The 101,778-nt window shown below is 29.8% G+C and overlaps 12 protein-coding genes across 22 annotated transcripts; 3 read left to right on the top strand and 9 right to left on the bottom strand.

Annotated features, from left to right (window-relative positions):
• The first annotated feature begins 9,358 nt into the window (after positions 1–9,358).
• LOC124498793 (histidine ammonia-lyase) lies at positions 9,359–12,379 on the top strand. The gene is made up of 5 exons (XM_047062609.2): positions 9,359–10,170; positions 10,251–10,429; positions 10,509–11,616; positions 11,686–11,929; positions 12,011–12,379. Exons 1-5 carry the CDS (start codon positions 9,921–9,923, stop codon positions 12,246–12,248), a joined length of 2,019 nt encoding a protein of 672 aa, XP_046918565.1. The 5' UTR covers positions 9,359–9,920; the 3' UTR covers positions 12,249–12,379.
• On the bottom strand, positions 12,336–37,106 carry LOC124498778 (uncharacterized). The gene is made up of 7 exons (XM_075731149.1): positions 36,615–37,106; positions 32,663–33,282; positions 31,796–31,918; positions 30,680–31,695; positions 14,468–30,611; positions 13,807–14,400; positions 12,336–13,745 (listed from the first exon to the last, which is right to left on the bottom strand). The coding sequence occupies exons 2-7, from the start codon at positions 33,180–33,182 to the stop codon at positions 12,580–12,582; spliced, it is 19,563 nt and encodes a 6,520-aa protein (XP_075587264.1). The 5' UTR covers positions 33,183–33,282; positions 36,615–37,106; the 3' UTR covers positions 12,336–12,579.
• Positions 37,107–40,072: 2,966 nt separating this feature from the next.
• LOC124499147 (uncharacterized) lies at positions 40,073–41,273 on the top strand. Its single transcript, XM_075731414.1, has 3 exons — positions 40,073–40,604; positions 40,902–41,189; positions 41,251–41,273. The coding sequence occupies exons 1-3, from the start codon at positions 40,073–40,075 to the stop codon at positions 41,271–41,273; spliced, it is 843 nt and encodes a 280-aa protein (XP_075587529.1).
• On the bottom strand, positions 41,262–43,799 carry LOC124498791 (uncharacterized). Its single transcript, XM_047062601.2, has 3 exons — positions 43,680–43,799; positions 43,154–43,578; positions 41,262–43,089 (listed from the first exon to the last, which is right to left on the bottom strand). The coding sequence occupies exons 2-3, from the start codon at positions 43,560–43,562 to the stop codon at positions 41,363–41,365; spliced, it is 2,136 nt and encodes a 711-aa protein (XP_046918557.2). The 5' UTR covers positions 43,563–43,578; positions 43,680–43,799; the 3' UTR covers positions 41,262–41,362.
• A 196-nt stretch (positions 43,800–43,995) lies between these two features.
• LOC124498794 (uncharacterized) lies at positions 43,996–47,148 on the top strand. Its single transcript, XM_047062610.2, has 2 exons — positions 43,996–44,940; positions 44,995–47,148. Exons 1-2 carry the CDS (start codon positions 44,379–44,381, stop codon positions 46,443–46,445), a joined length of 2,013 nt encoding a protein of 670 aa, XP_046918566.2. The 5' UTR covers positions 43,996–44,378; the 3' UTR covers positions 46,446–47,148.
• Positions 47,047–50,384, bottom strand: LOC124498798 (nucleobindin-2). 4 transcript variants are annotated; one of them, XM_047062618.2, is made up of 5 exons: positions 50,005–50,384; positions 49,195–49,503; positions 49,025–49,126; positions 48,776–48,935; positions 47,047–48,462 (listed from the first exon to the last, which is right to left on the bottom strand). In XM_047062618.2, the coding sequence occupies exons 2-5, from the start codon at positions 49,393–49,395 to the stop codon at positions 47,168–47,170; spliced, it is 1,758 nt and encodes a 585-aa protein (XP_046918574.2). In that variant the 5' UTR covers positions 49,396–49,503; positions 50,005–50,384; the 3' UTR covers positions 47,047–47,167. The 4 variants fall into 4 exon arrangements, with proteins under 4 accessions (XP_046918574.2, XP_046918572.2, XP_075587267.1 ...); XM_047062616.2 differs by having other exon boundaries at positions 48,683–48,935; positions 50,005–50,382; XM_075731152.1 differs by having other exon boundaries at positions 48,782–48,935; positions 50,005–50,382.
• Positions 50,385–50,739: 355 nt separating this feature from the next.
• LOC124498806 (sodium-dependent organic anion transporter) lies at positions 50,740–55,156 on the bottom strand. Of its 3 annotated transcripts, none has more exons than XM_075731155.1 (6): positions 54,805–55,156; positions 53,069–53,783; positions 52,861–53,011; positions 51,658–51,712; positions 51,126–51,591; positions 50,740–51,022 (listed from the first exon to the last, which is right to left on the bottom strand). In XM_075731155.1, the coding sequence occupies exons 2-6, from the start codon at positions 53,600–53,602 to the stop codon at positions 50,750–50,752; spliced, it is 1,479 nt and encodes a 492-aa protein (XP_075587270.1). In that variant the 5' UTR covers positions 53,603–53,783; positions 54,805–55,156; the 3' UTR covers positions 50,740–50,749. The 3 variants fall into 3 exon arrangements, with proteins under 3 accessions (XP_075587270.1, XP_075587268.1, XP_075587269.1); XM_075731153.1 differs by lacking the exon at positions 54,805–55,156 and adding an exon at positions 53,862–54,063; XM_075731154.1 differs by lacking the exon at positions 54,805–55,156 and adding an exon at positions 53,872–54,063.
• Positions 55,157–58,574: 3,418 nt separating this feature from the next.
• LOC124498789 (uncharacterized) lies at positions 58,575–61,426 on the bottom strand. Its single transcript, XM_075731150.1, has 4 exons — positions 61,411–61,426; positions 61,162–61,303; positions 60,458–61,082; positions 58,575–60,402 (listed from the first exon to the last, which is right to left on the bottom strand). The coding sequence occupies exons 2-4, from the start codon at positions 61,276–61,278 to the stop codon at positions 59,003–59,005; spliced, it is 2,142 nt and encodes a 713-aa protein (XP_075587265.1). The 5' UTR covers positions 61,279–61,303; positions 61,411–61,426; the 3' UTR covers positions 58,575–59,002.
• A 4,014-nt stretch (positions 61,427–65,440) lies between these two features.
• LOC124499157 (uncharacterized) lies at positions 65,441–68,568 on the bottom strand. Of its 2 annotated transcripts, none has more exons than XM_047063032.2 (5): positions 68,552–68,568; positions 68,013–68,370; positions 67,442–67,797; positions 66,696–67,369; positions 65,441–66,647 (listed from the first exon to the last, which is right to left on the bottom strand). In XM_047063032.2, the coding sequence occupies exons 2-5, from the start codon at positions 68,341–68,343 to the stop codon at positions 65,615–65,617; spliced, it is 2,394 nt and encodes a 797-aa protein (XP_046918988.2). In that variant the 5' UTR covers positions 68,344–68,370; positions 68,552–68,568; the 3' UTR covers positions 65,441–65,614. The 2 variants fall into 2 exon arrangements, with proteins under 2 accessions (XP_046918988.2, XP_075587100.1); XM_075730985.1 differs by having other exon boundaries at positions 68,477–68,559.
• A 3,407-nt stretch (positions 68,569–71,975) lies between these two features.
• On the bottom strand, positions 71,976–76,122 carry LOC124498797 (uncharacterized). The gene is made up of 9 exons (XM_047062615.2): positions 75,192–76,122; positions 74,951–75,121; positions 74,779–74,880; positions 74,519–74,698; positions 74,212–74,310; positions 74,039–74,061; positions 73,829–73,904; positions 73,606–73,704; positions 71,976–73,529 (listed from the first exon to the last, which is right to left on the bottom strand). The coding sequence occupies exons 1-9, from the start codon at positions 75,633–75,635 to the stop codon at positions 72,771–72,773; spliced, it is 1,953 nt and encodes a 650-aa protein (XP_046918571.2). The 5' UTR covers positions 75,636–76,122; the 3' UTR covers positions 71,976–72,770.
• Positions 76,123–77,526: 1,404 nt separating this feature from the next.
• Positions 77,527–83,368, bottom strand: v (Tryptophan 2,3-dioxygenase vermilion). 5 transcript variants are annotated; one of them, XM_075731148.1, is made up of 6 exons: positions 83,198–83,368; positions 79,666–79,900; positions 79,285–79,594; positions 79,060–79,224; positions 78,320–78,989; positions 77,527–78,215 (listed from the first exon to the last, which is right to left on the bottom strand). In XM_075731148.1, exons 2-6 carry the CDS (start codon positions 79,698–79,700, stop codon positions 77,794–77,796), a joined length of 1,602 nt encoding a protein of 533 aa, XP_075587263.1. In that variant the 5' UTR covers positions 79,701–79,900; positions 83,198–83,368; the 3' UTR covers positions 77,527–77,793. The 5 variants fall into 5 exon arrangements, with proteins under 5 accessions (XP_075587263.1, XP_075587259.1, XP_075587260.1 ...); XM_075731144.1 differs by lacking the exon at positions 83,198–83,368 and adding an exon at positions 81,111–81,789; XM_075731145.1 differs by lacking the exon at positions 83,198–83,368 and adding an exon at positions 80,323–80,680.
• Positions 83,369–85,533: 2,165 nt separating this feature from the next.
• LOC124498779 (multidrug resistance-associated protein 1) lies at positions 85,534–93,986 on the bottom strand. The gene is made up of 9 exons (XM_047062580.2): positions 93,147–93,986; positions 92,957–93,085; positions 91,842–91,979; positions 90,733–90,984; positions 89,449–90,003; positions 88,196–89,346; positions 87,228–88,138; positions 85,875–87,056; positions 85,534–85,809 (listed from the first exon to the last, which is right to left on the bottom strand). Exons 1-9 carry the CDS (start codon positions 93,558–93,560, stop codon positions 85,586–85,588), a joined length of 4,956 nt encoding a protein of 1,651 aa, XP_046918536.2. The 5' UTR covers positions 93,561–93,986; the 3' UTR covers positions 85,534–85,585.
• Positions 93,987–101,778: the final 7,792 nt, after the last annotated feature.

The following is a 101,778-nucleotide window of genomic DNA, read 5'->3' as shown; positions in this document are numbered from 1 at the left end:
CGCAAGTTCAACCAAAAAAAAATATATAATTTTTTGATGTATATTTTACATATATACTGGTGGTGGTATATAATACTACAAATATAAATGCAATGATGATGATTCCCGGCAACAATTGGACGAGAGAGAGAGAGAGAGAGAGAGAGAGAGGGTAGAAAAATTTGTTATAACATTTATTTTCTTATATATATAGAATAGAAATTAGAATTGAACCAAACGAATATATATAAATATGAAACAATTGGTTTATTCGTTATGGAAAAAGTGGATAGTGAAAATAATGAACAATAATCGATTTGGATATAATGGTTAGTGTTGTGGCCATACTGTTTTCTTCTCTAACTAATTTGTTTAATCGTGATTGATAAATAAATTGGCAATATATTCATTCACCACAATGCATACAGAATGCAGTAACACCAATTTTCAGGTATTCATGTACCATATATGTCAAGTGATGTTAATTTTTTGTATTCAATAAAACAATTGAAATAACTTTGTTGAATTTTTTTTCTGTTCTTCTCCATTTTGATTTTTTTTTATCGAAACAAACAAACATGTACCGACTATGAATGACAGCAACATGAAGCTTTCTCTCTGTTACCATTATTTTAGACGATAGACGATGAAATGAAAAAAAAAATCGAAACCCCAAATGACAATGATGATATTTGAGCTTAGTCGTTGTCGTTTATTTTATTATTCAATACAAAAAAAAAGATTTTTTTTTGTCACCAAAAAAATCACACTAATTCACATGCGGAAAAACAAAAATGAACATACGACGGCGGAAACATGGAATCCAAATTTTCCATCATTTTTTGTTCTTTATAATTTTCTTCAACAACAGCAACAACAATAATATAGTACTAGCACTTAATTAATTTAGTTTCACACAAATTTGATGCTTTTCTCTCTTTTTCTCATCATTTCGCTATTGTTTGAGGCCATAATTTGGATCCACACACACACACACACACATACACAAACACTATGTTTTGTAAATGGCTAGTCTAGCTATTTGAATTGTCGATCGATGTACATATATTTTAAATATGGCCTGATGGATTCTATTGCTGATTTTTGTTTTGTTTTTTTTTTAGCAGTAAAAATCTGATGGATATTTTGTTGAGATGATGCCACTGCAATCCGATACCGACATCATGTAGTTTGTTGTTGTTGTTGTTGTTGTTTTTTTTCTGTTTGTATAAAATTTCTCATTCATTTACTATACAAGCATTTTTTTTTGTTTTGTTTTGTTTTATTTTGTGAGAAAAAGAAAATATGGTGATTGTGTGTACCATCATCATCATTCTCATTATATGGACATAGACGATTTCTTTTTCACATTGAATTCAAGTACCATCGTTCAATCTTTGATCAATTTTTTTGTTTATATATTTGATGACAAAAAAACAACAACAACAACAACAACAACCAGAAGAATATTAAATATTCTACACACATACACATATGGACATTACATTGAAAATACGTTCATTCAACTATAATAACGTATATAAATACCAAAAATTGATGTCAATGATGATGATGATGATGATAATAATGATGCAATAAGAATAAATCTATTGACAGTTATTATACTATATATATATATGTTTTATCGTTTGAATTTTTATTCGGTTTTTTTTCTGTGTGTGTGTGTGTGTGTATGTATGAAACATATATACAGATATATACACTCATACCCCGCTTAACGCTGCCCCGTTTAGCGCTGATTCGATATAACGCTGTATAATTACCCTACATTGCATTACATTGTTACATTGTATATGAAGGGTAAAAATGCATTATGTAAAGATAGTCCCGCTTAGCGCTGTTTCGCTTAACGCTCAGAATTTTTGGAACGTAACCCCCGCGTTAAGCGGGGTATTACTGTAGATATTTCATTTCCACTTGTATATGTAATATATTTATTTATATTGATCAATTCTTAACCATTATCAAGTGTTTTTTTTTATTCTTACACACACACACATATCTATCTAAAAATATGAATATGATTGTTGTTTAGCTTTGGTCAATTGTTTGTTGACATTTTTATCACAATTTTTTTTTCATTTTTAAATATTTTTTGTTGTTGTTGTTGTTGTTGTTGTTGTTGTTGCTCTTGGATCTCAATAATAAAACTACTATTGAATTAAGCTTACTTGAAAAGAATCCATATAGTTGAATGTAAGAATTTTTTTTTTTTAGATTGCAATTCATAATAAATTTGACAGTGATTTTAACATTATCGACCATTGTGTGTGTGTGAATGGACATCAAAATTCTATACAATGAAAATGACGACGACAACAACAACAACAACATCAACAATTTTATTATCACTATATTCGTGTTGAAACTTTTTTTTTTGAAAAAAAATCCAAGTAATTATTGGAGACCATATTACATACACACACACACACACACACACATTTTATGGACAATCCTGTTCAAAATGATTGCATCAAAATGAAAATGCATCTATAGACTAACCAAGAAATCTTGGTAATAAAGCCTGAAGATGTAAAGAGAGAAAGAGAGAGAGAGAAAAAGCAAGAATGAAAGATACCGGCCCATTGAACAATAAGATGTGAAAAATAGTAGTAGAAAGAAAATCCGTAAAAATCCCAAGAGTCACGATTTTGGTTATTCATGGATTTATCATGATGACAGTTTCCAAAAAAAAAGAAAAAAAAGAAGAAACAGAATTGAATAAATGAACATTTGAAAAAAGAGAGAGAGAGAAAAAAAGAGATTCATTCATTCGATTCTGGTAGGAAAAAAAAGAGCAACTGAAAATATTGTATGTCATTTTTGCACTGGCTAGTATTCATTTAGGTCTTTAGTGATTAGATTTTTTTTTTTTGCTATAATGATTTGGTACATTATTTATCTTTCAAATAATGACTGAAAAGAAAATCAAAATCGCCACCAATTTTATTTTCTTTTTCTTTTTTTTTTTGTTGCTGTTGGTTTGGTTTTGGTGTCCATTCATTTAGTTTTCAAATGTAAACATGGTTTTTTTCATGAAATTTACAATTTTCTACTGTTTTCAATTGATTCATTTTTTTTATTGCAATTTAATTCGATAGTTCAACTTGATTTTGTATCTTTTACCACTGGTTACTATGAATCAATTTTTTTCCTTTATTCTGATGTTATAAAAAAATTGAATCCAATTCCAAAGGAAAAAAATGACCATTGACAAATAGATGAAAAAAAAGGTCAACAATGTCCATGAATGAACATTTAAGCTAGATTCTGATGAAGTATGTGTGTGTGTGTGTGTTTGTGTGTGCGGGTGATATTCCATCTAAATAGAATCCAATTTCTTTTCAATCGGGTTTTCTGACAGTTAGTAGAAATTAACAGTGTTATATCCAAAACACACACACACACACACACATACAAAGTTGATCACAATGTGATTCAAGAATCGATTATCATCATCATTATAAAATTGCCTATTGAATAGTTCAAGATCTAGCCGCACACACACACACACACACAAACACTGTAGGAAAAAAAAAAGTTTTGCGTGAGTATTATATTTGTGACACATTATGTTGTATAGTGAAGTTCATTGTAAAAGTTTTTTCGATTTTCATTTATGGCAACAAAAGTGAATCACAAAAAAAACTCTTGGTCCATTTAGAGTCTTATTATTCATCATCATCATCATCACTTACATATACAAAAACACACACACACACACACACAAGCCACTAAAAGGACCAAAGTTTAGTTAATGATGATGATTTGTAGATTTCTTTCACTCTCTAATATCACTCGTATTCAATCAATTCAATTGAAATGTTGATCGGTGAATTTTTTTTTCTTAATACTTTTGCTACTGCTGTTACGATATCACGGAAAAGGATTCTATGAATATTCTAATTGAATTCTAATTACAATCGATCACACGTATACACACATACATATGAATCGATCGATCAATCAAATTTATCCATCTTATCAAAAATTTTTTTCGTTATGAATAAAGCAATGAAATTGGTAATATATGCTCCACAACAACGACAAGGACAGGAGAAAAAAAAAATTCAACGATATTGATTAGTTATGTCTGTGTGTGTGTGCGTATGTGTGTATGAAAGGTGATTTATATTTCATATGCAATAAACATTGACGTATATAACGGTATACATATTAAATCGTTAAGTTTAACGAAAAATAATAAAAACCAGAAGAAAAAAAAATTGATCAACCTAAGTTAATCAATACATACACATGCATTTAGCACAAAATGGTTGTTTACTAATTTTTCGATTCAAATCAAATTTTTTTTTTTTGCTCATAAATAATGAAAAATACAGTTTTTGAAATGCTAAATATATGATGATGATGGTGATGATAATGATTCTTTTTATAATCAATACGTTTTGCTGTAATTATTATTTATTCTCATAAATTGATGATGATGATAATTACATGATGTTTATTCTGAATTATATATTAAATATTATGGTATGATATGATTGAAGAAATCCTACACTCACAAACATTATTATAGTGTACCAAGAATCGAAAGAAGAAAAAATGAAAATATTACTCTATATATATATATAAAAAGAATATTCTGATTCTATATTATTTAAGCGTCATAAAAATAAACAATAAAATATGTATGTTTATGTGTGTGTGTGTGTGTGTGAAGACAATTATATAAGTCAACATTTCTGACATTTTGTTGTTGTTGTTCATGACTCAATTAATTTTGACACCACATACATACAACATACAAACACATAAATAATATGAACAACAAAAAAAAAATATTAAGGCATTATTGACATTTATTCTTTAGTTGTAGTTACGAATGACCAAAATCAACAATCATCATTTTATCATTTTAAGGTTGAATAACATTTGAATTTTGCTTGATTTTTTTTGCCATTCTTGATCATAATATGATATGGTAGAAATATATATTAATAATAATAATAACTCATGCAAAAAAAATGAAATGAAACATGCAACGACAACAACAATTACGAAAAATTTGTTCCCAGAGAGATTGTTGATCCGCCTCTAATGATATGATTAGAATAATTAATAATTATGATGATGATGATGATCGCTATTATTAATAATGGAAATAATTTTGTTTTTTTTGTTGCTTTCATTTTGTTTTGTACTAATAATGGCAACATGTTTTACTTTGATTTTATATCAAATAAGATATCAATATTTTAGAGGTGTTGTCGTTGTTGTTGTTGTTGGTTATCTAATATGACAAAAACATGAATTTTTTGCTTACATTTTTTTTCGCTCTTGGTTCATGAACGAAATTGGTGGGTGTGTTTAAGTATACATTGATTGATTGATTGATTGATTAATTAATAAAGAAAAGATGAGGATTTCAGAAGAATCGAGAATCTTTATTCAGGTTCGTTTATTTTTCAAGTGTTTCTCTCTCTCTCTCGCTGTTTTTTTTTATTTGGTTGAATTTTCATTATGATACTTGATACACCAGTGATCGAATTATTCGAATGAATGATAACACTTATTGCATTCCATATCCTTTCGGTCAATGATCAAACGATGACTCTTATCATGTCTAAACATGTGTATGTGTGTGTGTGTGTGTACAGAGAGGACAAAGAAAAAAAATGTCAATGTAAGAATGACCAGAGGACACAAAAAAAACCATGATGATGATGATGAAAAGAAAAAAAAAGAATTGTATGAATCGAACAAATACAATGTAGTTTTCTTTCTTGAATCTTGTTCCAATAATAATGATCGTTGGTTTTTCAAGTATTGTGTGTGTGTGTGTGTGTGTGTTGGTTGTTTTTTCCTCTCATCTAATATATTCTATTTACCTATTTATTCATCATCCAATTGAACAATTCATATGAAATAGAAAGAAAAAAAAATCGATGACCACAGAATCAGAAAAAAAACATTGAAAACAAAACGGTACTTGATCATATCATATCATATATTGGTTGATTTCTCAATGATATTGAACAATGATGATAATAATAATTCTTAAAAAAACATATCTTATATAGCAAAATATAATGGAAATCATATTTTTTTTCTTCTAAAACAAAGTTTATTTCACTTACTAAGATCTAAGATATATTGGCATCGATTGCAAATAATATAAGGAATTATGGAAAAAAGAATAAGATATGTTTTCAAGTGAGGTTTTTTTTTCCATTTTTTTTTTTTTTTTGAGAATGTCCAAAGATGAAATACATCCGTGTATGAGAACAATATTCATGTACACACACACGCACACACACACACACACATTACCTGTATGTGTCTGTACATGTTTGGCTTATTTGGTTTCCCTGTCCATTTTTTTTCTTTTATTTTTACATTGTATGATGACAACGAAATAGAGATCTTATGCTATGCTTCTTATTATCATTATTGATGTTGATATCGATGACGAAGATCGTTGTTTTCTATGTTGTTCGTTGATGGAAAAAAAAATTCGGCGTTTTTTTTTGGAATTTATATTGAACCATTGGGATTTTTTTTCGTATGATTCAATTCAAAAAAAAAATAAATAATGAAAATGATCGCTTATTCTGAGGTTATATTTGGGTCCGATTCTTGTTATCGTCATATATTGATATGACAATGAAATATTATTAATTTCACACACACACACACATAGGCTTTAATACTCATTTCTTTTCTGGGATGTTTGTGTGTGTGTGTGTGTGTGTGTGTGCGGGTCTAGATTATTATTTGGGGCCATTACACCAGAAAAAAAGAGGACCAAAGATCAGAAGATTTAGCATCCAAGAACAATGGCGAAAATTCTTTTCAATATTTTTTTTCTTTCTTTCTTGCTTCATTCTTTGTTAGAAGATACAAAAAAAAATTGAAAATGGGGTAATAGTAGAAAAAAAAATGTGCTCCATGTATTTCAACGATCGTTATCCATAAATTATTCGTATATATTATTATTATATACAATGTATATAACAACAACAACAACAACAACCATATTTTCAATGAGTAATGATTATATTGGTGGTGGTGGTGGCCTTTAAGCACAAAGCTTTCAATAATATATTAACGATTTTCTATTGCGAGAGGAATAGAAAGGAGAAAAAAAACGAATAATAATAATGATGATGATGATGATGATGACGATGGTGAAATGAAAATGAAATCTAAATCCATAAGAAGTCATAGAAGAAAATGATGATGATAATGGTGGTGATGGAAAAAAGGAAAAAAAATAAATATTGAAAATAAATCGATAATAAGGTATCAAAATGAATGATGATCGATGATGGATGCTATTCAATTGTTATTGTATTGTATTGTATTATATTTGGATTTGGATACAAATACAACTAAAATACAACAATTTACATTTTCAATTAAAATGAATCTTTCTTTGATTAATTTTTTCTGTTTGTTGTGTTTATTGTTCTTGCGATTCGATCTTCAGAGACAATGCTATAAAAATGAAAAAAAAACAAAATTTGAAATCTTATTGAATATATAGCAAAATTATTTATTCAATTAAAAAAGAAAAAGAAAATGTAAAAAATTCTTCAATGGACAATATGATTTGAAAACAGCTACAATTTAATTATTATTACACAATGAAATCATTTTTTTTTCTATTCCAGATCAATAGAATGACGATTATGATGATAATGTTAATAATAATAATAATAATAATAATCATCATCATCATCATGTTTGATGATGTAATGTATTGGATAAAACCGATACGAATTGATCCAACATTGCCAAAGACATATATAGTTCATAACGTTGACCATTTTCCATCAAAAGGATTAATTTAAAACATGCCTGAGGATTACGTTTATTTGCATCATTCGATGTGATGAAAGCTTCAAAACGAAGATTATATGATTTAAGCTTGTTCATCATCATCATCGTCGATGATTGTTTTAGCTGCTTCTGTGTTGGTTCTTGTTGTTGTTGTTGTTGCTTTTTCTGATGATCCAACATTATTCCTGGTTGTTCTAAAATATTCCTAATGATGTTACTGCTTATTATTATTATTATTATTATTATTGTTGTTGATGATAATAATGACTGTCATCGATCACGATTACCAAACAAATAGGTATATACCAGATTTTTTCAAGATTCAAACGAAAAAAAAAATATGAACACATAGCATATACATACAAAATCCAATAACTTTTGTGTGTGTGTATGTGTGTGTTCTGGTGTTTTGAAAATATAGCCTCTTTGTTTCTGCTGCTCAATCAGCTTAGATTTTATGATTAAATATTCTACCATAATGCCATCTGATGACCAAATATTGCAACAGATAGATTTTGTTTGCCAATGTCTTCGGATACATTATATAAATAAGATGTGAATATGTATGAATATATAAAATGCAGAAAAAAAACAACAAAATGTGAAATTATTAACAAACAAAAAGAAAAAAAGAAAGAAAAAAAATTCAAACTTTGCTTTTCCTGAATTTTCTTTTTCTTCATAATTTTTTTCATTTCCAGAAAAAAAAGTTTTCAATTTCAAATTCAAAATTCGTAAACAAAAAGCTTGATTTATAAATTTGTAAACACTCGAAAAAAAACTGGAATTTATATGATGATAATAATGGTAAAAGGATTGGTGATATGGTGAACAAAATCCGAATAGAAAACTTGTGTTGAGCATTTTTTTTTTTGGTGTGTGTTTGTGTAAAACTTTTTTTGTTCGATTGATTCCGGAAAAAAAATCTCATATTTTATGAATTTTTTTTTTTGATTTCTAGTGATATTCTGTTAATAATTCTTTGTTACAATCATGATTCATGATTCGAATAATTTTTTTTTCTATCTATTGCCAGTCATATATCATTGAAAAATTCAATGAAGATGTTACCGAACACACACACACACACAAAAAAAAACATTTCCACTTAATTTTTCATTTCGAAATCACACATGTTCACATTCATGGACAAACCAAAAAAAAACTAAAACGACAACAGCAACAGTAATGGTATTGGTGATAATTTCAACGCATTTTCTTTTCATTATTTCAGATAAAAATCTGATTTTTATCAAATTTCAGTACTTAAATTTGAACATTCTTTACATTTTTTTTTCTTTCGTTCGTTGTTGAATTTTAAGAAATAAAAAAAATTTTTTTCTCTTAAAAAAACAAAAATTTCAATTTCCACATTTCACGTTCATTTTAAATTATTATTTTCAATTCATTTCAATTCGATTCGATTTATACATATCACCATCATCATCATCATCATCAAATTCATGAGGTTGTATATATATATTTTATATTCCATTCCATCGTATTTTGTTAAACTTTTTTTTTCTATGATAAAAGATATATAACATTGTATTGGTATTGGTTGTTGCTGTTGTTGTTGATGATGTTGCTGAATTTTTAATCAAGATGAACCGATGATGATGACGATGACGATTATGATGATGATGTTGATAATTTCAATGGATTTTACAGTAAACAATTTCCATTCGTTAAGTAGTTTTTCTATATTTAATTTCTAAAATGAAAATCTTAGAAATTCAAATGTGCAAGAGGGATAGTGAACAAGATAAACGTTTAAAATATCATATATATCAGATAAACGTTTGAATATCATGACATTCATTTAATGATCATGGCTTTTCTGTCCTTTATATTTTATTGATCATTCAGTTTATCATTATTTTTACATCAAATATAATGATAATGATTAAGACGTTATGGAATATGAATTGATTAACTTGTTTTTTTGTTTGGTTGCCACATCGATTGCTGGCTAGCATATATAAATATTGGATTCATTAGTGGAAAAAGATTTTTCCATAATCAACATAATCATCCAAAATTCATTTGAAATTACAATTTTTCTGTAAAATAAATTCTATACACTGGTTTGTTTGTGTGTGTGCGTTTGAATCATGAAAATATCTGTCCGTGTTAAAGGTGATTGGTTTACGGTACCGGTTCCGAAACCGTTTGAACAAACAATAAAATGGCTAGGTGTAGAAGCATTGAATAAATATACAAAATTACGACAATCCCATTCATCCATTTCAAATGATTCAATTGAAATTGTTGATGAAATACGTAAAGCCAAAGGTGGTTCCATATTAGATCCAGAAGATTTTGTTGCCGATGTTTTAGATGACAATGATTTTGTCAGTATTGGTATGTATATAAATTTTAAATTATTTTCAATTTAATAATTCTTTAATTACATCTTTTTTATAATATGTCCCCTTTTATAGTACTTGAAAGTGACAAAAAAACTATGGTTACCGGAAATCTAGAAGTTCATTATATACCGGAAAAGGCTAGTTCAGAAATTCAAGTAACACCAAAAACATTTGAATATATTAATTTGAATGGTAATCAATTGTCTACAGATGATCTACTCAATCTTGGCCGTGGTCATTATAAAATCAAGGTAATTATTATTAAAATTGATTTGATTATTTTTATATTTAATCCATACATTCGAACATTGTATTGAAAAATAAAATTAGCTTGCAACAGAATCACAACAAAAAATCAAAGCATGTCGTGACATGTTAGAACGAATATTAAGAGAAAATAAAGTTGTTTATGGTGTAAACACTGGTTTTGGAAAATTTGCAACCACTTTGATTAGTGGTGAAAATCTAATCGATTTACAATATAATCTAATCCGTAGCCATTCGGCTGGTGTTGGTAATCCATTATCACCATTTCGTACAAGAATGTTATTAGCATTACGTATCAATATTCTGGCCAAAGGTTATTCAGGAATATCATTAGAAACACTTCAACAGTTGATCGATGCATTTAATGCATCATGTTTATCATGGGTACCAGAAAAAGGTACTGTTGGCGCTTCTGGAGATTTAGCACCATTAGCACATTTAGCTCTTGGTCTGATTGGTGAAGGAAAAATGTGGTCACCTGAAAGTGGATGGTCCGATGCAAAATATGTACTTGAATCGCATAATCTAAAACCATTGAACTTGAAACCAAAAGAAGCGTTAGCATTGATCAATGGTACACAATTGATAACATCATTAGGTGCTGAAGCTGTGGAACAATCATCATACCTAATTCAACAAGCTGACATTGTTGCCGGTATGACATTGGAAGTTTTAAAAGGTACAACACGTGCATTTGATCCGGATATTCAAAAAATTCGTCCACATCCTGGACAAGCTGCAGTTGCGAAACGAATTCGTGCAATATTGAATTCGTCTATTTTTCCTTCACAGATTGCCGAATCACATCGATTTTGTAACAGAGTTCAGGATGCATACACATTAAGATGTTGTCCACAGGTACATGGCGTTGTTCATGATACAATTGATTTTGTACGGAACATTATTACAACTGAAATGAATTCGGCAACCGATAATCCTTTGGTGTTCGTAGAACGTTCAGAAATTATTTCTTCGGGCAATTTTCATGGAGAATATCCAGCTAAAGCTTTGGATTACTTAGCCATTGCTGTACATGAATTGGGCAGTATGAGCGAAAGACGAATCGAACGCCTAGTAAATCCAGCACAATCTGGTTTGCCAGCATTTCTTGTTAAAAATGGTGGTCTTAATTCTGGTTTCATGATCGCTCATTGTACAGCTGCAGCTCTTGGTAATACTCAATGTGTTGAAAATATTGATTGATAATCAAAATTTTTAATTTAAATTTTTTTTCAAATAGTTTCGGAGAACAAAGTACTTTGTCATCCTGCATCAGTTGATTCATTATCAACATCAGCCGGTCAAGAAGATCATGTATCTATGGGTGGATTTTCAGCCAGAAAAGTTTTACAAGTAATCGAAAATGTTCAACGAATTATAGCCATTGAATTGTTGGCTGCATGTCAAGCAATAGAATTTTTGCGTCCTTTACGAACAACAAGACCATTAGAAGCTGTTTATCATACTGTTCGTCGAGAAGTCAAGTATGTTAATGTTAATGATAATGATAATGATGATGACAGCATCAAATTGAATTTTTCCATTAAAATTTATTTTTATTTTAGGCCATGGGAAAATGATCGTATTATGAATACAGATATTAATGCTGTTACAGATCTATTACAAGAGAAAACAATATGGCGTGTTGTCAAACCATTTATTGATGAATATAATGAACGAAAAAAATTCGATGTTCGTCCACCATCACCGACGGCCACTGTATTGGGAAAAGCATCCAGTCTTGAAAAACAATTACATTTTGATCAAATGGAAAAGTTGAAAAATCTTAGTAAACCAAATTGATTTGAATGCGAGCAGAAACAAGATTTAAACAAGATTTTTGTTTTCCGTTTAAAACAATAAAATGACAAAAAAAACAATACGATTTCATTTTATCTTTTAATAATTAAATTTTAATAATCTCAAATCTCAAATCTTTAAATATTGGGTTAATTAATTGTTTTTAAGACGACGACAACAACAACAACAACAACAGCAAAAATTATCAATCTATTGATCAAGGTGTGTGTGTGTATGTGTGTGTGTTTATGATATCACTAAAATGTGAAAAATAATTTCAAGACAAAATTCATTCATCATCTAATTAAAACTGAAAAAGGGAAAAAGAAAAATGTTAAAATTCAATTTTATATGCAAAACAAATATCATCCGATGATAGATTATTCGATGCTTGTTGTGATTGATTTGTTGTATTGTTGTTTGATTGTAGATCAATTTGATCTAATGATAGCCAACAACGATTAGCTGCTGAAACAATTTCGATTCCAAGTGAATCTAATTGTTCTTTATGATCGGCATACCAACGTGCCATTGCTTCCGATTCATATGTTGGTACAATTGTTACTTTTGTTTCAGAACGATTTTGATCATCAATTTTTAGCCATGTTTTTACACCATTAAGTAATGCATCAAGAACTTGTCGTGAAGGTGTTACACCGGAAAATACATAATAACGTGCACGAATTTTACGGAAAAAATCCTCATCACAATAGCCACGTTTTCCATGACCAGGTACATAGGCTAATTCAACATAAACTGGATTCACCGTTGTATTTGTTGATTTATTACTGGCGGTGGATGTTGAACGTTCTGTAGAAGATCGATTCCGTCCTATATTCGTAGTTCGACTACTACTGCTTTGATAATATTGTGATGATGAACTAATTGGTGATGGTGGCTGCGGTGTTGGTAATGCCATTGGTGGATCCCAATCTCGATCAACATCGAAACGTTTTTTAGTTGTCGTTTTGGTCATTGTGTATACAACTTCGGGTAATTGTTGTTCAGTGACAATTACACGATTATTATCATTATTACTACTACTTGTATGAGTAGTGTCCGCAGCTGCTGATGTTGATGTTGTTGTAGCTTCCATAATTGTTTCGGTAATATTTATATCATCACTCATTGGTTCTGTCATCATTTGTATTTGTCTTGTTGAAAGTAATTCAGGTGGTGGACTTTGTTCATATGGTTCTGTTAACATTACATTTTCGATTGTTTCAAATTTCATTGGTCTAATTTGTTCTTTCAATTCTCGTTTGGTTATTATTTTTTGATTAATTTCAGTAGTGGTAGGCGGTAATTTTTCATTTATATCACTGCTTGTCATTGTATTTGTTGTACTATCAATAGAACTGATCACATTTGGAGTCATAATTGTTTCCATCACTAAATTCGGTCCACTTGTTTCGTATGTTTTTATTCGAGAATCAATTGAATCGTCATCATTATGTTGTACAAACATTTCGCTTGTTTCAATTATTCGTGTTTGTAATTCTGTAATTAAAAAAAATATAAAATTTTCATGATTCTTTATAATTATTAACAATAATCTTACCTGGAACATGATCAATTAAACCAGGCATTGACGAATCAATATTGACCATTGATGTTGTAGTTATTGTTGAACTTGTAGCTGGTGTTTGCAATGGTACTATGGAGATTTTTGAAAATTTTTCCATTTCTTTTCGTTCAATTTCTTCATCATCAATCTGATTATTATTACTATCAGTTTGACCAAGATTCACACGTATATGTGATTCATAAATTTTTGGCAAAGTAGTTGTTGTTGTCCATTCTTGTTTTATTGTTGATTGTTTTGTCTCATCTGATGTATCAGTCAAAGATTTTGAATCAAATCGATTGATAACCATTTGTGTACGTTCCATTCGATTACTTTCCCCGGTATTGATATCATCGGAATGTTTTTCAAATACATTCCATTGATCATTTAATGTATCTAATGATGAAACTTTTTCAGCAACAGCAGCAGATGGAACATCGGTCATTTTCATTTTCGATTCCATTGTTTTTCCAAAGTTTTTTGAATCAGAAAATTCTGTATAATTTTTCTCTAATTGTGGCATACCAATCGATTCTTTATCAATACTTGATATCGAAATTGAATCAGCAAAACTTGTAGTTGTATCAGCTAATTGGAACAAAAAAAAACAACAAAATTCATTACTAAACGAAACGAAATTATATTAATTACATACCAGCTAGAGATGTTGTTGTTGGATGAATCAAAATATCGGAATTAGCTGCCGCTAATGATTGTTGATGGCGATCGGTTACTTGTGATATTTTTTGATCCATATCTTCTAGAAGCTGATACGTTTGTCCAAGAACATTATGACATTGCTGTTGAAGGTTTTCAATTACCTTAGAAGTTTGGTTAGTTTTTGCCTCTCCTTGTTTATCTATTGATTGTGCAGATGTTTGGGTCAGAATTTGGTCCATTTTTTGTTGTATGGCAGGTTTTACTGTACTATCTAGTAGTTCACGGGCTTGTGTATGAACATCGGTCGAAATTTTGCTAATATCGGCAACACCCATTGTGGATTGCATTTGTTCAAACAATTCTTTCGATTCGGATAGCATTGACATTGAACCAGAAATGAATGAAGTTGTTTGAATTGGATCACTTTCTATAACAATAACTTGTTCACCTTCGGACATCGGAATATTATCATCATCGGTAACTAATTGTGCTTGCTGTAATATCCATTGTATTGTATTGGCTGCTTTATCAGTTTCTGTCATCGTTATTGGTACGGCATCTTCAATTGAATCCAATGTTTCTTGTTCCGATTGGCTGGTATCAATTTTCTGAATTGGTATCATTGTTTCGATGCCAGATTTCGATCCTGTCGTGACATTAGTCTCTAATTCATCTTCAGCCAAAACATTCTTTTGTGCATTATTTTGTTGCTGATTCATTGTAAGTGCTGTATCATCAATTACATCAGAAGATTTGGTGATTGCTTCAGCAACATTATCAGATTTTGTGGTTACATTTTTGTCTTGTGGAATATTAGACAATTGAGTTTCTGTTAAAATTTCTAAAGCATCTGGTGCATGTTCAGCAGTTGATTTCGTTCCAATTATTTCATTGGAGACTGATTGTGAAATTAATTCTTTTCCATTGGTATTCGTTTCAGTCCAAACTGTTATTTCTTCTTTTTTTGACGTTATTTTTTCATCAATTTGAGCTAATACTATTGCGGAATCAACATTGAATGATTCTTGCTCCGTTTCTTTTCGTTCGATTTTTTCTGTTTCCATTTCTTTCGGATCAACTTTCGATGATTTTTTTTCTGATGATTCAACTTTTGTTTGTTCAATTTCTTTAGTTTCGACTTTCGCTGGTTCAGTTTCTTGAGCTTCGCCTTTCGTTGGTTTCTTTTCATCTGTCTCTGTTTCTGTTGATACAATTTTTACCGGTTCAATTTCATTAATTTCGATTTTCATCTCGTCGACTTTTACAGGTTTCGTTTCTGTTGACCCAACTGTTGCTGGCACTGATTCAACTGTCTCGAATTTTTCTGATTCATCTTTTTCTGGAAGTTTATCTGTTGCTTCAACTTTTGGTAACACTGATTCTGCTGTTTCAGCTTTCATCGATTTACTTGATTTAACTGTTATTGATTCTGTTTTAGTAATTTCAACTTTTGTTGGTTCTTGTTCCGTGTTTTGAACGTTTGCTTGTTTCGTTTCTATTGATTCAATTGTTGCTGGATCTGAATCGATTGTTTTATCTTTTGGCATGCTTTTCTCTTGCATTGTTTCTTGAATTAAAACTTTTGTTTGATTCGTTTCACTTGGTTCTTCAACTTTTGATAGCTCTTCTTTTGTTGGACCAGTTTCTTTAATTTGGACTTCATCTTTTGCCAATTCAGCATGTTGAGTTTTGACTTTCGCTGATTCATTTTCTGGTGGTTCAAATGTTGACGGTTCTTTTTCGGTTTTTTCAGTTTTTGTCTGTTCGACTTTTTCTGATTTTGTCGCGGTTGGTTCAAAATTCACAGATTCTGTTTCTTGAGTTTCGATTGGTTCAACTTTTGGTGGTTCATTCTCTAGCACTGTTTCTAGCACTGTTTTGTGAATCACAACTTTTGCTAGATCTATTTCACTTATTTCAACTTTCGAATGTTCTTCTTTCGTTGGCATCATTTCTTTAGTTTCCTCTTTTGTTGTTTCCATATCTCGAATTTCAATTTTTGGTGGTTCTTCTGTCTCTGTGGATTTAATTTCAGCAGCTTCAACTATCACTTGCTCTATTTCTATTGGTTGAATTCCTTGATTTTCGATTTTTGATTTTTCGATTGGTATATGTTTTTCTGGTTCATTTGCTTTTGGTTCAGATTTTATGGATTCCGCTTCTGTCGATTTGAAAATCGTTTCATTAGTTTCGATTTTCAGCGTTTCATTTTTTTCTTCTTCATTTTTGTTTGTTTCAGCTTTTGTTGATTCTGTTTCTTTTGATTCAATTTTCGCTGGTTCATCTTTTGCTTGTTTTGTTTCTTTTGATTCAACTGTTGCTTGTTCTTTTTCCATAAAAGCCGTTTCATTACTTTCAACTTTCGCAGTATCAACTTTGATTGGTTCTTTTATATTTGTTTCGGCTTTTATCGGCTCTAGATGGGCTGATTCGATTTTGCCTCGTTCTTTCTCTATCGAAACCATTTCATTAGTTTCGATTTTTAGCGTTTCATCTTTTTCTTCTTCATTTTCATTTGTTACAGCTTTTGCTGGCTCTAGTTCCGCTGTTTTTGCTTTTATTGGTTCTGTTTCTTTTAATTCAATTTTCGCTGGTTCATTTTTTGCTTGTTTCGTTTCTGTTGACTTAACTGCGGCTTGTTCTGGTATGTCTGGTTCAACTTTTGGTGGTTCTTCTTTTGTTTGCACTGCTTCTTTAGTTTCAACTTTTGCTGGTTCAGTTTCGGTTGATTCACCTGTTGCTTGTTCTTTTTGCATTAAAGCCGTTTCATTACTTTCAACTTTCGCAGTATCAACTTTGATTGGTTCTTTTATATTTGTTTCGGCTTTTATCGGCTCTAGATGGGCTGATTCGGCTTCGCCTGGTTCTTTTTCTATCGAAACCGTTTTATTAGTTTCGATTTTTAGCGTTTCATCTTTTTCTTCTTCATTTTCGTTTGTTCCAACTTTTGCTGGCTCTTTTTCGATTGATTCAATATTCGCTTTTCCGGTTTCTTGTGTTTCAACTATAGCTTGTTTAACTGTCTCTGGTTTTATTGATTCAATTTTCGTTGAATCTTCCTCTGTTGAAACCGTTTCAATGTATTCAACTTTAGCTGCTTCAGTTTCGGTTGTTTCAACGTTCACTGGTTCAGTTTTTGGAGTTCCGTTTTCCACTGTCACAGTCTTGGTTAAATCCATTTTTGCTTGTTTCGTTTGACTTGGTTCAATTTCCATCTCTGGAATTTTGTTTATCACTGACTTCGCTTCTACCAAAACTGCTTTTGTTGTTTCAGTGTTAAATGGTTTTAATTCTTGAATTTCAAGCGATTCAACTATTACCGGTTCTGTTTCTGTTAGTCCAACTGTTGCTTGCTCGGATTCTATTCGTTCGACTTTTGTTGGTTCATTTATTTCTGGCTCGTTTAATGATGTTTCATCTTTCTTCTGTTCAACTTTTTCTGGTTTCGGCTCGATTGATTCGGCTTTTTCTGATCCCATTTCAGTTATTTCAATATTTGTTTCTTGATTTTTACCTTTTGCTGGTTCGTTTTGGACTGAATCTATTTCTGTTATTTCCACTTTTGTTGATTCTGTTGCTGTTAATTCAACATTGGCTGATTTGTCTTCTGATTCTGTTGATTCGATTTTCGTAGATTCTGCTTCTATTGATTCATCTTTTGCTTCTACAGTTTCTGTTGGTGCAACTTTTGCTGAATCGTCTTTTATTCTTTCGGATTCTTTTGGTTCTTCTTTTGTTAACTCTTTTTCAATTGATTCTATTTTCGGTTCGGTTTCGATTGGTTCAACTTTCGATGTTTCTGGTTTTGTTGATACAATTTTTGCAGGTTCTTGCCCAGCGGGTTCAATCTTTTCTGGTTCCGTCTCTTGAGTTTCGACTTTAGTTGGACCAGATTCTGTTTGTTCTACTTTTGCTATTTCAGTTTCTTGAGTTATGTTTTTCGCTAATTTGTTTTCAATTGGGTCTGTTTTTGTTGTATCAACTACAGTTGGCTCCGTTTCATTCGGATCAATTTTCGAAGATTCCTCTTTTGTTGGCATTGTTTCAGTAGTTTTAACTTTTGTTGACTCTTTTTCGATTGATTCTATCTTCGTTGGTTCAATTTTTTCTGGTTCCACCAGTTCTGGTTTGGTTGATTCATCTTTTGTTGATTCTTCATTTGTTAAAATCGTTTCATTAGTTTCAACCATTGCTTGTTCACTTTTATCTGATTTAGTTTCGGTTGATTCAACTTTTGCTGGTTCTGTTTCTTGAATTTTGCTTTTTGTCGGCTCGACTTCTGTAGGTTCAGTTGATGTTAGTTTAACTATTGTAGGTTCTTCTTGTGTTAACAGTGTTTCAGTAATTTCAACCTTTTCTGTTTCATCTTTTGCTGATTCTTTTTCTATTGATTCTTTCTTTGCTGATTGAGTTTCTTGAATTTCTACTTTTGCTAATGTTACTGTTGCTGGAGAGGTTGATTCAACATCTAATTCCGTTGAAATAGTTTCAGCTGTTTCGACTTTTAATGGTTCATCTTTTTCAGGTTCCTTTTTCGTTGTTTGAGCTTTCGTTAACTCTGATTCTGTTTGCTCAATAATTGTAGATTCTGCTTCTGATGGTTCATTTTCACTTGGCTTTGTTTTTTCTGGTTCGGCTTTTGCTGGTTCAAATTTTTCCGATTCTATTTTTTGAGTTTCGACTTTGTTCGGTTCCGTTTCTGCATGATCAATTTTTGCTGGTTCTATTGGTTCAACTGTCTTCTCTGGTTTGATTGATTCAATTTTCGAAGATTCCTCTTTCATTGAGATTGTTTCAACAGTTTCAACTTTCATTGACTCATTTTTGATTGATTCTATCTTTGCTGATTCAATTTCTTGAATTTCTGCTTCTGCTGGTTCAACTATCGCCTCTGGTTTGATTGATTCAACTTTTGGTAATTCTTTTTTCGTTGACTCCATTACATTAGTTTCGACTTCTGCTTGTTCACTTTTTTCTGGTTCCGTTTCTGTTGATTCAATTATTGCTGGTTCCGTTTTATGGGTTTCAACTTTTATTGGAACTGATTCTGTATGTTCAACTTTAGCTTCTTCCTTTTTGATTGGTTCAACTGGTTCATCTTCAGCTGGTTTATCTTTTTCAGATTCTTTCTCTGTTGTTTCAGCTTTCGTTACCTCTTGTTCAAATTTTGTCGATTCTGTTTCTTGAATTTCAACTTTCATTGACTCTTTTTCGATTGATTCTATCTTCGTTGATTCAATTTCTTGAATTTCTGCCTTTGCTGGTTCAACTATCTCCTCTGGTTTGATTGATTCAACTTTTGGCGATTCCTCTTTCTTCGTTGACTCCATTACATTAGTGTCGACCTTGGCTTGTTCACTTTTATCTGGTTTTGTTTCTGTTGATTCAATTATTGATGGTTCCGTTTCTTGGGTTTCAACTTTTATTGGAACTGATTCTGTTTGTACAACATTTGCATTTCCAGTTTTAGTTGATTCAATTATAGTTGGTTCTGTTTCTTGAATTTTGCTTTTTGTCGGTTCGACTTCTGTGGGTTCAGTTGATGTTGGTTCAACTTTTGAAGTTTTTTCGTTTGTTGATTCATCTCTTGTTTCAGTTGTTTTAACTTTTGCTAGTTCGCCCTTTTCTGGTTCCAGTTCTGCCGATTTAATTTTTTCTGGTTCAACTTTCTCAGTTTCTATTGGCATAATTTTTTCTGGTTCTGTTTTGGATGGTTCAACTTTTGTTGAATTCAATTCGGATGGTTTGACTTTCATCGGTTCATTTTCTGGAATTTGTTTCATTTCTTTTGTATCAATCTGTTCCGAAGATTTTAATAATAACTCATGATTTTCAAGACTATCCATAGGATTAGGATGTAAAAATGATTTATTTACAGTGAGTAGTCCGGTTGATGCAAATTGTGCCGTAGCGATGTTCTCGTTGATATCATTATCGATTTCATCTTCTGTGGATTTGGCACCCGGATGTAAAAAAGATTGATTTATTGTTGGCTTTTTCAGTGTTTTTTCTTCATTTTCATCTCTTATCACATTTATATGTTCAATTTCATCATCTATATGATTGATCACAGCATGTTCATTATCAATGGTTTCTGACAAATTATCGTCATTCTTCTCACTATTGTCAATTTGAGTGATATGCTCAATCATATCAGATTTATCACTAATTTTATCACTGTGATAACCAGTTTTGATATGTGTCGGCTCGGATAATAAAACTGGTGAATGTGTTTTCATTACATGAATTTCATTAGCTGAAAATTCATCTGTATTATCATTTACGGTTTGTCCAGGCACTTGATCATCTAAAATTTGGACAATGTTTTCTTTTTCATCAAGAATTTCAGCTGGTTTCAATGTAGAAGATTCAGTTTTGAGCAATATTTCCGACGACTCAATTTTGGTCGGTTCATCTTCTACTCGAATTGATTCAATTAATTCGACTTTTGCTGATTCTGTTTCGATTAAATCTATCTCGGTGGTGTTTGCCAATTTTACTGCAATTTGTTCGAATTCTGCTGGTATCAATTCAATTGGCTCTACTTTTGCTGGTTCCGTTTTGATTGGTTCAGCCTTCGTTAATTCTGCTTCTGTAGATTCGATTTTTGCTTCTGATGCTTCATTTTTAGTTGGTTCCATTTCTTTCGTTTCAACCTTTGTCGGCTCCGTTTCTGTTGATTCAACTTTTGCTTCTTCCATTTTGATTGGTTCAACTTTCGCTGATTCCGTTTGATTTGATTTAACTTTTGATGGTTCAATTTCTTGAGTTTGGACTATTGTTGGTTTATCTTTTTCAGGTTCTTTCTTTGTTGTTACAAGTTCCGTTTCTACATGTTCAACTTTTGTTGGTTCAACTGTTTTCTCTGATTCTATCGATTCACTTTTTGGTGATTCTTCTTTTGTTGAAATCGTTTCAGAAGTTTCTACTTTTACTGGTTCATCTTTTTCTGATACCTTTTTTGTTGTTTCAACGTTAGTCAACTCTGATTCGGTTGGTATGATTTGTGTAGATACTGCTTTTGCTGATTCATTTTTTGATTGTTCTGTTTCTTCAATTTCGAAGCGGTTCGGTTTCATTTCTACCTGTTCAACTTTTGTTGGTTCTATTAGCTCAACATTTTGTGATTCTTTTGTTGATTCCGTTTCAGCTGTTTCGACTTTTACTGGTTCCTTATTTGTTGTTTGAGCTTCCGTTAACTCTGATTCTGTTGGTTCAATTATTGTAGATTCTGTTTCTATTGATTCATTTTCAATTGGCTTTGTTTTTTCTGGTTCCACTTTTACTGGTTCAAATTTTTTCGATTCTGTTTCTTGAATTTCGACTTTGTTCGGTTCCGTTTCTGCATGCTCAACTTTAGCAGGTTCTATTGGTTCAACTGTTTTTGATTCTTCTTGCGTTAACATTGACTCAGTAGTTCCAACTTTTACTGGTTCATCTTTTGTTGACTCTTTTCCGATTGATTCTATATTTGTTGTTACAGTTTCTTCAATTTTTGCTTCTGCTGGTTCAACCGTCTTCTCTGGTTTGAATGATTCAACTTTTGGTGATTGCGTTGAAATTGATTCACTAGTTCCAACTTTTACTGGTTCATCTTTTTCTGGTTCTTTTTCTGTTGTTTCAGCGTTAGTCAACTCCGATTCGGTTGGCATGATTTGTGTAGATACTGCTTCTGATGATTTTGTTTCTTGAGTTTCAAATCGGTTCGGTTCCATTTCTGCATGTTCAACTTTTGCTGATTCGATTTCAGGAGCTTCAACTTTCGTTGGTTCATCTTTTGCTTCTTCCGTTTTAATTGGTTCAGCTTTCGTTAACTCTGGTTCTGTAATTTCGACTTTTGTTAATTCTGTTTCTGATGCTTCATTTTTTATCGATTCCATTTCTTTTGTTTTAACCGCCGTTGGTTCCGGTTCTGTGGATTTAACTTCCTCTGGTTCATCTTTCACTGATTCTGTTTCATTTTGTTCAACTTTAGGGAGTTTTTCTTTCGTTGGCACTGTTTCTTGAATTTCTGCCTTTGCTGGTTCAACTGTCTCCTCTGGTTTTACTGATTCAACTTTTTGTGATTCTTCTTTTGTTGACTCCGCTTCAGCTGTTTCGACTTTTACTGGTTCATCTTTTTCTGGATCCTTTTTCGTTGTTTGAGTTTTCGTTAACTCTGATTCTGTTGGCTCAATTATTGTAGATTCTGATTCTGTTGATTCATTTTCAGTTGGTTTTATTTTTTCTGGTTCGACTTTTCCCAATTCTGTTTCTTGAGTTTCGACTTTGTTGATTGATTCTTCTTTTGTTGATTCCGTTTCAGCTGTTTCGACCTTGGCTTGTTTACTTTCATCTGATTTCGTTTCTGTTGATTCAATTACTGTTGGTTCTGTTTTTTGATTTTCAACTTTTATTGGAACTAATTCTGTTTGTTCAAGTTTTGCTGGTTCTGTTTCTTGAATTTTGCCTTTTGTCGGTTCTGTAGGTTCAGCTGATGTTGCTTCAACTTTTGGAGGTTCTTCTATTGTTGACTTCGTTTCAGTAGTTTTGACTTTTACTGGTTCCTTTTCCGTTGTATCAACTTTTATTATCTCTGATTCTTTTCGTTTAATTTTTGAAGATTCTGTTTCTATTGATTCGTCTTTTTCTGGCATCATTTCGGTTGCATCAGATTTCACCGTTTCAATTTCTTTATTTTCAACGTTGGCTGGTTCATCTTTCATTGATTCACTTTCATTTCGTTCAACTTTTGATGGTTCAGTTTTTTGATTTTCTACTTTTATTTGATTTGATTCTATTTTTTTAACATTATCTTGTTTTGTTTCAGTTAGTGCATCTTTTTCTGGTTCCTTTTCTGTTGTTTTAACTATCATTGGCTCAGCTTTTTCAGGTTGAATTTCTGATGATTCCAAATTCAATGGTTCGGTTTCTACGTTTTTTACTATTGTCGGTTGATGTTCTTGTAATTTATCTGGTTTGATTTCCTCTGTTTCAACTTCAATTGGTTTCGATATAGATTGTTCATCATTTAATGATTCTGTTTTTATTGATTTGATTTTTATTGAGTCCATTTCTTGAATTTCGTTTTCTTTAAATTTGATTTCGATCGGTTCAACTTTTTCTGGTTCAGTCTTTATCTTTTTAGTATCTTCATTTTCATCTTTTGGTTGTTCTTTTTCAGCCGGCATTGTTTCGTTAAGCTCAACTTTTGCAGTCTCTGGTTTGATTGGTTCTAATTTCACTGGCTTTGTTTCGGTAAGCTCATTTTGCGAGAGTTCCGTTTCCATTGGTTTTACTTTTGTTGGTTCACTATCTTTTGTATCAATTTTTGCTGGTTCGTCTTGTACTGGCTCTGTTACGGTTGTTTCATTTTTTTCTGGTTCCATTTCTCGAGTTTTAACTTCTACCGGTTCATCTTTTTCTTTTTCTTTTTCTGTTGATTCGACTTTTGTTAACTCTGATCCTGTTGATACTATTTTCGTAGGTTCTGCGATTGTTGATTCATCTTTCGTTATTTTCATTTCAGTTGACGATTCTTCTATAGTTGATACCATTTCAGTAGTTTGAATTTTTTCTGGTTCCATTGTTTCAACTTTTATTAGTTCTGAATCTGTTGGTTCAATTTTTGTACATTCTACTTCTGGTGATTGATCTGTTGCTGGTTTCATTTCGGTTGGTTCAACTTTTGCTTCTTCCATTTTGGTCGGCTCAACTTTTGCTGATTCCGTTTTGATTGGTTCAACTTTCGTTATCTCTGGTTCCATTTCTTTTTGTTTAACTGTTGCTGGTTCAAATATCACCGGTTCTGTTTCTTGAATTCCAACTTTCATCAATTCCGTTTCTTTTTGTTCAACTTTTATTATTTCAGATTCTAGAATTTCATTTTTTGTTAGTTCGACTGCCTGCTCTGGTTTGACTGATTCAACTTTTTGTGATTCTTCTTTTGTTGATTCCGTTTCAGCTGTTTCGACTTTTGTAAATTCTGTTTCTGATGCTTCATTTTTGATTGGTTCCATTTCTTTTGTTTCAACCTCCGTTGGTTCCGTTTCTGTAGATTTAACTTCCACTGGTTCATCTTTCACTGATTCAGTTTCATTTTGTTCAACTTTAGGGAGTTCCTCTTTCGTTTGCATTGTTTCTTGAATTTTATCTTTCGTTATTTCGACTGGCTGCTCTGGTTTTACTGATTCAACTTTTTGTGATTCTTCTTTTGTTGATTCCGTTTTAGCTGTTTCGACTTTTACTGGTTCATCTTTTTCTGGTTCCTTTTTCGTTGATTGAGCTTCCGTTAACTCTGATTTTGTTGGTTCAATTACCGTAGATTCTGCTTTTGTTGATTCATTTTCAATTGGTTTTGTTTTTTCTGGTTCGACTTTTGCCAATTTTGTTTCTTGAGTTTCGACTCTGTTCGGTTCCGTTTTTGCATGTTCAACTTTCGCTTGTTCTATTTGTTCAACTGTTTTTGATTCTTGTTGCGTTGACAGCGTTTCAGTAGTTTCAACTTTCGCTGTTTCATTTTTTGTTGATTCTTTTTCGATTGATTCAATTTCTTTAATTTCTGCCTTTGCTGGTTCAACTATCTCCTCTGGTTTGATTGATTCAACTTTTGGCGATTCTTCTTTCTTCGTTGACTCCATTACATCAGTTTCGACCTTGGCTTGTTCACTTTTATCTGGTTTCGTTTCTGTTGATTTAATTACTGCTGGTTCTGTTTTTTGAGTTTCAACTTTTATTGGAACTGGTTCTGCTTGTTCTAGTTTTGCTGGTTCAGTTTCTGTTGATTCAATTATTGCTGGTTCAGTTTCTTGTATTTTGCCTTTTGTCGATTCGACTTCTGTGGGTTCAGTTGATGTTGGTTCAACTTTTGAAGATTCTTCGTTTGTTGATCCAACTCTTGTTTCAGTAGGTTCAACTTTTGCTAGTTCGCCTTTTTCTGGTTCCGTTTCTTTCGGTTCAATTTTCGAAGATTCCTCTTTCATTGAGATTGTTTCAACAGTTTCAACTTTCATTGACTCATTTTCGATTGATTCTTTCTTTGCTGATTCAATTTCTTGAATGTCAGCCTTTGCTGGTCCAACTATCTCCTCTGGTTTGATTGATTCAACTTTTTTCGATTCTTCTTTTTGCGTTGACTCCATTACATTAGTTTCGATCTCTGCTTGTTCACTTTTTTCTGGTTCCGTTTCTGTTGATTCAATTATTGCTGGTTCCGTTTTTTGGGTTTTAACTTTTATTGGAACTGATTCTGTTTGTTCAACTTTAGCTTCTTCCTTTTTGATTGGTTCAACTGGTTCATCTTCAGCTGGTTTATCTTTTTCAGATTCTTTCTCTGTTGTTTCAGCTTTCGTTACCTCTTGTTCAAATTTTGTCGTTTCTGTTTCTTGAATTTCAACTTTCATTGACTCTTTTTCGATTGATTCTAATTTCTTCGATTCAATTTCTTGAATATCTACCTTTGCTGGTTCAACTGTCTCCTCTGGTTTGATTGATTCTTTATTTGTTGAAATCGTTTCATCAGTTTCATCCTCTGCTGGTTTATCTTTTTCGGATTCTTTCTCTGTTGTTTCAGCTTTCGTTACCTCTTGTTCAAATTTTGTCGATTCTGTTTCTTGAATTTCAACTTTTATCGATTCTGTTTCTTCTTGCACTACTTTTACTGTTTCAGTTTCTGGAATTTTCTCTTCTTTTAGTTCAAATGCTTTTTCTGGTTTGATTGATTCAACTTTAGGTGATTCTTCATTTGTTAAAATTTTTTCATTAGTTTCGGCAATTGCTTGTTCACTTTTATCTGGTTTCGTTTCTGTTGATTCAGTTTTTGGTGATTCTTTCTTTGTTGAAACTGTTTCAATAATCTCGACTTTTGTTGGTTCAGTCACCAAAGCTTCTGTTTCAATTCTATGTGGTTTTTCTTCTGCTGACACCGATTCTGGAGTTCCCACTTTTGCTGATTCAATTTTTTCTTGCTCTAATGTTGTTGTTTCAAGTTTTGTCAATTCGATTTCTAGATTTTCTACTTCCGTCGGTTCAACATGTGCTTGTTTTGTTTCTGTAGATTCTACTGTTGTTCGGTCCGATTCGATTGGTTCAACTTTTGACAATTCTATAGTTGCCACCATTTCTTTATTTATGACTTCAGCTGATTTGTCTTTTATTGTCTCTATGTCTGTTGGTTTAACTGTTGATTGTTCATTTTCGGTTGTTTCAGCTTTCGACAGTTCAACAGCTGTTGTCTCTGTTAGTTCGACTTTTGTTATTTCCATTTCTGTTTTTTCAACTATTGGCTTTTCCGTTTCGATTGATTGATTTTTTGATGGTTCTACTTTTGTTGGCAATATTTCAGTGGTTTCGATTTTCGCTGGTTCATCATTCACTTTTTCTGGTTCAGTTGGTTCAACTTTTGCAGATTCTGTATCCTTGAATTTCTCTTCATGAATTTCTTCTTTCGTTGTATCAACTTTTCTTGATTCATTTTCACTTGTTTCAGGTTTTGTTAACTCCGATTCTCTTGGTTTAATTTTTGTAAAATCTTCTTTTATTGATTCAATTTCGGTTGGTTCATCTTTTACTTTTTCTGGTTCGGTTGGTTCAACTTTTGGTGGTTCTTCTTTCGTTTGCACCTCTTCTTTAGTTTCGACTTTTGTTGGTTCAGTTTCGGTTAATTCAGCTGTTGCTTGTTCTTTTTCCATGAAAGCCGTTTTATTAATTTCAACTTTCACAGTATCAACTTTGATTGGTTTTTTTATATTTGTTTCGGCTTTAATCAGCTCTAGTTGGGCTGATTCGACTTTGACTGGTTCTTTTTCTATTGAAACCGTTTCATTAGTTTTGATTTTTAGCGTTTCATTTTTTTCTTCTTCATTTTCGTTTGTTTCAGCTTTCGTTTTCACTATTTCCGTTGTTTCTGCTTTTATTGGTTCTGTTTCTTTTAATTCAATTTTCGCTGGTTCATCTTTTGTTTGTTTTGTTTCTGTTGACTTAACTGCGGCTTGTTCTGGTATGTCTGGTTCAACTTTTGGTGGTTCTTCTTTCGTTTGCACCACATCAACTTTCGCTGGTTCAGTTTCGGCTGATTCAAATTTAGATGAATCTAGTTCTGTTGTTTCAGCTTTCAATGGTTCCGTTTCAGTCGATTCAACTTTCAAAGATTCTTTATCCGCCGTTTCAGATGATTCTGATTCTTTCTCAGCTTGCTCGGCAGATGGCGCTTTACTCACTTGTTGCTCACTACTTTCGATTACTGTTTCTATTTGTGATTTTGTTAATTCAGGCACTTTTGATTTATCATTAACTTCATCACAAGTTGATTTTGATTCCAATTGATCAATTAATGTTTCAGCTTTTTGATCTATTGAATTCGATTCTTTTTTTGCTTCAATTATATCTGGAATATTCAATTTTTCATCTTTATCAGATTTCGCTTCGCTAACTTTTTCAATAATTTCTTGTTCAATAACTTTCTGGCCAGGTTTTTCTTCGTTGAAAGCTTGGTCAGTAAAATTTGTTAATTTTTCATCAGTTTTTGTGATTATCACAGTTTCAGTAGCTGTACACTTTGGTTCCGTTCCAGATTCAGGCACTTGTTCAACAGGTTTCTTTTTGATCACATTCACATCCATTATTTTTTCCTCCACCATTTCACCTTCCGTCACATTATTATTCTGATCTTTGACTTCTTCATTCTCTTCCTTTCTTAATTGTGATTCATGTTTTTCTTCAAGTTTTACATCAGATTTATTCATTTCTGATTCTAATGAATGTTCATGATCTGTTGATTTATCTGTTTCAGTTTGAATTTCTTGTTCAATTTTTTCTGTAGAAGATTCTGAATCTTGACTTTCATCTTCAATCATTTTCGATTGTTTTGTAGCCATTGTCATTTTTGTTTCTTGTTCAACAATTTCATTTGATTTGTCAACAATTTGTTCTACTTTATTGGACAATGTTTCTGATTGTAAGTCAATTTCTTGCCCTTTATCAACCACTTTCTGATCAATCAATTCCATTGAATGAGAATCTTTAATTGTTGAACCTTGTAAAAGTTCGATAAAATGTTCATTATCAACATCGTTTGATGTTAGACTATCTAATTGATCATGATCAGTTTCATAATCAATTATTTCTTGACCAGCATTTGTTGTTGTTGCTGCAGTTACTGAAGTTTCATCATCATCATAATCAACACTGGTTTTTTGTATAACCTGTTGTTGATCAGTAATCATAGTTGAAATTAAATCTCGTTGATGTTGGTGTTCATTTTTAGCTAGTTCAACAGCAGCTGCACGCATAACTGCTTCAGTTTTCATTTGTTGCTGTTCCATTCGTTTGGTTATCTTACGGACTTCTTCATCCGTTGATGATCGGATACTTGTTTCTTCACTCAATGCTTCGGATGAAGCCGGTAATTGAATTGGTCGTTCAACGTTTTCCATCTCTTTTGTAGTCTTTTCTTCCAATGTCTCATTGCTCACTTGTTGTTGAGATATCGATTGTTGTTGGTCTCCAATTAATTTTCGACGTACAACTGGTCTTGGTACAGGTTCTTCAGATGAAATCTTTTGGTCAATCATTCGATTCGAACTAGATCCAATTTGTCTATTTGTATTATTCATATAATCTATGTTACCGCTTGTAGCCATTGTTGTCGTGATGCGTTTAGGTTTTTGTTTGGTTTTGGGCGGAACTGGTTGTAATTTCGTTGTCGATGTAATTTGATTCGTTCGTGGCGGTGCTGATTGTAATGGTGGTTTACCTATTAAACGATTTTCTTGTGTATTCGGATGAGTCGATGATACTTGATGACCACTTGTATGACGTTGAACTGTTGTCATAGTTTGTCGATTTACAATTGAATGATCAATTGTTGGTTGTTGGTGTTGTCTGGTAGTTGTTCTGGATAATGCTGTCGTTGTAATTGGCTGTTGACGACGAATATTTGTCGATTCCGTATTGATTATTCTTGATTGATGAATCGTCGGCGGTGATACTGATCGGAATCGGCTATATCTACTTGGTGTTTCTGAACGTCTACTATTCATTTGTCTAGTTTTGCTTGTTGTTGTTGTTGTTGCACGACCAGTTGCACTAGTTTTCTGTTGACGTGAACGTAATAAATTTGGTGCTACCGATAATGATCGGCCAAATTGATGTAAAGAACTTGTAGATACAATTGTAGGTATAGTTTTTTCATAACGAACTTTGAAATTTTGTTCCAATTGTTCACCAGTACATGGTGTACGTTGATGTAATAACATATCTAATTCAAGTAGTTCAGTAAGATTTGATTTACATTCCGGACGTTCGTTTAATAATGATGTTGGGATGGCATTCGATGTATTCATCTGTTTACGTGTTGGCATGAAACGTCTTGATAAACGACTTGATCCATTTGTTGTTGATTCAGAAACAGTTTGATCAAATTTCGATATAATCATTAATGATTGAAAACCTTCAAGAATTTGAGCTTGAGTACAGTTGCCAGGAAATAGAATACGAACAATACGTTTGGCTGGATTATGTGGTCGCCAAATTAATAGACTACAGATTGATTGTTGATCAGCTTCTGGAATGTTTTGCTGTTCTGATTCCATTAATTCTTGTTGTTGTTTTGTTGGTGTTGAACGTCCACTTGAACTTCGAACAGTGGTACGACCACCACCAATATTACTAATCGTATTGGCCAAAATTCGATCCAACGTTGGATTTAATACATACATATATAATGTGCCTACGCCTACTTTATGATACAAAGTTATTGGTGTAGGCGGAAGTGGAACTGACTTAGTATCACGATTAGATGAAACCGATTCTTTTTTGGTTTCCTTATTCAATGAATCAATGTTTCGTATACAAGCTAATGGATGAATTTTTAGATCATTTAGTGTTTGAAAGAGCTGTCGATTGAGTTCATTTAATGATATACGATGATCATCCAGAACGATCGGTTCGTTTCGTATACCACTGCTAGTTTGATCAATCGACGATTCCGATGATAATGATGTTGGACTTAATTGTGGCCCTGAAAGATGATCATTACAGAAGAGGTAGCCAATTCTTGGACATTGACCAAACGAAACATTTGGATGACAATGTTGGCGAATTGATTTCAATGTCAATAAACTTAGTAAACCGAAAAAATTATCTTCTCCCAAATGTGTTACCTGTATAATATGATTTAAATATTTTTAAAAATTTATTTCATCAGCAATCATAAATCATTGACACTCACCACAATAGAATCAAGACGTTGCAAATGTTTAATAAAAGGCCATATTGTTCGAGGTGCTGGCATATAGCCAGCATCAAGAAGCATCGTAAAACCACTGTCCAATGACAATAAAGCACAATCGCCTTGTCCACTAGGAAATACATACATGGTCGGCTGTTGAAGCCGTACAAATCCAACTGTATCGATTGGATCCTGTGTACAAATTACTGAAGCCAATGAATTTCCAAGACCAGCACCGCCACGTTCTTGCGGCTGCATTAGCCATTCAAAATGCCAAGCAAGTCGATCACCCAAATAGTTGAGCAAACTTTGGGCACCTTTATCGGGTAACGTATCTAATGGGCTCATATCCTGTTGTTCAGGATTCAATGCAAAATGAAAAAGAAAACGTCGAACATTATCAATTTGGCCACTGGTTATATTCGGTACTAATTTCGATGTAGAAACAATACTAGATGGACGTTTCGAATTATATCGATTGCTTGAAGTTGTAGCCGATCTAGTATTAGTAGTGGCTGTAGCTCGATGATGAAGATCATTGAGAATTAATGATGAAGTTATCGATGTTGTCATCGAATGTGTGTCGATATGATGTCGTGAAAATATATCACGTAATATAGCCCATTCACCAGCTGGTTCGGTATGTAAATAAACAACCACATCATGTGAACTAAGATGTTCAGCAATTGATCGATGTCCATTACATGGATCATTACCATTATCATTGTCAGCATTGGATATATCATGATAAATTTTATTCGATCCATTTTGATTCGATCGTTTATAATTAGTGTCCACTTCTTCAATTAATTCATAGAAATTATATGCTGAAAATGTACCATCAGCCAATAACCATGATCCTGTTTCGGAGAATGTTGCTCCAGCATAGATAATTTGTACCTGACCAGTTGGTGAACGTAATACATTCTGTAAACATTGACTTAATGTTAATAGCGATGGATTGCATAATACTTCTACGGCTAATGATTTTTGAGCATATTGTAATAATATTTGACCTAATATAGTTGATTGAAAATAAATTACAAAAAAAAAATTTTTTTGTTGTCATTTAAAACATTTTCCAGATAATAATCTTTTTTTTATCATTATTTTTACCGTTGCCATCTGCGTTCGATTCGTTTCTCAGTTGTTGATCATCCAAATTATCAAGAAATGATTGCAATTCTTTTAATTCATTTTCATCACGGACACCGGTAGTTGATTGCCAAATAGTTAAACCTATTTAAATAAATGGAATTGACAATTATGAATTTTTGATTGATTTTTTTGGAGTGAAAGAAGAAAAGAAATTGATCGATTTCTTGGTTTCATTTAATATAAAAATATCAAATTTCCGAATACGAATACGAATTGCTATTTTCAAATATTATTGATTCATTCTTTGTGCGATCGATTTTTTTCACACTTTTTCTTCATGGTATTAATAGCTTCCTGTTTTTTTTTTCTTCCATTCATTACATTGATATTTTGATATGTCGGTCGATGGACCGGGATTTCGAATGCTTAATGGGAAAAAAAGGGGCACAATACATACTGGTAAAAATTCATGCGTACTGGATCAATGCGACAATCCAAAAAAAAAAAAAAAAAAAATTCTGACTGCAATCCTGTAAATATTATATACAATCGTACAACATGATAGACACATTAATGGTTTATAATAGACATTCGATTTCATTAACAGGAAAATAAATGTATGTGTATTTTTATATTTACTACTGTCATCAAAGATGATGATGTAGAAAATAAACACCTACATAACTTGAATTACGATGTGTTTGTGTGTGTATATCACTAATGTATCGTTTTTTTTTCTCTCTCTCTCTTTTTCCCAATAACCATAATTATCATATATATACAGGAAATTTTTTTTTCAACCATAATCCTATCATTACTACTGACAACAAGAAAGAATGAAAAAAAACAAAAACAAATCATCATTATTCTAAAGGACAAACTAACCTTTACGAATTTGTTGTATAACTTTAGCAACAAAACCACTTGTCCATCGACGATTAAATTCTTCCAATTCGGATTTTTGTTGTAAAAGAATTGATGATAAATCATTAGATGATGATAATAATGTTTGATGTCTTAACCATGATTGTTGCCGTAATTGATCACAACCATCGCTAATAATTATAAGCAAATAGCATCCTACATAACGGAAATTACATGATGGCGTTTGTTGAATAGCCGATAATGTAGTAGTTGTTGTTGTTGTCGATGATGATGGTGCTGGTGAATGTCTTGATGAAGGTGATGGTGTTCGGGTTGTTGTTGTTGCTGTTCGTATTCCTTGTTGTCGTGATTGTTGTTGTTGTTGTTGTTGATGATAATGATAATGATTAGTAGCCATATTTATTGATGTTGTATGATGAATAGAATGTGATGGTGATGATGATCCAGAACGACGGCCAATTGTATTAGTAGCCATTATTCGATTATCGGCTGTAGCCGGAGAAAAACTTCGTCTTGACATTTGTATTTTTGTTGTTGAAATCTAATAACTAAATAGTATTCTACGAACTGTTTTATCATAAAGAATTGAATTCTGTTTTTTTTCCGTAATTATTTGAATTCTAAATGAGAAAAAAAAATTACACTGAAAATAATAAAATCAAAATCAAATTATTTTTGAATTTATGATGACGATGATGATGATGATAATTGTAATGTATTGTTTCTAATTCGAACAGTTTACAATCGTTGAATATTATTCGTTTTCTGATTAGTCATTATCAACTTGGTCATTGAATTCGCATCAAAAAAAAACAGATAACAAACGTCAATATAATAAAAAAAAAACAACAAAATCACAGGTCAAATATGTTCATATATCGATCGATTAGTATTAATTAGAGCAATGAAATGATTGATCAAAAAAAAATGAATGAAAATGGAATTAATGAAAAATTAGGGTGCCGAATTGTGATCGTTATTGATCAATAAATTGTCACCAAACAAAAAACAGAAATAGAAACCAAAAAAAAAAAAAAAAAATCAAATGATGAATTTATGTTATAAGTGAACTACTGAACTATTGAAAAATTTTTATTTTTATTTTATTTTTTTCTAACTAATAAAAATATTCGCTATATACTAATATATTGATGTGGATTATAATAGTTATAAGAAAAAATGATGAGGACGATGACGACGATGATGATGAAATATTCTAAGAATAAAATATGAGAATATTCTTCACTTGTTATCACACATTGGGGCAACAAACACACACACACACGCAAAAAATAAGTGAGATGAGTAAAACTATATGATGGTAATGAATTCAACGGAAATTCTGATGAACATTTTTTTTTCTTAAATAGTTTTTCTCTTGAAATTATTGTAAGAAAAAAAAATTTTTTTTCTCTTCCAAAATGAATTTTCATCTTTTTTTTTCTTGTTTTGTTCATTCAAATAATAATTATCACAATCATTATGTGTCAGTATTCAATTCCACTGATGACCATTGTGATTCTGTGGCACATAAAATAATCACAGTACAAATGAAATCAAGAATAAAAGATGATTATCATCATGATCATAATTATCGATGAATTTCTTTTTCCAATCAAAATCAATTGTTATAAAATAACACACACACACACACGAACACATAAAAATGATAATAATGATGATGATGATTGACTAATTTTTGGACTGTGAGAAGACTACCAAAAAATGAATAACCGGTTGGTCGGTAAATCAGCTTTTTTTAAGAATTTTTTTTTGGTTTCTTTATCGGTCTTTGCTCATTGGTTATATGAATTTCAAAGATTCTAATGTCTATATCTATGTATACTACGTCGTCTGTTATATTCACATTTTTTTTCTTTTTTGCATTTCGGTCAATTCAGAGTGTCGCAATAATACACACGTATACTTTACATTTGGACATCTACATCATCATCATAGCGACAATACAGGAAATCATCATCATTTTTTTCTAATGTTATCATAGAGATTCATTTAAAAATAACGTAAACATGTAAACAAAGAAAATCAACATATATATATATATACAAAGTGATAGCAATAATAATCGTATGATCACTGTATTCTATTTCAAGTTTTTTTTTGAGGTTTCAAATACCGCAGTGCTTTGTAGAGCATGTTCCAGAAACATTCAAGCACACACACAAACACACAGCGCATCATCAAAAAAAAAACTTCTGTATACATCAAAATGTTTATCCGGTTTATGGATCAACAACGAACAAAACAAAACAAAAAACACCGGCCCATGCCGGTCGGCCAAGAAGTTTTTGCAGTACTAGAAATGTACAATGAAAAAAAAAATCTGGCATCACTGGTATTAGAATGTAATGAATTACTTCTGCCATATACACATAATATACACATACTCGGACCCGAGTGGGTAAAAATTGTAGAAAAAAAAAACATTACTGCATTGCAGTTTTTTCCCTTTTATATTATCACTTCAAATAAGCTATATATAATAAAAATAGTGTGTGTTAAATGTTATTTTTATTTAGACTTATCGATTGAGCATGACTTTTCATTCAAATCTATAGGACTAGGATCCATCTTTTGGTATGATTATAGCCAATACTGATATATATCCGTTTTATTATGAAAAACTAGTAAACACTATAGATCAAGAGAATAGATAGATTGATAATCAAACAAAACAATAATAATAAAAATCTTGATTCTGGTTTTTTTTCAAGAATTCTTGTGATCCAATTCATTATTATTGTTGTTGTTATTTTTTGAAAACAAAATTAACAAGAAAAGAATTAATAGCTAGAATATATGATCATTCTCTTGTTATTGTCAAATGAAAATGTACATTATTATCGTTGCAATCATTGTTGTTGTGGTTTTTTTTGTTTTATTTTGTTTTCACAATATCGGTTTAGCCTTAAAATTTCGATTTATATATATATATGTTTCTATTCTATTTATGGAAAGCTAATATTCAACAATGTATATGTGCAAATGTGTATATTATAGTAGAACAAATATAATGCACAAAAGTCATCATATATATATAAACTAGCAGAAGAATAATCTAGATTGTTTTTATGGTATATGTGATACAATAGATTTTTGTTTTTAATCGATTTTAGATTAATCAAAATATATTCGAGTGGATAAAAAGAGATTTTCACATTGAATTTTCTTTTTTAATAAATGACAATTATCAAAAAGTTGATAATATAAAAGAAGCTTGTTGCGTCATATATGAATCATGGTGTAATAAAAAAAATGCAAAATACTGATCAAATTTATTGGCTAGATTCGTTATTGCCCATTTATTAATGGATATAATTTTTTTTGAATGTTTTTGATAGTTGAAAACATGAAAACTAAATCAGAATATTGATCAATATTATTCTGTATATTCACGGGTGTGTGTGCGTTATGAATAATTTCTGAAACACCTGCGTGTGTCAAGGATTTCTTTTTTTTTGGAGGGACGGGAATGAAGAAATCTTTCAATCATTTAATTTCTATGAAAGTGATAAGTTGTATGTCCTATTTTCTTTTCTATTCACTATTTCATAGGTCTAGAAATCATTTCATTTTTTTTTGTTCTATAGAATAAACGAATATATATCGACCATCGAAAACAATCACACACACACACACTTATACACACACGTAAATTGTGTATCCGTATGCAATCGGAATAATTAATTCATAATATGAAACAAATTAATGAATAAAAATAAACGAAATGTTACCCATAAATGAATGATGACCGTGAGCCAAACTATCATCGTCATTATCATCATCATCATTGAAAAAAAAAATCCTACGGTCTAGACTTTTTTTTCGAGACAAGAATATCATCATCAACATTATGCCATAATTTGTTTGTTAAATGATAGTAGTAGTTTCTATAATTTTATGAAAAAAAATTGTAAAAGTTTTTATTTACCTTGAATAAATTGGAAAAAATTATGCTTGAAACAATATGTGAAGAATACACAGTGTTATCGATAGAACAATAGAGTGAATGAAAATTGGTAATAGTCGATATTAAAAAAAAAGATTAGTATTATTTAACACAAAAATAAACAGACAGATGAAATAAATTCAATTGTTTTTTGTTTTTTTTTTTTTTTGATTTAAGAATTCAATTATTGAAAATTCATTGAAATGTAAACATTAAACTACAAACTCACACAACCACATCCATAAATAAAGTGATGTCGAAATTTGGTAAACAATCAAATGTTTAGCCTGTGTGTTGTTGATATAATTTTCAATGAACATTCATGATTTGACAAGAATTTATTTTTATTTTTATTTTTTTTAGAGGGTCGAACAATAATAATTACAGGCATTTCATTTCAAACCGATTGTTTTTGTCTGGCTCATAAAAATTTGAAATTGTTCGGTATTTTGGTTTTTTTTATTTTTTTATTTTTTTTTTGTTAGTTGTGTATGTATGAGTTTGATATAACAGAATTTCTATTATATCATTTTTTTTATTGTTTTTTTTACATGCGGTATTTAGGTTCAATTTATTTGTCATTCTGTTTAATGGTTTATAGGTGTGTGTGTGTGTGTGTGTAATGAAATGGTGATGGGTTGTTGTTTTCGTTGTTGATTGAGTCCGGTATCCAATGTAACGGTACTTTTTCTATTTTAGTTAGTGGTATTCATTTTTTTTTGTTCTTGTACTTGTTTTTTTTTCCATTTCACGGAAATGACAATGTCACCTTGGTATGATGATGATGATCATCATCGTTATTATTATAGTAATGATAATCCAATCTAAATTATGATATGGTCCGGTTGTTATGTGTATAAGGAAGGGGGTATATGTTTTTTTTTTGTTTTCATTTGTAATGTTCACCTGCTTGTTCATTTTTCTGACATTTATGTTTCATCAATGAATGGATATATATATAAATATAGTGGATATTATTGACATATATATATAACCTGACAGATAATTTGACAAATCATGACAAAACAGCTATTGGGCGTGATTCATCACAAAAAAAAGAAAATAAAAACATTTTGGACTCATAATTGGCTCAATATGAATTGCCAAATCATTTTAAGCCAGGTGATTGTTTACAACAACAACAACAACAACAAAATCAAACCGAATAACTTTATTTTTTTTTAGAATTTGATTAATGTAATATCAAACAATCGAAGAAGAAGAAAAAAAAACAGACTTGTCATTGCGATATTGGATTCATCGTCATCATCGTCATAATCATCATCATATTCATTATCGTGACTTGATTTTTAAATTAAACACATAAACATTAAAAGAAAAAACTCAAAAAAAAGATCAAAAATCTGATGATTCTGTCCTTGTCTGAATCCGGTTCAAACTGTTTATTATTGAATTAATTGAATTTATTATATATACCCTTCATACTCTATAGAATAAATAAATTGAAAATAAAAATGCAATGAGGTGAAGGACCCAACAACAAATCTTACAAATCAAACATGAATTAATATACGATCAACTAAGAATTAACTTTGAAACAAATGAATGAAAAATAATTCGATATGCAAACCATAATATGATCATCATTGAATCTCGAATGTATAAGGCTTTTTAATAATAATGATTGTATATTCGAAGCAAATCTAATCGGATTAATCAACCGTGGAGCCGGTAACACATGTTGACATTACACACACACACACAAACCAAACGCAGCCTATAATCAACAAAACCCGCTGTATATGATAAGTATGTTGACAATGTAATATATTGTTGGCCTTTTGGATCGTGTTGTACCTGATAATAATGGTAGCCAAAGAAAAAAAAACCACAGCTAAGCGTACCTTGCGGTCTGTCGTTCGGTTGGTCGGTCGATCGGTCGATCGGTCGTTTGATCTATTCGATCTATTTCGTTTAGATAACTAGATAGCACAACAGCTGTAATACCAAAAAGAAAAAACAAGGAGAAAAATATCCGTGAAAAAAAATCGACCAGCCAGATGCTAGAATATTGGATCAAAATCCAAAATCAAAAGAAAAATATGAACAACTTTAATCATTGTGTTGAAATCAACTCGCTCGTTTTGCTAATTATCTTCGCTTTTCGCATTATGTATAATACTTGAATCTATGTATTAAATACATTTGTATATTTGTGTGTGTGTGTGTGTGTGTGTGTGACAGATCGCGTATTGGATATACGATAGTGGTGATGATGATGATGATGATGACAGCGAGATATCCAGAGCATTAAACATCACACGTATTACAATGTATGGATATACCACAAATTAGTACTTATTTTTTTCTTCTTTGTTGGCTTGTTGACTTATTATTGCTGTCGATTGGTTGATTTGGTTGTGATGATGGTTGGTGGGTTGATTCTATTCAAAATTCATCCACCATTCATTGAATTATTTGTCACCTTTTTTTGTGCATTATAGAATTCTATATGAATTAAAGGCCTTCAATGGGCTTGATGAAGACTGAAAAGTGGGCAAAGTGTGAATGAATAAGAGCAAAGTGTATGTATGAAGAATATAAGCTTTTCTGAAAAGAATTAGTTATGCACTTGCCAGTTGGTTTCAATTCACTTGCAATTTTCTCTCTTTTTTTTCCATTCTCGTCTATGGATCATGATTCGTTCGAAACGTTTTGGCAATTTAGATTATTCTTTTAACAATTGTTCTCCCGATCCTCTCTCTCTTTCTTTCTTTCGTAGTCACTTTTACGAATTTTCTATGTTGATTCGGATTCTTCGTTTTGGATAGAAAAAAAAAATGTTTACCATAATAACCATGACATTTTGCTGCTATTTATGATACTGGTTGACTGGCCATAACATCTTTGGGCTAACCACCAACACCATCACCAACAACACCACTATGATAATACAATGCTTTGGAATATAATAATAAAGATCAATAGGCGCGAGACATTATCATCGAACCAAAGAGATTTTGTTTGTGTGTGTATGCCAAAGAGAAAGTGCCGAAACAAATGGACCAATGAAACTATGGAACAATGGATTGGATGGATTGAATAGTTTGAATACAATCAAAAATAAAAAGGCAAGATGTGACAAACCATGAGAGAAAAAGAGAGAGAGAAAAAAAATATACCACCACACACAGCTTAGGATGTGAATCTGTTCATGGTGTCATCTGGTCCAATTGGATCAAGCTGGTTGGTGTCATGTGTCGATTGTTCGATAAGTTTGTTTGTATGTGTGTGTATGTTTTTATTTGTCCGCATCATTATCATATGGTCGAAGCACTTGTCGTTTGTTGTTGTTGTTTGTCAATTGAATGTTGATCGTCAAACGATGCAGACGTCGTAGAATCATCAAGAATCAATAATATCATCAAAATAATATGATGGATGTCAGCAATATTGACCATAGACATACTAATGACATTATGGTAAATGTCATTGCTGGTTCTTGGATCGCACCAAATTGTCGATCAGCTATTTTTCATTTACATATTTCAAGATTGTTGACCATTCTGGAAACGCCCGTTTCAAACACTTGTCATGATGTTAAAATTTCAGCCACAAATGGTAATCTTTCACCATTGATAATTTCCGATTTGAATAATAATGAAATTGAAAATGATAATGCAACTGATTGGTTAAATCATGTAAAGTTGGCATCTAATTGTTTTGAACAAAATTTGATTGCATTTCCGGCTACTACTTATTCTTCTTGTTCGACTAGTCACCATCATCATCAGTATCAATTGCCCGTATTTTTCATTGTAGTCAAATCAATTGAACCTGGTGAACAATTACGTTTCTGGCCATGGATTGGTCTATCCATGCAATTAGGTATTCCAGCATTTTTATCACCAAATAACATTATTAATGATCATTGTTATATATGTCATCAATGTGGTCGTTCATATTCACAACCAAATCCATTGAAAATTCATTTAATGTTAACATGTCCAAGTGTTAAAGAGAAACCAACATTTGAAAATAATAATAATAATAATGTAAATTATAATCGAAAAATTTCTCCAACAACATTTCAACAAACAATGAATAAATGGATGGAAAGAAAACATTTAAAATTAGACAACAGTAAACGGTTTATAATGAATGAATCAACCGATGCAATGGCAAGCTCAACAATGTCGATTACGTCACCAATTTCAACAGCCATAACGATGACTACGACGACGACAACAACAACAACAACAACAACAACAACAACAACAGCAGCAATGACAACAACAACAATGATGATGACAACGATAACCGATATGTCCAATAATAATAATAATAATAATGTAAATCTATCAAGAAGATTACACACCTGTTCATATTGTGGTAAAGTTTATACAAGAAAATATGGTCTAAAAATTCATATCCGTACACATACAGGAGTTAAACCATTAAGCTGTCGATATTGTGGTCGATCATTTTCCGATCCATCTAATCTAAATAAACATATGCGTCTACATACACAACATTCAACATTACAACAACAACAACAATCGGGAAAAAATAGAGATCAATTATCACAAATAATTCGCCATCATCATCATATTCATCATAGAATTTAAAAAAATTCATTATGGATAATAAAATCAAGTGAAATCATCATTGACATTCTAGTCACATTTTAATTATTGCTTAATTTAAAAATAAAGAAAAAAATTTATTAAAATTTAATTTGATAAAAATTCTTGAAATTTAATTATCATCTATAGATGATTTTGCTGATATTGTTGTTGTTGTTGATGATGATGCAGACCTTCATATAATATCTCTTCATAGATATGATTATCCACTGTAGCCAATGTTGATCTTGAACGGGCCGTTGTACTTGTAGAACATGATGATGATGGTGATGTTGAACGATTCAATGATGGCTCAAAAGATATTGGTTGATCAATACCAATTGTATGTGAATTATTTGAATTCAATATTTTTGCTGTAAAATTATTGTTTGAAATACTAGAATTGTCATTTGAATTTGCAATAGTCGTAGAAGTCGGCGTTGAATTTGTTGCAATGATTGAATCAATTGTTGTTTGTTCATTTTCAAAACTTTCTGACCAATTTGACAATTGATCCATCAGTCGATTGATTGATGGTCCTTTAATCGGATCCGAAAGTAATGTGTATAATTCTTCTTGTCGAAATTTGCCATTAGCATTAGCGGCTTTTATCGATTCAATCGATTCATTTGACAAGGATTTTGATTCATTCTTGCTAAATCTTTTAGAATCATCGGAAATTATTGGAGGTTTATTATTTTTGGATTCTTGTGCTAATGTAGCCATCCATTGATCTAATGAACAATGATTTCGTTGTACGATACTGGTTATCGGCATCAATATTGTTGGCTCAATACGATAATCATTAGATGATGACATAATAGATGGATGTATCCGACGATTAATATTTGAAGATTGTCGATTCGAACGACTGTTACTTGATTGATTGCTATTGTTACAAGAAGTTTTCGCTCGAGATTTGTTTGTTTTAGATTCTTGTTGTGAACCATTATTATGAATTGTATTTGAATGATTAAATGTATTTGGATTTGATTTTATCAGCTGTGATTGTTGACGATATTTATCTTCAATCATTTGTATGAAGGTAAGACAAGGCATTCGATTGATGTCATTATTATCAGTTCGAATATGATTTTTAATAGATTTATTTGTTTTATTCGAAAATTTCTCAGCAACATTATCATTTCTAGTTGATTGATCCATCGGATTAGACATAGTATTAGTGGAATCAATTGGTCCATAAAATAATTGATCTATTTGACTTTCCAATAATGATTGGTTATTTTCGTTGACTGATGATGAATTATTTATAGATTTCTTTTGGCTAGCTGTTATAATCGGTCGGTCAATTGTTGTTCCATCGCAATTAATGGCATCGATTCCAATGACATTGTTTGCCTGAATGTTTGATGATTGACTTAGTGAATAACGGAGTTTAGCGCATAAAGGATCCTTAAGAATAGATTTGAAACCGGTACTTTGTAATGGTGTTGTTTTTCTTGTCATAGCGCTAGTGATGGAAGGGTTCCATTGCTGAATTTGATGCTGTTGGTTATTCGTACGTGTCTGAATAAATTGTGCAGACGATACATTTGCATACGATGATGATGAAGAGGTCGTTGGAATGATATCTGAAACTGAGATCGTTTGATCAATTGATGGATTTGAATTCAATGTTGATGTCGATGATGATGAACATGTTTGCTCTGTTGGTTTATCATGATTAGACTGAAATATGCTAATTAATGGATCATTAATTGAATTGATTGCATTATAATTTCGATCATTATTATCTTGTTTCTCTTTGTTAACTTGAACTTCATTACTAAAACGAACTCGTGATGAACGTTGTTGTAATAGTTGGTCATTCGAATCAGAATCCTGATTAGCAGCTGAAATGCTCAATTTGGCTGAATTGAGAAAATTTAATTAGAATAAATGAAAAAAAGATGGAAATTTTTTTTTCAAACTTACCTATATCTGATGATTGAATGTTGTTTTTTGTTAGAAATTGAATTTCATTATCATTGATCATCATACCATCAACATCATTATGATCGGATAATTCTGATGGTGGTGTTGGCGATTGTGATGGCGATGGTAATGATGAAGATGAGGATGATCGATCTGAATATATAAAAGATGATGATGCAAGAATGGAAATTGTTTCCAATAATGGTGCACGTGTTCCACTATTATCGCCATCACCAGTTATGGCCATCGATTGATCATTGATTATCGAACGATGACGATGATGATGATGATGATGATGAGATAATGATCGTGATTCACGTGAAAATCGATCCCCAACAATGGCTGATATGTTTTTATTATTATTCGTACTATTCATAGCTGTAGATGGAAATTCTGCATCACTTTTCATCGTAATTATGATAATACTGAAATTTCATCGATGATCATGGTAATGAATAAATTGAATAAATCAAAAGGAATTTTTGGCTTGTTAGGCAATTGTGACCAAACAACAATGGCACTATACCTGGAATAAAAAGAAATTGCTTGTTATTATTCATCATTTATTCTCACTCAAATTCGAGGTTGTTTAGTTGTCGTAGTGGCCGTGGCCAAAACAACAACAACAACAGGTCATCTTGATAGACCGAATGTATCAACCGAACTAAAAATTCGGTTGCTACCGTGGCCAAAAGATGGCGACTAATTTGAATTCGGCCCACAATATATTGATGAATTGTTAAAGCCCGATAAATAAATAAAAAACCGCTTACAATCGGTATAAAATGTTCATGATCATGCATGTGTGTGGTATAACAATGTTGGAGTAGTAGTGGCTCTATAGAATAATTAAGCATTTTATTATTGGGCCAACAAATAAATAATAACATTTCAGGCGAGTCCGAAATGTTTTTTTTTGTTTTTTGTGCAATAACAAACTGATGATCGATTTCTAATAAGAATTTCCTTTTTGTTTGTCCTAATTATTTCCTACATAATTCTGTGATCGTTATCACGATTTGAATGATCTAAAGGTTTAAGATGAAAATTTCCGCTTGAATCGTGATATCCACCTTCATTGTGATTTTGATATATTCGAATGAAAAGCCGCCCATTTTTAGTGGCCTTTTTTTTCTCATTTCTGTTACGAATGATTCAGTAAGTGATTTATTTCATTCTGAATTCCAGAATCAGGGAACAAACAAGAAATTAAATAAAAAAAACTATGACCAACCACCGACAATGGTATCGACCAATTATTTTCCGTATATTGTCAAATGCTAAACGAATTTTGATTATTATTGTCCTGACATCAATGCTCACATCATGGCTATTATACTGTTGGGTATATTCCAATCCTTTGGACGTAACAACAGAATCATCAAGTGATTTAGACCACCGCAATAATTATTATTATTTTCAATATTCATCATATAATAATAATCGAACATCGCCATTTTCTTTCGATGGTTATGACAACGATTCATTTGTTTTTGATACAAATTTATCATTGTCTAATACCAATCCTATCTTACGAACTGGTCGGTTAGTTACCTATAATAACCGAATACAAAAGTCAATCATCAATGTTGAGAATGATAGCTATAATAGTACGGTAGCTATACAAAATTGGATCACAAAATGTCAACCATATATTGCCCGTTATTTTGATGTTTGCCAAAAAACTGAACAATCAACCAGCGATGATGATGGTGATGATAGCAAAACAGCAGAATTAAACACACATGTTCAATTGCCCGATTATTCTGACCATTCATTACCAATAAGTGAGTATAATTCCAATAAACAAATCATTAATTTGTCAATTTCTATCCATACAGATGGATTATCTGATCGATTATATTTATATCAAGCTTATGAGCGTTTCGAACAAAATGATAAATATTCAGTGGTAATTATTTCAATTGTCAATCGAAGCATTTATTGTCCAGATGATGATAATGATCAACTTCAACAAAATGATGAAAATCAGTTGTATTGTCAGCTACAAATAAATGGAAATGTTATTTTATCAAAAGCCAATTTGCAATGTCTTCCTGAACATCATAATTATTTATATACTGCTGCCGTCATTAAATGTTTTCCATCCTCATCATTCATATCTAGTTTTGATTTCGTAAGAATTCGAGAAAATTTGGAACAATCAAAATGGCTTCCAATTCATAACCGACAAAAATATTCGAACAAATCCATTCAATCAGTCGTTTGTGTTCGTCCATTATTTGGATCGATTAATGTGCTTAATCTATTTGAATTCATTGAATTTTATCATAATCAAGGTTTTGATCGAATCATTTTCTATCATTATGCTAATGGTAATTTTACTGGTAAAGCCAAACGTTTATTATTCTATCTAAATGAAACCATGTCTAATATTGTACAAATGAAATCAATACCATTACCTAGATTCATTTGGAAACAAATTCATTCTGGTGGTCAATTAGTTACCATTAATGATTGTCTTAATCAATATCCGAATGCAATACAATTACATGTTGATATTGATGAATTTGTTTCATTGTCTAATGGAGAATCGGAAAGAAATTCCAACATGACGATCATGCAAATGATTCGAAAATATTGGTATGAATCAAAAACATCATACATAGCATTATATATTGCTAATGTATTGCACTGCCATGAATTTAATCTGGCTCATTCAAATTATTACGAATTTACAGCAGCCCGTCAAAAATATCCATTCGGATCAATCAAAAATGATGATCAATGTTATGATAATGATCAAACAAATCAAAATGGTCACAAAAATCTAATATTGGCCCAATTGTTAGATAATCATGTAACCAATATGACGATAGAAGAGATGAAAAGTTTATTGTTGGTTCCCAATTCAATCTTTTTTCAGGCAACACTATGGCCATATCAGCTACGATCAAAAGTGATCATTCTTCGACCATGGCTAATTGATCTAATGGGCATACATCATGTTTGGAAATTTCGTCATGATTATGATATTATTGGTAATTCATTTGTTGATCAGCTTTCATATATGCTTAGATCGAAATGGACCATAGATGATAAGCAAATTTTATTCACATTTAAAAATATTGATAAAAATCAACTTTTGTTGAGACATTTTCGTTGGTGTTGTCATCTGAAACAGCCATATTGGCTACAATTATTTCAATTCGATTCATTAGATGATCAAGTTATACGTTGGAAACAGAAAAATCTAGCCGATTGGTCGAAAATTGGTCATAAAGTTTTTCAACATTATAATCAATTTCGTTTTAATCATAAAATACCGTAGTCGATTAAAAATATCAAAATATTGATGCCTATTTAAAAAAAAAAATAAATATTGTGATCACACACACACACACACATTCCCACTAATTTATTTAATTCAACTTTTACATTTAAACAAACACATACATTTATGAAAAAAAAAATTTTTTTTTTTTTGATTTATAAAACATTGGGGTAGTGTGATCAGTGTTGATTTGATGAATTTGTTTTACATTACTCAATCATTGTTCAATAATCAAATGAATAATTCTCTATTTGTAATGGCCGCGCAATATTATCTTGATAACAACTTGATCTCTCTTTCTCTAAGCTATCTAACTAACTAATCTATCTATATTCACTTACATACACATACACACACACACACAAAAAAACAGGCAAACAAAATTGAATCTCACATTTTAATTGTTGATCAAAATGTTTATCTTAATGTTATATGTTATATATAGGGAATGTGTTTTGTTTTGGTTTTTGTTTTCGTCTTCTCAGATAAAAAAAAAATCATAATCATATAGTCTCCAAGCACACAGAACAAGTGGAAAAAAAATCTTGATTATGTTGAAAACAGCCTTGATAGAAATCACACATGATGAAAAAAAAACTTTTATTTATAGAATTCCGTTTTATTTTTGTTATTATTATTATTATTATTGAATGAAAATCAGAACATACAAAAAAAAAAAATGAAATAAAATTCGTAGCAATAATTCAATTATATTCGAATTATTTTGGATGCAATGGCGGATGTTGTTGTTGTTGTTGCTGATGCTGTTGTTGTTGTTGTTGTTGTTGATGAACGGAATGTGTATTGAATTGTGGATTCTGTGGTTGACCTCCATATTGATTTGGATGCATTTGTTGCTGTTGAGATGGATTATATTGTTGTTGTACATTTGGCATCTGTTGCTGCTGAGCAGGATGATTGATCATTGGTTGACCTAAATTAGGCTGTTGTTGTTGTTGTTGTTGTGGTATCATTGGTTGATTTGGAACATTTGGATGATATTGTTGACCAATTGGTGAGGGTAAATTATTTTGATTTGGATGCTGTTGTTGTTGTTGTTGCTGCTGCTGTGGTGGCATTTGTTGATGTTGATAGGTTTGTGGTGGTAATTGTACATGTTGATATTGTACCGGTTGTTGGACATGTTCTGGTGGTGCATTTACAACATAAACTTGATGTTGTTGCTGTTGTTGAGGTTGTCCATGCTGTTGTGGTTGATTTGGATTTTGAACCTGATAATATATTGGTTGACCTTGTTGATATTGTTGTTGTTGAGGATGATATTGATATTCCATTCCAGGTTGTGGATGATAACCATAAGCACCATATTTAGCATAATGTTCTTGTAATTGTCGTCGTTCTTGTTCATAACGTTTCAATTCTTCTTCAGTATAAACGGGTGCTTCTTCAATACCTTTCCAGCCTTCATCACGATTAAATTCTGCTTGCTTACTATAATCAAGAAATTCTTTCTTTGAAATCAGACCATCACGATTAGTATCAAATTCTCTATAAATATGTTCACGCATACGGTGATATTCTTCCATCATTTCATTACGATCATAAGTTGAATCATTTTCATTATATAATTTTTTAACTTCAATTGTCAATATTGATTCCACTTCTTCTTGGTCTAAAAATCCATCACCATTGATATCATGCATTTGGAAGAAAATTTTTGGATCAAATTCCTGTTCAGGCATATGATCCTGTTCTTTCCATACTTCTTCCAATTGTTGTTTACTACCCGGATGATGAACTTTTGGATGTTCAAAATGTTTCTTTTTAATTTCTTCATGTTTTTTTTCCGCTTCGACTTTCTGTTCGGATGTTAAATTCTGTAATGATTCACGATAATGAAGTTCTTTTTCCATTTCATATTGTTTAAAATCTCGTCGCCGTTTTTTATCCAATTCATCCAGATCTTTGGTAGCTTGTAAAATTAATTTCTGAAGATCTTCAGCTTCGAATGTATGAGGATTCGAATGATCCAGATGGGCGGCATTTCCGTCATCTAAAAAATTCAAACAAAAAAAATTGAATTACTATGTGATGAAAAAAAATATTCAAGTTTCATTCTCATAATAACCACACTACAGCTATACTAAACTAATCATAATAGATTTTTTTTTTGAAAGATTTCAATTTTAGTTTTGAAAAAGGAAATGAAATCAACGGAAACGACAATATAACAAAAATAATTGGTTATTTGTCGATCAGACAATGGTACAGACCAAGTAATTTGTTTGGTATTTGAGTTTTTCGTTTGTTAGTAGTGGTACGCCAACGTCGGCCGCTTTCCACATCAATATCATCATTATACGCACCATCACCGTGAGATTTTTGTGCAGCGGCCATCTCTTCCTCAAGACGATGTTCTTTCATTGCCAATTTTCTTAATCGATCCAATTCTATACGTTTTAATTCATCAAGACGATTACGAACATCCGGTGCAACTTGATCAATGATACGTGCAACATGGCCATTCTATATTCCACACGAGCAAACAAAACAAATAATTAATTTAAATAATGTACAATTGAATTCTTTTGACAGAATTATATCACTATATATACCATAATCTGTTCATGTGTAACATTGCCTAATTTTTTTGAAAAAACTGGATCATCATCCAAAGCTTTGACAACCTCTTGAAGATAACGACCATATTCTAGTCCCTGAAATAATAAAATTTTGATCATTAAAACAAAAGTTAAATTCATATTCATCAAATATAGGTACAAACCAAATCATCAATTTCTTTATCCACTTTATCATCATCATGAATTTCATTAACATTTTCTTCGATTTCATTTTCACTTGCACCAGGTATTTGTGAATGATGTATCGGTGGACGTGGTGCAGAATCCAATCCGCTAATAATGGACAATATGATCACCACAAATATCGTTAAACATAACGAATATTGTCGTGTATCCAATAACATTTTTCAATTTATTATTATTATTATCGTTGATTTTGTTTTATTGTGTTGAAATTTTTTTGTTCAATTTCGATATAATAGATGGATAATGATAGTGGAAACAAAAAAAAACTATATATTTATTGGAAAAAAAAAATAAAAAACGATCAATTAATAAAATGATGAATTTATCATTCGAATCACAGAAATCAATGAAACACAAAAAACAAACAAACAAACGAATAAATAAATAAATAACATTGAATGTGGTAATGACACGTGTAATAATATAATCGTTTCAAAAAAAAAAAAAAATGAAAGAGTGAAAAAAGCCTAGCGGCATCTGAGTAAATCATCATCATGCAGTTGTTATATTTAGAGGATTCGAATGAGAGAAAAAGAGAGAGAAAAAAAACTTGTTTCAAATGATGACGTTTGATTTAATAGTGAAAAAATGAAAGAAAAATTATAAACAACAAGTGGATATCCTTGTTTTTATAATGTGAACGACAGTTTTCTCTCTTTTTTTTCTCTCTCACTATGTGAATGTATAACATTTAAAACCCCAAAAAAAATATATATAATAGGCCATTGGAAATGATAATAATTATGTATGAAATAAATTTAAATTACCTGATGAAATCAATAGAAAAGAAAAATCTCTTTTCGTTACCCAAAAGAAATTGACTAGAATCAAAGTGTGTATGATTATTGGAATGATGATGAATTTCGATTGATGAAAATCAATAATTCGAACCAAAAACAGAAAAAAAATATATTATTATTATTTAGGTTTGTAAGTAAGTAGAGCTTATTTTTTGTATAGTATTTTGATGATTTTCAAGAGAAACTGGATTCTCTATATTTTTTCATCATCTGTTTGACACATATATATAATATAATAATAATAATAAAATAACCACAGGTTGACTGGATTTTTTTTTCACTGACTTTATTTTGATCATCATCATGATGATGAATCCATCATTGAGTTAACATACAGAAAGATATACCCAATATATTGTAGAAATTGCGTAAAGTTTCCCTGGGCTACAATGTTGTTGTGTTGGAAAATTTCCTTATATATTCCAATGTGTGGAAATAATGTGAAAAAATTTTCTGTTTTGTTTTGTGAGTGATTGTGACAATTTTTTTTTGTTTTTATTCATTTTCATTATGATCAAATTATAGTGGAATGTGAAAGAATTGAATAAAATAAATGAGAGAAAAAAAAATTTTAAAAGTGTAAATCGTTAATATCAGAATGGTGGTTTTATCATGTTTCATTGTGCAAAAAAAATTTAAAATTTAAAATTTAAAATTTTTTCGTTGTTCCCACATGAATAAAATTTTCTTTTCTTTAAAAAAAAATCAATTTTCAATTGTTGCTCATCAATTGAAATTGTCTTACATTTTGTTCATTCAATAATAATCGTTCTTTAGCAATGTTCATTTCATCCACATTTATAATACGATTAGCATTTTCATCTTTGATTGAACATTTTTCAATTGTATCCACCGTATGGAATCCTTTATGTAATTGATTTGTAGCCAAACGTTTAGCCATTTTATATCCAAATGTAACGGCAAATATGACCATAAATGATGAAAATGCATATAGAAATGGAAATACCCAGGCTTTTTTCAATTGCTTTTCGAGAGTAAGACAGTGAGAATGAATGAGTGAAAAAAAACCGGAAAATTAATCAATCAGTCATTTTGTAATGAAGAAAAAAAAATAAACAAAAACAAACCTGTAATGTAAATGATAATGAAATGATTGTCAATGCTGAGCCAACATTTTTGATACCAATTTCTATACCAATTGTACGACAAATTTTATTATTCAAACGAAATACTCTAGCAAATACATATCCGGCCATAAAACTAAATGCAGGTAACAATATGACAGCCGTATAAAGACGATATGGTACACCAAAAAATATGTCCGGAAATATAATCACTTCTAATGATTGACAGAAACAAATAATACCGAAACCGGCAAATACACCAATTTTAGTTATATAAGGTGTATATTTAGGTAGACGCCAATTAAGTATCATTCCCAATATGACCGGTATTGTGACCAATATTAATGTAATGGACATTTCCATATATGGTATAACTAAATTATTTGTTTCAAGATTACGTCCATAAAGCCATACATTTAATGGCATTAATAATAATGCTGCAATCGTTGCAACTGATGTCATTGTAATACTGTATTCCGGAAACAAAAGAAAGAAAATTTAATTTTTCAATTTAATTATGATCATCATTTCATACCTTAATGGAAGATCACCATCAGCTATAAAGGTGAAAATGTTTGATGTAACACCACCTGTAATTAGAAAGAAAACAAACAAACAAATAAAAAAAAACCAGATTGAATAAATTATTATTATGGAAATGAATTACATCGGGAAAATACACAGAGAGATCACGGTTATGAAATGTTAATTTGGATTTTTTTTTCATTTAATAAAAAATTGAAATGAATTTCATACACTTGTTGCAATATCATCATCATCATTATCATTTTTTTTGTTCATTGAATTGTTACATCATTATAATTATTATGAAATCATCATCATTTGATCAAATCTGAATGATTATAACCGAATTTTTTTTTGTTGCAAATCCAACAGAACGGATATGAACATCATGTACATTTTGTCGGGAAAAAGATATGACAGTGAAAACAAAAACATGAACGAAAAAAAAATCAAGGTTCATAAAAGCAAACAAGCGTAACTGAACTTCAAAGTTTCAAAGTTTGTCTAATAATTATAAACAAAATAATACATATGCTTATAATAATTGTATTTTTTCAACTTAAAAAAAAATTCATCCAAAATCCATCAATTTTCATTTCAATCCAATCAATCAATCAATATGATAGTGACCATTGTTCATCATCCATTAACAACAACAACAACAATTGTAATAGTTGTATCACAAGTCAACTCAATCAATGATAATAAATTCATAATGTGACGACATTATGATGTGTGTGTGTGTGTGTGTTTTGTGGTAGATGATAATTATGAATAGAAAAAAAAATTCATCAATTACCATAGTGATAATAAAATTAATGATGATGATGATGATGAATTATAAATATCAATTACCGTATTGATAGTTTTCATTATCATCGTCATTGTCGTATAGTATCGGTTTATTTGAAGGCAAAAAAAAACATTCACTAATACATGGACATTAATCCAAGGTTTTTTTAGGATCAAATACAAACAAAAAAAAAGTGAAAGAGGTGTGAACCCTGAACCATGAAAAATTATTTTAGTTAGTTATATATCAATATTATTATTCATAAAAACGTCATTGACTTTTGTATTTTTTTTTATCACGTGGATATAAATGATAATTGTATATTGACATCATATATCTCTTTATGGTGTGTGTGTGTGTGTGTGTGTTTGTGTGCAAAAAAAAACCTTAAAAATTCTGAAAAAAAGAACAAAAACCTACCTGGACAACAGGCTAATATCAATAGGCCAGTAGAATGTAATACTTCCAATTCCAATAATGTCATTATTAAATAACCAATAAATGGTACAAGAAAAAATTGTGCAGCAATACAAACTAAAACGGCTGTTGGTCTTCGTAAATGATTCCATACCTTTTATGATAATTTTCAATTTCGATTATTTTTTTCATATATTAAACATATAAATACCTCAATAATGGTAACACCACAACCCATTGAAAACATTACTGAAATAAGCAATATAACCAATAGATAATCGTGTATTAATTTTAATATTGGTGTTGCTTTTACAATTGCTTCGGCTGTTGTATTGGTTGATGTATCGATCAATTCACTACCATCAGAAAGAATATTTTCAACAATTGTTTCAGATGAAAGTAATGATCGTGAATGATTATCAAGATGATGATCATGTTTACCAACATTATTATCGTCATCATCATCATCATCATCAACCGAAATAACAATATTATCATGAATTGATTTCAACGGAGTCGGCGATATAGATAGATTCTGTTTCAAATTATTGTCATTGTTTGTAATTCTATTTGGATTTGGTATCAATGATTCGGCGCGTTCAATTTTTTTCTTTTGTACAGTTTCAGCATCCGTTGTTGAAATCGATAGTAAAATACAAAAAACTAGAATCATAGCCAATTGCGTCGATTCATATCGTCGAATGATAGCACATTGGCTATCGTTGCTTTTCATAGGAATTATCATATTTTTTTATAAAAAATTTTGTGAGTTTAATTTATCAATCAAATAACAATAGATGTGTTCAAGGAAAAATTTAAAGTTCAGGATTCTTTAAAAAAAAAAATGATGAACGTATAATGGAAAAATGAATCAATAATTGGAAAAAAAATTAAAGAAACTTATTGTTGTTGAAAAATTTTCGATTCTGAAAAACAGGAGAAAAAAATTGGTCAATTTAAATGTAAAAAAAATTGAATTGAAATTTTTAATTTTAAAATGAAACATTCATTTACAGATGGAATCATCGTTGTTGTTATTATCATCATCATTCAAATTCAAATTCACCATAGACACGAACACACACACACACAAATTGATACAATGTACATAGTGTGAAAAATTCAATCATAATTCGCATATATATATTGTCGTTTGGTATATTAAATGATTGAAAGTAAATTCGTGGAAATAAAAAAAAAATTATCGGCTTTTTATATATTCCATGTTTCTTTTTATTTCGAATTCATTCATTAAAAAAATTACCTGTCATTTAGCTTTCTCTCTCTCTCTCTCTCTTTCGCTCTCGCTCTCTCTCTCCACCTTTCCATATTCACTTTCGTCTAGATTAGGGCGTTATATGTGATGGTATCATTATGAGTTTGGTAATATGTTTTGTTTTTGTTGATGAAAAAAAAAATTGAAAATGAAAAGCCAAAACCGGACAAAATATTGTATGTATTTGTATTATATATATGTTTATAATTCAAACCCATTTTGGGTAAAAAAAAATAACTGAAAAGCTTTATATTTTTTTCCATTTATTTATTTTGGTCATGTTTGATGGTGTGTGGCGATATTTTCTTTTTTTTTTGTTTTTCACAATTGTATATTGTGTATAGTTAACATCAATACCGATACATCACAATCACAATTAGTTATTGAATATATGTGTGTATGTAGTGATTTTGACTACCTGTATTCATGGTTCCATGATTATAACGTATTCATGTATGTATGTGTGTGGTTAACCTGTCAATCACATGTACATTACATTACTATTATTATTATCATTATCACCGGTTTTAACATTGACATTTATTATGATGACAATTTTTTTTTCTTTTGGATCTTGATCCATTCATTAAATTCATTGAATAAATGTAAATATGGGTGTGTGTGTGTGTAATATTGTATATACAAAAATAAACAACAATAAAGTATATTACCTGAATGATGAAAAGCATAAAACATGTACACGTGTTGAATATAATAATTTTTTTTTGTGTTTAAAACAAGAAACATTTCACACAAGAGAGAAAAAAAAGATAAAAATAGAGAGAGAGAAAAAAACAAAGAAAATAAATGTTTCTGGAACAACAACAACAACAACAACAAAAAAAATAATGAAATCTTTTTCGATTCATCCACCTTTTTTTTGTTTGATTGAAAGGGGCAAACAATGGCAATTTGTATTTTTAATTACACTGATGATGATGATGGATGAACAAAATTGGCAAAATTTGCTTCGAGAGAAAAAAAAATGAAATATAAAAATTAACAATTAAAATTCGAATAAATTTTTCTTGTTACCCACATATTATATATATATATGATTATTGTCATATGGATCCTTGATTTTGATATCGTTACGCTTCCAAATATATAAATCTGACACCAAAAAAAAAAATAAAATAAATAGGAAACAAAGATGACATTTCCTGCAAGGAAAAAAATATAAAAATAAATGATAAATTGACATGTTCGGAAATGAGACCTAATACATTTCTGGATTGTCATGTAGTATTTTGTTTGTTTGTTTGTTTGAAAAGCGTGGGAATATTCGGAAACAACAACATGTAAAAAAAATAGACATTACGGTTTTCTGTTGTCACGCAATTATTATCATTATTATTAAAAGAATCTTGAAGTAAAAAAAAAAAAATACCAGATCCATCCTGTTTGTGAATTCAAAAGGCAACACTAAAAAAAATCCATACAAATCATTTAAATAATCGATCCAGAAATTTTTTTTTTTTTCATTTTCCAATGACCTTGGCATTCATTCTGAATGGATTTTGATTGGTTGTTTTTTTTTTGCAGCAAAATAGGAATTTAGCATTGAACAAAATTAATAATAAGAGGGTAAAAAAAAAAAATTTGAAACTTTTATAATCCTGGTATAATTATGTTATTGGAAATAATCATCATAATTTATAGTATATATAATTGATTGATGCATAATTTGATTTGAGCATTTCATTGGAAATGAAATGCAATGATGATGATGATAATTTTAAATTTAAAACCAAAACAACAAAGTTATCTTCCACTGAATCATCATCATCGTCATCATCATTATTATCATTGATTGTTTTCTTGAATTGTTAAATTTTCTGGTTATTATTTCTGAAATTATAGCTCAAAATACAAATTAATAGTTTATAATGGGTGAACAAAACACACACACACACAATCGGTAATGATATGATTGTGAATTTTTTTTTCTCAAAACAAAAAGTAGGAAACAAAACGATAAAAAAATCAGTTAATTGAAAACCATTATTAATGATGATGATGATGATGATGATGATTATCATTTGAATATTATTATGCAATAATAATATTCATTTGCAATTGAATGGGTGAGTTTTTTTTTTTTGGTTTGCTTGTCTTTTTTTTCCCATCCTGTTCATTGAACGCCCACAATTTTTAGATCATTAATGTGTGTGTGTGTGTGTGTGTGTCTACCCTTTCTTTCCTTGTTTGTTTTGTTATAAAATGATGGATATACCTATCTGTTTCCGACGTGTATGCATATTTGAACAACAAGAACAAAAAAAAATGAACCTACTCATTAGCATTCTGTAAAAGGAAATTTATTTTTTTTTCATATTCATTATCAATCAATGTGTATGATGAATAATCATCCGCCTATTCATCATTTTTATTGAAAAAATTTGATGATGATGAGAAAAAAATTCCAATATATGGATTATGATTATGATTATTTGTAATTCAACATAGAAACAATAAAATAAAATAATATCATACCTGATCAAGGTCAGCGATTGTCAATTTTTTTTTCATCAACTTTTGGTTCATAGACAAAACCAAAAAAAAACCTACCCAAACAATGATTATATAAATTGTGCAAAAAAAATTGATTCTACTTTTCAATGAAGAATTATGATTCAATGAAAAAAATATTCAGACAAAATACAAGAGAATTTTTTTTTCTTATTGGTTTTTTTTCAATTTATTCAACAAATATGACGAATTTATGTATGTGTGTGTGTGTGTGGCTAATTGGCTAACCACACACACACGCACACAATTATCTTCATCAGTTGTCAAAAAAAGGCATAATTTGCATATTTTAACAAATATCTTATGTTGATATATTGGAACCGAATAATAAAAAAAAACAACTGTGCATATGTGTGATATATGTAGAACAGCATGGGTTTTTTTTGTCATTCATTTATTATCATCATATAGCTTATTGCATAAAGAATTATCATATTATCAAATTGTTGACCTTGAAATTTTTTTTTTTCAATCCATCAAACATAAACATGATGATGATGATGATTATTATTAATGACCATTGTTATGGATCAATTAAAATGAAAATAATTCGCAAGATAATTCATCAAGATAAGATGATTGATAATTAAACAGGTGAATGACAGCCAAAAAAAAAGAAGAAAATGTTAATACTTTAATAATATGAAAAGTCCAAGTTTTTTTTTATTTTGCAAAAATTCCAGAATTTTTTTTTTGCTCGAATACATTAAAAAAAATCATTTGATACATCAATACAATCGTTTTATTTTATCAATCATTTTTTTTGTAATTTGAAAATTGGATTTTTTTTTTTCATTTTTTTTCATCAGAAATAAAATGTATTCAATGCAAGTGTTTGTGTGTGTGTGCATGTGTCTATCTCTGTTTGATATTTAATAAAATTGGAAAAAAACCAATTTGGACAAAAAAAAAACAACGAAATTTTGTCGCTTTACTGGATGATGGATTCTTAACATTGTTGTTGACAACTCATATATTGCTTATCACATACGATTAAAAAAAAAAAAAATATCATGAAACCTTGGGTTTGTATTTTGTTTCATTCAACAACAACAACAACAACAACAAAAAATTCACTTTCAATTTCCCTCAAATACTATCTAAATCAATATTGATCATTTTTGATTCAATCATCCATGATTCAGATAGTTTATATTTATCAAGATTTGTCCAGTCATTAAAAAAAAAAGAAAAAATAAACAACGAACAACAACAACAAAAACAAATCAATGGAAAGGCAAATTTATATGTCCAATAATAATCAAAAAAAAAAAATAAACAAATTGAAAATTGAAATTTAAAACAAACAAACAAACAAAAAAAAAAAAAATCCAGGAAGTTATCAAGTTTTTTCTTTACACATCATCACATACCAAAAAAATAAAAATGGCGGCCATTATTTATACCATGGTTATGATCTCGAAAAAAAACATGACCAAAAATAAACTTTTCAGGTTCATTGACTTGTACTTGAAACAAAAAAAAAAAATCATTTTTTTTATTTTTCAAGAAATTTCATAGAAAACAGACGTGAGTGAATATTTTCGATTTTTTTGTTTGTTTGTTTCACCTATTATTTAGAAATGCCAACACATTGAACATGGCTATATGATTCAGCTGATTGATTGAATGTCATTACTTTCATTAACAACAGTTTTGAGACAAAAAGTACCTGCATCAACATTTCTATTTTTCAAAACTTTTTTTTCATCTATTTAAATCGTTCCATTTTTTTTCTCTTGAAACCAATCATAGAAAATCAATGGACCGAATGTGTGTGTGTGTGTGTGTGTGTGTGTGTGTTGGCAGAAATTTTGTTTTATGACACATTTAGAGGTACCATTGATGAAACATATAATTTTGATTTTTCTATTCCAAATCAAAAAGTTGAATACTGAATGAATGTTGATTTTACTCTTTTTTTTTGTTTAATTTTTCATAAACTGAAAACATGATAAATCAAAATTTAAAATATTCTTGTAATTACAGAATATTATTGACATAAAACAACAGTAATAATGATGGCAGCAGGTACCGAATGAAAAACCATTGAAATTAAAAAACAAAATTCAAAAAAAAAATGATTCAATATAGTATGTTTATGATTTTGTATATATCAATGATATTTTGGCTTAAGATAATTTGTAAGTGTATGCACAAAACCATAATAATCTGAATTTGCAATGGCATCTTCATTTGAATAAGAATTCGTTTTTTTTTCTTTTTGTTTGTATAACAATTAATTAGTTATATAATAAAAACAACTTTCTGTTGATGATAATGATAATAATGAGATTCTTAAAGAAATTGATCGATTAATGAATGAATGATTGATGATTAATATTCAATTTTTTGTTGAGTATTGTCAAATTGCTGTTGTTTTTGTTGTTGAATCATTCGAAATGATCCACCTTGTGAAGCTGTATATCCACTTGGACCTTGTGGACGACTACTTGGTGCATGCAAACCACTTGTTGATGGACTATATCTTGGACCTTGCGGTCGACTACTTGGTGCATGCAAACCACTTGTTGAAGGACTATATCTTGGACCTTGCGGTCGACTACTTGGTGCATGCAAACCACTTGTTGAAGGACTATATCTTGGAGCTTGCATTTTTCCTACTGATATCGGCGATGGTCTTAAGGGTGTTTTAACTGGTTGAGACATCATTACAAAATCTATTCCGCCAATCGCAGGTGGTATTAAATGACGACCAGCTTGACCACGTCCTCTACCACGTGCACCACCACGCATAGCTGACATAGATGACCAACTTTCTTTTCCTCTCATTGGTGGTTGTGGCTGAACTTGCAAATTGCCACTTTCAACTTCAATACCGTTATCGCTTTTCATTTGTGATGTGCCTGGGCCGAATCCGGAAGGACCTGTTGGTCCGGTTGGCCCTTCAGCTTGGAAAGACGGTCCGGTTGGCCCTTGAGCTTGGAAAGACGGTCCGGTTGGTCCAGATGCACTGAATGACGGTCCGGTTGGTCCTGAAGCACTGAATGATGGTCCAGTTGACCCTTCAGCTTGGAATGACGGTCCGGTTGGTCCAGATGCACTGAATGACGGTCCGGTTGGTCCTGAAGCACTGAATGATGGTCCGGTTGGCCCTTCAGCTTGAAATGACGGTCCGGTTGGTCCAGATGCACTGAATGATGGTCCGGTTGGACCAGATGCACTGAATGACGGTCCGGTTGGTCCTGAAGCACTGAATGATGGTCCGGTTGGCCCTTCAGCTTGGAATGATGGTCCGGTTGGCCCTTGAGCTTGGAAAGACGGTCCGGTTGGTCCAGATGAACTGAATGATGGTCCGGTTGGCCCTTCAGCTTGGAATGATGGTCCGGTTGGCCCTTCTGCTTGGTATGACGATCCAGTTGGCCCTTCAGCTTGGTATGACGGTCTGGTTGGTCCAGATGCACTGAATGATGGTCCGGTTGGTCCAGATGAACTGAATGATGGTCCGGTTGGTCCAGATGAACTGAATGATGGTCCAGTTGGCCCTTCAGCTTGGAAAGACGGTCCGGTTGGCCCTGAAGCACTGAATGATGGTCCGGTTGGCCCTTGAGCTTGGAATGATGGTCCGGTTGGTCCTGAAGCGCTGAATGATGGTCCGGTTGGCCCTTGAGCTTGGATAGAAGGTCCGGTTGGTCCAGGTGAACTGAATGATGGTCCAGTTGGTCCACGTAAAGATGCAGCTTGTCCGCCTTGTGACGGCTCAGCACCAGCTTTTCCTATTTTTTGGAAAAATTAATGAGAAAAAAACTGTAGATGAAACACTAGACATACCTAATTCTTCATTGACTGAATAGAATTTTCTAGAAGCACCACAGTCAACTGCATGCCAATAATCACAAGCGAGAATAGCTTGATTAAAAACGGTTCCAACACCACAAAGAAAACTTTCTTTACGGCCTTGAAAGCAAACATGATAGACTTGACACCGTGTTTCTTCATCAGCGTACATTCCCGGTTCATAAGGAACACCGTTACAAGTGAATGCAGTATTTGGAATTCGTGCGTAGTTGGGAAAATCTACTCCAGGTGTTCCTTGAACACCTCCATATGATGGTGGTTCAGAATCAACAGAATTATCATTACCACCAGCGTTTCCCTGCCAATATTGACCAGATTGACCACCAGTAAATTTACTAGGATTTTGTTGTCCAGAATATCTGCCGCCACCACCGATTGGTCTAACAGATTGTCCTTGAAATTGGCTACCATCATTTGATCCATAATTCTGAGATTGTCCACCAGCATTACTACTAGCAGAAGCAGATGAACTTGCTGCAGCAACATTAGTACTTGATGGCATAGGTCGTACATATTGTCGAGCACCACCAGCTAGACCAGATTGTGATGCCTCACCACCTCTATTGTATTTGGGACCTTTAACTCCTTGTCGTCGAAACTATTATCATTGTAAAATTTCCAAAAAAAAAAAAAAATTAATAAATTAATCAAAAATGAAAAATTTTACTTCAACTTACTCGACCATTAAAATTATTCGACCATTTATATCCATCAAAATTTCCATGAACAACAGTGATGATTGTTGCCGTTAATACGACAAACAATAAAATTGATGATATTGATAAAAATTTCATTTTAAATTAAAATTAATCGTTGATGTTTAAAAAATCCACAAGTACACAAAATAAACAGGGGAAAAAAATAATTATTATTATTATTCGACAGGAATTATGTTATGTTTGACAAGAATAATTTTTTTCACATTCAAATAGAATGACTAAATTGAATGAAAACAAGAATTACAATGACGATAAATGTGAGAAAAAAAAATCACAAATAAAACAAGTAAATATTAATCCAAAAAAAAAAAAATTCTATTCAATAAGAATGTTGACTATCCGAATACAAAAACAATGAACAAATCGAATGTATCTGATGGCCATTTTTATAATGCGGTGTGATGAAAAAATTTTCTACATTTTTTTTCTTCTTTTTCTTCTTCTTTTACTACAACAACAATTGATGGAATGGATCATTATTATCTTCATCATCATCATCATCATGATCATCAAAAAAAAAAAAAATGATGTATGCGTGGCAAAGGATTGTGTATGTGATGTATTAATGTGGGTGTGTATGTGTGTGTGTGTGTGTTTGTATGATTCTATGAACGTTTTTCGCCTTATGTGTTATGTTGTGAATGTTGTACAAATAATAATAATAATAAAAAAAATGTTTGTAAATTTTTTTTTTCTTATTATTCATTCCTGAATTTTATATATGGCTAAAAAGAAAAGAAAAGTAGAAGCAGAAGTAAACAGGAAAAAAAACATGTGTCATGTTTTCCTGTAAAATACCATTTATCGTGTTTGAATTGATTCATCTACATACAAACATTTTTTTTTTGTTATTGCTGGATTTTTTTCCATTGGATTTTCTGGATTATCCCCAAAAACATTTTCATAATAAATCATGAATTATTATTATGACAACAACAACAACAACAACAAAAACAAAAACAAAAGAAATATATATATTATATCGGTGTTAAATGACTGATAATTAGATAATCAATAACGATGCAAAAAAAAAATTCATATGAAAAAAATTATTATAAAAAAAAACCTGAAATTATTGTCTCTGGATGAATGAATGAATGAAAAAAAAGGAAAAAGAAAACAAAAAACAACCAAATGAACATCTTTTGTTTCAACAACAACAACAAAATAATGTCCTTGAATTTTTCCAATTTTGAACATTATTTTTCTTGTATCTTCTTTTGGATTGGATTTGATGATTTCCGACAGAATGATCAATGATGATGATGATTATCATCATTTTAAATGATTTGTATGCATAATAGGTGTGTGTGTAGATGTTTATGTGTTGGATTGGATGAGAAGCTTGTTAAGTTAATTTTTTTTTTTAAACAATTGCCGACAATTTTCATGTTAATGTTTCATCTTCAAAATTTTCGATTGTTACCAGAATTGATCCATGATTTTTTTTGTTTGTTTGTTTGATTCGTATCTTTATTATTCATTGAAAAAAATCCTAGCGGGAAAAAAGTGCAAACTTTGTACAGCAACAGTAAGGCAGGGGATGGAAAAGTGTCCGTAAAATGCGTGGCTTACATAGACTTTTTTCCCCATTTTTTTCGGGGTTGACAAACCTCTCTCATAGTTGAAATAGGCATAAAATAATTTGACAACAAAAAAAATTTGATTGTTTGATTTGTGTTTTTCCTGTTCGTTCGTTTTGTTGATTTATTTGTCGTTAGAAAGTTAAGTAGTTTGAAAAAAATTTTGATTTTTTATAAATTTTATTTTTTACCTTGAATAATCGTCATCATAAATTGTTATATTATAAATATTGCCATTAGCCAGACCCATTTTTTTTATTTGTTCGTCTGCAACCGGATTTCGTATCATCATCATCATCATCATCGCTATCATTATCATCTACAAATAAAATTACATTGCAAAAAAAATGACGCTTAAATGGTTGATAATCATTGACCATGAACAAAAAAAAATGAATCCATCTTAATCGCCTACGATCATTTTTTTTCTTTATACACTCATAAATGTATTTCATCATTCAAACAAGATAGACACATATAGACAGACAGACAGGTAAATAATTTACTTACAAGATAGAAATGAAAAACAAATCATATAGCACATAGGTTAAAAATGTTTCAAAATTTTTAATCATCACAAAAACGTCTTATTTTTTTTACAAATCAGAGATTGTCAACATAAATCAGTGTTTGTATCTGACTATATGAACAGCTCCATATAAAAAAAATAACCCACAGCTGTTGAACGATATTCAATCTGAATATGGTAAAAAAAAAAAATTTTTTTTTTGTTCGTTTCGTCTCTCTATTTTTCATATTTAGAAATTAGATGGATGGATAAATCTTAACGATAAACAAACAAACAAACATAAAAACACACAATATTGCAATTTCCGATGGACACATATGAATTAATTAACTTTAACCATCCACCAATATTCAACGTACAGGTGTTAATGGATTTTTTTTTCTTTAATTCTCCAGCTTCTGAATGAATACAGTGAAAGAACAGTGGAGAAAAAAAAACCCAGAACATTGATGGAAATATATACGCCTACAAGAAAATTTACAAAAAAAAAATCATCATCAATATTTCGTGAAGAATTTCGATAAAAAATTCCATTCGATACATAAAAAAGAAAGTGGCTGTTGTCCATTCTATCCATTTTCTATTATATGATGGGTATTTCACAGAAAAAAAAATATTCATATATATCTATTATGTACAAGTTTTTTTTTCGCCATTCACTATTTGATGTTTCATTTCACCATTATATTAATCACACACACACACACATACACTAAAAATGGGTTTTTCTTTCGATTCAATTTTCATGGAAATTTGGCAATGAATGAATGAAAAAAAATGTCTATTAATCAACTAGAAAAAAAATATCATTCAATCAACTAGGAATCCAGTGTTTTTCCAACAACAACAACAACAACTACAATTCAAAATACTATTATTTGGAAAAAAAAATTTTTTCTAAAAAAAATGATGATTGCCGTTCATCATCATCATCATCATCAATTATACATACATACACAATAGACAAAATGATGATGATTATTCATGTAACGAAACAAAAGAAAAAAAAACTTTATATATAAAATACTAATACTATATTACCACCCTTGACCGTGATTATGTGATTATATGATGATGATGATAATTCATAATGGAAAAATTTGTTTTTTTTTCCAATGAAATGATGATGATGTCTTATGCATGATTTTTTTTTTCGTTTTTTTTTTTTTTTTTGGTTTTTTTTAATATTAATAATAATAATAATAATATTTTTTTTTCTCATCAAGAATTACTAAATAATATTTTGATGGACAAATGAATGATGAACAACACACACACACACACATAGAGATTATATGAATAAATTTAATTTTCATGTCAATCATGCCCTTGTGTGTGTGTGTTTTTTTTTTAACCACTTGTTGGAACATTATCATTGATTGCCAAAAAAAAAAAAAAAAAAATCAACAACAACAACAACAACAACTACTGGAATATATGACTTTAAATTACAATAATACAGGAGAAAAACAAAACAAAAAAAAAATTTTCATTCGATTATCATCATGTCATTAATGATGATTGTAATGGCAAGTATTTTTTTTTTGTTTTTATCATCATTTCATCACGAATTAACATTGAGATTTGGATTATTAAAACCATGTGAATCTACTATGATTATTGTGAACAAAATATTATTTATTGATCATTTTTTGGAACATCTGTATTTGTAATTTTTTTTTATTGACTTGTATTTCGGAATAATCTGTGTGTGTGTGTGCGTGTATGACTATTGGATCATCGTAGAAAAAAAAATTCAATTCATTCCATCATGATTGATTTTTAATCACAACTATTGATCTCAACTGAACAATTGCTCAACACTGTGATGATCAAGAGATTCATAATCCAAACACATCGATTTTATTTTGATTTGAGATATAAACTTTTTAATTTTCAACAACTATGAATCAATTCATATTCATAATCAACAATAAAAAAAAAATCAAATCAATATTCTGTCATTTGTGTTATATGAATTTATATACGAGAAAAAAAAACATTATAATTTGATTCATGTGTAGAATTAATGGATAGAAGAAAAACGAACTGTTTTTTTTTTTTTTTTTTTTGGTTCATCGGCATGGATTTTCTTTGGGTTTTTTTCATATTTCTCTTTGTTTCTGGAAAATTGTGTTCGTGTTTAGAAGAAAAAAATAGACTTTTCATAAAAATAATCGCTACAATATTATAATTATAAAAACATGCAAATGATTGAATGATATTTTTATGCGTTGATTATGTATTATTTTTATTTTCTTTTTTTTTGTTTTGTTTCGTTTTTCTTTATTTTCCAATATCAATCAAATCGTCCCAATGTTGCTGGTAATGGTGGCAATACACCAATACGTCCATTTAAATAATAATAGCTTGGTGATGCTGGACAATTGACCAAATACCACCAATCACAGGTCATCACTTTTTGATGGAATAATGTTCCATTTGGACAAAGAAAACTATCCATACGGCCATCACGTTGACATATATGAAAAACTTGACAACCAGCCGCTACATCTGCATAATAACCAATTTTATATGCTTGAAGTTCGCATCGGAATCCTGTATATGGCACCGTATTGTATCCAGGATAATCGAATCGTATATAGCCAGGAAATCCCGGAAATGTAGAGTTTCGGACTCCAGGATAAAGTGTCAACGCTGATAAGAGACGCCCTGGAAATCGTGATGGATATGCACTAGCTGGTGTTCCAAGTGTCGGTAAAGGAGGATATGTTCCCGTACGATTTCCGATAGGTGTTACAAACGGTGGTGATATAACTGGCCTGACACCTAATCCTGAAGGACCAGTACCACCTCCATATTGATTACTGGGACCAGAACCACCCCCACTAGGGCCGAACGGACCACTTGGTCCACCACCAGAAGCATATGGTGCTCCGGAACCAGCACCGCTACCACCGCTAGGACCAGCTCCACTTCCACTATATGGGTCGTTACCTCCTCCAGATCCCCCATAACCAGTTTGGCCAACGCCAGGTCGACTTCCAGTTCCATCGCCATCTGAATCCCTACCAGCTTCTCCTGATCCACTGGTTCTACTTCCGTCTCCTGATGAACCATAACTAGGACTAGCACTGCCAGTTCCGCCGCCTGCACCAGGTCTTTGTCCTGGTATTCCTTGTCCTGAATGACCGGGAAACAAATGTGGATAAAGACGACGAATTTTGTTCAGATAATCATCGGCTGGGTTACCAGAACCCCCGCCTGCTATTCCAGCACTACTTCCGCTTGATCCTTGACCTGGTTCTGCACCAGGCGTTGATCCGATCCACGATGGGCGAAATGGTCGAATACGTTCACCGAATTGTTTACTTGAAATTAATTTTATTAATAAAAATCATATCAGATCGTTAATTTACCTTGGATCATATGGAAGAATTTTATTCAGATCTTCTTTAATTTGTTCATCGAATCGTACACCTAAATTTCCTCCATCAATTCCACCATGTTTTTGGTCAATATCTTTAATCTGTTCGATAATTTGATCTGGATGTATGATAGCACCACCAGGTATACCACCAATATTCCCGGTGCTTCCACCACCACCACCTATTGTTGTTGGAATGAGAGGAGCACCGACACCACCACCAATACTACCGGAATGACCACCACTTCCTTGTTTTTGTTGTTGTTGTTGTTGACGTTCAGAATCAATTTTGGCTTTCATTTTATTGAGATAATCTAAAATACTAAAATCTTTATCACCACTTTGCAATGCTGCTTTTAATGCTGCTTTTGTTGCAAATAATTGTTGTTGATAATCTGACATGGTTTTCATATCGGAATCATGACCCGTTGAAATAATTGGTGGTGATGTAGTGGATGGCTGTATCGTATCCGATATTATATCACCGTGTGTTAATCGTAACAATTCTCGTGGAACATCACGACCTTGATGAAATTCACGAATAAAAAATGCTTTTGGTTTGGCAGCTGTAGGATCAGTACGAAGACGATTCTCATAACGAAGACGACTTAATTCATATCCACGTTGATAATGATAATTTTGGCCACGAAATATTTCACGTTTCAACTATATGGAAAAATTTTCGAATTTGTTCCAAAAAAAAAAACATCAATCTAATCATAATTACATCATTCTTACCCTTGATGTAGAATTGTTCCATCTATCATCAACATCATTATCATTAGAATTGTCTTCGATTTCATTCTCATTTTCATATCCATCTTCATCTTCTTCGATCAATCCATCATCATTTGTTCGATGACCAATAAGATTTAATTCATCTTCGTAACTTAATTCTGGTTCATATTTCGATAGCACATCATTCATATTCAAATTGGAATTAGTTTCATTATTATTATTAACTTTATTAATAGCAACAGTATCATTGATAACAATGTCTGATGAATTAATCTGTAATGGTGATGGTTCTACAACGAATGGATATTCTATTTCAAATACTTGTGCCGCTTGTGGTTGCCAGATTTCATTGAATTCTAATTTTATTTAAAAATTGAATTTTTAAAAAATTAATTAAAAATTAAATTAGACGAAAATGGTTCATTGGTCATTCAATATCATTTATAATCATCAGAATGTTTAATATTCTGATTCTAAAGGAATTGATTATTACTGAAAAAAAAATATTGTCCGACCAATGACCACATGATTAGCAAAAATGAAAAAAAAGCAATTTAAAAAAACAAAATACCATTAGCATTAACATTATAAAGAACATTCAATGCTGACAAAATAATAATCAATGAATGAACAAGTGAAAAAATTGAAATTAATTTCGATTTCAATATCGATTTTGATTGAAATTTAGATTTAGATCTCGAAAAACATGATGATAATGTTGACGATGATAATAACAATTGTTGATCCGTTGTACAAAACATTATCGGTGATTGACAATTTCGAATTCGATGATGATTGATTTTAGTCGATTTTTGTCGATCACTCTGGCGACATTGATGATGATGATGGTGATTATCATCTGTAAATAACCAAAATCTATGATGAGATTTTGGAGCAACCATATCTATATAATATTCAGCTATTTTAATCTTATTTGTTTATTCAATGATAGTGGATATAGAAAAAAAAACCGAAATTATTCAATCAATTATCAATGAATTCAACAGACAAGAAAAAAAATTGTTTTTCACAAACAAGAATCTTTTTATTTTTACTCTAAGATTCTATGAAACAGAACAATTTTAACATTTATACAAACAAAAAATGTACAAGTTTAAAATATTTGATGATGATGATGATGATTGAAACCAAACTTGTCGCCAGTCATAGATGAAATGAAATTTAAATCATTTGTTCCAGGAACGTTTATACACAACCATATTATGTGACAAATAAGAAAATTCAAATGGGAGTGATAGAATGAATGAGAGAGAGAGAGAAGAATAAACAAAACAAAAAAGCCCCCGGTTAAAATGATGATTCTTCTTCTTCTTTGTATTTTTTTTCCAAATTCTCTTTTCTATTAATGAAATAACAATGAGGGGACAATATAAAACAACAGTTACAAATAAAAAAGAAAACAAAAAATGTCATTTGCTGAATATGTCTCGTTTTTTTTTTATTTTATTTTTTCAACATAACAAGATACAATGCATTACACGCACACACACAGCAAATATAATGAAAAAAAAAATGAAAATTCATTCACAGAACAAATGGAAAAAGTAAATATTAAAAAAAAAATCTGATTATGATTATGATGATGATGATGATGATGATGATGACAAACAATCAAAATACATACGTACATTAGAAAAGAGATGACATTCATCCATTTTTAGAATATTTACATATTGCAGCAATTTTTTTATTTTTACCTTTATCATATCATATATATATTATTATTATTATTATAAGATCCATGCACGTGCATGTGCGCGTGTAATTTTTTTTTTTACTTTTATGTTTTTTAATTCAATTCTGTACAATTAATTTAGTCTGGTCTTTTTTTTTTGCTTTTGATAATGTGAATTGTGCTAAATTTACACACACACACACACTTACACGCACACGAATATTTAAAAAAAGAGCAATAATATGTGGACAATTCGTTTCGGACTAATTATGTCTTTGAATATCATCATCATCATCATCATTTACCATCATTGATGGATGATAATGATGAGAATAATAATAATAATGACGATGATGATGACCATCAATAAATAAGTAAGAATAGAAACTTAGCGTGAGTTGAAGCCATTTTCAGCACATAACAACAAATAACAAACTTCTTTTTTTTTCTTTCTATGAACATTTTCAATTCTGTTGAAATTCATTTTTTTTCATTTCATTTCTGTTTTATAAATTTTAAACTTGAATAGGATTTCTTGTTGTTGTTGTAATAAGTAAATGTGTAATGAGTGTTTAGAGTAGAAAAAAAGGTGGCTTAATTAATTAATTTGATGTTGTTGTTGTTGTTGTTATTGCTGCATTGTCATTCATTCATAAATGAAACGTGGAAATTTTTTTTTTTTAACAAAAGGTAAAAAAAGTATTCCATTATTATTATTATTATCAATGACCGTCATCATCATAATAACAATGATAATGATAATGAATGAGATTGAATGGTAGAATGAAAAATAATTTTGAAACACTTGTTCGATGATGATGATGATAATAATGATAATGATAATGACAAACGACAACGATGATTATGATGATGATGACGGCTATATTTTTATGAAGCTATAGAATATCATGTCATTTCTTTTGTTTTTTTTTCACATTTCATTTCAATGATTTATTATCATAATTCTTCTTCATATTATTATTATTATTGTTCAAATTCTCATCGGACAAATTGCATCTACGTGCAAGTGTGTGTTTTTTTTGCCGCTGTCGTTGTTTTGTAATGGATCATTTTCCCTTCCATTCCCTTGTGCGAATATTATCATTCATTTTGTCACCCAAAAGCAAAGAAATACTCTGGAAAAAAATCACATTTAATATGAGTGTGAATAGATGAAAATAGAAAATGAAAAATTTTCATTATAAACGATGTGATTATTAATTATCCAATGATAATCATTTGTAATGACGATGATTTGATCACTATTAATAGAATTAGAAATTGAAAAAAAACAAAATATCAAAATTTTCCAGTATAAACAACACTAATAATAATAATAATAAAACATTACAATATAACCTTGTTGTAGAAAACACAGACTTACAACTGAAACGTTGTTTCTTTGTGGAAAAATTTGACAAGTACCATATCGGATTCTTAAAAATTATTGTTCATCATCATCACCATATCGATCATAACCAACGGTGCCAATTTTGATCGATAGTATTTGAGACCAGATGACCATGGTTTTTGGTGTTTTTTTTCCCCTTTATTTTCATAAATGAACCATAAATACACGTGTGTTGTTTGACTTGTCTGTATACAATAACAATAGCAAAAGTTTATATTTATTTTCGTTAGAGAATTGTTTGACATTTCGTAACCCTTTTTTTAAAAAAATTTCCAGACGACAGTCTGATGATGACGACGATGATGATGATGATAAATCATCATCATCATAACATATATTTTGGTTCGTTTTTACTTGATGACAAATTTTATTTGTTTTTCTCATGTACTTTGACTATAGTTTATTTAAAAACTTATCTATTTCTCATTCCATTCCAATTTCATTCATTCATTCATCATTGGTGAAACATTTTATTTTCTTTGTTTCAACAACAACAACAATCCAATTCAAGATGTCTCGTTACCTTTATTCATTATATGTATATATCTTTCGAAATAAAATGTGGTCATAATAAATAGTCAGTGTGTGTGTGTGTTTGTGTTCCAAGACAAGCATGTGTTTTTTTTTTTTTTTTTTGCTTCTGTTGATGATATTTTCAGTAGCCATGATTTTTTCTTTCTGTTGTTATCGTTGCCGTTGTTGTTGTTGTTTCAAATTAAAGATTCAACATTTTACTACCGTAAAATTTGAATAAAAAGAAATTATTTGCATGTAAAACAAATGTCTTTGTGTAATAATGCATGTGTTTGTATTTGAATATTCAAAAAAAAAATAAAAACAAATTTCAATTAGATTCATACGCATATTTTAATTTAAAATTGGAATCTTGGAACAAACAAACACATACACACACACATTGAACATATGGACATATAAATGGAACAAAATGAATGAATTAAGAAAAAAAAATTCCAAAACCTTGAATGAACGTGTGTGTGTGTATGCGCGCTACCTTGTTTTTTTTGGTTTGTGTTCCAAGATTTGGAAAAAGAATGGAATGAAATTCAATATAAAAAAAATAGAATTATGAAATTTTCGTTCAGTTTAATGTTGTTTTTTTTCCATATATTTGGCTGCATTAGGACAGAAAAAAAACAATGAAAAAAACAAGCTTCAAGAAGGTTAAAACTTTTTTTTTTTTGGTCAATCACATTACATTGACACAATGATAAATCAGTCATCACTATATTATTCTACTAATGACAACATTAATAAAAATTACAAGTATCATCATTATCATCATCGTTAACAACAACAACAACAACAAAATGGATTGTCATCAATTGTGATGATTTTCATTGATTCATCATTCATATTTCACATTGTTTTCATTCACTGAACAATATTATTACTGTATTGTTTATGATTTATAAACAAAAAAAAATTTTTTTATTCAAATTTTTTTTCCAGTTTCATTTTCATTGACATTAAAACATTGATCATAATCATTTGAAACAATAAATAAAGACTTTCATATGAGCAAAGAATTCGTGATTGATGAATGAAAAAAAAAATTATTTTTTTCTTTTCATTCATCAATTTGACTAGATATAACAACAACAACAATTGATCGATGAAAATTAATATCTCAGTTATCATTCAAATCATTTTTGGATTAAAAGTGTTAATGAAAAAAAAATAATGATGATGATGATAAAAAACATTTTCAAATTAAAAGTTTCTTTTTTGTTAATTTTGATCGTCGATAATGATGATTTAGTTGCTGTTGTTGTTGTTGTTGTTGTTGTTGTGGCTGTTGCTGCTGCGGTAAATAATGCTTTCCATTAGTATCCATATCATAATGATGATGATGATGATCCATTTCTATTCGACCTTTATGTATATGACCAGAAAGATCCATAAAATATTTTTCACCTCTACCCAATGGATCTATGGGTAATGTATCCAATTTTGGCCTCGTTAATTCATATCCATTTGAATTTAATGATGATGATGATTGTGGTTGTGGTGATATGTTGTTGATATGTTGTTGTTGTTGTTGTTGTTGTTGCTGATTTCGATATCGACGACGTTGTTGTTTTTCATATTTATTTGATCGATTTCTAGATCGATATTGTGATTGTTTGAGTGGAAAATATAATTCTTTTTCCGGTTCAAATGTTTCATGATAGTTATGATGATGATGATGATTATGATTATGATTATAACCATAAGGATTTTCCATAAACATCATCATAAGAATCTGATGAATCAGAATCACGATATTTATTTGAATTGTTTGATTGTTGTGATTTTTTTGCCGGACTTATTGTACGTCGTGATTGTAATGTTGCAGTAGGATTTTTCTTCTTCAATGATTTTTGTTTATTTCTTGGTTCAATACTAGAAGCAGCCTGTGTTGTAGGTGTACATACTCTTGACAATAAAGTGTGCAAAATTTTTTGCTCATTCGGATCACGAATTCTATAACGATTGATTAATTCACTTGAATGAATTTGTGGTGCAGAGAAATCTGATTTACAACGTTTTAGTTCATTAAAATGATTTCGATGATGATTACGTTGAAAATGATGATGATGATGATGATGATTATAATGATTACCATAAAGATCATTAATTTCATTCATATGGTCATCATCATCATTTAGATTATTATTATGATTATGAATATGATGACGATGTTTACCATCCATCATATTCATACATTTATTCAATTGATCACAGGAATATGTTTCCGATCTAGTTGGATGATGATTTTTTTCATAATACTGTTGTTGTTGTAATTGATTACGATTTGATGATTTTGTATAAAGTTCATTATTTGAACGACTACGTAATGATGATTCAGAATAATCTGATATATTACGATATAATAATTTTAATGGCGGTGGTGATGCAATCAATTCTTGTATATCAAAATAAGATTTTCTTAATGCAATATTCATTGGTGTTTCACCTTGCTGTTGTTGTATATTATTCAATCAAACATGGTCAATAATAATAATAAAAAAAAATTGCTGAAAATCACAAACTTACCCGATTAACAATAGTAGGATTGCAGCCATTTTCCAACAGAATTTTAGCCAATTTTTTACGATTCATAGCCGCTGCAATATGTAAGGCTGTATCATCATTCTATTTTGGTTTTTTTTGCCGTTTACAATTTAAACGAAAAAGTGAAACAAAAAAAAACACATTTATTTTCACGATTGAATGAAATCCAGAAATGACATACATACACACACACACAAACACTAACCTTGTTCAATTCGTTGACGTTAGCAAATGCACTGATTAAAATTCTAACAACACCAACATGTCCATAACGAGATGCACTATATATATATGTGTGTGTGTGTGAGTAGAATTTTTAAAAATTTTTTTTCGAAAAAAAAATAATCAAAATGATAATGTAATGAATTATGATGATCATATGATCAGAAATAATATATATATGAAACACACAAACCTATGCAATGGTGTGTCACCAAACTATAATATATAAATTCGAGTGAACAAAAAAAAAATTCGACATCATCATGTTCGTCCGATATGAGCCAAACAAAAAAAAAATTAAAAAAAACAAAATCCAATTTAATTTAAAAGAGTGTGTGTGTGTGTGTGTGTGTGCGTAATACTTGCATTATTTTTGACATTTGGTTTACATCCGGCCAATAATAGTACACGAGTTGATTGATTATGACCTTTTTGTGCAGCCAAATGTAATGCCGTATGTCCTTGCTATCGAAAAGTAAAAAAAAAAAAAATTTTCAATGGTGAAGAATATTAAAAAAAAAACAAAGAAAAAATCATAACGAATCATCATCAACATCGTTATCGTTTGTAATTGGATATAATAATTACGCTGACTAGAACGCAGGAAATTTAAAATATTAACAAAATGATGATTGATGTGTTAGTGTGTGTGTGTGAAAGAAATTCAGCAAACCTTATTTTTTAAATGTAAATTGAGTACCAGTTGATCCATTTCTTCATCATTATTATGATTTCGATTATCATTGGCCATTATCATCATCAATTCATTTTGTTTTTTCTGATAATTATTACAAAGTATTTCCAATGTTTCACTAAAACCTTTCCATGCTGCTTCATGTAATGCGGTATTATTCTTTTGTAACAAAACAAAACAAAACAAAAAAATTATTATTACAAAAGAATATTTCGAAAAAAAAGTTAGGATAAACTTACGAAAAAATTCTGCACATTAATCGATGCACCAATATCGAGTAAAAATTGTACCATTTCACGATGACCATTCAATGCGGCCAACAAAAGTGATGTATTCGATTCCTATTTAATGTTTTATAATAATAATAATGAAAAAATTGAATTGAATTTTCAATCATTAAATTCAAATTACCGAATCACGACAATCAATCAATTGTGTGATTCGTTGTTTGTTGTTTTCATCATAATTTTCATCCATTTGATTATCCGATTTTAATAATAATTTTTTCATCAAATCTAGATCGTTGTTTATTGCTGCATTATGAATCATGATTGTTGTTGGAGATGTCATTGTTGATTGTTCCTGGAAATGATGAAAAGAAATTATATTATATAATGTAAAGGCTACCGATTTTACCGATCAACATTTTTACCATATTCAAACAATTGTTAGATTCATTTTGTATATGTTGATGTTGAAATTTTTTTGATAATTCATCAATAACCTGATTGAATGATTCATTTTGTTGTTGTTGTTGTTGAATATCATTGGTGTTTGAAAGTGTTGTTTTAGGATTCGGCATTACCATCATCATCATCGTTGTCGTTGTTGTTGTTGTTGTTGCCGGTCGTACATTTGTATTATTTGTATTCAATTGATTATTATCATTATTATTCAATAATAACGGTGATTCGACTATAGTATGATGATGATGTAAATGTTGTTGTTGTTGATGATGATGATAATATTGATCAATTATTCCATATTGATCATGATGATAATTTGAATGATCATTATCATTATCATGATAATCATCATAGATGATCATTTCTGAAGAATTACCTGTTGCTGTTGTTCGATTAGATGTTATTTCCATTCTTCTTCAGTATACATACAAACACACACACACATTGGCAAATGAATAAAATGTATGTATGGATGAATTTATCACAATCAAATTTTTGGATTTAAAAATTTTTTGTTTTGTTTGAATTTTAAATCATCAAAAAATGTTATTATAATCATCGAAGTAAAATAAAATAAATTCACATCATCATCATCATAATCATCATCATAAGCAAGTAAAACATCAGAAACATAATAAAAACAACAACATGAGCAATAACAATTGGACAAAAGAAACACACACACACACACACACACTCACATACAAAGAGAGATAAAAAAGCAGTCAAATGAAGAAAAAAAAACAAATTTTTTTTTTCTTTTGAGCAGGTGAGGTCCTCACACAAACGAACAAAAAAAAATTGATGCATTGATCTATTCGCATGAACACACACACACACACAGGCACACATCGAATGATTGTATGAACAAGTTTTGACTTGAAAGGACAAATGCGGCAAGTATTTTATATTTTTCTTCTATATTTATTTTCAATATAAAAGATCTTATTATTGAACAACAACCTTGAAGTCAATGAATGAATGAATGAATGAATGAATAAATGAAAATCAAATAGGTAGGATGTCAAGTAGTGTATGTAGTATCAGTGTATGTGTGTGGTAAATATTTTTTTGCCATCGGGTCCTCTATTGCTACAGCAATAACAGGTAAATATAGATAGAAAACAAAAAGTTTTTAAATTTAATGATGATGATGATGACCGACTATGACTATAGTTATATGGCCAAATGAGATTGATTCGGGAAGGGGGGTAATAGTAGTCTACTATTCTATTCTACTAGTCATGTATAATTACAATAATCATAGCACCGTGTCAATTGTCGTTATTTATTGTTGACGATGGTCATATATTTTCTCTATCGTTGCTGTTGTTTTGGTTTTTTTTTTTGTATGTGCGCTTATATCTTGTATCGATGATAGATTAGGTTGGTTGATTGTTTTTTTTTTCATGCCGAACAACAACAACAACAACAACAACAAAATCATGTTCAACACAATCAATTCATCGTTATGTTGGTTCATTCAATCAATGATGATGGTAAATATGAAAAACGGGCACAAAAAAAATTCCAATAATAGGGCGAAATATATGCAATGTAATGACGACGAAAAACAAAACAAAACAAAACACGAATGTTGAACAAGGGTGTTACAAGAAATATATAAAAATGGACGATGACTTTATTAATATATATTGACTTGTTTTGTGTGTGTGTGTGTTTGTTTGGTGTGTTCAATGTTTCATGTAAGGCGGTATAGACCAAAGATGTGAAAGTTCATTTTTCATTCTAATGATAATGGATCAATTACCGTTGTTGTTGAATCTTTTTTTTTTTGGTGATGTTATTTTTGTTGACCTTAATAAATGTTCATTTTCTCCCTCTCTTTGTCTTACATATAATCTCAAAGAATCTGATTTTTTTTTTGTTGTTCTTTCGTTATATTTTGTTAGTCACTTGTCATCGCAGTGAATAAATGAACAAGATGATGATTATGATAATGATAATGATCATCATAATCATCATCATCATCGATCAATCAAATGTTTATCATCAAACAAACAATAAGTTCATCATTTTTTTTCCTAAAAAAAACACAATTGGTTGTTTTTCCCCCTTTTTTTTGATGAATGTTTTTGTTTTAATTTCATGGTCGAATGAATGAAATGTTTAAACAACAACAACAACAACAACAACAAACAAAAAGGTCATCAACCATGCATGGTCATACACAAATAAAATTATTCAAATACACATGAAATATGTGTATAAATACAAAAAATGATGATGTCATTATGGCGAAAAATGATTCCCAATGTCAAAAGTAGTAGACAGTGGAAATGAGAAAAAAAAAATTTTATTATTATTATTATTATTATAGTGAATATAAAACGTTTCATCATTAACAATATATCGATTTGTTTGAAATGAAATGAAATGAAAAAAAAAATATTTGTCCATTTTGTAATTTGTAATTATTATTATGCAAAAAAAAAAATTTCGATACTTTTCTACTCTGTTGCTTGTTTTGATCTGGTTATGATTGTTGATTATTTGATTTGATATATTATTATATGATGATGATTATTGTGTTCCATGTGATGATGATTATGATGATGATGATGATGATGAGCCATGATTTGATCGTGTTTCGCCATCTGTTGTCATTGTTTTACAATTTATTGATTTACCATTGCTTAAATTAATTGAATGATGATGATGATGATGATGATCATTATCCGGTTGATAATCTGTTGAACCATTTTCATTTTGTTGTTGTTGTTTTTCAATTTTAGCCGATAAATCCTTAATCATAGTACTATCATCCATCATTGATAAACGTTTTTTCATTGCAACCGTCAATGGTGGTATACAATGTCTTGGAATTAAAAATGTCGATAAATTAAATAGATCGACAAAAACTTTATACCGGTCACTTAATGTTGATCGAAGATAATGATAACCGGATGAACCACCGGTACCAAATTGATGGGCACCAATCATTCGTAGTACCATTTCGACATGATTACCTGATTTTTTTTGTTTGTTTGTTTTTTGATTTAAATTGAATTGAAAAAATAAAATAAAAACATTTGTATGAATAAAACCACATAATAAACAATAATAAACATACTTCTCCATTTGGTAATCAATGAATCAATATCCATCAATAATAAAAGAATTTGAAATGGTAGATTAAAACGTGGTTCATCACGATACAATGAAATCATTAAAGCACCTTGTAATGCTTTATGTGTGAAACGACGATCACCGCGTGCCATTAATGCATTATGTTTGTTTACATCGAATATTGAATCAAATAATTCCGATTTACGTTGATATTCATCCAAACCATTACGTTTTAATGTTTCATCATCTTCTTCTTCGGCAGACGTCCGTATCTGCTCAAGCATTTCATTCACAACCAATTTATATCTTTCCCAGAAATTAAATTCCGGACTATCCAATCCAGGTGTCTGTTCTAGCCATATTTGTAATAATTCACAAAGTGAATGTTCATCTTCACTTTGTTTAATAATGTCAATTACTTTTGGATCTTCAAATATTTTTAGATAATAATTCTTTCCATAATTAGTACGAAGATCATTACGAATGCCTAATTTATTCTCTAATAAACGAAATTGTACTGATTGAAAACCACTGGCAGGTGATAAATAGCCACGAAATTCCATAAAATCCAACGGTGTCATTGTTTCCAAAATGGTTACTTGATCAACAAGTAATTTCAAAATGAGAACTACCCGATTCAATCGAGATGTTATTATCAAAAGATTGGCCTCATCCTATTTTTTCAATTAATTTATGATAATAAAGAAAAATAAGATGAATATTGAAAATTTCAATCAAACTTACTTTCACACGTTTATTCATAATTTCTCGTACGGAATCAATTTCAAATAGAATTTGTTTGAACCATAATTCATATGCTTGATGTGTAATGATGAATAAATGTTCATCATGAACTTCATTACCTACTAAACGTGTAACAGGTTCTTGACATGATAGCAATTTATCAATCTGAAATAAAATTTGATTTCAATTTTTTTTTCATTCAAATTAATTTCATTAAAAACTTACATGTAAATATTCTCCATAAAGCATACCACCTTTTGGTATTTCACGTGATGTTGATTCATTTAATTTGGGAAAATTACCATAACCAAAACTTACACCACCACCATTGCCGAATGGACAACCACCACCACCACCTACCAATATTGGTGGATGATCACCACCATTTGAAACATTAATTTTTATCGATTCTTGATTCACATCATTAAAATCGTTGTATAAAACATTCATTCCAATAGATGGAGTTGCTGAGCAATTTGTAGAAATTGATCGAAATCCATTCACGGCTGGACATTGGCCATTTGTTGTCATAGTACTAAAATGAAACGATAGAATTTTTTTTGTCAATAGAAAAAAAAAACAAAGAAAACTTTTATTAAACCATACCTTTCTTGATTTAAATTTTCATTATCATTATCCATTTTTTTGTTTTTTTTTTTAATTTTTTTTTTTTTGATTTATATAAAATCGTTTTGGGGCATACCCGTTTCTTATATGATAATAATGATGATGGTGATGATGATGATGATAATTGATTATGATTGATAATTGGATTCGTTGAATAATTGGTTATTTATAGCGTAATTTTTAAAAAATTATTATGATGACAGCGAAAAAAAAACTAAGGGATGGTAACAAGGATGGAAAAAAAATGTAGACATGATTATATAAATGAAATAAAAGCATATATAAAAACAAAATTTTTTTCATGTGTTTGAAAAACAGTAGAAAAAAAAGATATAAAATCATGCCACACAGTTTAATCACATAAATTGGCTTCGATTTTTGATGATCAACGATTTACGACAACAGCATAAACGACTACATGATGACAACATGTTGGATATATAACCACAACAATAATAATCAACACATTAATCTAAAAAATGACGAAAACAAAAAAAAAAAATGGTGTCACCAGGAAAAAAAAACAAACTGAATTCGGGTCAAAGTCTCAATTTATTTTTCATGGCTCTTGTTTTGTTTTTATAATTGAGGCCCGAGAGATGAAGAGAGCAAAATTTGCCAACCGACAGCACTTACCCTTCATTCTAAACGAATTAAAAGTGAAACAAATCGACAATTACATCGCAACGCACACACACACACACACACTTCACACAATAATCTCTCACATTCATAAAATTAAAAATAAAAAACAAATAAAAAAACAAAAATTCATGAACAATGAGCAAGAAAAACCCATCTAATCATCAACAAGTCTAAAGTTCAAATAGAAAAAAATCAAATGAATTATCATCGGATGATCATCATCGATCAAATTGATTGATTTGATTCAATCAACAGAAATGAGAAAAAAAAATTGATGACGATCAATATGTGAAAGGAAATATGATGATTAGATTATAGATTCGTTTCGGACTGAGCCAATTTATATGATAATTGATGGTCGATGACGAACTTGATGTTATAAACAACAAAATGGAAAAAAATATGATTATTGAACTGACATTATCATCATCATCATAAGTTGGATGAAATATATCCAAAAAAAAGCGAAAAAATAGATAAATTTTCAATTGAATTTTGAATTTTGATATTAAATTTGTTCAAAAAAAAAAAAAAAAAATTCACTAATGTCCTTGAACTTATAAATCTCTACATTGTTTGTTTGAACTATAATTATGACGATGATGATGATAACAATAACAACAACAACAACAACAACAACAACAACGACAACGACAACAACTACAACACACGACACATTCGGTTTTTTTTCGCTCTCTCTCTCAATAATTCTATGGAACAACAACAAATTGATTACCGGAATCGAAAATCATTTAAATCATGATAATAATGATAATTACCTTCAAGGATATTCTTCTTTTTTTTCTGTTGACAAAATTTTTCTTGATAGATCAGATTAAAAATTAACACACACACATCAAAAAAAAAAAATTATAAACATGGAGGATTTTTTTTCAATCAATCGTTAATCCTATTTGTTATTTTCGAGGTTCCTATTTCTGGATGTTAAACAGAAAATAGTTAAAAAAAATGATCAATGGTTTTAATGATTTGTGTGTGTGTCTAATAACGAATGAATGAAACAAATAATGTTCGAGGTCATAAAACGAAAAATGAAACAAATAAACAAGTCAAACACATGGAACAACAACAATAACAACAACAACAACAGCAAAAAAAAAACAGCATAAGATCGTGTCACACGATTTATATTTAATTTTTGTTATCTTTTTTTTTGTTGTCACAGGGGTTTTTTTTATATTTGTCACCATATAATTCAAATCAACAAAATGTTGTCATGTTGATGGTGGTTGATCATGGGTGATGTGTGTTTGTGTGTGTGTGTGTGTGTACACGCGTGAATAGAATTCTAAGAAAAAATGAATCGAAACAAATAATTACAAATTATTTATATTTCAACTTTTTTTCTGGAAAGCAAGTAGGAAAACACATATAGAATGAATCTTCTCTCTCTCTCTTTCTGTAATACCATAATATAATTAATAATCTGGCTATATCTGTATGGTACATTCGAATTGGTTTACGTTATTTTTTTTTTTTTTTTGGTTTGCTTTGGTTTGTCGACGCCTACCTTTCATCATCATCATCATCATCATGATGGCTATATCTGTTGATGAACCTTCCTTATTATTATTTAGTTTTTCCTTCCTTTTTTTCCTATTACCTTTCCTATTACATACATGTACTCGATCTGGTTGCTGCATTTTTTTCAAAAAAAAAAAAAAAAAAAAAAAAATTCATTCAAATCATTATCATCAGAGAAAAAAGAAAAAAGAGAAAGAGAGAAATTTTCGCTTTCAACTCCTCCCAAATTCAGCTCTTCAATTTTTTTTTTGTTTAATTCTAAATCCACACACTACCCTCTTTCAACTGTTTGTTGCTGTTTTTTTTTCTGCAGAAATTCTGGATTTTTTTTTGTCGCTGATATTGCTTTCATTAAATTTAATGTTTGTTAAACATGTACATGTACGATAATGTTTGATTCAATTCGTTATACTTGGATCAGTGCAATTTTTGATTTTTTTCATGTTTTCTTCGAATTTTCATACAAACAAATTTACCATTTTTACAGTTGCCGATTGAAACCGATTCAAAACAATTTCAATGATAATATGGATATGGATTGAATTTCTTGTTTGAAAAAAAAGAATTCAAACAAGTGTGAGAGAGAAAAAAATGATAAACAAAAATCGATTTTTGTTTATTGTATCCGGGCAGACATTCGGAAAAAAACTAATAATCATTATATGTGCAATGATAATGATAAAAAAAATTTAGTTTTTTTTTCGTCAAAAATTTAGTTTTTTCAGTCTTATATTCATATATTTAAAACGCCGCTAGTAATCATTGGAGAAAAAGTGAAGAGAAAAATGATGAAAAAGAAGCCGACACTTTCATCATCCACAAAAATTGTAGGTTTTTATTCATACAACAACCTGAATGGAAAAGGGCAACAAGCAACAAGAGATCATCATCATCATCATTGCATTAAATCGTCTGGAAATCCATGCCGAAATGAAAAAAAAAAATTAAAATCAATTGATGATGATGATGATGATGATCAATAATTATAGCTGTGACCAAAAGCTCATCATCATTACCATCAATTGTAGGTTTTTTTTGTTGTATGAAATAAAATCAAGCAAAGAATATTGCCAAAACGACAACAGTTTATGTTACACGAACGAATTAGAAATGTTGAAAAAAAAATTGCTTCACCCTGGTGATCATCAGGGAACATTTTATTGAAATGTTTTTTTTTTGTTTTGTTTTTGTTTTATTTGCCATTTCAAAAACATTGGCTGATGTAATAGCTAGATTTGATTTACATCAGCCAATTATTATGTTTCTAAATGTTGAAAATAAATTGATTGAATTATAATAATTTTATATTATATAAACTTACTGATGTTGTTGTTGTTGTTGTTGTTTTTTTTTCATTTATGATAATCCATAATCATGTGATAATCATGATGGGTAAAATAAAAATCCGGTAATAACGGTGATCATCAAATCATATAAACATTTTATTCATATCCGTTTTGATGAATGTATGACGATGATGATGATGATGATGTTCATTCGATTGATGAATTTGAATGCAATTTTTATATACATAAAATCAAAGTACGTATCGTTTCATATTACAAGTTATACACACACACACACACATACACACACATTATTCATTGATTTTTTTTTCTGGACAAATCCCAATAAAAAGTAGTGATTCTGAAAAAGAAAAAAAAAACCACAAAAATTCATAATAATCGAAAACTAGTGTGAATCAAAATGATCACCATCATTAGTAATCCAAAATAAAAAAATGATTATTTGACTTTGAATTTCTTTTTTTTCCACTTCATATGGTTCAAAAAAAATTTTTGATTTGACTCTAATGAGAAATGTTTTATGTTGATATTTTCAATGTCTTTTTTTTTGTCTTGTTTTATTTTTTTTTTCATTTGTTGCCATTTCAAAATAAAATGTCGCGTGATGGCTACAAAATTTTTCTCTTGACATTGGATGCCATTCATTCAAATTGTGAGTGTGTGGTATCTCGTGTATTTCAATTCACGATGTCGATGTGTGTGTGTGTGTGTGTGTGTGTATGTTAGTAGAAGTGTCTCAAGACCGACCGAATAGAGAAAATGAAATGGAAATTTTTTTTTGTTGAAAAACAAGACATCACATCAAAAAAAAATCCAAAAATATCAATGAATATTTTTGTCCTGATCCTGATCTTAAACACACACACACACGGACACACAAAATAAATCAAGTGCAATATTGAAACAGAAAAAAAACAATCGACAAATGGCCTCGAATTGTGATTGGGAATGGAAAAAAAAAAATTTTGACAACTTGTCGTCTCAAAAATTTTTAAGTATTTTCCATAATGATTATTAATTTCATTTCTATCTCTCTCTCTCTCTCTCGCTCTGATTGAGAGATTCGATTCTCATGACAAATATATCGTTTCACATGTTCATTTTACACTGGTGGTGGTATGTTTTTGCAGTTGTGTTCCAAGTTCCAATTAATCCATAATCCATAATTGATATCGATATGTTTTTTTTGGTGATTATTTTTCTTTTCATTTTGAATGACATGAGAAGGTTGAATTTATTTTTTTTTTAATTTTCAATGATAACATTTCAACTCTGTAGCATTGAAAAATATTTTTATTTTCATTTCTTACATTATTATTGTTGTTGTTGTTCTGTTCGATTCCAAATGACAAAAACAAGTATTTTTTTTTGTCATCATTAAATTGACAATAATAATATTTGCAAAAACATTCCGGTATTATTTGCATCGAACTGATTGATTTGATTGATTCATGATTTACACATTTTGATTGAAAAATGAGAAAAAAAAATAATTCATTCAATTATAACATGATGATGAATGAATAAATGTATATGTATTGATAATTCAAAACACAAGATCATTATCAATTTCCTTTCCTCGTTTTTTTTTTGCTGCATTTACCTGTTGTCATCATCATCATTTGTTACAGATTTCAATGTGGATAAAAGAAATTTAAAAAAAAAATAACAAAAATAGCAGCAAATAACAGGTTCTAATATTTTTTTCAAATTATTCTCTAATAAATTCAAAAATAAAATAAAAAAAAATCAAAAGATCAACGTTCAAAAAGAGAGAGATAGAAGGAGAGAAGCAAAAAAAAAAAAATTTACCGAATGTTGAAAATCAAATGAGAAAAAAAAGATAATCCTATAGTCATGGCTTTTTTAAAAAATATTAATTTGATAATTTTCATACCTTCAAAGATTGTTAGCGACCACTTGTTTTTTTTTCTTCTTATCTTTGTTGTATTTGCACATCGTAATTAATAATTTTCTTCACAAGATATTATTTGCCGTTGTTAATGATGATGATGATGTTTTCTTGATTTTTTTTTTCATCACACATACACTCTCGCTCTCTATCTCTCTCTCTCTATTTCTATCTGAGAGTTTCAATAATCATTAATCAACCATTGGAAAAAAAACTATCGCGTTGTTGTTGTTGTCGTTGTTGTTGTTGTTATTCTCAGAATTTCTTCTTTTTTTTGCAGCTCCTCTTGATATTCTTGTTTTTTTTTGGTGATTAATTTTAATTGGAAATTTTCAACTTGAATTATAATTGATTTTTTTATTTTGCTTGTTTGATTGATAAAAACAATTAGTGTTTAGCTGATTTTATTAAATAAAAAAACGTTTTTCAATCGAAATGTTTGTTTGTTTGTTTGTTTTATTAGTTTATTAAAATATGAAAAAAAAATTTCTCAAATCAATTTAGCTATTTTAGCCATCGAATAGAATATTGAATCCCGATGATTCAATAGATTTTTCGGTGTATCATATTCAGCTATACGGCCTTGATCAAGTACTAATATACGATCATAATCGATCACCGTATTCAAACGATGTGCAATAGTAACAATTGTACAGTCATGGAATTCTTTACGTATGGTTTTCTGTATCAATTCATCGGTTTCCATATCGACGGCTAAAAAAAAATTTTTTTTTATAAAGATTAAAAACATTATATTATATATAGACTAAAATACATACCAGCAGTTGCTTCATCTAGAATTAGAATTTTTGATTTACGTAATAATGCTCTAGCTAAACAAACTAATTGTCGTTGACCAACACTGATGTTTTCACCACCTTCACTAATTTTATATGTTAATCCACCATCCAATGATTGGACAAATTCTTTCAAATGTGCTAATTCTAATGCTTGCCATATTTGTGTATCATCATAATATTGAAATGGATCCAGATTCATTCTAAGATCACCTGTAAATAGAACCGGATCCTGTGGAATGATCGTAATACGTGATCGTAGATCATATAATCCAATTCTTGTAATATCAACATTATCAATCATAATAGTACCATCAACTGGTTCAATAATACGAAATAATGCCAATGTTAATGATGATTTACCGGCACCAGTACGACCGACAACACCAATTTTTTCACGTGAATTAATCTTGAATCGAATTTTACGTAGAACAAGATCTAAATCTTGACGATATCTAGTACTATAAGATTCAAATTTAATTTCACCTTTTTTCGGCCATTGGTGGCTAGGTTTTCCATAATCTTGATAATAATTTCTTTCCTGTTCCACTTCAGTATATTCTATCATACGTTCAACAGAAACAATATTCGTTTCAACATCGGTCAATGTTCGTACAAAAAAACTAATCACTTGTGTAATATTCAATGAATAACTAATGGCAAGTCCAGCCAGACCAGGACTTAAAACATTACGACTGAGAACGGCAAATAATGCAGCTAAAAATACAATATTATAACCGAAAAATTCTAAACGTATTGATAACCAACGTCCAGCAACACGGCTACAATAATAAGATGAACTGTTTATATCCAAACGACGATCACATTCTGTTATAAATTGTTTCTCAACACCATATGCACGAATCGTCGAAATACCATTAACAGTTTCGGTAAAATGATGATATATCGGTGAACGAGTAATCGATTCAATACGTTTTAATTGTCTTGATGATGCAATATAAAGACGTTGTACAATGTAATACAAAAATAAAATGGGAACTAATGCAGTCAATATGATTGGTGCTTCCATACTAATCATTGCAAACGAAACGATTGTTCGTAAAAATTGTGTCAATGTCATACGAATATTGAACGATAATGAATTATCGGCCACATCAACATCTTTGGTAAATCTATTCAATATACGACCAGTTGGTGTTGTGTCTACATTTATTTAAAAACGAAAAAGAAGATTTCAATGAAAAAAAAGTGATTTAGAATTCCTAATAATAATTGAAACATACGTATGTATTATATGAACGGTTATAATAGACACACACATGATTTCAAGAATGTAAACACAAAAGAATTTTCTCGATTCTTTTTATAACTTACCAAAAAATGACATTGGAGCATACATGATTCTTTGAAGCATATCATTATGTAATAATTTTGCTGCCCTTATACAGCCTAAACTCAGGATAAGCGATGAAGATATTGTAAATATAATTTCACCAATACCTAATGCCGCATAAATAATTAAACGAAAATTACGCAATGATTCATCGGCCATTCGGATTGGATCTAATGAATCATTACTCCATTCAGTTAGCCATAAATATGTGGCCATATTAAATCCATTACCAACGATGGCGGCAATAAATATGAAAATGGTGATGCCCACACCGACTTTTTGAAAATATCGACCATAAACGGTAAATTTAACCGAACCAGTTTGTGCCACTTCTTCTTGAATTAATTTGCCTTTATCTTTTTGTTCCTTTTGACTTTTTAGTCGTTGAATCTCTTTCGATAGATGAATGCTCGTCGAACCACGATGGCCACGAGTTGAAAGTTTACTGTGATTTGACGATGAACTTGTTGATAGTTCTTTATCATGCTTTTGTTGGGTTTTTCTTGGTGAAGATGTTGATATAATCGAAGTTGATCGCTCAAATGTAGAATCCATTCGTGATTTAGATCTTTCCAGAATGGGTCGTACTTTTTCAGCGAATGATTTAACCATTTCAGATTCATTTTCACTCAACGTTCGTTCAATATCATTTTCACCAAAATTTTCATCCATAAATTCATTGATGAATTCAGCAAAAGCTCCTTGACTATTCATCAATTCGTTCATGGTTCCACGTTCGGAAATTACACCATCTTTCATTACAATTATTTCATCCACTTCTGGCAATATCATTGCACGATGTGTGGCCAATATTCTTGTTTTATTACAAAGTAATCCTTTATTGCCAATCACATTCTTGAATAATTTATCACCAACATTTGCATCCACAGCACTGTAAGAAATTCATTTTAATTTTATATTTAATAATTATCGATATTAATTCTTTTACCTTAACGGATCATCCAGGATATAAATGTCAGCATTCGAATACACAGCACGAGCTAATGATATTCGTTGTTTTTGACCACCAGATAAATTGATACCACGTTCACCGATTTCAGTTTGATCGCCTGCAGCCAATATTTTCATATCGGCTTCCAAACAACATGATTTCAAAATTTTTTTATATTTCTGTTCACTGTATGGCAAAGAGAACGTAATATTTTTTCTGACTGTCTGATTTTGGATCCAAGCCTGTTGTGGTACGTATGCTAAACGGCCATCTACATTGATATATCCACGTAATTTGTCCATATCACCCAGAATTGAACTCAAAAGTGATGATTTACCCGATCCAACAGTACCAACAATAGCGATTAATTTTCCACGTTTAATATTCAAATTTATATTCTTCAATGTTGCTGGACTTTCTGGTGACCAGGTAAATGTTGCATTTCGAATTCGTACAGAACATTCTTCATCTGGTAATTTTTTTACAGAACGTTCATCTTTTTCATCTGTATTTAGATATTTATTTACACGTGTCATCGATACCCAAGATTGTACACCATTCGTTAATAACATTGGCAATAATCCAAGTGGTGCACGCATAATGCTGAATAATGATAATGAAACGAATGCTTTGTTTGGATCCAGTACATTTCCCATCAATACATAGGTGGCAAATGTTAATAAACCAAATAAAAATGGTGCGGCCGTAAATGCAAATGTAATGAAACCACTGAATAATGTTACACTATATAAACGACGACATTCCCAATCACGAAGTTTTGTGATCATTGTTTGAAATGAATTTTCCCATGCATAAAGTTTTAAAACTTTCATGCCGCTAAGTATTTCGTTCATCAATTTTGTTCGTTTATCTTTCTGTCTCATCACCTGTATCTGAAATGTTCGTATTTTTTTCATAATCAATCCATTTAATGGTAATAGAATGATCATAAAACTAAAACCGGCCATCGATGCAATTTGTACCTGTTGCCACAACATATAGAAAGCAATGGCAATCTGAAATGGTGCCGACCATAACATATTGGCAACAACTAAAAACTCGGTTATACGTTCCGAATCAACTGACATAATATTGGTCAATTCACCGCTTGAATATCGAGAACGGCTTAAATTTGACATTCGTAAACTCTAGAACCCAAAAAAAACATGAAACAAAAAACAATTTGTATTCGGTAATTTTTTTTTTGTTTTGAAATTCAATCTATCGATACTAAAAATAGATTCACTTACTTTTTTATAGATAGTGGAAATGATTGAAATTCGAGCTCTTAAAACAACAATACTAATCCAATATTCATATTGATTATTCATGATTGATTCTAATGCCGGTGATATAAACATTAATGATGCGTAGAAAAATCCATGCCAATATGGCTCATTGTTTGAACTGATGAAGCTGATTAAATAATCCAAAATTGTTGGATTGACAAACGTCAATGCGGATGCCAATAATTTCAACACTGCACAGAATGTAATCACTGGCCAATATGATCTTAGTATAATCCATCCAATATTGATGTTTGTTTTAAGTTTATCATTAACCGGTTGTTCATATCCATTATTATCCTGCGCTGTTAATTGTTCATTCAATTCACGCCATTTATATTGATCTATATTTTTTTGAAATTTTCGAAGAATTTCAGCCGTACGATTTTCATGATCTAATTGGAAAATATCACGTTCAACTAATGGCCGACGATAACCCATCCAAATTATTGGATTGAACCACCAGAAAGTGATACGCGATAAAAATCCAGCATGAAACCAAGGATTAATATTTGATTGCTAATTGTTTCAAAATGATGATGAACATTAATTCATGAAATGATCATATTGTAGCAATAACGGGCATAAGATGATGATGACGATGATGATAATGATTATGGCCAAAAATGCATCGATTAATGATGATCATAATAATGATAGTATAGTAATAGGATAAAAAACCATTAATTGAATTTGTTCAATAATTCATGAGAAAAAATGGACCCTTCTACTATTTTGTGCTCAATCAAACTATCCATAAAAATGTCTGTATATCTTTTTTTTTTTTTTTTTGGTTACAAGATGTTTGCAATGTTCTAAAAAACTAATCGAAAAATAAAACTAAAGATGTGAAAACATCTATGGATAAAACGGAATGGCTACAAGTATTTATCCATGTGTATATATTATATTCATTATGATAATGTAATGTAGATGAATTTTTTTTTCTCTCTGGCTTCTAAGTCTACCACCGGGGCCTAACACCGTAAACGTTTTTCATAGGATTTTTCCCTCATTTTTTTTTCTTCTAGCTTCAAATTGATCATTTATATATTGGTTGGTTATTTTTTTACATTTAGATATAAATATAATATATAATAGTTATCATCGTTATGATGAATAATGGAAATATATATATATATATTCGTGTCAATAATCGAAAAATAGCAAAATAGAGAAAAAGAAAATGGCAATAGCAAGAAAGACTGAAAGAAAGAAAGAAAGAAAGGAAGAAAAAAAATATATTACATTATTTGTCTGATGTTTTTGATGATATGGATGAATATAGTTACGGTAACCACTAGAAAGTGGATCTTTTTCCTCAATATTATTATTATTATTGAAATGCTTGTGATCATTATTGAATAATGTTGTTGTTGTTGTTGTTTTTGGTTCCGGATAACTAAAACAGTTGAATAATAGATGAAATATTGCCAATAAAGTAGCCAATGTACGACATATGTATTGAACATAATTGATTTCAACATAATAGATGCTATCCTATGAATATATCACATAAATAGATAGATAGATGATGATGATGATGATGATATTGTGAATTCCATTCCACATGCATAGATATTTTGACGGGTATCCATATTTTCCATCATTTTTGGTTTGAAAATATCAAACATGAGACATTGAATTAGTATCATTATATATATTTGGAAACCAAAAAAAAAAAAAAAAAGAAGAAAAGAAAAAGAAAAATAATATTATTAATAATAATGAAATTTTTGTTGTTGTTGTTGTTGGTCACTTGCTTCTGGGTGTGTATGTATATCGGTATTGATGATGAAATAGTGATGATGATGATGATGAGAAACATAAAATAACCGAAAAACACTAAGATATAAATAGAGAAAAAAACCCGATGCAATGATGATAAAAAACGGAAATGGAAGCAAAAAAAAAGAAGAAAAATCGATGCAGATAATAATCGAATCAATATCGATTCAATTCAATTCTAAATGAGAATCGGGCGTTTATATGCGTTATTATACGGTATATATATATCGAACGATAGTCGATCGATTGTGATAGACGATGATAATATAGATTGTAATAAAGAATTAGGCAACAAAAAAAGAGAAGAAATTTGCTAGTAATAATAGAATAATAATAAAAAAAAATGCCGAAAGCTGACATAAGCATCTTCACCATTGTCATCATCATCGTCGTCGTCGTCGTGATAATCATCATTGTCAATTGTCAAGACTTTTTTCTTTGGATCAATTCATAACAATGTGTTCATTATCACTATATTATAGACACTTATATTCACGTATTTCATTTTATATACCAAAATTAAATTTTGTATATATATTAATACTACAGAAACAACACAGTATACTTACATCAGTAAAAATGGCCAATAAAATTGTACGAAAATTGATCAAATGATATATGGCAAATAATAGGACAAAAATAAATACCGCACCAGAAGAATAAACACCATTACGACGAAACAATAGTAATATGTATATCAAATAAAGCTAAATTGGAAAGAATAAAAAAAAAGAAAGAAAAAAGAATCAATTTTGTAAAAAATAAAATTATGATAAATCAATCAATCAATTAATTAATTGATTAATCAATTCAATAATGAATAAAATGATGATGAAAAAAAATATTGTAATCATTCTTTAAACCATTAAAATGATTTCGATTCTATTTTTTTTCCATGCAAAATGAATTCGTTTCATTCCATCGGTTCTCATTTCCATTACATTTCAATTTATATTCAATTCAAATGAAAATTTGATCAAGATGGCATTCATTTCATTGTCGAATGGTTTGAGCACGCTCATTAAATGTCACATAGATAAATATAATAATGGAAAAACGAACAAAAAAAACAAAATATTTAAATTCAATCAAATTCTCTCCACTAAAAAATGAAGAAACATTCTATGTTACAACAGACAATAGGTTTTTTCCTTTTCTATTTTCATTTGAAAATGAGGAATCTTGAATTCATCTATGATAATGATAAATTGTAAATCATTAAATAAATGGATGGATGTATATTTCATTATTGATAGCGGTGGCGTTAAAAATTTTCAATTTTTTTCTTGTGTCTGTGTGTGTGGGTGGATGGATGGATGGATGAATGAGATGAATACACGGAAATGTTTTTCAGAATTTGGTTCATAAATGAATGAATCAAGAAAAAACAGAAATCGTTTGCTTAATTCTATAATGCAAATGTTGCTGTTATTGACACACATACACACATACACCCACACACACACACAAACACTGTTTGTTGATAATCAAATTCATGTAAATCCCAGATAAATAATCAGATTCAATGAAAATAATGCTCATTATTAATACAATATGTTTGTGTTGGTTACATGTTTCAATTATATTTTGTTTTGTAATTGGAACCAGATTTATATTATCAACAAAAAAAAGAAAAGAAAAAAAGAATATTTAATCATTCAATTCTTGACTAAATGTGACTTACCAATGTGATAATCTTTATAGAAGGACTTAGCCAATCAATTGGTTTTATTGTAAACAAATATGAATTATTCCATATGATTATGTTGACCAGTTCGACAATATTTATGATGATTAATATTGTACAAATAATCTGGATTAATAATAAATTCATCCATAAAAATTAGATTTTCAAAACAAGAAAAAATTCCTACCAAATTTGCCACATTAAATATATTCCATGGTATTATTGGATTGATTGATGGTTGATGTATTGATGGAAATTTTTTTGTAGATTTTTTTCTTAAATTTATCATTTGAAAACAGGTAAAAATGAATAAAATTAAACATGGTGTCCATAGTAGACATGTTTCTTCAAAACAATATGTAAAATCAGGATTATGATCAGTATACCATGATAATGTTTGATTCCAATGTTTAGCACCACAAAGTGAATCAAAATTTATTAGTTTAAATGATGACATTTCTTTTTTTTTTTTTTTTGTTCGTTGTCGTTGTATTTGTATATTCAATAAATACAAATCGACAATGTCAACATGATTTGTTTTTTTTTCACAGAGACAACAAAAAAAAAAATTTTTTTTTTTGAGCAGAAAAAAAACACACATTTATGTTATATTGGCAGCAAAAAAAAAATGAGAAATTTTTTTTCTCTTTCTCTTATTCTTCTGACTATAATAAACCAATATATAAATAATAGTGCAAATTTAGAACAGAAAGAAAAAAAAAATGAATCAATAATCAAAGTACTAATCGATCGATTAATTTTAAAATTGATTTTTACTAAGATAAAGTATGATGATGATGATGATGATGATGACGATGATCTTAAAATGATAATTTAATTGATTATAATTAATAATTAATCAATTTTGGAAACAACGACATTAGCAACCGACATATTGATATTTGATTGTTTAGTTTGTCAAGTGGTTCATTCATTCATAGTATTTCATTGGATAATAATAATAATGACGAAAAAAAACCAAAATCGAAATCAATCAACCAACACAATCAATTAAAAAATATATTAGCCTACCGTTTTATTTATTTTCTTTACAAATATCGATATATTGATAGATCAATCATTCATATACTTGAAAATTATAATCATAAAAAAAATCTTATTATTGATTTTGTATTAGTTTTATCATCATCTTTTATTTTCCAATCCAATGTTTGTGTGTGTGTGTGTGTGTCTGAGTTTATTGAAGATTTCATTTCTTTTTTTTTCTTTTAACTATTTTATTTTCTTTTTTTTTCTATTGCTTATCTATGCAATGGTATCGTTTCGCTTGTGTGTATGTTTGTGTGTGTGTTGATGAAATGCTTAGATTTTCATAGCCATACATTTATATCAGGTAGTTGACTTTTATTTTTTTTTTTGTAATCCAGAAACAAGAAAAAAAAATCGATACATTAAATGAAACAAAAGAATGATGATGGTATGAATACTAATCACTGTGACATATATACATGTAGAAATATGAATGATTTTTCATTGAAATGGATAATATGCGTGTGTGTGTATGTGTGTGTGTTTGTCATAACATCCAATTACCTTATGACCAAATCAAGTGTTGAATTTCAAGTTGGAAAAAAAATTGAATCTTCATATTCGAATGCAATAACAAAAAAAAGGAAACCGATCGAATATCATCATCAAAAATATATGCCGAAAGAAGATTATCAATTTGCAATAGCTTATCACATTCATCATCATCATCATAGTCATCAATAACAAATAAGGATTAATCAATAACGTAATAATAACAAAAACGTCAGCATCAAATTCTCGAATGGATACAGTGATACTTTGGCTTCATTGGATAGTATTGAGGATTTTGTATCACTGTAATGAGAATTTATATTTAGCAAGAAAAATAACTTATAAAATTGTACAATGAACTTTTATCAATCAAATTATTATTATTATTATAATGATAAAAAACAAATCTCCAATATAACCAATTAAAATATTTATAAATATATATGAAATCAAGTTGAAACAAAGACTGGTCAAATAAATAAGGCTATATTAATTTTTGAAATAAAAAAAACCAAAACAATAACGAATTGTGTAATAAACTTTGAAACTATAAAAAAATAGAAAACGAAAAAGAATGAAAAAACAAAAATTGCCCATCAAACACATACGCACACACACACACACACACATAATGTGGGTAATTAAGGCACGAAACACTAAAACTGTTGGGGCCATCAATAGATATTATATGATCATGGATCATAATGTTGCTTGTTTTTTTTTATTTTGAAATGTACAAATGAATTTCATTTTTGTGCCAAGAAAACAAAAAAACTATTACGTATAACCGACCAACTGCCGTGAACATGAATGACAATGAATGAATGAATGAATTGGATAAACCAGGCAAGATTCTAATGATGATGATGATGATGATGATGATACTCATGTAATTATAATAGTAATAATAATTATAGAATTGGAACAAAAAAAAAAACAAAATAGACAGAAAAAAATGGATCAGCCACTCTATTCATTTTTTTTTGTTTTGTTTCGTCGTAGACAGTTTTTTTTTTAGTTATATTTCAATGAGATTCATTTATATATTTATATGATGATGCTAATGATGATGATGATGATGATGATGATGGTAATGAATAAAATAAAGCTAACCATCAAAGCTGAAATGAATTTTTTTTACATTTATGAATGTCGACCTACCAATTACAATGATGATGATTATGATATTCTGAATAAATATTTTTTTTTTATTCTCTTTTAAAATAACCAAATATAATGGTGCTTATTATTACCATCATCGTCATCGTCATCATCATCAACATATACGTCATGTGTGAATGATGATGATGATGATGATGAGTGATGATGAGTGAATGAAAAATTTTGTATTTTATTTCCAAACTTCTTTATTATGATGATGATGATGATTTGGTTGGTCATTTATTTCAAATTTTTATTGCAGATTTTTTTTTTTGCTTGACAAATAAAAATATGATATCCATTTGTGTTCAATCACCAAATAGAAAACAAATAAAAGAAACAAAACAAAATAAAAAAAAACATATTGCAATCAATTTTTATTTTGTATAGAAAATTTTATTGAACCAAAAAAACAACAACAACAACAAAAATTTTTTTTCAATTGCAAATACATAAATAAAAAAACAATGTTGAATTGCAAGGTAACTAAAATAATATAAAATTTGTTATTACGACAACAACGAGAAATAATTAAATTTTAATTATCAGATCAATCGTATGTATGTTTGTCTCATGAATGTCACCGTTGCTGCTGCTGCTGCTGATGATGATGATGATGATGATGAACTCATATGGTTTACAGGATTTTTGTTGCTGTTGTTGTTGTTGTCAGATTCAATGTTCAAGACAAAAAAAAAGACCAAAATTCAGAGAGCAAAGAAGAAAATGACATGAAATCTATTTAGTTTAACTATGAAATTCTATATTTCGTTAAACATTAAAAATGGACGACAACAAACAAAACAAAAACAGAACAAAAACAAAAAAAAAATTCAAGACAAACGCATATATGACACTTTTGAATATTTCATAATGTTCTACATTCATTTTATTTATTCATCCGTTTTTGTTGTTGTTGTTGTTGTTGTTCTGGTGTTTCATGTTATTTGCTTTACATTATTATTATCATCATCATCTTGTTCATTATTAATGATGTTGATGATGATGAAATGGTCATCAACAATGAAAAAAAATAAAATACAAATACAAATACAAAATTTGCAAAAATTATTTTCCATTTATTTTTACTGGCCATTCTGTTTTGTTTACGGAAAAATTCTGGTTGCGATTGATTTTTGGTAGTTGAATTTTTTTTTGGCTATATGAGCAAGGAATATTCATTACTATTGTACAACCATAGAATTTGAGTATCGCTCATTTTGTTTGTTTGTTTGTTTTTCTCGGTTTTTATATTTGAATCGATTAATTTGGTTTTCATTGTTTTCATTTCATCAACCATATCGGATAATTTGGACCAAAAAAAAAAAAATGAACAACACACACAGTATTAGATGAAAGCGTGTAATGATGATGATGAGAAAAAACTATAAAAAAAAATTTCATAAATCCATTTTTTGCCGGCCGAAATTTATTTTATTTCCATTGCCACTATTTTGGCTATCATCATCATCATCATTATAATCGGGTAATTATGTCAAGTTTTTTTTTCTTGTTGTTGTTGGTTAGTTCCATTCATAACTATTCATTTTTTGTTTATTGTTTGTCCTTGTGTTTGTTGTGATGTCCGGAAATCGATGTAATTAACAAGCATCCACCAGTTAGCTATCATCATTATCATTTCTTTTTTTTCGGATATCCATTCATAACAACAACAACAACAACCACGACAACAACAATGAATATGATAAACTTATTTTTTTGCAAGATAATAAATAAAAAACTTCAATTCTATGAATTCTATAAATAAATATTCAACAACAACAACAACAACAACAACAACAAAAACAACAGCAAAAAATACTGAAATGAATAAGTATCATCATTATAATTATAATAATATAAATTGTTTTATTTTTCTTAAAATTTCAAGAATAATTTTTTGAACCAAATTCTGTTTATTGGCAAAAAATTTCAAACACACACATATATATAGTTCCTCAAAATAAGAAAATTAGATAGCGATGATGATGAAGAAAACCATTATGATTATTATTATCACATCATTATTTATAGTTTTTTTTCTCCTGAGAGAGTTGGAGATAAAAAAAAATTCAAAAATTTAATGAATCAACCGTTGATGGAAATAGTGATGATCATGGCCAACCTCAAACATATGAAACAAATATTTTTTTATCAAAAAAACAGTGGCTGTGATTGTACAAATCGTTTGAATTTGTTCTAGTAATAATTTTGAAATTCACCTGAAAAAATTGTTACGATTCACAACGAAAACAAAAGTAGAAATTCTGTGAAACGTATAATTTCTTTCTATTTTTTTGCACCTATACCAACAAGAAGTGTGATCCATCCATCGAACCATGACCACACTACCATTGTGGATCATTTTTTTCCCATATTTTTGGTGAATTTGAAAGATCAAAAATGCGAAAAAAAAATTCCTTTTTTTTCATTATATCATATCATGCACGCAAATACCATCAAATATCATGATGTGCATGACAAAAGTTTTTTTCTATTTTTTTTTCATTTCTTATTTTCTGGTAGTTTTTTTTCTTTTTTGGACTTGCAACAAAACCGAGAAACAAAACAAAACAAAACAAAAAATCAAAACGCTACTGAATCTGTTTTTTCTCCACTTATGTTTGTACTTTTCTTATGACAAACTTTTTACGAATCATTTTTTTTCATTTGTTAGCCAAATGTAATTATTATTCTTATTATTGTTTTCTTGTTTTATTTTTTTTTCTCAATCATCATAACCATCATCTCATTTGGTTGAAACAAACAAACAAACAAACCAGGAAGAAAAAAAATTCCGGGACTCTGGTATATATATATAATATATATATATATACCCGAAGGATTTTTGGATTCCAGCATTATTATCATTCTTATTGATTGATGATTGATGCTATGATGAATTTTTTTTTTCATCATTCATTTCATTGATGAAACATTTAATTTTATTCATTTGAAAACTTTAATGTTTGTTTGCATAGATGTTATATAATATTAATATATTCGTAATGTGTGTGTGTGTATGTTGTATGATGAAAATCAATTTTTCAATTTCAATATATATATATATAAAGTGGAAAAAAATGGTTCAACGTTGCACTATAATATTTTGTTGAAAAATCCAAATAGAAAAATACTACACAGGAATCACACGTTGACTTAATGATCGTTTAAGACCATCATCTTAATGGTTGTTGATGGTGGGATGAAAAAAAAAGAAGTGGAAGAAAATCATTTTATTTAACGGGATTTAATAGATGTCCATATATACATTTTTCTATTCGTGTATTCTAAACTTAATGGCTGAATTTTTTTTTTTGTTTCACTAGAAAAATCATTCATAGATTCAATAATTTATTTTCATCATTTTCGCTCTAAAAAAAACCAACACTGAAGAAAACAGAGATTGAAAAATTGAAAATGTAATTTTTTTTTTTGCTTTTACATACATACAAAAAAAAAATGAATAAAAAAATTTTTTCTCCATCAATTTGAATCATCTTCGGACAGGATGTTTGAAAACCCATGGCCATCAATATGATCGTCATCATCATCTGGTTCCGATATTTGATTACACAAAACAAAATAAAAACAAAAAAACTATTTATTTCATATTCAATTGCAATATATCTAAGTTTAAATTCCGATTCAAGTCAACAACATCTTTGAAATTCTTGAATAATGGTCAAATTTCAAACAGTAGTTGGACCAAAAAAAAAAATGAAAATGAAAATTATTATTATCATTTATGAACAAAAAAAACGGATGACAATAACTCGATGGAAAAAAAATTGGAAACCAATCGACCAGATCCAATAAGAATCAAATATACGACTGAAAAACCAATATTTAAGACAATAATTTTTCAATGTATATGGTACAAACAAAAATTTCTGTTTTTTTTTTTGTTTTTTTTTTGGTTTTATTCGAAAAAGATTTATATTTTATATATATATATTAGATATGCGCGCGTTTGTGTCTATGTACCACATGAAACGAATATGAAGAATGTAATTTTCAAACAAACAAACAAACAAAAAAAAATCTCTCCAGAATAACAAGGAATAGTAGGAAAAATACAGACGAAATTCTTGAATTGGAGGATATAGTTACACACACACACACACACAAACATTGATAGATAAATCATTCATTCATTCATTCACAGAAAAAAAAACGCAAGCGCAATTGTTCCAAACAAATGAAATTTGAACCATTTTCCTTTTTTTTCTTGGACCGTTAGCACATTCTTCTTTTTTTTCGAAAAAAAATTAGGACTTTCGGGATTTCTATCCTCTATCGATGGGTTTAAGAATTGTTTGTAATTTAGAATCAGTTTGTGTGTGAATGTGTGTGTGTGTGTGCGAGTGTGTTAGTACATTCATGGTTCGAATAATGTGTTCACTTATTATTCTATAATAATCAAACTTGCACACACACACACACACACACACACACACTCACAAACACACACACACATACACATAAATAACAATACAAAATAAATACATACAATTTAGATGGAATAAAAATTCTTGTTTGTCTTCGCAGTTGTGTGTGTGTGTGTGTTTTAGTAAGTTCCATCACATGTGCCATGAAGAATGATGAAACGTGCCAAATAAAATTGTTTGTGTGTGTGTGTGAATGTGTGTGTGTGTCTGCCGTTGTAATAAGAGAATGTGTTGTTTTTGTGGTTTTATTTTTTTTATTTTTTTTTTTTTTTTTTGCTTCATAAAGATATTCCAATAAAGATGAAGAAATAAATAATTTTCGGCTTAAATAATCAGCTACAGTGGTGAAAATCAGTGTATCACTAAAATCTATGGATGAACAAATTTGAATTTTTTTTTCTTTTTCATTATTCATCCCATTTTTGTTTGCAGTGCTGTTTTGTGTGTGTGTGTGTGTGTGTGTGTGAACGAACAAACCTGGTTGTTTTGGAATTTGAATGAGTAAAAAAAAATTTTCAATTTTGATTCAATTGTTCAAACAGGTGTTTGTTTTCATTTAAAAAAATGTTTCAATTATTCTATTCTACATTTATTCGATTTTAATATCATCAGATTTCATCATGAAAATTGAAATGAAAATAAAAAGTTCAACGTCCCAATTTTTCTTGTTAATGTTGTTGTTGTTGTTGTTGTTGTTTTTCTCATTTCAACAAAACTAAATCAAATCGATATATATATATATGTTTTATTACAACAACAACAACAACAACAACAACATAATTCACAATAATCATCGAAAAGAAAAAATAAAAATAAAAGAAGAAAAGATGAACGATCAAACGACAGCTCAATTCAACTGGATCAAATTGTATGAATGAATGTGAAATAGTATATCACATATATATATATATATAAATAAATAAATATAAAATATAAATACGGATGAATTATAGCCATCAAATTTATCAACTTTCAACATTCGAACTTTATTGTCATTGTCATATCGGTTTTTTTTTGTTGTCTTTATATATTCTTCATTTTTTTTTCATTCTTGAAAAGAAATGAAAACATTTCAAATTCATTGATGATTCTGTCTGGATGTTATATATATAATCATTATAACAGAAAATGACAAAAAAAAACGGCATTACAATTGTGTATTTTGTTTGTTTGTTTGTTTTTTTTAAATGAAAAAATGTCGAATAAATGAATTTATATCTATTCTATGAATCATGATCATGGATAAAAATGTTTGTGGAAAAGATTTTTGAGTTTTTATAGAAATTTGAGATCAACTTTTTTATTATTGACCATAATGTCCAAGTATTAGAAGCAACAAAAAATTGCCAGTTATCAATAGTGTTTGTTTTTTTTTCTGTTCGTTTGAATTTATAATTATAATTCGTCATAACTATTGCAAAAATTTGTTGATGAAATATGATCAACAAAGATAGATGGACAGGGAAAAAAAATTCAGGATTTATCCAGAATATTCTTTTTTTTCGTGATAACAAAATTTTATGAATTTTAATTATTATATTAATATTAATCATGGTGGCATCAAATGATGATGAATTTTTTTTTTGTTTCCAGAACATGTTGAATATAAAACTGATTTGACTATATACTTATTCTGGAACAAAAAAAACCACATCTGAAGCAATG

This window comes from Dermatophagoides farinae, chromosome 5 (assembly GCF_024713945.1).
Source record: "Dermatophagoides farinae isolate YC_2012a chromosome 5, ASM2471394v1, whole genome shotgun sequence".
NCBI classification, from domain to species: Eukaryota; Metazoa; Arthropoda; class Arachnida; order Sarcoptiformes; family Pyroglyphidae; genus Dermatophagoides; species Dermatophagoides farinae.
This window is presented reverse-complemented; position numbering and strand designations above follow the sequence as displayed.

Excerpts from the sequence above, each read along its gene's own strand:
- LOC124498793 (XM_047062609.2), top strand. The coding sequence starts at position 9,921 with ATGAAAATATCTGTCCGTGTTAAAGGTGATTGGTTTACGGTACCGGTT. Across the intron at positions 11,617-11,685 it reads TTGTACAGCTGCAGCTCTTG|TTTCGGAGAACAAAGTACTT; the intron begins GTAATACTCAAT and ends TTTTTCAAATAG. Across the intron at positions 11,930-12,010 it reads ACTGTTCGTCGAGAAGTCAA|GCCATGGGAAAATGATCGTA; the intron begins GTATGTTAATGT and ends TTTTTATTTTAG.
- LOC124498778 (XM_075731149.1), bottom strand. The coding sequence starts at position 33,182 with ATGTCAAGACGAAGTTTTTCTCCGGCTACAGCCGATAATCGAATAATG. Across the intron at positions 14,401-14,467 it reads AACAACAACATCTCTAGCTG|CTGATACAACTACAAGTTTT; the intron begins GTATGTAATTAA and ends TGTTCCAATTAG. Across the intron at positions 13,746-13,806 it reads TTTAATTGATCATGTTCCAG|AATTACAAACACGAATAATT; the intron begins GTAAGATTATTG and ends TTTTAATTACAG.
- LOC124499147 (XM_075731414.1), top strand. The coding sequence starts at position 40,073 with ATGGTAAATGTCATTGCTGGTTCTTGGATCGCACCAAATTGTCGATCA. Across the intron at positions 40,605-40,901 it reads TTTAATGTTAACATGTCCAA|TGACAACGATAACCGATATG; the intron begins GTGTTAAAGAGA and ends CAACAATGATGA. Across the intron at positions 41,190-41,250 it reads TCAATTATCACAAATAATTC|TGAAATCATCATTGACATTC; the intron begins GCCATCATCATC and ends AATAAAATCAAG.
- LOC124498791 (XM_047062601.2), bottom strand. The coding sequence starts at position 43,562 with ATGAAAAGTGATGCAGAATTTCCATCTACAGCTATGAATAGTACGAAT. Across the intron at positions 43,090-43,153 it reads CATTCAATCATCAGATATAG|CCAAATTGAGCATTTCAGCT; the intron begins GTAAGTTTGAAA and ends TTCTCAATTCAG.
- LOC124498794 (XM_047062610.2), top strand. The coding sequence starts at position 44,379 with ATGACCAACCACCGACAATGGTATCGACCAATTATTTTCCGTATATTG. Across the intron at positions 44,941-44,994 it reads TGACCATTCATTACCAATAA|ATGGATTATCTGATCGATTA; the intron begins GTGAGTATAATT and ends CTATCCATACAG.
- LOC124498798 (XM_047062616.2), bottom strand. The coding sequence starts at position 49,395 with ATGTTATTGGATACACGACAATATTCGTTATGTTTAACGATATTTGTG. Across the intron at positions 48,936-49,024 it reads TTACACATGAACAGATTATG|AATGGCCATGTTGCACGTAT; the intron begins GTATATATAGTG and ends TGTGGAATATAG. Across the intron at positions 48,463-48,682 it reads AATACCAAACAAATTACTTG|ATGACGGAAATGCCGCCCAT; the intron begins GTCTGTACCATT and ends TGAATTTTTTAG.
- LOC124498806 (XM_075731155.1), bottom strand. The coding sequence starts at position 53,602 with ATGATAATTCCTATGAAAAGCAACGATAGCCAATGTGCTATCATTCGA. Across the intron at positions 51,713-52,860 it reads GATATTAGCCTGTTGTCCAG|GTGGTGTTACATCAAACATT; the intron begins GTAGGTTTTTGT and ends TTCTAATTACAG. Across the intron at positions 51,023-51,125 it reads CATTATCATTTACATTACAG|CAATTGAAAAAAGCCTGGGT; the intron begins GTTTGTTTTTGT and ends ACTCTCGAAAAG.
- LOC124498789 (XM_075731150.1), bottom strand. The coding sequence starts at position 61,278 with ATGAAATTTTTATCAATATCATCAATTTTATTGTTTGTCGTATTAACG. Across the intron at positions 61,083-61,161 it reads CGAATAATTTTAATGGTCGA|TTTCGACGACAAGGAGTTAA; the intron begins GTAAGTTGAAGT and ends CAATGATAATAG. Across the intron at positions 60,403-60,457 it reads TTCAGTCAATGAAGAATTAG|GAAAAGCTGGTGCTGAGCCG; the intron begins GTATGTCTAGTG and ends TCCAAAAAATAG.
- LOC124499157 (XM_047063032.2), bottom strand. The coding sequence starts at position 68,343 with ATGGTTGCTCCAAAATCTCATCATAGATTTTGGTTATTTACAGATGAT. Across the intron at positions 67,798-68,012 it reads TTATAATGTTAATGCTAATG|AATTCAATGAAATCTGGCAA; the intron begins GTATTTTGTTTT and ends AAATAAAATTAG. Across the intron at positions 66,648-66,695 it reads ATTCTTCCATATGATCCAAG|TAAACAATTCGGTGAACGTA; the intron begins GTAAATTAACGA and ends ATTAATTTCAAG.
- LOC124498797 (XM_047062615.2), bottom strand. The coding sequence starts at position 75,635 with ATGGAAATAACATCTAATCGAACAACAGCAACAGGTAATTCTTCAGAA. Across the intron at positions 74,311-74,518 it reads ATTTACATTTAAAAAATAAG|CAAGGACATACGGCATTACA; the intron begins GTTTGCTGAATT and ends ACTTTTCGATAG. Across the intron at positions 74,062-74,211 it reads AACCAAATGTCAAAAATAAT|TTTGGTGACACACCATTGCA; the intron begins GCAAGTATTACG and ends TATATATTATAG.
- v (XM_075731148.1), bottom strand. The coding sequence starts at position 79,700 with ATGGATAATGATAATGAAAATTTAAATCAAGAAAG. Across the intron at positions 79,225-79,284 it reads TTTATGGAGAATATTTACAT|ATTGATAAATTGCTATCATG; the intron begins GTAAGTTTTTAA and ends ATTTTATTTCAG. Across the intron at positions 78,990-79,059 it reads TTATGAATAAACGTGTGAAA|GATGAGGCCAATCTTTTGAT; the intron begins GTAAGTTTGATT and ends TTGAAAAAATAG.
- LOC124498779 (XM_047062580.2), bottom strand. The coding sequence starts at position 93,560 with ATGTGTGTTTTTTTTCTGCTCAAAAAAAAAAATTTTTTTTTTTGTTGT. Across the intron at positions 90,985-91,841 it reads TATTGGCCATTTTTACTGAT|GATAGCATCTATTATGTTGA; the intron begins GTAAGTATACTG and ends ATATATTCATAG. Across the intron at positions 90,004-90,732 it reads AAAAACATCAGACAAATAAT|CAATCAAATATTAATCCTTG; the intron begins GTAATATATTTT and ends TGAAACAATTAG.